At 42.4% G+C, this 144179-nt stretch overlaps 3 protein-coding genes across 4 annotated transcripts; 2 read left to right on the top strand and 1 right to left on the bottom strand.

Moving 5' to 3' along the window:
* The first annotated feature begins 27916 nt into the window (after positions 1 to 27916).
* Positions 27917 to 78724, top strand: LOC129706776 (ankyrin repeat and SAM domain-containing protein 6-like). The gene is made up of 15 exons (XM_055651251.1): positions 27917 to 29080; positions 39764 to 39808; positions 40843 to 41047; positions 41563 to 41669; positions 43565 to 43710; positions 45133 to 45358; positions 55683 to 55732; positions 57192 to 57395; positions 59058 to 59235; positions 60886 to 61055; positions 61946 to 62129; positions 66231 to 66298; positions 76218 to 76334; positions 77410 to 77506; positions 78443 to 78724. The coding sequence occupies exons 1-15, from the start codon at positions 28255 to 28257 to the stop codon at positions 78490 to 78492; spliced, it is 2673 nt and encodes an 890-aa protein (XP_055507226.1). The 5' UTR covers positions 27917 to 28254; the 3' UTR covers positions 78493 to 78724.
* Positions 78725 to 81701: 2977 nt separating this feature from the next.
* On the bottom strand, positions 81702 to 113907 carry pdcd6 (programmed cell death 6). The gene is made up of 6 exons (XM_055651238.1): positions 113673 to 113907; positions 95309 to 95370; positions 94770 to 94814; positions 87509 to 87667; positions 84750 to 84859; positions 81702 to 82418 (listed from the first exon to the last, which is right to left on the bottom strand). Exons 1-6 carry the CDS (start codon positions 113771 to 113773, stop codon positions 82320 to 82322), a joined length of 576 nt encoding a protein of 191 aa, XP_055507213.1. The 5' UTR covers positions 113774 to 113907; the 3' UTR covers positions 81702 to 82319.
* Positions 113908 to 114521: 614 nt separating this feature from the next.
* Positions 114522 to 140726, top strand: pigm (phosphatidylinositol glycan anchor biosynthesis, class M). Of its 2 annotated transcripts, XM_055651227.1 has the most exons (6): positions 115194 to 115332; positions 117649 to 117701; positions 129202 to 129773; positions 133450 to 133708; positions 138405 to 138506; positions 139404 to 140726. In XM_055651227.1, exons 3-6 carry the CDS (start codon positions 129256 to 129258, stop codon positions 139569 to 139571), a joined length of 1047 nt encoding a protein of 348 aa, XP_055507202.1. In that variant the 5' UTR covers positions 115194 to 115332; positions 117649 to 117701; positions 129202 to 129255; the 3' UTR covers positions 139572 to 140726. The 2 variants fall into 2 exon arrangements, with proteins under 2 accessions (XP_055507193.1, XP_055507202.1); XM_055651218.1 differs by lacking the exon at positions 117649 to 117701 and having other exon boundaries at positions 114522 to 115332.
* Positions 140727 to 144179: the final 3453 nt, after the last annotated feature.

Raw genomic sequence — 144179 nt, 5'->3', positions numbered from 1 at the left:
TTACCTTCAGCGACGCTGCAGTTCTGCCACTGCCCGTGTGCGCGACTTTGGCGCCTTTAAGAGGGGGGCGGGTTTAAAATGCGATTTTTCTGCAGCCTATTCAAATCGATCTCTGTCAGGCTGTTTAGTTGCTAAATAAAAATAGCTTCTACTGCCGTTTTATTACGTTTATTAAAATTAGCGCTGGATAATTTAATTGTTGGAGTAAAATTAAAATCATCTTCAAATGCCGTCAACGCCGACAACGGGACGGTTCTCACGTGGGGACAAGGCAAGGTATGCCATTTATTTTTTCATATAAACTTGCTTCTTAGTATGCCTTTAATCAAAATTTCACATTGCGAAAATGTCATTATGTAAATATACGAACCGGCAGTATTTTTCCTGCCGATATGGGGTTTAAAGTCACTACAGCCGCAACGTTCCAAACCAGTGCGTTCCACAAAATCCCACTTGCAAGATGATTTAAATGCCCATTAATTTACAGGAATTAAACACTGCAATATAACATTCCTTCCATTTGGCCTATAAATTCATGACAATGAGATTTAAAAATCATGTTATATTGTGAATTCTTGTGTGAATATTATATGGACACTTAGGCTTTTTAAAAATGTTAACCTTTTCTTAAGAAATGGATAGATGCTTAGATCTAGTAATTGAATTTTGTAATTAGCTACAATTGGGTAACTAACTAATTATATGCTTTAATTTCAGGTCATCCAATTAAGATTGTTTCATATTTGTTTCAGAATGCTTCAATCTATAATAACTGAAAATTTCATTCAGTTCTCTTAATTTTTAAGAAAGTTATGGGCTTTTGGCTGTCCTCGATCACAGCTTTTGTGTTAAGTCAATGGAAAAGCAATAGGGAACAAGATACTTTTTTCCGAGTATGACAAATGGCCATAACTTTTTTAATACTGAAGATATGAAAGTGAATTAGGTGTCAAATTTCTATTAATAGCCTGATGGCTGTGTGGAAGAAGCTGTTCCTGAACCTGGACGTTACAGTCTTCAGGCTCCTCTACCTTCTTACTGATGGCAGTGGTGAGATAAGTGTGTGGCCAGGATGGTGTGCATCCTTGATGACTTTGGCTGCTTTTTTGAGGCAGCGACTATGATAGATCCCTATGACAGTGTGGAGGTCAAAGCCGGTGATGGACTGGGCTGTGGTGACAACTTTTTATAGTCAATGATGTACATTTAAACTGTATTTTTTATTGTAATGCAGGAAATGCAGCTACCACAGAGCAATGTCACACAAGCAGCACAAGATCGGGCCCATTGGCCCACAATTTTTGTGCCGAGCTTACAGTCATAGTAGTCAACATAATCTATAGCAGTCAACATAGTCTATTAACCTCTTATTTTTATGTTGGTGTTGACTGGAACAAGCTAGATTATACAAATGCCTTTTCCGCAGAGTCCTACACATATTTCATCCAAGAATTTATCTAATTTATTTTTAAAATAATTGAATGTTCTTCCTTTCGTTTCTCAGGTAGGCCATTCCAGTTAATAGCATTTAACTAAGTATTTAACTTTTCTCTCTTTTTTTAAACTTAATTTCTTTCTCCTAAAACACCCGGTCTCTGTTAATCACAAGAATGCTCCAGGCTTTTTAAACGTAAAAATGAACACATTCAAAGCATTTCACATATTCTGAATTACTTTATAAAGTGTAGTCTTGTTTAAAATTATGAGAATTTGCACCAAAAATCCATCAGTGAATGAACAGCCTTCTGAATTTGCTTTGTCACTTTCAAAGTTTTTTGTACCATTTGTTCCTGTTCCTGCACTGCCTTTAATAATAATAATAATAATAATAATAATAATAATAATAACTTTATTTATAAAGCACTTTTAGACAACATCAGTTACCACAAAGTGCTGTACATGGGAAATCAACAAAAAGTTATTACAAACTACTAAAACCATTAAGACGACAGGACTATAAAAACAGTAAAAAATTAAAAGACATTAAAAGCACTAAAACAGGAACAATGTCTCAGCCAGTGTCGAAAGCCAGTGAATAAAAGTGAGTTTTTAGGGAGGATTTAAAGATGGACAGTGAAGGGGCCTGTCTGATCTGCAGCGGCAAGGTGTTCCAGAGTGCCGGGGCAGCAACAGAAAAGGCTCTATCCCCTCTGAGCTTCCGCTTTAATGTTATAAAGAAATAGAAATGATACAATGTTAATCAATTTGCTTCAAAAATTTCTGCTGTAAATTTTATTTGCTATGTGACTATACCATTTCAATGATCACAATCTGCACCTTTATTTTGTTATTTATGTTTACAAAGGGTAAAAATTAATTAATTTTCTTCTGATAAGGTTGCTTAAAATAGATGGGAGGGGATTCATGTGGAACGTAATCATTTGCATGAATGGGTTGGGCTGCATACACATCCTGATTCAATGCTGTGAATCCTACCTAAGGTAAGAAATCCTCTCAAAGCAGCAGAACAAAAATTTATATATTTGTTGTCATGACGACAGGGAGCGTTTTAATCTGTTTGTCAGGACTGTTCATTTACGGTGGCAGGTTAGTTGCTAGGTGATGTGTGATTTTCACTAGGATCTGCTTTTAGAAAAAAACAGCTGTTATAAACTGTGTTATAAATGTGTGCAATCTCCCTCATTGCGTTGTTCATCAAATTAATTACATTATTTTGTGAAAATTGTCATTAATTGGTGTTAAGTATATTGAAGCTGTTACAACTGATTGAATATTAAAAATGAATGAAACAAAATATTACCACTGTGCGATTCAAAAATCACAAATGCTCTTGAGACAAATTCAGACAAAGAAGTGTTTTTATTAATTTCATATTCTGCAGAATAGGTGCCTCTCCTCTGATGTCCCCTAGAGGCACACAAAAATGGAGATTGTATCTATCTTTTATACCTTTCTTCACTATGGTCACTACCTCATGTCTCCCCATCGAGCTTCTGCCAATCAGAACACTAAGGTTTATATTCCCACGAGAACGTCTCGGAACGTCTCCTGACGTCAAAGACTCCTAAGGCTTCTGCTGAAGTTTCTATCTGTTTGCTACTTTTTATCTAGAATTTCTCTCTGTTCTGTATATTGTTACTTTCTTCTACCAGCAGTCTGGCTTCTGCTGACACCTTATTTCTTTCTAAGTTATATTTTTCAGAGTTCTAGTATAAATCAACCATCCCTATTAACCCTTTTCTCACAATCCACCATTTTTCTTTTTGCTATGCACCTTTTGATTTATACTATATCCTCCTTTTCTAGTGCTAGCAGGTTCTTCGCCTCCCTATCCTCCTCTCGCTGGTCATACTGTGTTCTGAAGGCCATCATGACGGTGCTGTTCTTTGTCAGGGCAGTCTCTATCAATCGCTGAGCCAGCCCTCGTGCGCAGGGAATGATACAACATCCGAATAGGCACAAAGTCAATGGTTCCTTCCCTTCACACACAGTCCACGGGCTGATATTGTCTGGTGGGGCCACCCTTTTTTCTTTTGTTCGTACTGCTGTCTCGGTGATTAATAACACAAGGTAGGGTTCAGTCCACCTAGGTTGCAGCTTTTCTTCCTTCCATGATTTTACAAGATCCCAGTTCCCTGCTTTCACAGAATGGATTGGAAAGTCGAGATGGGGACTCTGTTCCAGCAGCCCATTGGTTTTTAATTCTGTAATAGAACGAGATATTGCCAGTAAACAGTTCCTTAAGAAAACATCACTACCATGGTGGGTATTCCTTCTATCTTTCCCAAATAATAAAGACCTAACTTGTTCAACCTTTCTCTGTATCTTAGTTGCTGAAACCCAGTCAACATTCTAATTGATCTCCTCTGTACCCTCTATTTAGTTGACCTTTCCCCTATAATTATGCCTACCAAAATTATACACCATACTCCACAATTTACCTCACCAATAGCTTGTACAATTTAACATTACAACCCAACTTCTATACACAATGCTCTGATTTATAAAGGCCAACACACCAAAATCTTTCTTTACCATCCTTTCTACACGAGATTCCACCTTCAGGGAATTATGCACAGTTATTCCTAGATCCCTCTGTTCAACTTCATTCCTCAATTCACAATCATTTACCATGTAAGTCTAATTTGAATTTGTCCTGCCAAGATGTATCACCTCACACTTATCAACATTAAACCCATCTGTCATGTTTCAACCCACTCTTCCAAATGACCTAAATCTCTCTGTACATTTTTTAAAATCTACTTAATTATTCACAACACCACCTATCTTAGTATCATCTACATACTTCTTAATCTATCTTACCACACCAACATCCATATTATTGATTCACATGACAAACAACAGTGGACCCAACACACATCCCCGAGGTACCCCTCTAGTCATTGACCTCTAACCTGACAAACATCCATCCACCATTACTCTCTGACATTTCCCAACAGTCACTTTTTAATCCATCTTGCTATTCCTTACTAACCTCTTCTTAAGCAACCTTATTTCCTTATTGAAGCTTGTCAAAGGCCTTACTGAAGTTCACCACTTTAACCTCATCAATTTTCCTAATAACCTCTTTTAAGAAAAAAAATCAAGATTAGTCAAATATCACAATCACAAATCCATGCTGATTCTTCCTAATCCTACCCTATTTATCCAAATTCCTATAATATTGTCTTTAGTATCCTTTCCATTATTTCCCACCACTGATAATAATAAATAATAATAATTTTATTTATAGAGCACTTTAAAAACAAACATAGCTGCAACAAAGTGCTGTACATCACTAATCATTGACAAAAAAGTTAATACACACCAAAAATAACAATCAAAAGAAATAGTAGGAAAAGACATGTAAAATAAAGAAACATCAAAAACACCACAAACAGAAGCAAAAGCCTCAGGCATGGTCAAAAGCAAGGGAGTACAAATGCGTTTTAACACTGGATTTGAAGATGTCAAACAAGTTCTTGTTAAAACTCTACACTTCTTTGTCCTCCTGTTCAATTACCTCAGGGCTATTATCATTACATTTTTTAAAATCTACTTAATTATTCACAACACCACCTATCTATTCGTATATAGCCCTCATATAATTATTGAAATCGTACTTGGTATCTCAACCTTCTAAACGAACATCAGTCGGTGATTTAGAAAACTCATACATACACCTTTTCTTCAGGTTTAAAGGGTCCTTCCTCCTGGTCCATCTCTTACAGCTTTTACTTTACTTGTTCATAAATAGACTTGTATATCATAATTAACTGTTTCATATACTTTTAAAATTCTATCTTTAACTGTTCCAAACTCGGTCCCTTGTAGGGACTTCTCCATTGTGTCACCTGCTGGTTAGTTTGCATGCAACATTTCTTCAGTGCCAATGGCAGAGCATTACACAAATCTTATTTATATTAACCTTCAATGTTCCATTAATTCTTTTCATCAAATGAAAACAATCCGTTGTCAAAGCTGTTTTCTGTAGGTCTATCAAACCTCTTAATTACCTTATTCACCATAAACGACACTACAGTGCTCATACCTAAATCGATTCAGACTTACCCTGGACATCTCTTCCAGATGCTGTTTCAGCTGCTTTGTCTGCATTTTAATTTATCTTCTGTGACATGTACTTTTTCCGTTTCACCATACAATTTCAACATTTATTCCGATCTAGTCTGAACTATATCCTGCCTTTCTTAAGGTCATCATCTGCTGTCTTATATTCTGAAGTATTTCTCTCTCTCTCTCTCTCTCTCTCTTCACTTGTGGAACAAACCAACAAATTGTCCACATCATCAAATACTATCTAAGGGTATACCTTCCAAACCCTACAATACAATACAATACAATACAATACCTTTTATTTATGATTCGAACCTCACATGAGGTTCAATCGAAATTTGGTTTCTGCAGCCCTACAAGAAAAGAACCAAGACACACACCAACACAATTTACACAAACATCCATCACAGTGAGTCTCCTCCTCACTGTGATGGAAGGCAAAGTCTTGTCTCTCCCCTGCTCTCCATTCCTCTCCCGAAGTCGAGGTCAAAGCCTCATCCTAGCCTTTCTTGACATCCTCCTTTAAATCCCTTTCTCTCTCTTGGGGACCCCAGTCCTGTTAGGCCTTATAATCTCCAGATTAATTTCACTCCTGATAGGACTCTGAGGAAAAGTTCCCCAAGACATGTATTATTGGCATGTAAATCTCTGGCCCGCTTGGTTTCGTCATAGGACTCACTTGTGTCAGTTCATCACTTATTTCAGTCTTTTCAACCAGGGGCTTTGTTCATTGACATTGACCGCAGAGACCAACTGTTTGCTGAATCGGGGGTTGGAAATAAATGACAATCCCACCACCTCCTTCAATTCTGCTTGACTTTAAGAAGAATGACTTCCACCACAATAGTTCATAATATAATGTTCACTGGTTGCCTTCTATTTCTTGTTCATTTTCAACTCTCCACCTTTTCATTCCCCTTTGTTCCTTGGGGTTCACCTTAAGTGGGTAACATTTGCTGAGGGGCCTGCATACCCTCGGTCATGACGGCATCCAACCAGAAGATGGCGCTGTAGCCATACCCTCGCTGAAGATGGCTAGCCGGTAGTCATGCTGCAGTGACGGCATCCAACCAGAAGATGGCACTGTGGCCGGTAGTCAGGCTGCAGTGATGGCAGATGACCTGACGGTGGTGCTGTTGCTAGTAAGTTTGTGAGCGGCGGCCATGTTTGTAGTCTTTTGTCGGCCTGGATGTAACAATTTCCATCATGCATCTTTATATGACACTTAGCGGTTCCCACCACTTTTACCAATGGTGCCTTCAAATCTTTCATGGCCAATAATCGTCCCACGTTCTCCTCCTCCAAAGCCCTAATCCATTTCCTTCCCCATCAGGGATATAGGGTGAGGTATTTTTATTTATTATTTATTTTTATTTTTGTATTTATTATTTATTTTTTTTAGCCCTCTCAGTTTATGGGTGCCCCAAGGGATAATCTGTGTCATCCTGTCGTCTCCTACTTCTGTTTCTCTGTCTCTCTCTCTCACTCTGTGTTTTTCTGTCTTTCCTCTCTCTGTGTCTGTCTCTCTCTCTCTCTCTCTCTCTGTTTGGCTCTCTCTCTCTCTCTCTCTCTGTTTCGGTATCGGTATCTCTCTGTGTTTCGATATCTGTATCTCTCTGTGTTTCGGTATCTCTCTCCCTCTCTCTCTCTCTCTCTCTCTCTGTTTCGGTATCTCTCTCTCTCTCTGTGTTTTGATATCTCTCTCTCTCTCTGTGTTTCGGTATCTGTATCTCTCTGTGTTTCGATATCTGTATCTCTGTCTCTCTGTGTTTCTCAACTTGAATGTCTACCATAAAACAACAAACCATAAAAGCTGGTCATATTCCATCAATTAACTTATTTCCAATTATTTCAATCCATATTCACCATTATTTTAAATGTCCAATTCCTAGCACTAGTAACAATTTTCCAAATTAACTTTACTGACAAGAAATCTAAAAGAACATCAAGAAACGATTAAAAGAAAATCAAAAGCTGAATTTTACAACTTCCCTTTTTCAGGTTACGAGGATACAAAGAGTTAATTTTACAGCTTGTTCGTAATCCCCCACGGCTTGCAGCATTTTTAACTACAGTGGGAATTCTCGCCCCCGCCCCGTCTGTGTTCAATTTTACAACTTGCTCATTCCAACCTTTCATCTTACAACCATTCGTTCCAAACCTGTTTTTACATACAAATCACATTTGTTCCATTCTTACTTCAAATAGATTATTCATTTTATATTTTCTCCCCGTCCTGCACTCTTGTCCCCGGCCTTTGCCGTCTTCTTATCTGCTACTTTCGGGAGTAACTCCCTCATCATCCTGTCTCTCTCTGTTCCTTATTTGCTGTTTTTCTACTGCCTGCAACATAATCTTTACTACTTGTTTTTCCCTTCTGGGAAAAGGAATTGATCTAACTGTTCTTGTCAGACCTAAAGGATTGATCTAACTGTTCTTGTCAGACCTATAGGATCTTCAAGGAGGCTATTTAACAAACCCCCTTCCCCCTCAGGGTCCTCTCCTAGGTACCTCCCTCAGGGGTCTAATTTCTACCGATCTTCTTATCTTCCCCTTCCGACCTTTGACTCCCCGTCCTGTTGGCCGGGTGATCTTCGTCCACCCCGGCCCCTGTCTTCTCTTTCCCTTGGGTATTTTGGCCCCCTGCGGCTCTACATTGGGCAGGTGGCCGGTTGATCTTCGTCCACCCCGGCCCCTGTCTTCTCTCTTCCCTGGGTATTTTGGCCCCCAGCGGCTCTGCATTTGCCCCAACGGACTATTGGGCAGAATGCGGGGATTTGGCTTACAGCCTTTCCCCTCCCTTTTTCTTAACACCGTGTTTAACTACCTTATTTATCATAATCATATTCTTAATACCATGTTCATCATATTCTCAATACCGTGTTCATCATATTCTCAATACCGTGTTCATCATACCTGCCTTGCCCGTACAAGGTCTTATATATTCTTAATACGTGTTCATCATACCGTGTTCATCATTCTCAATCGCCCAGGAAGTACTTAATAGTCATTTTCCTACCTGGGCGCCATGCACTGGAATTGCTCGATTGATCTTTTGCGTTTTCCAACTACTTCCACTTCTTTGCCGAGTCTCTGTGTGGTCCGGATACTACTGCTTAAACAGCTGATGGCAAGCAAGGAGTCTGAGACCGCTGAACTCAGCAGGGTGCACCTTCCCTTCGTCCGTCTACTCCCGTCAGCTGTCCAGAGTATTGGAACTCGGAAACCGAGCCCCCAAGTTGTGAGATTCAAATTCACAAATGCTTTTGAGACAAATTCAGACAAAGAAGTGTTTTTATTAATTTCATATTCTGCAGAATAGGTGCCTCTCCTCTGATGTCCCCTAGAGGCACACAAAAATGGAGATTGTATCTATCTTTTATACCTTTCTTCACTATGGTCACTACCTCATGTCTGCCCATCGAGCTTCTGCCAATCAGAACACTGAGGTTTATATTCCCACGAGAACGTCTCGGAACGTCTCCTGACGTCAAAGACTCCTAAGGCTTCTGCTGAAGTTTCTATCTGTTTGCTACTTTTTATCTAGAATTTCTCTCTGTTCTGTATATTGCTACTTTCTTCTACCAGCAGTCTGGCTTCTGCTGACACCTTATTTCTTTCTAAGTTATATTTTTCAGAGTTCTAGTATAAATCAACCATCCCTGTTAACCCTTTTCTCACACCACTAATACTTAAAATATTGTCATTAGGATGTTACTTGCAATAGAAAACTGTAAGGAGCAATTGGTTATGATGGAGATGCTAGGAACTGTTAGAGTCATAGTGTCATACAGCGTGGAAACAGGCCTTTGGCCCAACTTGCCCACACCAGCCAACCTGTCACGGTTACACTGTTACATTAGTCCCACCTGCCTATGTTTGGCGCATATCCCTCCAAACCTGTCCTATCCTTGTACCTGTCTAACTGTTTCTTAAAAGTTGGGATAGTCCCTGCCTCAACTAGTTCCATATGCTCTACACCCTTTGGGTGAAATTCGTTCCATACGCTCTACACCCTTTGGGTGGAAAAAAACACCCCTCGGATTCCTATTAAATGTTTTCCCCTTAACCTTAAATCTATATCCTCTGGTCTGCGATTCCCCTACTTGGGCAAGAGACTCTGTGCATCTACCCGATCTATGCCTCTCATAATGTTGTACACCTCTATAAGATCACCCCTCATCCTCTTGCGCTCTAAGGAATAGAGTCCCAGCCTACTCAACCTCTCCTTATTGCTCAGACCCTCGAGTCCTGGCAACATCCTCGTAAATCTTTCTTTACTGTGAGATTCAAAATTACAAACGCTTTTGAGACAAATTCAGGCAAAGAAGTGTTTTTATTAAGTTCATATTCTGCAGAATAGGTGCCTCTTCTCTGATGTCCCCTAGAGGCACACCGAGTATCGGGAAGTCTTCTATCATTATACATTTATTTTCACTATTTTCACACCCATTGAGCTTCTTCCAATCGTAACATAAAACCCAGATTCCCACGAGAACGTGGTGGAACGCCCACCCAAACTTCTACTGAAGAATTTCTATTGCTACTTTTTATCTAGAATTTCTCTCTGTTCTTTATATCGTTACTTTCTATTCTACTAGCAGTCTGGCTTCTGCTGACATCTTATTTCTTTCTAAGTTATATTTTTCTATCCCTAGTCTAAATCAACCATGTCTATTAACTCTTTCCTCACAATCCATCCTTTTAATTTTGCTGCGCACCCTTGATTTATACTATCTCCTCCTTTTCTAATGCTAGCAGCAGATTCTTCACCTCCCTATCCTCCTCTCGTTGGTCATACTGTGTTCTGAAGGCCATTATGGTGGCAGCACTGTTCTTTGTCAGGGCTGTTTCTATCAATCGCTGAGCCAATCCCCGTACGCAGGGAATGATACAACATCCGAACAAACACAGTAACCCCACCATGATTATCACTGATGTTAGGGCTGATGTAAAGATGTGCTTCCATTTCCCAAACCAGGAGTCTAGAAACCCGGTCCAGGAGGTGTCTACTCCAGAGTTCTCAGCCAATTCGATAGACAGAGAGGTGAGACCTGCTAGGGCTCTTGACACTGACCCATCCGGAGCAGTGTTGTTGGGGATGAATGTGCAACATTGTTCGCCAAACATTACACACACCCCTCCCTTCTCAGCCAGTAGCATGTCCAAGGCCATGCGATTTTGCCAGGCCATTTGGCTGGTTGCTGTCAGTTGTTCCGCTAATCCTTCAACTGCATCTCGAGTGTAATTTATAAAGCGTTGTTGATTGTAGTATAAGTAGTTGATCCAGTCCACATTTTTATTAATTGTGGACCACCAGAAGAGTATGGACTCGAGCCCCGCAGCTATCTGATTTCTGGCTTTAAATTCATCGGGTACCCCTCTTGGCACCACTATCGCATCTATATAGATGTGTGTGTCGAATGATCCTTTCACCTTTCTCTTTTGTCATCGGCTTCCTTTATTGAGTTCTACAGCATGTTCTACTGCTATGGTGAAGGGCATCATCAGATGTGTGAGGGTATAGTTTCCCGTCCATGACCCTGGTAACCGGGGCCATAGGGTATTCTCCCTGCACCACCACCAGACATTGGCTCTACTGACTATCTGCTTTTTCAGCCAGGAGCTATTGAACAGTGGCCCCTGTTCCTCAGCCATTATGTTATACGTCTGGTTGCAGTTGAGCACCTCCCCCACGTCCTGTCCCTCTGGGTTATTTCTTGTATAGTATACATGTCATAGCCCTAGGTGTTCTATCCCAATTCAGGGGAAATGGTACTGGGACCAGCTGAGGCCTAGCTCCGGTGCAGGCGTAACAATTGGTTTGTTGCATACTTCTGGCTGTGTACATCATCCAGGCAAGCCAGGTGTTGGCTCCTTTTCCCCCTGTTGGTATTCCCTTCTCATACAATTGCCTTAATCCTGTTTCTCCTGCTACTATCATTATCTTCAGATCCTTAGACTCATTTTCCCTGATGACATTGCTGACTACTGGTGGTGCTGGTGTTGCCCTGGGATCCCTATTCTGACTGTCATTTGTATTACAGTATAACCTTCTTGAAATAAATGCTAGCATTGTGTTTGCCTTCCTTACTAACTATTCGACTTGCAAATGAACGTTTTGAGAATCCTGCACCAGCATTCTCTACACCAATGGTATACTACACTTTTAGAGGTATTATTATTTATTTATTTGCTTTTTAAAATGTAGAAGCAATTGTACAAGGCGAAAGTAATCGACATAACAATTACACAATTTTCGTACAGCTTCAGTTTTAACATTTTATAAACTGATAAGTGAATCGGAAAAAAGTAAAAAGGAAAGAATGAAAAGAAGAAGAAAGATACAAAAAAGAAGGAATAAAAAACCCCTGAACTAATAAACAAGTGAAAAAAAAAGAAAAGGCGGAGATATGTCCCACCACCCTTCCCTACGCCCGCTCACCTGAACCTAGCGTCGGTTTTGAATTTGTGTTCAACCATTCTGTTGTTGAAGAAATTCAATGAAAGGAGACCATATTTTGGAAAATTGGTCTGATTTGTCAGCCAAAACAAGCCTTATTTTTTCTAAATGTTGTGTCTCGGTCATTTCTGTGATCAACATCTTAACTGTGGGAACCGTTATCTTTTTCCAGAATTTAAGTATAAGTTTTTTCGCAGTTATTAAACCATAGTCAAGGAAACGTCTTTGGAATATCGTTAACTTAGAGCAGCCCTCTGATATTCCTAATATTATAAATTTTTAATCTGACTCCAATTGAATTTGGAGTGTTTTAGAAATGGTATTGAATATTCCCAACCAGAAATTTTGTTTTTATATACAGGATACAAAAGAGTGGGTTAGGGTAGCTTCTTGGAGGTGACATTTATCACAGAGAGGGGAGCCAGTTGGGGAAATCTTATTCAATTTTGTCTTTGAGTAGTATAAACTATGCAATACTTTGAATTGTATCAGGCAATGCCTGACATTTAAAGAACAACGAGACTGAGTGGGACCCGTTGGGTCACATGTTCACATGGGAGGACTGGTCGCCTGACGCAATATTCCACCTCTCCACCAATTCCAATATTGGTGGCCAACTGGACTACTGGTCTCCAGAGGGCTAGTATGGACATTGTGGGCCAAATGGATTCTTGGGGTGGCAGCTCAGTCTCTCAAGCCTGATGTGCTGGCAGTTGACTCACGGCTATTCCATTTCAAGCAGAGTGCAAGGCCACCAAATTCAAATCTATTTTCCTACCATTTCAAGCAGGGTGCAAGGCCACCAAATTCAAGTGCAGTTTCTTACCTCTTCGAGCATGGTACAAGGCCACAAAATTCAGGTGCAGTTTCATACCACTTCAAGCAGTGTGCAAGGCCACGAAATTCAGGTTCAGTTTCCTATCACTTCAAGCAGGGTGCAAGGCCACCAAATTCAAGTGCAGTTTCATACCATTTCAAGGAGGGTGCAAGGCTACCAAATTCAAATGCAGTTTCATACAATTTCATGCAGGGTGCAACGACATCACATTCAAATGCAGTTTCATACCATTTCATGCAGGGTGCAAGGCCACCACATTCAAATGCAGTTTCATACCATTTCAAGGGTGAAACCACCATAAAACCACACAAAACACCACACTCACAGTTCAGTAGGCATTCAGTGTGTTCAGTTGATTCACAGCTCAGACAGAGTCGTGACCTCTCCCTCCCCCGTCATGCAGAGACTGAGCCACACCCACACTTCCAGGTTTCATAATCCCTCCCCCTCCCACCGGAAAAGGTGTGGCCTTCATGGTGTGATTGACAGGAGAGAGATTCTCAACATTTTTTAAACACTAATAACACTTTTATTTTTAATTGATGGGAAGAATCCTCTGCACCTGATGAGCAAACAGGAAGTTGTCAAGTTTAGACAAACAACCATTTGCAGTGCGTTTTTACTTCAACCCAAAACCCCCAAACAACCATTTGCAGTGCCTTTTTACAACCATTTGCAGTGCCTTTTTACTTGCCTTTTTCCTTCAACCCAATACCCCCAAACAACCATTTGCAGTGCCTTTTTACTTCAAACCAACCATATTTTCATTTTCAAACTACATTAAGTGCCTCACAGTTGCAGTGCCTTTTGTTACTTCAAGCTCAGAGAAACGTGACCCCCGCTTCCTCCATTTGCAGAGACTGTGAGGCCACCACTTTACTGGTTTTAACCCTAAACCCCCACCAGCAGGGCATTTGAGAGAATGCCGAAATTTTTAAAAACTTAAACTCTAAAACCCCAATCAAAAAACCCTCTGGTCAGTGCGGCGGAGGGGGGCTATGACTTCAAAAATGACAGCCGTATTGGCCGCGATTTCTCAAAATCACATTAAGTGCACGGTCACATTTTAGTAATAGACATAATGTATGTATAGTAGGCTTTCCTCCCATATATCTTTTGAAATGGGTAAACCCAACTCGTCCTCCCATGCTCACCTATATGTCTCAGAAGGTGGGGTATCAATATTTAAGAGAGTGTTATAAATGTAAGATATCAACTTACTTGTATTGGCATGTCCATTCAAACAATAGTCTAATATATCTGGACCCATAAATGGACAGTCTTGTGTATATGTTTTAACATAATCTCGGATTTGAAGGTATCTAAAAAAATTGTTTGCATTCAAGTGATATTCAATTCAATTCACTTCAACTTTAATGTCATCGCACAAATACAAGTATCAGTACAACGAAATGCAGTTTTGCGTCAGACCGTAGTAGTTGTACATAAAGAGAAAAAAACAAGAAAAAAATAGAAGAGAGAAGATACAGAATAATCAGGAAATACAGAATGATTAATCAAAGGGGGACGGAGGGACCAGAGAAGTCTATCGTCGGGACTCTGAGTTCAGCAGAGTGATTGTGTTGTTATAGAAGCTTTTCCTCATCCTGCTGGTACGTGACCTGAGGCTCCTGTACCGCCTCCCTGATGGGAGGAGGGCAAACAGTCCATGGTTGGGGTGTGAGGGGTCTTTGATGATCTTCCCAGCCCGACTCAGACACCGTTTTCGGTGGAGGGCATCCATGGCAGGGAGCGGGGCACCGATGATGTGCTGCGCGATTTTCACCACCCGTTGTAGCGCTTTCCTGTCCGCAGCAGTGCAGCTGCTGTACCATACCGTGAAGCAGGTGGTCAGGATACTCTCTATGGTACAGCGGTAAAAGTTGGTCAGGATCTGGGGGGACAGGTGGGCTTTCTTGAGCCTCCTAAGGAAGTATGCTGTGCCTTTTTGATCAGCTTGGAGGTGTTGAGGGACCAGGACAAGTCCTCCGAGATATGCACTCCGAGGAATTTATAGCTGGAGACGCGCGTCCCGTTGATATGGATGGCGGTGATGACTGCCTCCTCTGGTCTGCCTGAAGTCGACAATAATCTCCTTCGTCTTTTTGGAGTTGAGGATGAGGTTATTGTCGGCACACCAGGTGGTCAGGTGCTGGATCTCATCCCTGTAGGCTGACTCATCGTTGTCGCTGATCAGGCCAATCACCGTTGTATCATCTGCATACTTGATGATGGTGTTAGTACCATGTACAGGTGTGCAGTCATAGGTGAAGAGGGAGTAGAGGAGGGGGCTGAGCACACAGCCCTGTGGCACTCCGATGTTCCCATATTATCTTTTGAAAGGTGGGTTATTGACCCAAACAGACTGTGGTCTGTTGCTGAGGAATCCAATGTCCAGTCAGAGGGAGGTGGGGATGCCATCAATGATTTGGTGATCAGCTGGCTGGGATTGTAAATGTAAGATAAATCAACAGCAGCTTGTATAGGCATGTTTTGTTCAAACAGAGTAGTCCGCCGATATGGCGTCCTCTGTAGACCTGTTGGTCCGGTAGGCAAACTGATGGGGGTCCAGTGTTAACATAATCTCGGATTTGAAGGTATCTAAAAAAAATGTTTGCGTTCAAGTGATATTTCTCCTGTAGTTCTTGAAAAGAAAAGAGAGTCCCATTCTTATGGAGGTCTCCCACAGTATTAATTTGCAGGTTTTTCCATTTAACAAACACCATATCTAAAGTAGACGGTTTAAATGAGTGATTGTTTGCAATAGGAAGAAGGAGAGACATGTTTCTCAATTTAAGACTAAATTTCAACTGTTTCCAGATACGGATGGTACTATGTATTATCGGATTTTGATGAGTTGGATGATCAGCCATGATCATATTGAATGGCGGTGCAGGCTCGAAGAGCCGAATGGCCTAGTCCTGCACCTAATTTCTATGTTTCTATTTTGCTCATACGTTGACTTATTCAAATGTGCTGGAGATAGGAGGATCGAGCCTAAATTAAAAGGCAAACAATCTTCCCTCTCCATTTTTAACCAATTTACATGTTGACATGTATTGTCCAACCAGAAGATTATATTTTTAATGTTAGTTGCCCAGTAGTAAAAAAGAAAATTAGGAAGAGCTAATCCTCCATTTTCTTTGGATTTGCACAAATGTATTTTGTGTGTACTATGGGTTTTGTAGTCCCAAATAAAGTCGGTGACAATAGAATCAATTAAAAAAAAAACTTTAAATATATCGGTATTGATTGAAATTAATATAGGAGTTGTGGAAGGAAGATCATCTTTATGGCATTTAATCTACCTATAAGGGAGATAGGAAATGTTTTCCAAAAATGAATGTAGGCATATAGTTTCATAATTAATGGTGGAACATTTATTTTAAACAGAGAGGAATATTTTCTAGTCACGTAAATTCCGAGATATCTGAACTTTTCGGTAACAATTTTGAAAGGAAATTTTTGGAGTAGAGAAGGGTCTTGTTCTTTTAATGGCATAATTTAACTTTTATTCCAATTTACTCTATATCCTGAGAAAGAACCAAATTGTTCTATAATGTGGAATATTAACTTGGGGATTAGTAATGTATCGAAGTACATCATCTGCATATAACGAGATCTTATTGGTGGTATATTTGGTAATATATCCATAAATGCCTGAATGGGACCTAATACTCTCGGCAAGGGGTTCTATGGCTAAAGCAAATAACATTGGAGAAAGGGCGCATCCTTGTCTGTTACCCCTAGATAAATAAAATTTAGGTGAAAGCATTTGATTTGTCAGTATTCTGGCTGTCGGATTAGTGTATAAAAGCTTCACCCCTAAAGTAAAGTTTTCTCCCAATTGAAATTTTTCCAACACTGTGAAAAGATAAGACCATTCCACTTGGTCGAAAGCTTTTTCTGCATCTAGAGAAATAATTGTTAGATCTTCATTTGTCATTCTCTGCAAATATATTATGTTAAACAAACGTCTCAAATTATAAAACAAATGTCATTTAGGTATAAACTCAGTTTGATCTGGATGTATTAGTTTACTGATAACCAAGCTTAATCTGTGAGCCAATGTCTTAGCTAGTGTCTTCTGATCCGTATTTAAAAGGGCTATTGCCCAATAGGATCCAGGCTCCTCAAGATTTTTATCTTTTGTTGGAATCAATGTAATAGTTGATTCATTGAAAGTCTGTTCTTTGAATATAAAGGACTTGTAAACATGGGAAAATTAAATCATTAATTTTTTAATAAAATTTGTTACTAAACCCATCCGGACCCAGAGGTTTTCCGCTTTTCAATGATTTAATAATCTCTACGATGTATTTTGTTGTTATCTCTGCTCCTAATTCATCCCGTTCCTCCTCATTAAGGGATGGGAGATTGCAATTCTCAAGAAAACTTTTCATCTTTGCGGGATAGGCTGTTGTTTTTGATGAGTATAGTGTTTGGTAGAATTGTAAGAATCTTTCATTAATATCTTTAGGCAATGTAAGCAGATCTCCTTTTTCTGATCTAATTTTGTGTATTGTACGGTCATTCTCTAATTTGCAGCGTTGACGTGCAGGTAGCTTGTGTGGTTTATCACCAAATTCAAAACATTTTTGCTTACTGTAATGAAATACCCTAATAATTTTTGCAGAAAGAATCTTATTTTATTTAAATTTTAATGCAGCTATCTTATTATGTTTTGCAGCGGTTGGGTCAACCGCGTTTTCTAAGTCTAGCTGTTTAATCTAATCCCAATTGTTCAGTCTTCTTTTTCTTGTTATGAAAAGCTTGGTATGTGATAATATAGCCTCTAACATAGGCTTTAAAAAGTTTCCCACTGCAACGCTGAAGAAATACCAGGGGTGTCGTTTGTCTTGAAAAATGTTTTCATCTGTAGCTTCAAATAGCCACAACAACTTGCCTCAGTTAGTAATTGTGGGTTGAATTTCCAAAACGGTTGTTTATTATACATTCCTTCCAATTTTACTGAAAAAGTAAGAGGACAATGGTCCGAAATAATAATGTTGTGATATTTTGAGTTATACGTAAAAGGTTTTGCATCTACCAGGAAATAATCAATTTGTGTATACATTTTATGAACACCTGAATAAAAAGAATATTCTCTTCCAGACGGATTGCCAATCCTCCATATGTCAGTTATGTTTGTATTATTTATATACGTGTTTAAATGTTCATTAGATTTTTTGATTTTGAAGTACTTTTCGTTTGACATGAAGATTTATCCAAGTATTTATCTAATACACAATTTAAATCTCCTCCAATTATCAGATTCTGCTGACCGGAGTCTGAGATTATATCTATATTACTAAAAGTCTGACCTTGACCGCTTTTGGCCCACTGTGCTGCGATGTCCGAGAGAACGGCGCCACCTACGGCCGTCATTTTTGGCCACCTCGCCCACATCTGCCTTCCTGGACCAGAGTATTTTTCCCATCGATGAAAAATCAGACATATTAATGGGTTTTTTTAAATTCACCATTCTCTCTTCTGCCCCTGCTGGAGGGAGGGGGTGGGACTATAAAACCAGGAAGTGGTGTGCCTCACTCAGTCTCTGCAAGATGGAGGTCACGTCTCTCTGAGCTCTGAATAACACTGAACACATGTCTACTCAACTGTGAGTGCCCTTAATGTGGTTGAAAATGAAAATATGGTTGGTTTGAAGTAAAAAGGCACTGCCTGCAAATGGTTGTTTGGGGGGTTTGGGTTGAAGTAAAACCGCACTCTCTCCCCTACTCTCGCTCCCCACCTCTCCCCCCCCCCCCCCTCTCTCTCCCCTCCCCCCCCCTCTTCTTCCCCCCCCCCTCCCCCCTCTCTCTCACCCCTCCCCCCCTCCCTGCTCCCCACCTCTCGCCCTCACCTCACCTCCCTCTCAGCACCCCCTCTCACCCCCCCTCTCTCTCTCTCTCCCCCCTCCTCCCCTCCATCCCCTCCCCCACCCTCTCTCAAACCCCGCTCCACCACACACCCTACCCTCCACCCTTCCCTCTCGCTCCCCCTCCCTGCTCCCCACCTCCCCCTCTCTCCTCCCCTCCCCTCTCTCCCCCTCCTGCCCCACCTTTCCCCCCCCACCCACCCTCCCTCTTCTCCTTCCTCCACCCCCCTCTCCCTCTTGCCCCTCTCTCTCTCTCTCTCTCTCTCTCTCTCTCTGTCTCTGCCCCTTCTCTCTCTGCCCTCACTCTCTATCTCCGCCCCCTCTCTAGAGGGGGGCGGTCAGTAGATAGGGTGGTTATGGGGTAAAATGAGCGAATTAATAATATTAATATAATATCAAGGGGGGTAATTAGCGTGTGTGGGGTAGTTAGTGCGTGTGACGCTGCATGCCACCTCCCCCCCCCCCCCCCACACACAACCGCACGTTGGGGGAACAGACCCTACGGGTCTGCACTTGGTCTAGTTTAATATATTATTAAAATATTGGGGATTGTCGAAATTAGGAGCGTAAATATTCACCATAGTTAGTGGATTAGAATATAATTCCCCTGCCTTCCTTATCAGCTATAGTGGATTTGTGTTTGAATGGTATACTTTTACGAATTAGAATTGCTGTTCCTCTTGCTTTAGAAGAAAAAGTAGAATTTAATCTCACTTAAATTGACCAATCCATCTACCCTTCAGCCTGTTGTGAGCTCCATTTTTGAGATGTGTCTCCTGTAGAAATATTATATGTATTAATAGATTTTAAGTGGGCTAATATTTTGCCCCTTTTAATTGGCTCATTAACGCCCCTAACATTCCAACTACAAATTTTAATTCCTCCTATTTTCCTAGCTACATCATCTTGCATTTTAAAGCTTACATGGTCTCTTTTGATTTAAATGGTCCAACACATTATTTGAAATATTTCCTTTAATTGCTGGGTGGGTGAGCCCTATCCCCTTTTCCCCTACCCCCCAGAGATGTGCATTAATAAAAATAGATAAGATATTTAGTAACAAAAATAGAAAGTGAAAAAGAAAAACAACGAAAATTGCAGCATATAGAAATACTGCTGGTGAATACCTGGGTGGTTGGATTAGTGAAAACTTCCGTAAGATAGATAATATTAAGTAACTCCGCACCTTAAGGAGTTAATAACAGAATAAACCTTAAAAAAGTTTAACAGTATTTAAATCCGTCAGGGAATCAACATTCCCAAGAAATTAAGTATCTTAATGTGCTCTAATTAAGTAGTTGAATATTGAGTAATTTGACTGATATATGGCACTTATTGCTTAACTTTCTATTAATACTGTATTGACGTAGTAACCGACTCTAAGTCAGTGAATTTATGACAACTTATTGATCCTCAGTGTGCAAATAACGGACAGCCTCACCTGGTCCAGGAACACCACTGGGACCGTCAAACAGGCCCATCAGCGACTGCACTTCCTGAGGAAACTAAAACAGGCCTCACTCCCCACCAACATCCTCAGGACTTTCTACAGGGGCACGGTGGAGTCTGTACTCACGTACTGCATAAATACGTGGTATTTATGACAACTTATTGAACTGTTCCAGAGCCGCTGTCTGAAGAAAGCACAGAGAATAAGGACAAATCCACACACACCTGGGTCTCCTGCCATCAGGCAAGAGATATCACACAAAGCCCGGACTCATTTTCCTACCACAGGCCCTGCTCTCACTCTGCACCCACAGTCACTCTCTGCCCTCACGGACACTTTAATACTGGCACTGGCCACTCAAATCAGCTTTCCAAACCATGCTTTTAACTAAACTTTCCAAGGGACTTTGTTTTTTAGTGTTATTAAAGTGTTTTAAATTCATGTGCGATGCTCCGCTTTCACTGGGAAACTTTTTTCATTTTGCACTGTAACAACTGTTGCTTGCAAGATGACAATAAAGGTTGATTGATTGATTGATTGATTGATTACAAATGCCGTTTCACACACTCATTTTCTCCCCCCCCTCTCTCTCTCTCCCTCTCTCAACCTCTCCAAAACTTTCCAAACCATTCTCTAAACTTTCCAAGACTTTCCAAAACTTGCTCAACACTTTCCCAACCTGTCTCACACATTTGTTCTCTCTCTCCCTCTCCCTTTTTCCCATCCCTCCCTCTCTCCCTCTTCCCTTCCCTCTCCCAAAACTCTCCACAACTTTCTCAAACTTTCTCCCACTTACATTCTGTCTCACTCCCTCTCTTTCTCTCTACTTTTCTACCCCCTCCCCTCTCTCCCTCTCTCCCTGTCTCTCTATCTCTCAAGTTCTCTGTTTGACATATTAACCAACTCTAAGTCAGTAGATTTATAACAACATATTCATTATAAACACAGTATGAACACAATATAACCCTATTGAATATCATCACTGTATAAACTCAGTGGCACAATTACTTATCCCTTGACGGATCCCGCAGTATCATGGGCAAACTTGAATGCTTTATCAGGATCGGTAAAAAAGTATTCAGTCCCTTTATAAGTAACTCGCAATTTGGCAGGATATATTAGGCCAAATCAGAGGTCTTGACTTGGAGAAGAGTGCTCTTTTCTTAACGACTTCGGCAGGAAAGTCTCTGAAGATTTGTATGTTTTCGCTTTCAAAAGTTAGGTTTCTGTTGTTAGCAACTTTCTGCAGAATGTCCTCTAGAACATGGCAGTGATGTACCCTCAAAATGAAATGTCTTGGTGGAGCTGTGCTGTCCGACGGGGCTCTCAGAGCTCTTTGAGCCCGGTCAAGTCTAGGTTTTTCATCCAAATTGAGTACATCATGCAGTAGTTGAGCCGTAAATCTCGAAGATTTTTAACATGTTCTTTGCCTTCTTTCACTTCCAACAATCCTTAGGTTCTGACGTTTAGAGCGCCCTTCCAAATCAAGGCATTTTTCTGTTACTTTGGCTAGTAACCCGGAGATAGGCTACACCTCAGCCGTCAACCTGTGTGTTGTCTCAACATTTAAAGCCGCAGTTGATTCCAATTCCTGAATAGCCTTGCTTTGTTTTTTTGAAGCCCTAAGCCACCATAGTGCCACCGGAAGTTCTATTATTAAATGAAATTTTAAACATTCCAATTGGATGCAAAATGTCTTAAGGAAAAAGGACGAAGTTCTATAGCAGAGGTGGGGAACCTGCGGCCATTAAGGCCATTCTAGGCCATTAAGTGCGGCCTTTTGAATGAATCCAAATTTTGTAGAACAAATCATTTATTTTTATTGATATGTTTTTGTTCGTCTTTTATTATTTTTATTTTAATCTTAAAATGAACGTATTTAAAATACCAAAGAGTAAAAGAAGATTCAACAAAATAATCCTCCCCGACTGACGGCCACAATTAAAACATTAGTAAATCATGAGGGCTATTTTAACACCTATTATAGTTCTAATGCGACTCTAGAATGTACATTAACCTCCCTGCCTGACTGGCGCCACCACCGCCTGAAGCTGGTTCACAAAAGGGAAAATGTCGGGGAGAGTCCTCGGGTCCAGATCATTCCAAAGATTCAGCAACGTAAGATTCAGCCCAATCCCTCACCGTGAGACTGGCTCTCCTAGTTCTAGACTACCCTGTATCACCTCTGTTGACTGCTCTAAGGATTTTATACATTTTAATGATGTCAGTATTCTTCCAAGCTCTGAAGAATAGAGGCCTAACCTACTAATTCATATGATGGATGTGCCGACTCACTAAGTTTGATGATTATTTACTGCACTCCCGAGAGCAAATATATCCTTTTATAAGTAAGGAGATTAAATTTGTACATACGTGTATTACTAATAGGTATGATCATATTAAGGTCCACATAATTTTTTTCTTTCCCTTTGACAGAAAAATGTATCATTTGATGAATGTCAGAAATTATTATTCACTAACAAATCCTATAAAATGTTGTATTTCTCCAGAACAAGAAAATAGTTGTATTGCACACACTGGAAAGGTTGTTTGTGGTTCGGTTCCACTATTTCAAAGTAACTTTCTAAAGATCTGAAATGTTTGTAGATGTGTGACACCACCTGGAGGACATAGCCTGATGGAACAACTGCTTTGTGTTATTTATACAGTATCTAATGTAAAGGCCAATTTTGGTTTAAACACCCTAAAAAAAACAACCGTATTAAGGTTTAAAGTAATATTAGACAAAAATATTAAACCTCTTTTATTTGAATAGTAGCAGACCTAAATATTTGCCTGTATATTTTCCTTGTTTATCGGTTTTGGCTCAATGGTGTAAGGGTGTGAAGGTGGAACCTAATATGGCCATGGAGGAGAATGGAGTGCACCATCCCGTGGAGCGTAATCTCACTTAAATTCACACATTTTGAATTTTTATCTTGATAGATACATTTGTCAAACTTGTGAATCCACAATATCTCTGGAATTCTGTGCCACAGAAGGTAGTTGAGTACATTGGCTATATTTAAGAGGGAGTTAGATGTGGCCCTTGTGGCTAAAGGGATCAGGGTGTATGGAGAGAAGGCAGGTACTGGATACTGAGTTGGATGATCAGCCATGATCATATTGAATGGCGGTGCAGGCTCGAAGGGCCGAATGGCCAATCCTGCAACTATTTTCTATGTTTCTATAATTCAGTATTAAATTAATAAATCAGTGAGATTAGTTCAGTTCATAAATTCTTAAATTATAGGAGCAGAATTAGGCCATTCAGCCGATCAAGTCTACTCCGCCGTTCAATCATGGCTGATCTATCTTTCCCTCTCAATCCCGTTCTCCTGCCTTCCCCTCATAAATCCTGAAACCTGTATTAATGAGATTATTAGTTATCAACCTCTTGTAAAGTTCTGATTACCAACTATTTTACATGTAATATGCAGCTCGGACAGTGTGGTGAGTGATATCTATATTATTCACATTTACAGTTGAAAAAACGAGGGTATATTTTGTGAAACCAAATGCTATCTATTTAGTACATTGCAAATGTTGTGTGGTCTGCATACTTCAAAACTGCACTAATTTTATTCATGTGTTAAGGCACTTACACAGAGCAAGAAAAACAATGAATTAATATTGCGGTGTGGGGGTTGCTTATTTTTTCTCGATTAGATAAAAAATATCCATTCAACTTCACTCTCTGCCTCCTATCAACAGTCAATTTGCAGAGAGTGAAGTTGAATATGGCCAAAATATGGCCAACCCAAGTTGCAAATATCACTCAAGTAATGTTTTTCTACCTGAAGAATAAGTTAGTTATGACATATTTTGTTAAATGCTGTTATAATATAAAGATTTACCACAGCACCTTTTCTAATTGGCTCTTGATAATAATGTCTCTTGGGTTAGTCAAAAACAATAATTTCTACCTAGCAGCCTACTAATTCATAATTCCCCATAGTGACCATTAACTGTTTCTTGGACTATCTTTGCTGATAGGAAAGCCATTATTGATATTACTTACTGTTTTATGTGATTTGTCTTTTTTCCTTTTGTCTCCTAAGACCAGTCAACACCTTCAGTTCGATAGCCTAAGTTCAATATTTAAGGATTGAAAGATTGTGATCAGAGCTTCTGCTATATCCATCTCTTCTATGTTGATACCAAAGAAAGCATTTCATCTGGACTAAGTGAATCATGTGGACACAATTCCAGCACCATCTTTAAACTCGCCAACATCACTACTATTGGATCAATAATGGTTTATGATGAATCGGAGAATAGATGTGAGCTTGAAAATCTGATTGAATGGTGCCAGAACAAAACCTTGCTCTCAATGTCATTTCAATTCAATTCAACTTTAATGTCATCGCACAAATACAAGTATCAGTACAACGAAATGCAGTTTTGCGTCAGTCCGTAGTAGTTGTACATAAAGAAAAACAAAAAAGATAGAAAGAGGGAAGATACAGAATAATGAGGAAATACAGAATGATTAAACAAAGGGGATGGAGGGACCAGAGAAGTCTATCGTCGGGACTCCGAGTTCAGCAGTGTGATTGTGTTGTTGTAGAAGCTTTTCCTCATCCTACTAGTACGTGACCTGAGGCTCCTGTACCGCCTCCCTGATGGGAGGAGGGCAAACAGTCCATGGTTGGGGTGTGTGGGGTCTTTGATGATCTTCCCAGCCGTCTCAGATTTTCGTGGAGGGCATCCAGAGCTTCTGCTATGATGTGCTGCGCGGTCACCACCTATTGTAGTGCCTTCCCAAAGAAGCAGCGCAGCTGCTGTACCATCCGGAAGAAGTGAGGATCATCTATGGTACAGCGGTAAAAGTTGGTCAGGATCCGGGGGGACAGGTGAGCTTTCTTGAGCCTCCTCAGGAAGTAAAGGCGCTGCTGTGCCTTTTTGATCAGCTTGGAGGTGTTGAGGGACCAGGACAAGTCCTCCGAGATATGTACTCCGAGGAATTTATAGCTGGAGACGCGCTCCACCTCAGTCCCGTTTATATGGATGGCGGTATGACTGCCTCCTCTGGTCTGCCTGAAGTCAACAATAATCTCCTTCGTCTTTTTGGAGTTCAGGACGAGGTTATTGTTGGCACATCAAGACCAAGGAGGTGATTGTTGACTTTAAAGGGGGAAAGCCGAGGATCCACAAACCTGTCTTTATCGATGCATTGGCATTGGAGAGAGTTGACTACTTTATGTCCTGGGCATACATATCTCTAAAGATCTGTCTTGGGGCCCAGCACATTAATGCAATCATAAAGAAAGCTCATTAATGTTTCTACCTCCTTAGAAGATTGAGGAGATTCAGTATGTTGATGAATACTCTCTTGAACTTCTATAGAGAGCATAGACTGGTTGCATGTTGACTCTGTTTAGAAACCTGTTTAGAAACCTGTTGTGCTGCTGCAATAAGAATTTATTTTTTCTGGTTTGGTACATATGACAATTAAACACACTTGGCTGCCTCATCACAGCCTGATTTGGCAACTTGAAAGCTCCTGAATGAAGGAAATTACAAAAAGCATGGACACCATCCAGACTATCACAGAGGGATCTGTAGGAGGTGCTGCCTTTTAAAAGTAGCCACCATCTTCAAAGACTTATCCTGGCCACGCTCTGATTTCACTCCCACCATTCAGAAGAACGTCTGATAACCATGATCGCCAGGTTCAAGAATAGCTTCTTCCCAACAGCCATCAGACTCTTGAACACAACACAAATGAACTATGGACTGTCATTGGTTACACTAAAGACTTTTGCACTAGTATTGAGGTTTTTAATGTATTGTTTATTGTGTATTAGCTATGTGTATTGAGACCTGTTATGCTGCTGCAAATAAGAATTTAATTGTTCCATTGTCAGTACATATGACTCTTGAGTGATGACAACCCAATTGTGGTGGCACAGTTAGTAGAAATGTTGCCTCCGTTGACTTGACTTCAATCCAGAACTCGAGTACTGGCTGTGTGGAGTTTGCATGTTCTCCCTTTGACTGCCTGTGTTTCTTTGTCTGTACATTCTATTTTCCTTGCAATCTCATTGATATGCAAGCTTGTAATTTGATAGGTCACTATAAATTTCCCTCAGCATGGAAGCAAATGGTGGAAGCCGGGGGGAATTGCTGATAGGGTGGAGTGAAAAAAATTGTAGTGCAGGGTAGTGCAGAATTAATGTAAATGGGTGCATGGTAGTCGGGATGAATTCAGTCGACCGAAGTGCCTGTTTTCCGGCTTCTGATGCTATGAATATAATTAGTATAACTATTTGACCCAATTTTTCCCTGTTCAATCCTCAATCTATCTCTCACCTAAATTAACGTCATATATGTAAAATATATATTCTTAACTTTTTCTGGTTAACCAGGTTGGTTTAGGCCCTATTTAGTTCCATCTTTCCTTTTGCAAGATTCTTGTTAATTGAAAATAATGAATTTTTAACATTCATTTCCTTTTGCATTTAATCTTTTTCTTTTTGTCAAACAATTGCTTGTGGGTAATTTGATTGGGTTGAGTCTAAACTATAACCGTACACTGTGGACGGCTCGATTTTAATCATGTCGTCTTTCCGCAGACTAGTTAGCAAAAAGCATTTCATGGTACCTCGGTATACGTGACAATAAACTAAACAAAATCCAGGTTTTATGTTTCCACTGCACATAACTTCAGGTTCCATTAAATACAAATAAATCCAGTACGCATGGTGATTATCTTCATAAACATTTAATTTATGTTGTTTTGAACGAGTAACAATGACGAACTTTCATTTCAAAAATGAACATTGCCATTCATTTGAAACATTAACTAATATTTTTCTCTCTCCACAAATACTGTCTGACCTGTAAAGTATTTCTGGTATTTGTTCTATTTTTATCTATATTATTTTGAACAATTGTGCCGAGCTTGTAACTATTCTGAACCATTGTGCAGTTGAATCTTTGGATGGCCAAGTCTGCTTGGACTGACATCTGTGGAGAACATCCGCTGAGGTTGAGTATTTTGTCAATTTATTCGGAGGCTGAGATTCTACATTTTCTTCTTAATCATCTGCTTTGATCTGTCGTTTTCCCACCTCACCCTTCCACATATCTCTAGTCTCCTTCTCCTGACTTTCAGTCTGAAGAAGTGTCTCGACCCCAAATGTCATCCATTCTTTCTCTCCAGAGTTGCTGCCTGTCCCCGCTGAGTTATTCCAGCATTTTGTGTCTATCTTCTGTTGCAAACAGTTGCCGGGCAGCAAAAATCCCGCCTCCATTGGGTTGCATACAGTCAATGATGGGATGATCGGGCTGAAGAAGACTGACCGACGAGTTCTCCAACCAAAGATACTAGTATCTTTGTCTCCAACATCCTCTCTCGCTGCACCCCTTCTATACATTCATTTGTTCTATACCTGTTCGGTCTGAATGTCTGTTTTTAGTTCAATTTTAGGTCTATTTTAGATATGTTAATTTTAAAGTTGTATGTATTTATTCTGTTTTTATTAATTGCACTGACAGGAACTGATGAGAAACACATTTTCGCTTCTTCTGTGTATGTAAGTACTCAGTGAAACGACAATAAAGTTAATACTGAATTATGATACTGGATCACCGTCTATATCCCTGTCTGAAGAAGAGTCTCGACCCGAAACATCACTTATTCCTTTGCTGCCTGCCCTACTGAGTTAATCCAGCTTTTTGTGTCTATCTTCGGTTTAAACCAGCATCTGCAGCTCCTTCCAACAGAGACTGAGGGAGGCGGTGACTTTGGGTACCGATTGATCACGTTGCTCTACCAATCATCACAGTTTCGTGCAGCTTGCCCTGCCCTCCATCATTGTTGGTGACGAGTTACGGTCTGGCCTGGGACCCAACAAAACTTCATTAAGTCATACGAGCGGTGTGGCAGCCGAAGCAAAGTTTTTGTCTGTGGGAAAAGTTCCCTGCAGACGGCGCAAACACACAGAGAGAGAGTGGAATAAAAGGCCTCTCCCCTCAACCAACCAAGCGATGTCAATGCCTCCCGGCTCGGTAGTGACGGGCGACCGGTGTGCGGTTGCGGTTGCGGGGAGGAGGTCACTCCTGCTGCCGCCTCGCCGTTAGGAATGGAGGGCGGCATCGCGCCGACCTCCCAGCTGCTGTTCCGCGCTTGCGAAGAGGGAAACTTCGAGAACGCCAGGCGGCTGCTGGAGCCCCCCGAGGAGGAGGAGGCGGGTGTCGGGGCGCCGCAGGTGCCGGTCGACTGCACGGACGACGACGGCAACTCGGCCCTACAGTTCGCGGCCGGCAACGGCCACGAGCAGCTGGTGCGCTTCCTGCTGATGAAGGGGGCGTCGGTGGACAGCCGCAACCACTACGGGTGGACGCCGCTCATGCAGGCGGGCCGCTTCGGCCACCTCGACGTGGCCCAGGTGCTGCTGGAGAACGGCGCGGACGCCAACGCGGCCAACAAGCTGGGCGCCGGGGTGCTAACGGCCGCGGCGCGAGGCGGGCACCCCGGGCTGGCGCGAGCCCTGCTCGAGAGCGGCGCGCGCACCCCGGACCCCGGCCCAGGCGGCGACACCACAGGCCCAGGCCCAGGCCCGCCAAGGTGTGGTGAGGAGGACAACGACGAGGGCGAGCGGGAACGGGCCACGGGCGACCTGACGCCGCTGATGGTGGCGGCGCAGCACGGCCGAGAAGCCGCCGTCAGGGTGCTCTTGGAATGGGGCTCGGCGGCCGGCCAGGCGGGCCACACCAGCGGCTGGAGCGCTCTCATGCTGGCGGCCCTGAGCGGGGAGCTGGGCGTGGCGCAGCAGCTGATAGACAGGGGGGCCGACCCCAACTTGACCAACGCGGCCGGCATGACTGCCTTTGAAATCGCCTGCACGGCCAAACAGAGGGAGATGCGGCATTATCTGGACTCCAAGACCACCAACAGGCCCAAGTCGGGTAGGGCGTCAGGCGGTGCTCGGTATCGGTGTTTAGAACGGTCCCGAATACATTTCAAGATCCTCCTTTTTGTCTACAAAGCCCACCTCCAGTTTAAATTACATTTGGAATATTTTGGAGGACCAAGACCAAGAAACTCAATGGGCTTGCCCCCACCTACATTAAAAGTCTGCTCACACACCACACCTCAGATCGGCCAACTTAAGGTTACTGAACATCCCGCTTAAAATTGAATCTGAATCTAGGCATAGCTCAGGGGCGACCGTGCCTTTGTGGTTGCAGCTCCTAGACTAACAGCATCCCTCTTCCAATCAGAACTGCCCCCTCCATTGACTCCTTTAAGTCGAGACTTAAAACTCATCTGTACTCCCAAGCCTTTCTTGACGTCCTCTGAGCGAGGCCTATATGTATGTAAGGAGTGCAGCAGCATCTATGGAGCGATGGAAATAGGCAACGTTTCGGGCCGAAACCCTTCTTCAGACTGAGTCTGAAGTCTGAAGAAGTGTTTCGGCCCGAAACGTTGCCTATTTCCTTCGCTCCATAGATGCTGCTGCACCCGCTGAGTTTCAACAGCTTTTTTGTGTACCTTCGATTCTCCAGCATCTGCAGTTCCTTCTTAAACCCTATATGTATGTAGTTTGTTTGTTATACTATTGTAATACCAATGTAAAGCACTTTGGCTAGAGTTGTTTTTTAAATGTGCTATATAAATAAATGTGACATGACTTGACTAGAAACATAGAAAATAGGTGCAGGAGTAGGCCATTCGGCTCTTCGAGCCTGCACTGCCATTCAATATGATCATGGCTGATCATCCAACTCAGTATCCTGTACCTGCCTTCTCTCCATACCCCCTGATCCCTTTAGCCACAAGGGCCACATCTAACTCCCTCTTAAATATAGCCAATGAACTGGCTTCAACAACCTTCTGTGGCAGAGAATTCCAGAGATTCACCACTGTGTGAAAAATGCTTTCCTCATCTCGGTCCTAAAAGATTTCCCCCTTATCCTTAAGCTGTGACCCCTTGTTCTGGACTTCCCCAACATCGGGAACAATCTTCCTGCATTTAGCCTGTCCAACCCCTTAAGAATTTTGTAAGTTTCTATAAGATCCCCCCTCAATCTTCTAAATTCTAGCAAGTACAAGCCGAGTCTAGTATGACTTTCTTCATATGAAAGTCCTGACATCCCAGGAATCAGTCTGGTGAACCTTCTCTGTACTCCCTCTATGGCAAGAATGTCTTTCCACAGGTTAGGAGACCAAAACTGTACGCAATTCTCCAGGTGTGGTCCTCACCAAGACCCTGTACAACTGCAGTAGAACCTCCTTGCTCCTATACTCAAATCCTTTTGCTATGAATGCTAACATACCATTCGCTTTCTTCACTGCCTGCTGCACCTGCATGCCTACTTTCAATGTTTAAGAAGGAACTGCAGATGCTGGAGAATCGAAGGTACACAAAAAAGCTGGAGAAACTCAGCGGGTGCAGCAGCATCTATGGAGCGAAGGAAATAGGCAACGTTTCGGGCCGAAACCCTTCTTCAGACTGATCGGGGGCGGGGGTGGGCGGGGACAAGAAAGGAAAAAGGAGGAGGAGCCCGAAGGCTGGGGGATGGGAGGAGACAGCAGGGGGACTGAGGAAGGGGAGGAGACAGCAAGGACTAACAAAATTGGGAGAATTCGATGTTCATGCCCCCAATATGCAGACTCCCCAAATGGAATATGAGGTGCTGTTCCTCCAATATCCGGTGCTGCTCGCTGTGGCCATGGAGGAGACACAGGACAGAGAGGTCGGAGACGGAGTGGGAGGGGGAGTTGAAGTGCTTACTTTCTACGCCTACTTTCAATGACTGGTGTACCATGACACCCAGGTCTCGTTGCATCTCCCCTTTTCCTAATTGGCCACCATTCAGATAATAGTCTACTTTCCTGTTTTTGCCACCAAATGTGGATAACCTCACATTTATCCACATTATACAGCATTTGCCCACTCATCCAGCCTATCCAAGTCACCTTGCAGCCTCCTAGCATCCTCCTCAGAGCTAACACTGCCCCCCAGCTTCGTGTCATCCGCAAACTTGGAGATGTTGCATTCAATTCCCTCGTCCAAATCATTAATATATATTGTAAATAGCTGGGGTCCCAGCACTGGGCCTTGCGGTACCCCACTAGACACTGCCTGCCATTCTGAAAAGGACCCGTTTACTCCTATTCTTTGCTTCCTGTCAGCCAGCCAGTTATCTATCCACATCAATACTGAACCCCCAATACCGTGTGCTTTAAGTTTGTATACTAATCACTTATGTGGGACCTTGTCGAAAGCCTTCTGAAAGTCCAGATATAACACATCCACCGGTTCTCCCTTAACCACTCTACTAGTTACAAACTCGAAAAATTCTATGATTCGTCAGACACGATTTACCTTTCATAAATCCATGCTGACTTTGTCCAATTATTTCACCACTTTCCAAATGTGCTGCTATCCCATCTTTAATAACTGATTCTAGCAGTTTCCCCACTACCGATGTTAGACTAACTGGTCTGTAATTCCCCGTTTTCTCTCTCCCTCCCTTTTTAAAAAGTGAGGTTACATTAGCTACCTTCCAATCCTCAGGAACTACTCCAGAATCTAAAGAGTTTTGAAAAAATATCACTAATGCATCCACTATTTCTGGGGCTACTTCCTTAAGTACTCTGCGATGCAGCCTATCTGGCCCTGGGGATTTACCGGCCTTTAATCCATTCAATTTACCTAACGCCACTTCCCGGCTCACCTGGATTTCACTCAGTTCCTCCATCTCATTTGACCCCCGGTCCCCTGCTATTTCTGGCAGATTAGTTATGTCTTCCTTAGTGAAGACAGAACCAAAGTAGTTATTCAATTGGTCTGCCATGTCCTTGTTCCCCATGATCAATTCGCCTGTTTCTGACTGCAAGGGACCTACATTTGTTTTAACTAATCTTTTTCTCTTCACATATCTATAAAAACTTTTGCAGTCAGTTTTTACGTTCCCTGCCAGTTTTCTTTCATAATCCATTTTCCCTTTCCTAAGTAAGCACTTTGTCCTCCTCTGCTGGACTCTGAATTTCTCCCAGTCCTCTGGTAGGCTGCTTTTTCTGGCTAATTTGTATGCTTCATCTTTTGTTTTGATACTATCCCTGATTTCCCTTGTTATCCACGGATGCACTACCTTCCCCGATTTATTTTTTTGCCAAACTGAGATGAACAATTGTAGTTTATCCATGCAGTCTTTAAATGCCTTCCATTGCATATCCACCGTCAACCCTTTAAGAATCAATTGCCAGTCTATCTTGGCCAATTCACGTCTCATACCCTCAAAGTTACCTTTCTTTAAGTTCAGGACCCTTGTTTCTGAATTAACAATGTCACTCTCCATCCTAATGAAGAACTCAACCATATTATGGTCACTATTGCCCAAGGGGCCACGCACAACAAGACTGCTAACTAACCCTTCCTCATTACTCAATACCCAGTCTAGAATAGCCTGCTATCTCGTTGGTTCCTCTACGTTGGTTTAGAAAACTATCCTGCATACATTCCAAGAAATCCTCTTCCTCAGCACCCATGCCAATTTGATTCACTCAATCTATATGTAGATTGAAGTCACCCATTATAACTGTTTTACCTTTGTTGCACGCATTTCTAATTTCCTGTTTGATGCCATCCCCCAACTCCACTACCACTGTTAGGTGGCCTGTACACAACTCCCACTAGCGTTTTCTGCCCCTTAATGTTTCGCAGCTCTACCCATATTGATTCCACATCCTCCAAGCTAATGTCCTTCCTTTCTATTGCGTTAATCTCTCTAACCAGCAACGCTACCCCACCTCCTTTTCCTTTCTGTCTATCCCTCCTGAATATTGAATATCCCTGGATGTTCAGCTCCCAGCCTTGGTCACCCTGGAGCCATGTCTCCGTGATCCCAACTATATCATAGTCATTAATAGCTATCTGCACATTGCATTGAGACACAAAGCCTTCAGGCTTGTTTTTACAACAACCTTATACAATCATGTTGAAAAGTGGCCCTTTTTGATTTTTGTCCTGCATTTGACTGCCTGCTGCTTTTACTTTTCACCTTGCTACCTACCCTCATTTTACACCCCTCTGTCTCTCCGCTCACACATTTAAGAAACCTTTTCCCTTTAACTCCATCCTCGACTATCCCATTTGCACCGCACCCCACTTATTCAGTTTAAAACCACCCGTGTAGCAGTGGCAAACCTGCCTGCCAGAATGCTGGTCCCCCACCTGTTAAGATGCAAACCGTCCCTTTTGTACAGTTTCCCCTTACTCCAAAACAGATCCCAGTGATCTAAGAATCCAAATCCCTGCCCCATGCACCAGTTCCTCAGCCACACATTCAGGTCCCATATCTCCCTGTTCCTGCTCTCGCAAGCACAAGGAAATGGAAGCAAACCGGAGATAACAACCCTGGAGGTCCTGCTTTTCAGCATTTTTCCGAGATCTCTAAAGTCACGCTGCTGAATATTCATCCCCTTCTTTCCGACATCGTTTGTGCCGACATGCACTACCACTTCTGGCGGTTCACCTTCGCCCTTGAGGATTTTCTGCACTCTGTCCGCGACATCCTGGGTCCTGGCACCAGGAAAGCAGCACACCATCCTCGAATCCCGTCTGTTGCCGCAGAAACCCCTGTCCGTACCTCTCACAATGGAGTCTCCCACTACAATGGCGTTGCCTGACGTTGGCCTCTTTGGTTTTGGCTCAACAGCCCTTTTTGCTTCGCAAGCCAGTCCGCTGCCCGGTGTAATAACGTCTTCTGTCCCGACAACTTCTAAGTCGGTGAACCTGTTCACAAGAGGTACAATTCCCGAGGACGTTTGCATTCCATGCTTCCCTCCCTTTCTCACCGTCACCCACCTTCTCTCTTCCAGTACCTTAGGTGTAACAATATTACTGTGGGACTTGTCGAGGAACGACTCAGTTTCTCGGACAAACCTGAGGTCATCCACTTGCTTCTCCAGTTCCCCAACACGGTCCTTCAGGAACTGTACCTGGATGCACTTCTCACATTTGTAACAGCCAGAGGCACCAGCAGTGTCCTTGACCTCCCACATACTGCAAGCATCACACTGAATCAGCTTGCCTGACATCTCCTTCTTTCGTCTCTCCCTCTCGAGCGTTTTGCGTAGCCTCCTCTCCTCCTCGCCAAAGACTCACACTTTTCTCACAGGGCACTTCCCTCACTCACTGCCGCTCCCTAATAGCCGTCTTGCTTATATTGACTGATAAATTGCCTAATTTACCAATTTACAAACCAAATTCCTCAGTTTTCAACTGTTCCCCCCCCCCCCCCCCCCCCCCCCCCCCCCCCTCACTCACTTCTAGCTCTCCTCCCACTTGGGCTAGAGCCAATCAGTGTTTTCTGATGCTTAACTTTGTTGCTGTTGCTTCCAAATCTACAGCAGCTCTGAGTAAAGTCTGCCTGTGCTTTGCCTCTCCTTTTCAACTGTTTCCTCCCCCTCTGACTCACTTCTAACTCTCCTCCCACTTGAACTCGACCCGAAACGTCACCTATTCCTTTTCTCCATAGATGCTGCCTGACCCGCTGAGTTACTCCAGCTTTTTTTTTGTCTATCTTCGGTGTTACAATGCTGAGAACTATATTTTCCACTCTGTATCTTCCCAATTTGCATTCTATTATATAGCATGCAAAACAAAGTTTTTTACTGTACCCTCAGTAAGTGACAATTATAAACCTAAAAAGCATGGAAACAGACCCTTCTGCCTATTGAAGGCAGCATCCGCCTGACCCGCTGAGCTACTCCAGCTTTTTGTCTTGTCTTCGGTTTAAACCAGCATCTGCAGTTCCTCCATAGACACCTGTCCGCTGAATCCGCGCCAACCACAGATCATCCTTTCACACTAGTTCTATATTGTTCCACTTTCTCATAATCACCCTACACACTAAGGGCAAATTTACAGCAGTCAATTACCCTAAGATCCTACACCTCTTTAGAACGTGGGAGGAAATCTGAGCATCCCAGGGAAACCCACACTGTAACACAGAGAACATGCAAACTCCACATAGACACAGATGGCATTGCAAGGGAGCAGTTGTGCCGCCCCGGCAGTGGGAGTGCATGAATCGTTACTTCAGCCAATGGTCCTCTGTCCCTGAGGCCGTAAGTCTTTGACCTTTCTCCGTGAAGCTCGTGCAAAATGGGGGCTGCACCTGTCCATGTCAGCCAACCGAGTACTGAGGGTTCCCATCCCATGAGATATCATGTAGTCGCAATGGGTCCTCCTGTACCAATTTAAAGATAAAGGCAATGCTTCCGAGACTTAAGCATTGTTTATCCCAGATTCACTTGAAATATCCAGCTGGTGTTTAATGGATTTATTTTTAGTGAAATTTTAGTTGACTGTATGTGAGAGACTTGCATTTTTAAATAACAATTAGGAGCAGGTGTGGGGAAATTGGTTGTTCAAATCTGTTCCGCAGTTTAATAGTGATCATGGCTTGTTTCCCAGCCATGTCCTCGCATTGCATGGTTTTATTTAATATCCAGAAATATATCAATGTCGGTCTGGAATTAACCCTAACAAATATCTGGGGTAGCAAATAAGTATATAATCTGCCAAGTGAAGAAATTTTGTAGCTGCAAAAGACTATGAGAATAGTCAACTCTCAGCAGGTCAGGTAGCATTTCTGGTAGATGTGGATAGGTGACATTTCAGGTCAGAGTCCTTCTTATGATTCAAGTTGCATACTGTCCTGACTTAGAAATGTATCATGCAATAGAACTAAATCTTCAAATTTCCTCCTCTGAAGCATTGAGAGTATCCTTATGATGAGGATTGTGGGAAAGCAAGATGGTGACATGTACCTACTTTCTTGAGGGCAATTAGGCATAGTCAGTGAGTGCTGTGAAATAATAAAGAATTAAAATTATATATTTGTTTATTAAACTAGCATTAAGAGTTTTGAAGAGGAGAGGGTGTCAGGTCCCCTAATGAAGTTGCAAGCTACTGCGGATGCTAAAACTAGTGGATGGAGGGAAATCAAAAGACCATGCTTCAGGACGGGACCTTTCTTCAGGAAGGGAGTGGAGGAGAGATCACTAGAGATGGTAATCAAAGTTGGTATGGAAAAGATGAAAGGATGCAGATGTGATAAGAAAGGGCAGGGGTAATGAAGGAGGGAAAAAGCAAGGACTACCTGAAATTGGAGAAGTCAATGTTCATACCTCTGGTGTGTAAACTGCCCAAGCAGAATATGAGATGCTGCTCCTCCAATTTGCTGTGAGACTCGCTCTGGCCATGGAGGAGGCCCAGGACAGAAAGGTCGGAATAGGTGGGGGAGTTGAAGTACTGAGCCACCGGGAGATCAGGTTGGTTAATGCGAACTGAGTGGAGGTGTTGGGCGAAGCGATCGCCAAGCCTGTGCTTTGTCTCACCGATGTAGAGCAGTTGACACCTAGAGCAGCGGATGCAATAGATGAGGTTGGAGGAGGTGCAGGTGAACCTCTGCCTCACCTGGAAAGACTGCTGAGTCCTTGGATGGTGTCGATGGGGGAGGTAAAGTGACAAGTGTAGCATTTCCTGCAGTTGGAAGGGAAAGTACCAGGGGAGGGGGTAGTTTGAGTAGGAAGGGACGGATTGACCAGGGAGTTGCGGAGGGAGCGGTCTCTGCGGAAAGCCGAAAGGGGAGGAGATAGGTAGATGTGGTCAGTGGTGGGATCCCGTTGGAGGTGCCGAAAATGGTGGAGGATTATCTGTTGTATGTGACGGCTGGGGTGAAAGGTGAGGACTCTGGGACTCTGTCCTTGTTACGAGTGGGGGAGATGGGGAGTGAGACCCTGGTGAGAGCCTCTTCTATAGGCGAAGAGGGGAACCCCTGTTCCCTAAGAATCTCCGAGGCCCTGGTTTGGAATACCTCATCTTGGGAGCAGATGCAGCATTGACGGAGGAACTGTGAGTAGGGGATAGAGTCCTTACAGGAAGCAGGGTGGGAAGAAGTGTAGTCCAGATAGCCATGGGAGTCATTGGGTTTGTAGTAGATGTCGGTCATTAGTCTTTTCCCTGCGATGGAGATAGTGAGGTCTAGAAATGGTAGGGAGATGTCGGTAATGGTCCAGGTGAATTTGAGTGCCGGATGTCGAGTATAGGAGCAAAGAGGTATTTCTGTAGTTGTACAGAGCCCTAGTGAGGCCACACCTGGAGGGTTGTGTACAGTTTTGGGCTCCTAATTTGAGGAAGGACATTCTTGCTATTAAGGGAGTGCAGCGTAGGTTTATAAGGTTAATTCCCGGGATGGTGGGACTGTCATATGTTGAGAGAATCGAGCAGCTGGGCTTGTACACTCTGAAGTTTAGGATGAAGAGAGGGGATCTTATTGAAACTTATAAGATTGTTAAGGGTTTGGACACTAGCATGAAACATGCAGGAACCATGTTCCCGATGTTGGGGGAGTCCGGAATCAGGGGTCAGAGTTTAAGAATAAGGGGTAAGCCATTTAGAACGGAGACGAGGAAACAATTTTTCTCACAGAGTTGTAAGTCTGTGGATTTCTCTGCCTCAGATGGTGGTGGAGGCCGGTTCTCTGGATATTTTCAAGAGAGAGCTAGATAATGCTCTTAAAGATAGCGGATTCAGGGGATATGGGGAGAAGGCAGGAACGGGGTACTGATTGGGGATGATCAACCATGGACACATTGTATGGCGGTGCTGGCATGAAGGGCTGAATGGCCTACTCCTGCACTTATTGCATGGGTGCAGGAGGTAGGAGGTAACACCAATGCAGTTGTCAATGTAGCGGAGGTATAGTTTGGGAATAGGGCCACGGTACACCTCGAACAAGGATTGTTTGACGTACCCTACATAGAGGCAGGCATAGCTGGGGCCTATGCGCATGCCCATGGCTACGCCTTGGATTTGGAGGAAATGGGAGGAGTCAAAGGAAAAGTTGTTGAGGGTAAGGACCAGCTCCACTAGGCGGAGGGGAGTATTAGTAGATGGGGATTGGTTGGTTTTGCGGTCGAGGAAGAAATAGAGGACACTCCTGGTTGAGAATGGAGGTGTAGAGTGAAGATGAGGGAGTGGGGGCCTGGAAAACAAAAGTCATGGAGGAGACGAAGAGCCTGTGAGGTGTCTTGGACATAGGTAGGGAGGGAATTGACCAGGGGGGATAGGATGGAGTCGAAGTATGTGGAAATAAGTTTGGTGGGATCTAATCATTGATGTATATCTAAATCATTGATGTATATTGTAAATAGCTGCGGTCCCAGCACCAAGCCTTGTGGTACCCCACTAGTCACTGCCTGCCATTCTGAAAGGGACCTGTTAATCAATACTCCTTGTTTCCTGTCTGCCAACCAATTTTCTATCCATGTCAGCACTCTACCCCAATACCATGTGCCCTAATTTTGCCCCCTAATCTCCTATGTGGGACCTTATCAAATGCTTTCTGAAAGTCCAGGTACACTACATGCACTGGCTCTCCCTTGTCCATTCTGCTAGTTACATCCTCAAACAATTCCAGAAGATTAGTCAAGCATGACTTCCCCTTTGTAAATCCATGCTGACTCGGACCGATCCTGTTACTGCCGTCTAAATGTGCCTCTATTTCATTTCATCTTTCATAATTGACTCCAGCATCTCCCCCACCACCGATGTCGGGCTAACTGGTCTATAATTCCCTGTTTTCTCTCTCCTGCCTTTCTTAAAGAGTGGGATAACATTAGCTACCCTCCAATCCACAGGAACTGATCCTGAATCTATAGAACATTGGAAAATGGTCACCAATGCATCCACAATTTCTAGAGCCACTTCCTTAAGTACTCTGGGATGCAGACCACCAGGCCCTGGGGATTTAGCAGCCTTCAGTCCCATCAGTCTACCATACACCATTTCCTGCCTAATGTGGATTTCCTTCAGTTCCTTCGTCATCCCAGATCCTCTAGCCACTAGTACATCAGAAACATTGTTTGTGTTCTCAATGAAGACGGATCCAAAGTACTTGTTCAACTCATCTGTCATTTCCTTGTTCCCCATAATAAATTCACCTTTTTCAATCTTCAAGGATTCAATTTTGGTCTGAACTAATTTTTTCCTCTTCACATACCTAAGCTAAATAAGCTTTTACTATCCTCCTTTATATTCTTGGCTAGCTTAACTTTGTACCTCATCGTTTCTCCCCGTATTGCCTTCTTAGTTATCTTCTGTTGCTCCTTAAACATTACCCAATCCTCTGGCTTCCCGCTCGTCTTTGCTATTGTACTTCTCTTTTATTTTATCACAAGTTATGAGTGTTTTATTATTTTATTATTATATCCCTCAAAACAGACCAATGAAATTATTTTTTGCAGCAGCACAACAGATATATAAACATAGTACTATGTAAACATAATAATACATCATGGCCTGATACGGCAACTCGAATGCCCAATGTCTATACTACTCTGACTATATCCAGTAGTCCATACAAGTGCGTTGCATTACTATGACTATCCAGTAGTTCAGTAAACCTGCTGGTCCAACACTGCCACAATTCTGAGGGTGCTATTTCATCTGGAATTTTCTATACTGGTGTGTACATAAAGGAATAATAATTGATATCTGATTAGGGGAAACTATGCATTTTTTAACAATAAATTTGTAAAATATTTAAATAATGTTTCTGCTTTGCTTTCAGACGAAGAGAAAAGGAGACCAGACATATTTTGTGCCTTAAAACTGGGTAAACATCACACTACAATTTATTATATATTGGTTGGAAGGAAACAATTAATTCCACAAGAGAGCATCTATTGATCAGAAAACTATTACCATTCAGTCTTCCGGTTAATTTTGAATTGATATGATTTATTTTCCAGGCTCAATTATTCCAATTGCCTCTTCACTTGGGCATTCATTTTTCACCTTGCCATAAACTGAAGCATATTCAAAATGTTGTCCATTATTCAATCTAAACAATTTAATTCACACATTAGTCCTATGCTTATGAAAATGTACTAGCTCCTTTGGTACTTATAATTTATTTTTAAAGTTATTTTTATATCAGATCTCTCCACATCCTGACATCTACTCCCCCTTTATTTTTTTTTGCATTCCTCGGCACTAGATTCTTGAGAAACCCCCTCCTCTACTTTATTCTTATTCCTAACATTGATGCCCTTTTAGTGTCTGATTGATAAAAGGCATTAAAATGGGGAAGGAGGTGCGGTGAATAATGATTTTGACTGTATCTTGTAAAGTTTGAAGTGGAATCAGCAGTAATTCCTGAATAGAATTGCATGTGTACTTGGGTTGGGAAACTTTGCTTGGTAATGTGGAAGTATATAGCTCTTGGTTAACTCTTTCAAATATAAGGCAAATGGGATGCATGCTGCTTATTCTTTCCTGGTAGCTGTGGAATTCTAACTTAAATCTTTATACTTGTTTGCTTTTTGAGCTTAATATTATTACCACCCCAATATTATTTCTTTATCAGATTATAAAACTCAAGCTTTTAGTATCTTTGTGAAGTATCTAGGGATGCTTTGAGGTCTACATACAACATTGAACGAATGTGAACAGGTGGTCGGTGTGGACTCAATGGGCCGAAGGGTCTGTTTCCATGCTATATCTCTGTTTTCCTAAAGGCTCTGTATAAATATGTTTTTGCCATGAAATATCTGCAATGTGATTTTTGTTTTGAATGACTGCATATTTTCAAAGTTTTCTGTATCGCTACTAATTTGTGTCTTCTGCATTTGTTTTGTTTGTAAATAGGGAGCTATCCATTGGTGAAGGAGATTCTTGATGAAGATGCAAATCAGGCCAATATTGTTAATGCAGATGGTGCCTCTCCGTTAATGATTGCTGCCATGACAGGTCAGCTAGAACTTGTACAACTTCTTTGTGAGAGGAACTCTGATATTGACAAGCAAGATGGTGTTCATGGGTGGACAGCCTTAATGCAAGCTACTTACCATGGGTACATAAAACAAACATATTACTTTTAACCTATCATACTCATTTTTATGTTTATTTTTTAGGAAGTTATTGGAGATCTTAATTTGAGTTTTGTTTTAATGAAACTTCAATATAACAGGAACAAATTTTATACTGAAACTTTGGACAGCGAAGTATCTTCCTTTTGGGTTAGCATTAATTCATTGAATTAGCATTGCCAATTTTCAAAGAAAAAAATAGCTTTTCTGTCCTCCAATCCAAAGTTATTAGTATCAATTTTTCAACTCAACACATTATTCTACATTTTTAAATAGTACTTTGAGGCAGTGGTTTGTGAATAAATGCATGGATAAATTGGACGTTGACTATTTTAGTTTGGAGATTCGATGGAAACTTATTTTCTAATGTTAAAGCACAAGCTGATATTTTTAAGTACTGAGGGAGGGAAACAATGCTTTATTTCAGAAGTGATTTCATAACTTGAATAGTGCCTTGTGACATCTGTAAATGTGGATTATTTGTATTTTCTTTCTTAAGGAGCAAGGATGTTGTGAAGTATTTGTTGAATCAAGGAGCAGATGTCAATCTCTGTGCCAAGGATGGAGTAACTGCATTTGATCTTGTAATGCTGCTAAATGATCCAGGTAAAATTCAAGAAATACCTAGTTTTTTTTTACTACAGTTATTGCGTCATAGTGTTGAGACTACTCCCACAAAGTAAAAAATGTGTGGTGAACAATTCTGAACATTATTCACTTTTCTTTTTTATGTTAAAAAATAAAATCTATTCGGAAGCATACAAAAGTTATTCGATATTTGTCATCTTCCTGGCAAAAATAGACATTGGTGTCTTGTTGGTTTTCCTGATTCTGGTACCAGATCACAAAAGAATGCAAAGTTTGAAACTGATCATCCATTGTCGTCTTTGCCATTTTGTCTTAAAAAAAAAACCTCCCCAATAATTATTTGTTCCCCAAACCTGGTAGTTCAGGGAGGATAGATGTTAGTTGTGTCTATAAGGACATAACCTGTAACTGTGCTGATTCTCTTATTTTCCAGGAACTTGAATATCTGGTTTTAACAAAATAAACAATGCTATAGATGTGGCTTTGCATTCTCCTGATCTCCTCAACTCCATGGAACCTGCTTTAAGGTTTTGTACCTCACTGTTCAACACGTCATAAATGATTGGAGCAGAATTAGGCCATTCGGCCCATCAAGTCTACTGCCATTCAATCATGGCTGATCTATCTCTCCTTCCTAACTCATTCTCCTGCCTTCTCCCCATAACACCTGACACTTCCTGACATTCACATGCAACTCTTTACATCCAACTCTGCGCATAGGAAAATAAATGTTGAAATTCTTTGAGAAATGCCCCTTTTTGCCATACGATTTAAATTGGTGGGTTATTAATATCATTTATGGCTGTGGACAAGATTAAGTCGATGGGCTGACTTGCTACTCAGATGTTCACTTTGGTGTGCATATTCCAGGTGAAATCTAGATTTGTGTTGTGCATTAATGAAGCACCATACCAAAACAGTCTCCAAAAACATTTGAAAGCATCACAAATATAGTGTTCAAGTCCCAAGTGAATATAGTACCAATTAAAACTTGATAAGACTAATGCAATGAAAGTTTAGGAGAGAATGAGATGTATGGTGTAATTTGTTATTTTTGGTTGTTAAAAATCTGCACAGAAAAATCGACCAAATGTCCAGGCTTGTGCAATGCATTAATGCATTGATTTGTGTTGTCCCTCCCTTTCTTGTATCCAGACAGCCACTAAACAGTTTGAATCATCTCATAGAAATATTTAAAAACATAGAAAATAGGTGCAGGAGTAGGCCATTCGGCCCTTCGAGCCTGCACCGCCCTTCAATATGACCATGGCTGATCATCCAACTCAGTATCCTGTACCTGCCTTCTCTCCATACCCCCTAATCCCTTTAGCCACAAGGGCCACATCTAACTCCCTTTTAAATATAGCCAATAAACTGGCCTCAACTACTTTCTGTGGCAGAGAATTCCAGAGATTCACCACTCTGTGTGAACAATGTTTTTCTCATCTCGGTCCTAAAAGATTTCCCCCTTATCCTTAAACTGTGACCCCTTGTTCTGGACTTCCCCAACATTGGGAACAATCTCCCTGCATCTAGCATGTCCAATCCCTTAAGAATTTTGTAAGTTTTTATAAGATTCCCCCCTCAATCTTCTAAATTCTAGCGAGTACAAGTTAAGTCTATCCAGCCTTTCTTCATATGAAAGTCCTGACATCCCAGGAATCAGTCTGGTGAACCTTCTCGGTACTCCCTCTGCGACAAGAATATCTTTCCTCAGATTAGGAGACCAAAACTGTACGCAATAATCTCGACACAATATTGCCCATTGCACTTCTGTTTCCAGCTTGATTAACTTGCTTGAACATCGTGCTTTTATCATTATGTGGCATGCCTCCATGCCAAAGGTAAAGTTTAACTTTTAACAGTTTCTACTTTTACTGCTGAAATTAACCAGAAGCTATTCTATTTATTAGATACAGAACTTGTACGACTTCTTGCATCTGTCTGTATGCAAGTTGATAAAGAGAGAAGTAAACCAAAATCCAAGACGGTACCTCGTTCAAGAAGTAAACTGTCCTTAAATATCCCTGCGCCTCCAGAGGACAAGGGGGGATTAAAGGTATAAAAATAGATGATCAATGCAATTTTATTTATGCTTTTAATAGCGATGTTTTGCAATTTTTTTTAAATGATTTTTTTGCCTGCATTTGCACTTTCCAGATAGAAGTTGCCCCTTTTTTTTGGTTTATGCATGTTCATTATCTTCTCTAACCAGGAATTGTGTAGACTAAATTTGAAAATTTACTTACCAATAATGCGTTATACCTTTCTGCACACTCTTTTGCAAAGTTGAAGCTCTGTTTTCATTAAGTTCCCGGTTTTATTATAATGAGTAATCTCTCCAGACATTAATGATTAATTAACATTTCTAGTTTATAGACTGGTATCTGAGTTTTTAAAATTCCTATTGCTGAAAGATCGAGTTAGCAAACTTTAAGGAAACAAGTGACAAATAATTGGTTTTATGGTTAAGATTGTTAATTTCCTTGTCTGTCCACTTAAGCCATTATGAAAATGGCAAGGTAGCTTGTACAAAACGTTATCTTAGAATCATAGCATCAAACAGCATGAAACAGGCCCTTCGACCCATCTTGTCCATGCCAATAAAGATGTCCTATCTACACCAGTCCCGCTTTTGGCCCATGCTCCTCTAAACCTTTCCTCTCCATGTACCTGTCCAAATGCCTATTAAATGTTATAGTACCTGCCTCAACTACCTCCTCTGGCAGCTCATTCCATATACCACAGTGGAAAAAGTTGCCCCTTGGATTCCTATTGAATCTTTCCCCTCACACCTTAATCGTATATCTTTTTGTTCTTGGTTCCTCTATTCTGGTACAAGATTCTGTGCATTCAAGATCTTAGACACATCTATAAATTCATCCATCGGCCTTCTTCCCGCTAAGGAATAAAATCCTGGCCTGTCCAACTTATCCTTACAGCTCAGGCCCTCGATTCCTGGCAACATCCTTGTAAATCCTCTCTGCATATTTTCCTGCTTAAAGTTGGAAAAGTTCTAGCCATGATCATCTTGAGCAACTTTGATGGACAATCATTAAGTGTCAATTAGAGGCTTGTTTCTACAGTTTATGTTAGAAATAATCACACTTGGTTACTTCTGTCATAGTCAAGAGGCTTCTGGGTTTTGCATCAAAAACATTTGTCAAAAATACCTAAAGTTATAGTGGGAATTATGAAACAGGGGAGCCATTGTGAATATTAATAATTTGACTATTTAATAATTCCAGAAACTCATTAGCATATACAATTTCCTATCAACACAGCTATAATCTATTTTAGAACTTAGAAATATCACTCTTTAGCATCTTAAAGTTTGACATTCCCAGAATGAATGTATTCTTTAATCTTTTTAACTAATTTGTTTGGAGCAGGATGGATCAATTGACTTATTTAATGATTTTGACCCCTTTTTAGTTGACTGTTGACCAATTTAAATATTCTTTTTCTTTATTGTGTCTAGTCTTGGTGGAATAGAATGTCCAACAGATTCCGTAAATTGAAATTGACTAGGACACTTAGACAAGGCTTTTCCTCAAATCGGCTTGCCCCTTTCTTAGATGATCCTAAAATTGGATTGGATTCAACAATGAAAGCCACCCAAAAGGATGACTCCAATGATTCAGCCTTGACATCTGCAGGCAATATAGATTTCTCTATGGCTTGGACATCACAAAGCAAGAACGGTGGTGAGTTAATCTATTTTTAAAATACCTTTTTAACCTTTTTAAAAATGTCAGTCTGCAATTTGTAATTAAACATATCTTTAATTATGCCTCTTTAAGTGTATGTACTGCATTTAATTTAAATCTAACAACTTGGTGTTAAAATTGTTAATGGGGCCGCATAGCTGTTCCATGAAATATATAGGTTTTTGAGATTTGTTCATTTGTTTTATCCAAGCTTGAATTCACAAGTTCTCAGACTTTGCAGGCCATACAGAACATTCTTAGTCATAAGTTTAAAGTAAAACAGTAAGGTGTAAGAGAGAGAGATCATTGATGGAAGCAGAATGAATGGGCTGACTTTGTATAATGAATCTGTTCTACTGTAAATAATTGAACAATGTCAAAAGTGTTTAATTGGCTATGTACAGGCAGCAGAATCAAGACATTCTTGCTTACTGCAACCTTACAGGCACATTAATGCAATAACACACAAGTAAATGAACAATAATCTATAGCGGGGGACGACAGATGGGCGCAATGGGCTAAGTGTTCGGCTGGCAACCGGAAGGTAGCCGGTTCGAATCCCGCTTGGAGTGCATACTGTTTATTGTGTCCTTGGGCAAGACACTTCACCCACCTCTGCCTGCGTGTGAATGTGTGTGAGTGACTGGTGGTGGTCGGAAGGGCCGTAGGAGCAGATTAGCAGCCACGCTTCCGTCAGTCTGCCCCAGGGCAGCTGTGGCTACAGAAGTAGCTCACCACCACCGAGTGTGACTGAGGAGTGAATGAATAATGCGATGTAAAGCGCCTTGAGAATTAGAAAGGCGCTATATAAATCCCATTTATTATTATTATAGCAATGTTACAACATTTTGAGATTTTAAAAATCAAGTCTTTAATCTATCCCATCAGATAAAGCATAAAAAGAAGTTTAATTTGACATCTAATTCACTTTCATATCTTCAGTATTAAAAATGTTATGGCCATTTTCATACTCGGAAATTGGCATCTTGTTCCCTATTGCTTTTTCATTGACTTAACACAAAAGCTGTGATCGAGAACATTTAAAAGCCGATAACTTTCTTAAAATTTAAGAGAACTGAAAGAAATTTTCAGTTATTATAGATTGAAGCATTCTGAAACAAATATGAAACAATCTTACTTAGATGACTTTAAATTAAAGCATATAATTAGTTAATTACCTAATTGTAGCTAATTACAAAATTCAATTACTAGATCTAAACATCTATCCATTTCTTAAGAATAGATTAACATTTTTAAATAGCCTAAGTGTCCAAATAACATTCACACAAGAATTCAGAATATAACATAATTTTTAAATCTCATTGTCATGGGTTTATAGGCCAAATGGAAGGAATTTAATGTTTAATACCTGTAAATTAATGGCCATTTAAATCAGCTTGCGAGTGGGATTTTCTGGAACGGGACCATTTGCAACGTTGAGGATGCGGTGGATTTAAACCCATATCGGCAGCAGACACTGCCGGTTCTTCGGGGGAAAAAATCACCGTTTCGCAACTTAAAATGTGAATTAAATACATCTTAAGAAACACTTTTATACATAAAACTACTTTCTTTTACCTGGTCCTCCATAAAATCCGTCCCAGTTGTCGGCATTGACGGCTTCAGAAGCTGCTTTTAAAATGACTCCAGCGATTAACTTGTCGGGTGAATTTTTTTTTAAAACACACAGAATGGCTGTAGGAACAATTCTTTAGCAAAATCTTGCACTCCAACAAATATAATTCTGGACCAGGTCGGGGAAAAAAACCCAGTTTTAACACCCCTCCCCCCCCCTCAAACGCGCCAAAATCGCGCACACGGCCAGTGGCAGAATTGCAGCGCCGCTGAAGGTAAATTTTGTAACATACCTTTAATCTATAATACAATAAATTACCAATCAATAATACTAGGAAAAAGACTAATAATGCAACAACCAAAATATGTAGTGCAACCAAAATAAAGTCTATATAAGATCATAGTTGCTGAGGTAGTGGTTAATGTTATACAGTATTCAAAAGCCTGAAGGTTGTTTGGAAGAAGCAGTCCTTGAAGCTGGAATTATAGTTTTCAAGGTTCCTGTACTTTCTTCCCAATGGTAGTCGCGAGATGAGAGTGTGACCAGGGTGGTGATAGGTCTTTGATATTGGCTCATTTTTGAGGCAGCGCCTCCTGTAGATCCCGTTGATGGTGAGAAGATGGGTAGGTGGGACTAATGTAAAATTGGGAATGTGTTAAACAAATGCCTCCTTTCTGTTTGGATGCCTTCAAGTTACCCTTTTCTATTTGTCCTGGTTTTTCTTCTGAATATTTGTCCAGACATACTCACCTCTGTGACTTGGGTCTGAATCTTGTCCATCTGCAGAAATTCTATGCATGCATATATGGGGATAGATGTACTGTGCCTTCCATAATGTTTGGGGCAAAGACTCGTCATTTATTTATTTGCCTCTACTCCACAATTTGGGATTTGCAATAGAAAAAAAATCACATGCGGTTAAAGTGCACATTGTCAGATTTTAATAAAGGCCATTTTTATACATTTTGGTTCACATGTAGAAATTACAGCAGTGTTTATACATATCATGGACTTCACCAGTTGCTGGGTATCTTCTCTGGTGATGCTCTGCCAGGCCTGTATTGCAGCCATCTTTAGCTTATGCTTGTTTTGGGGGCTAGTCCCCTTCAATTTTCTCTTCAGCATATAAAAAGCATGCTCAATTGGGTTCAGATCGACTTGGCCACTCAAGAATTGACCATTTTTTAGCTTTGAAAAACTCCTTTGTTGCTTCAGCAGTATGTTTGGGATTGTTGTCTTGCTGCAGAATGAACTGCCGGCCAATGAGTTTTGAGCCATGTGTTTGAATTTGAGCAGATAAGAAGTGTCTATACACTTCAGAATTCATTATGCTACTGCCATCAGCAGTTGTATCATCAGTGAAGATAAGTGAGCCAGTACCTGCAGCATCCATACATGCCCAGGCCATAACACCCCCACCACTGTGTTTCACAGATGAGGTAGTATGCTTTGGATTTGGGCAGTTCCTTCTCTCCTCCATACTTTGCTCTTGTCGTCATTCTGATATGTTAATCTTTGTCTCATCTGTCCACAAAACTTTTTTCCAGAATTGTGGTTGCTATTTTAAGTACTTCTTGTCAAACTGTAACCTGGCCATCCTATTTTTGCAGCTAACTAGTGGTTTGCATCTTGCATTGTAGCCTCTGTATTTCTGTTCATGAAATCTTCTGCAGACAGTGGTCATTGACAAATCCACACCTGACTCCTGAAGAGTGTTTCTGATCTGTCAGACAGGTGTCTGGCGATTTTGCTTTATTGTAGAGAGAATTCTTCTGTCATCAGCTGTGGAGGTCTTCCTTGGCCTGTCAATTCCTTTGCTATTAGTAAGCTCACCAGTGCTCTCTTTCTTCTTAATGATGTTCCAAACAGTTGATTTTGGTAAGCCTGAGTTTGGCTGATGTCTCTAACAGTTTTATTTTTGTTTCTCAGTCTCATATTGGCTTTGACTTTCATTGGCACAACTTTGGTCCTCATGTTGATAAACAGCAATAACAGTTACCAAAGGTGATAGAAAGACTGGAGGAAAGACTAGGCGCTGCGAGCTCTCTTGTACCTGCATTAAGGAGGCATTTAAACACACCTGAGCAATTACAAACACTTGCAAAGCCATGTGTCCCAAACATTATGGTGCCCTGAAATTGGGGGGGGGGGGGGGGTGGGAGAACGACTATGCATAAACACAGCTGTAATTCTTACATGGTGATACCAAAGTGTATAAAAATACCTTTTAATAAAATCTGACAATGTGCACTTTAACCACATGTGATTTTTCTCTATTACAAATCTCAAATTGTGGAGTACAGAGGCAAATAAATAAATGATGGGTCTTAGTTCCAAACATTACAGGGAGGTGGTCACTCCAAGACCACGGGAGACAGAAAACTGGGTCACAGTTAGGAAGGGCAACGGGCAGAGGCAGGGACTGGTGAGTACCCCGGTGGCTGTCCACCTTGGAAATAAGTACTCATGCTTGAGTAAGGGTGGGGGAGACAGCCTACCTGGGGGCAGCGACACCGGCCGGGTCTCTGGCACAAAGACCGGTCCGGTTGCTCAGAAGGGTAAGGAAAAGAAGGGGAGGGCAATTGTAATAGGGGACTCTATAGTCAGGGGGTCGGATAGGCGATTCTGTGGACGCAGACAGGAGTCCCGGATGGTAGTTTGCCTCCCTGGTGCCAGGGTCAGGGATGTGTCTGAACGTGTCCAAGAAATCCTGAAATGGGAGGGAGAGGAGCCTGAGGTTGTGGTGCATATAGGTACCAACGACATAGGTAAAAAAAGAGAAGAGGTCCTGAAAGAAGAATTTAGGGAGTTAGGTAGAGAGTTAAGGAGAAGGACTGCAAAGGTAACAATCTCAGGATTACTGCCTGTGCCACGCGACAGTGAGAGTAGGAATGGAGTGAGGTGGAGGATAAATGCGTGGATGAGGGACTGGTGCAGTGGGTATGGATTCAAGTTTCTGGATCATTGGGACCTCTTTTGGGGAAGGTGCGACCTGTACAGAAAGGACGGGTTGCACTTGAACTCAAGGGGGACCAATATCCTGGCGGGGAGATTTGCAAAGGTTACTGGGGAGACTTTAAACTAGTATGGTTGGGGGGAGGGACTCAAATTGGGAAAGCTAGCAGTCAGTGTGTGAAGCAGGGGGCAGAGAATGGTAGCACTCTGACCCAAAATGTAGGGGAGAGAGAAGAAAAAGAAAATAATCAGAGAATAAGAGAGGGTGGGTTTCTTAAATGTGTATATTTTAATGCTAGGAGCATTGTAAGAAAAGTGGATGAACTTAGAGCCTGGATTGACACCTGGAAGTATGATGTTGTGGCGATCAGTGAAACATGGTTGCAGGAGGGCTGTGATTGGAAACTAAATATTCCAGGATTTCGTTGCTTCAGGTGTGATAGAATTGGAGGGGCAAGAGGTGGAGGTGTTGCATTGCTTATCAGGGAAGATATTACAGCAGTGCTTTGGCAGGATAGATTAGAGGGCTCGTCTAGGGAGGCTATTTGGGTGGAACTGAGAAATGGGAAAGGGGTAGCAACACTTATAGGGGTGTATTATAGACCGCCAAATGGGGAGCGAGAATTGGAAGAGCAAATATGTAAGGAGATTGCAGATATTAGTAGTAAGCACAAGGTAGTGATTGTGGGAGATTTCAATTTTCCACACATAGACTGGGAAACACATTCTGTAAATGGGTTGGAGTTTGTAAAATGTGTGCAGGATAGTTTTTTGCAACAATACATAGAAGTACCTACTAGAGAAGGGGCGGTGCTAGACCTCCTGTTAGGAAATGAGATGGGTCAGGTGGCAGAGGTATGTGTTGGGGAACAGTTCGGGTCCAGTGATCACAATACCATTAGTTTCAATATAATTATGGAGAGGGACAAAACTGGACCTAGGGTTGAGATTTTTGATTGGAGAAAGGCTAACTTTGAGGAGATGCGAAAGGATTTAAAAGGAGTAAATTGGGACAGTTTGTTTTATGGGAAAGATGTGGAAGAGAAATGGAGAGTACATTTAAAGGTGAAATTTTAAGAGTACAGAATCTTTATTTTCCTGTTCGGTTGAAAGGAAATCGTAAAAATTGTAAAGAGCCATGGTTTTCAAGGGAAATTGGACACTTGGTTCGGAAAAAGAGGGAGATCTACAATAATTATAGGCAGCATGGAGTAAATGAGGTGCTTGAGGAGTATAAAGAATGTAAAAAGAATCTTAAGAAAGAAATTAGAAAAGCTAAAAGAAGATATGAGGTTGCTTTGGCAAGTAAGGTAAAAGTAAATCCGAAGGGTTTCTACCGCTATATTAATAGCAAAAGGATAACGAGGGATAAAATTGGTCCATTAGAGAGTCAGAGTGGACAACTATCTGCAGAGCCAAAAGAGATGGGGGAGATATTGAACAGTTTCTTTTCTTCAGTATTCACCAAGGAGAAGGATATTGAATTATGTGAGGTAAGGGAAACAAGTAGAGTAGCTATGGAAACTATGAGGATCAAAGAAGAGGAAGTACTGACACTTTTGAGAAATATAAAAGTGGATAAGTCTCCAGGTCCGGACAGGATATTCCCTAGGACATTGAGGGAAGTTAGTGTAGAAATAGCAGGGGCTATGGCAGAAATATTTCAAATGTCATTAGAAACGGGAATAGTGCCGGAGGATTGGCGTACTGCGCATGTTGTTCCATTGTTTAAAAAGGGGTCTAAGAGTAAACCTAGCAATTATAGACCTGTTAGTTTGACGTCAGTGGTGGGCAAATTAATGGAAAGAATACTTAGAGATAATATATATAAGCATCTGGATAAACAGGGTCTGATTAGGAACAGTCAACATGGATTTGTGCCTGGAAGGTCATGTTTAACTAATCTTCTTGAATTTTTTGAAGATGTTACTCAGGAAATTGATGAGGGTAAAGCAGTGGATGTTGTGTATATGGACTTCAGTAAGGCCTTTGACAAGGTTCCTCATGGAAGGTTGGTTAAGAAGGTTCAATGGTTGGGTATTAATGGTGGAGTAACAAGATGGATTCAACAGTGGCTGAATGGGAGATGCCAGAGAGTAATGGTGGATGGTTGTTTGTCAGGTTGGAGGCCAGTGACGAGTGGGGTGCCACAGGGATCTGTGTTGGGTCCACTGTTATTTGTCATGTACATCAATGATCTGGATGATGGTGTGGTAAATTGGATTAGTAAGTATGCAGATGATACTAAGATAGGTGGGGTCGCGGGTAATGAAGTAGAGTTTCAAAGTCTACAGAGAGATTTATGCCAGTTGGAAGAGTGGGCTGAAAGATGGCAGATGGAGTTTAATGCTGATAAGTGTGAGGTGCTACATCTTGGCAGGACAAATCAAAATAGGACGTACATGGTAAATGGTAGGGAATTGAAGAATGTAGGTGAACAGAGGGATCTGGGAATAACTGTGCACAGTTCCCTGAAAGTGGAATTTCATGTAGATAGGGTGGTAAAGAAAGCTTTTGGTGTGCTGGCCTTTATAAATCAGAGCATTGAGTATAGAAGTTGGGATGTAATGTTAAAATTGTACAAGGCATTGGTGAGGCCAATTCTGGAGTATGGTGTACAATTTTGGTCGCCTAATTATAGGAAGGATGACAACAAAATAGAGAGAGTACAGAGGAGATTTACTAGAATGTTGCCTGGGTTTCAGCAACTAAGTTACAGAGAAAGGTTGAACAAGTTAGGGCTTTATTCTTTGGAGCGCAGAAGGTTAAGGGGGGACTTGATAGAGGTTTTTAAAAATGATGAGAGGGATAGACACAGTTGACGTGGAAAAGCTTTTCCCACTGAGAGTAGGGAAGATTCAAACAAGGGGACATGACATGAGAATGAAGGGACTGAAGTTTAGGGGTAACATGAGGGGGAACTTCTTTACTCGGAGAGTGGTAGCTGTGTGGAATGAGCTTCCAGTGAAGGTGGTGGAGGCAGGTTCGTTTTTATCATTTAAAAATAAATTGGATAGTTATATGGATGGGAAGGGAATGGAGGGTTATGGTCTGAGCGCAGGTATATGGGACTAGGGGAGATTATGTGTTCGGCACGGGCTAGAAGGGTCGAGATGGCCTGTTTCCGTGCTGTAATTGTTATATGGTTATTATATGGTTATAATTATAGACCTGTTAGTTTGACTTCAGTGGTGGGCAAATTAATAGAAAAGATACTTAGAGATAATATATATAAGCATCTGGATAAACAGGGTCTGATTAGGAAGAGTCAGCATGGATTTGTGCCTGGAAGGTCATGTTTGACTAATCTTCCTGAATTTTTTGAAGAGGTTCCTAGGGAAATTGACGAGGGTAAAGCAGTGGATGTTGTCTATATAGACTTTTGTAAGGCCTTTGATAAGGTTCCTCATGGAAGGTTGTTTAAGAAGGTTCAACTGTTGGGTATAAATGCAGGAATAGCAAGATGGATTCAACAGTGGCTGAATGGGAGAAGCCAGAGGGTAATGGTGGATGGCTGTTTGTCGGGTTGGAGGCAGGTGAAATAGTCGGGTGCCTCAGGGATCGGTGTTGGGTCCTTTGTTGTTTGCCATGTACATCAATGATCTGGATAAAGGTGTGGTAAATTGGATTAGTAAGTATGCAGATGATACCAAGATAGGGGGTGTTGTGGACAATGAAGAGGATTTCCAAAGTCTACAAGAGTGATTTAGGTCATTTGGAAGAATGGGCTGAAAGATGGCAGATGGAGTTTAATGCTGATAAATGTGAGGTGATACACCTTGGCAGGACAAATCAAAATAGGACGTACATGGTAAATGGTAAGGAATTGAAGAATACATTTGAACAGAGGGATCTGGGTATAACCGTGCATAGTTCCTTGAAGGTGGAATCTCATATAGATAAGGTGGTGAAGAAAGTTTTTGGTATGCTAGCCTTTATAAATCAGAGCATTGAGTATAGAAGCTGGGATGTAATGTTAAAATTGTACAAGGCATTGGTGAGACCGAATCTGGAGTATGGTGTACAATGTTGGTCGCCTAATTATAGGAAGGATGTCAACAAAATAGAGAGAGTACAGAGGAGATTTACTAGAATGTTGCCTGTGTTTCAACAACTAAGTTACAGAGAAAGGTTGAATAAGTTAGGTCTTTATTCTCTGGAGAGCAGAAGGTTAAGGGGGGACTTGATAGAGGTCTTTAAAATGATGAGAGGGATAGACAGTTGATGTGGATCAGCTTTTCCCTTTGAGAAAAGGGAAGATTCAAACAAGAGGACATGACTTCAGAATTAAGGGACAGAAGTTTGGGGGTAACATGAGGGGGAACTACTTTACTCAGAGAGTGGTAGCGGTGTGGAATGAGCTTACAGTGGAAGTGGTGGAGGCAGGTTTGTTGGTATCATTTAAAAATAAATTGGATATGCATATGGATGAGAAGGGAATGGAGGGTTATGGTATGAGTGCAGGCAGGTGGGACTAAGGGAAAAAACGTTGTTCGGCACGGACTTGTAGGACCGAAATGGCCTGTTTCCGTGCTGTAATTGTTATTGTTATATGGTTATATGGTTATTATGAAGGGCACTGTCAGCCCCAAAACATACTTGTATGCAGGAGTAATAAGCAAGCAAATTTATGCATATATACATCGTGGATCCTGGGTTTTGTTGAAATGGTGTATCATTTTCATCTATAATAATGATCCAACTAATTTTGACAATAGTGCTTGAAAAAGTTTAGAAATTGAATGCTTTATCATAATGCAATTTATATTAAAAGAAAATCCCGATTTTATCTGAAACATAATGTATACAGATTACATTACTTATTTGTTTTGTATCTTTTGGAGTGCTTATTGGAATTTGTTCTTCCTATGGTCTGGCTGATGCTTGACTCGTATCTATCATCATCCGAACATATTACCATGAATAATCTTTGTACAGTTTGGAAACTGTCTGTGTCCAAATTAAATGTTTCATTTTCCAACTTCAGTGACAGTGTTTCTAATTTCAGGTCTGGAATAACCTGAGGTTGCGAAAGACATTATGTTAATACATTCAATTCCTTCCTTATCCTTAAAAACAAAATGTGGTGATTTATCGAAAGAATGTTCTGCAGCATTTTCATGGTTCTGCTTGAAGCAATTGTTTGTCAGTGTACTGTAATCTAGCCTACAGAATAACATGCAGATGTAAACCAAGGCTTAATGCGATTAAACACCTTCCACTTTCTCGACCTCCGTATTGTTGATTAAGAAGAAACAAACATTACCTGGCCTGTTAAATGCTTTTATTTTCTAATATTGCTTATTTAATTGAAACTATAACAGCATTTAAAAAAACACGGTTAGCTACATGGGTAGGGAAGGTTAAAAAGGATATGGACCAAACACTGGCAAATGGGTTAAGCTTAGATGGGGCATCTTGGTGGGCATTGACGAGTTGGGCCAAAGGGCCTATTTCTGTGCTATGTGACTCTATGACTAAAGATAACTTTATGAAGGCCTAAACAATGTAGTAGCGTGTAACTGCCCCCCTATAATACTAGGTAAAGACATTCATTGTCGGTACTGGGCGTAATTAACTTTCCTGTGTGTGTTGAGTACTGTTATGCTACTTTGAGCTAGAGTTGCACAACATTTAATAACAATATTTATTTTATAAGATTGTGAAGATTACTATTAGCAATTGCATTTTAATATGTTTGCTTTGATTTGCACTAAACAGTTTGCAGAATAGAATAAGTACCAAAATATTTGGTGTCAAATATGACTTTTGTTTAAATCTATTTTAAAGGACATGGCCATACTTGTACAGAAAAAGATGATGTTCTTCTTACAACTATGGTAGGTTATGAATTTATCTTTCAGGGAGTATTATTTTCTATATATTGGCAAAATAAAATTTGAAATAAAATAATTTGGTATATTGTCTTCAATTGATTTCAATTAACTCCTTGTTAATTGACCATTAAAATGCTTCATAATGAAAACATCAAAACATTTTCCACTGGTCATTGACGTGGCTTTGTCAGTTTCTGTTTCCCATCTTGGTCATCCTTGTGGGTTTACTGAGTGAGTCTAAATTGAGTGTAAACTGACATTTTGACACAGAAACCTTGTTTGAGTCGATCAAGATTCTCACTTTCATTTTGTCAATTGAATTTATGCTGTGATATTTTGTTTAATTGAGACAGTAAACTGAAATATGCAGAAATGTAGTTTATGGCAATGGTACGGTGAAAGAGTGGGAGAGTACAGTTCATTGATTTGCGATCCAGTGATCGATGCATTTTGTGCCTAAAATGTTTTAAAAGGAGAAAACAAAGGAATAATGTTCCACAGTTGTAAGTTACAGGAATGGTTCATAACCTAACTCTTTCAGAAGTTGAAAATGGACAAAAACAGTGTGGGGGAGAGGATCCCAGAAACAGCTACAATGGGAGAGCAAGCAGGAAGTGTGGCTACCACCTGGCCTCACTGACTTAGTGAGTGAGTCTTATGTTCATAAGTCATAGGAGCGGAATTAGTCCATTCAGCCCATGAAGTCTACTCCGCTATTCAATCATGACTGATCTATCTTTTCTCTCAACTCCGTTCTCCTGCCTTCTGCCCATAAACCTTGACATCCCTACTAATGAAGAATCTGTCAATCTCCGCCATAATAACTACTCAATGACTTTGCCTCCACAGCTGTCTGGGGCAATGAATTCCACAGATTCACCACCCTCTGACCAAAGAAATTCCTCCTCATCTCTTTTCTAAAGATACGTCATTTTATTCTGAGGCTATGCCCTCTGGTCCTCAACTCTCCCACTAGTGGAAACATCCTCTCCACAACCACTCCATCCAGTCTGCCTAACTTGACCCAACCCTTGATTGTTGCAGCTTGTTCTTATCCCTAAATCTATGGTTCAGACATTCACTAGAATGTGGTGAAACTTGAATTTTGGTTTCAATATGCAAGGTTATAAGAAAGTTCAAGGATGTGGAGTGGAACTGAAAATAAATCTAGGATGTGAATGTATGTCTTTTTAAGTTGCTGTCATGTCAAAAGAAATGATGGAAAATATTCTTCCTATACAGACTGTTCTGCATATAATTTTACTTTAATGCAGCATGAATTATTTAAAATTAGCCATAACTGGGTTTCCAGGACAACTGGTTGGTAGTTTTACTTTTCAGACCGGGTGCAAAGAATTGTAAAGCAAGTACATTGCATGTTTTGAATGTCTAAATGTCACAGGATAATTTAAAGCCGCAAAGTATCAGCTCTGCTTGTCGTTTTGACATCCCTCTGTTTCAGTTAAGAAATGGTGCACCTTTTACTCGCCTTCCCAGTGACAAGCTGAAAGCAGTTATTCCTCCATTTCTGCCTCCATCAAATTTTGAAGTGTGGAGTTCGGATAGGATACGAATGAACAAAGATGGCAAAATGGAGCATACAGCGTTATCTATGCCTCGCAGGTTTGCAAAGGCCAACTTCAACAGCAGTGGAAATTCTGATATAGTAAGATCCTTTCCATGTTTTATTCCCCTCTAGCACATTTGTTTTCAGGGATGGATTTTGCTGTAATTTTGGGTAGAAACCTTTCAAAATGACTTTTGCACCATGTGAATAGTGTCATAGAGCAATTTTCTCTGAAAATGCAAGTGAATATAACGAAGTCTAGTCATTGACTTGAATCTTCAGGCATGTGCTTAACTTTTTTGTGAGCAAAATTGCAAACATTCCAAAGGGATTTTTTGGCCATTCAAAAGATGAGAAACATAAGAAGCTGCAGATGCTGGAATTGCTGGAGGAATTCTGCAGGTCATGCGGCATCTGGGGACGGGATGGACAGGTAGTGTTTCTGGTCTGGACCCAAAAGTTGTGATCCTTGTCAATGTAATAAAATATTCACAGAAACTTTACTGTGCCCTTGATTATTGCCAAGTTTATTTCGTATTCTTTCGTATGTTGATGTAATTTTAACACATTTAAGTTAATGGTTACATTAAAAAAAACAGCAAATGGGCAGAGTTCAAATGCCTTTAAAGTAATGGTCTGCCAATAGCAGTAATTTCTAGGTTCCAAGAATGTTCATTATTGAGTATAGAAATTTGATCCACATGTCAATGCCAAACATATCTACTAGTTCTATTTATCAGCATTTGGTCGGTAACCAACTATGCCTTGGTGTTTTACATGTTTGTCAAGTCAAGTCAAGTTTATTTGTCACATACACATACAAGATGTGCTGATGCTTCTTAGACATTGTGCATGCTTTCACCTTCTCAATCTTTGTATTTCAGACTTCTATTTTTTAAGTCTAACTAACGATTATCTACAATATTCTAATTTGTATTTATTTTGCTGTAAAAGCAAAAAAATCCTAAACAGATGCCCATAGAAAGCATACCGTGGGGTTGCATCACAGGTTGGTTTGGAAACAGATCTGCCCAATACTGCAATAAATTGCAGTGAGTGGTAGATGTAGCCCCGTCCATCACATAGACCAGGCTCCTCCATTGACTCTATGTACACTTGACACTGCCTCAGAAAATCAGCCAACATAATCAAAGACTTTATCATCCCGATCATTCCCCCTTCGCCCTACTCCCATTTGACAGAAGGTTTAAAGCATGCACCAACAGACTCGGGGACAGTTTCTTTCCCTCTATATTAGGCTTCTGAATAGTCCTACCATAAGCTATGGCACTGTTCACCTCTATCCCATTGAGGACATTGGACTTTTACGTTACAACACTGAGAACTAAATTCTAGACTCTGTGAATTTCCTTTTGCTCTACATATTGTACATGAGTTTGAGGATGTATAGTATCATCTGATCTAATTTGATAGCCTGCAAAACAAAGCTTTTCATTGCACCTCAGTATATGTGACAATCCTAAACCTAAATATTTATCAATCTTGGAGATGTTTGTCAATTTGCTTTTTGGAACTTCATTAATGATATTGGTATGGTTTAATTATTGAAAATAAAAACAAGATATATTTAAATATATGTACAATGGGTAAAGCAAAAAGAGAAAGGAAATAGTGTAGAATATTGTGTAACAGCACCAGCGAAAGTGCTGATAAACAAAATGTGTAAGGCTGCAACAAGTTAGATTGGACAATCTGGAATATCACATTTAGATTTAGTTTCTGTTTCCTTATTTATTTCAGACATCTGTGAGCAGAATGGGGAAATCTGTTAAACTCCCTCCTATTCCAAATCTCACCAGAAGCCCAACATCTCCTCAGAACTCGGGACATTTTAATTATTCTCCACATTCCTCTGGTGGATCAAATGGAGTAGCTGGCGTCAATAGACACTGCATCGGTGAATCACATAACCGCTCAGGTCAGAAGCCATTCTTGGTCTCATGTGGTCAGTTCAACCAGTCAATCCACCAAGACAGTTTGAAATGTACTCTTTTATAGAGATATCGGTCATTTCAGTTAGTATCAGCCAGGCTATCCAAATTTTAATATCGACCTATAAATTTGAACACTTAAGTATATTACAGGAGTTGTTAGGGAAAGATAGATCAGCCATGATTGAATGGCGGAGTAGACTTGATGGGCCGAATGGCCTAATTCTGCTCCTGGAACTTATGAATTTATAACTATGGGGGCATCTAATACAGTCTCACCAAAGTGATCATTGCCTTCTTATTTCCAAGTTCTACCCACATAGCCTTGTTGGACAACCACCCCCCCAATATCTTCTCTAAGCACTGTAGTTACGTTCTTTCTCAACGAAAAAGGCAACGACGCATCCCCTGCCCCACTCCCCTTGCAATATTGCAATTATGCCTGTGGTATCTGCACCCTGAAACATTTAGCTGCCACCCTGTCCTTCCTCAGCCATGTTTCTGTTATGATTATAATATCTCTGTTCCCTGAACTAATCCATGTCCTGAGATTGTCTGAAGAAAGGTCCTGAACTGAAACATCAGCTATCTCTGTTCCCCAGGGATTCTCAATCATTAAAAGCCTCAATCATTAAAATTAATCAATTTAAACCATTTCTCTTTCCTCGCTTTTCTGGTCCTATCAGCTAATTGTGTTCTCTTTGAATACGTTATTTGCCCTCAACTTCTCATCTGCCTCCTTTCCACTCTAGAACCCTCCTGAATGGTACTTACAAACTTCCTTCTCAGGAAACTGATCTCTCCCAGTTTGGGTGCATTTTGTACAAGTCGCCGCTGCCCCAGAAATGATCCCAATGATCCAAAAACCTGAATCCCTGCCCACTGCACAAGCTCTTCAGCCATGCATTCAGTTAAATACTAAAATCATACCTTGCAGGCTAACTGTTGAAAGATTTAGAACAGAATAAATTTAATAGGAATGACAGTGAAATTCTAACTTTTTAAAACAACATTTTAATAACTACTGAGATGCTCAACCACATTCTGCTCTCATTTGCACGTGACATTGAGAGTAATCAAGAGATTGCCACCCTCGATCCTGCTTTTTATCATAATTCCATCTGCAGTCGTTCTGCAGGCACCTTGGACTCTGGCACCAGGGAGGCAACACACCATTCTGGAGTCATGTTGGTGGCCACAGAGTCTCCTGCCTGTCTCCCTAACGATTGAGTCGCCCTGCACTATAACTCTGCCACACTTTATCCTACCCTGTTGTGCCTCGAAGCCAGACGTGCGTGTGCTACAGACCTGAAAGCTGCTGCTTTCTCCCGAATAGACATTTACCCCATTTCCTCACCCCAGCCCCAATAGTATCCAAAGGGTATCATGTTTTTGAGGGGAATGGCCACAGGGGATTGCTGCATTCTCTGCTTGCACCCTGTCATAGTTTGAGAATTGTGAGATGTTTAGAGACCTGCAAAGTTAAATTAAAAATGGGCATAGGGAGCTTTTTGCATAGTCTGAATTTGGGATCTAGAGTAACAAACATCATATTGGTTACCTAATTCTTTGTTAATAATTTAGCATTTAATAATTAAAAGTACATGTAAACTTTTTTTTTTTTTTTTTGAATTCAGGGGGAAGTTCGGATAGTGTCTTGTCCCAAATCGCTGCCCAAAGGCGGAAAGCAGCTGGTTTGCCCGATTTGAAAACAACTAGGTCTGAGATTTTGCCTCAACTTATCTTTGTTGAAACTAACCTCCCTGAACTGCCAGCCTCGCCAACTGCGGATAACTGCATTGTACAGGTAACATTTTGTAGCTTTTGCAAAAAAAAACATTTGCTGTCTTGTCATTGGATGAAATTAGAGTGAACAGATTGTGCAGCTAGCAACTATAACTTGCTGGAAGTGATGATTGTATGACAACATATTACATTTAATTATTTGCACAACATGCAGTCTTGCCATCTTCACAATATAGACGTACCTGTAAAATGGTACTCAGTTTTGATGTCAACAGCATATGAACTATTATGGATTACTTTGGTCACTATTCACTGGCTTTCGACACTGGCTGAGACATTGTTCCTGTTTTAGTGCTTTTAATGTCTTTTAATTTTTTACTGTTTTTATAGTCCTGTCGTCTTAATGGTTTTAGTAGTTTGTAATAACTTTTTGTTGATTTCCCATGTACAGCACTTTGTGGTAACTGATGTTGTCTGAAAGCGCTTTATAAATAAAGTTATTATTATTATTTGCATTGGAAACTATCAAACATTGTGACAGTTATAAGTTGGAGTGATATATATTTATGCTTTACCACATCTGTTATCGCTGATTGTTCTAGTCATTATGTTTATGCCTGTTGCAACAAGGTAGAAATAATCCACTCTCCCTTCCTGCTTTACAGATGTTTTGTTTTCCCCTTACAATTGTTTTCTACTTTTCCTCAGGAGATTGTAGTTGGGGACCAAAAGAAACATTTGTTAACTCATTGTGTGCCAGTCTTGATGGATCAGCTGTTTTTACTGTCTTTTGTTTTCCTGCATCTGTATTACAGCATACTTGCAAGAAGAAAATTAGTTTACCTGATCCCGAGAATAGAATTAAAATATTTGTGTATACATATGTTGCAAAATAATGAACTATTATTACAACAGACGTGCCGCTAACAATTATTTATCTTGCTAATACAGAAATGTAGCCAACAACGTCCATCGTCTGGCACCTCATCTAATTCCAAGAGCACCTCTCCTACTCTGACTCCATCACCATCTCCCACACCCAAAAGTCCACAAGGAGAATCCTCCCTGTCATCATCTTCACATCAACACTCTAAGAACAGTGGTGGATCCAGTAGTGGAACTCTCACGGATGAAGGTAATGTAAGGTCTAAAGAGGTTTTACCACACCCCTATTCCTGAGAGGGATTTGGTAGAAGTGTGGTATTTTGGTGTCTAAATGTTATTGCACCGTATGCCCATTCACTTGAATGACATGCCACTTTGTTTCGTTTCACTTTTCTTCCCTATGCACTGAAAACCACTCAAGATTTATAATTTGTTAAAAGTTTTACCAAATCGCTGTACCTTAATTGGCACACGTGACAATAAAAGATCTGTTAAACCCAGTTAAGCATTTGAGCAATTGAAGGCGGAACAGTCACAGTCAATTCGGGTGATGAGACTAGTTATTTCCTGCAGTGTACTTGCATTTTAATGCTCATTTCAAAAATTTCAGGCTAGCCATTTAACAATTGTCAAAGATTACTTTAAAAAATAACTAATTTAGTAGGATTGGTTGTGAAATGTTAACTTAAAAAATTTGCTTTCACATTAATAGCATTTCCAAAAGTACTGATATATTCAAATAGATTTTGCCATAAATCGATAATTTAGTTTAGATGAAAGAGGAACGTGAGATGCAGTTTAAAGGAATGAATTGCAAAGGCTGTCATTTGAAAGGAGAATAGCTTAATGAGATTTCATCCGAGTTAGTTTAAGGATAGCAGAATTTTGGTAGACCCTGAGTCAATAAAGAGTAATTGGTGATGTTTTGGAATCATAAGTTTAGAAAGGCTGCACCAAATGATCCTGAATTACATGCATTATAAACTGAATAAAAATACATGCATTATAAACTGAATAAAAAGTTTAGAATTATATTAAATGGCAATTCTTGGGTAAGTAGCAGGTGATTAATCTCAAAACTGAAACTTTGTCCAACAGATACAGTGCCCTCCATAATGTTTGGGACAAAGACCCATCATTTACTTATTTGCCTCTATTCCACAATTCGAGATTTGTTAAAGAAAAAAATCACATGTGCTTAAAGTTTACAGTGTCAGATTTTAATAAAGGCCATTTTTATACATTTTGGTTTCACCATGTAGAAATTACAGCAGTGTTTATACTTAGCCCCCCCCCCCCCTTCTATCAGGGCACCATAATGTTTGGGACACAGCAATGTCATGTAAATGAAAGTAGTCATGTTTAGAATTTTGTTGCATATCCTTTGCATGCAAGGACTGCTTGAAGTTTGTGATTCATGGATATCACCAGTTGCTGGGTGTCTTCTCTGGTGATTCTCTGCCAGGCCTGTATTGCAGCCATCTTTAGCTTATGCTTGTTTTGGGGGCTAGTCCCCTTCAGTTTTCTCTTCAGCATATAAAAGGCATGCTCAATTGGGCTTGGATCGGGTGATTGACTTGGCCACTCAAGAATTGACCATTTTTTAGCTTTGAAAAACTCCTTTGTGCTTTAGCAGTATGTTTGGGATCATTGTCTTGCTGTAGAAAGAACCGCCAGCCAATGGGTTTTGAGGCATTTGTTTGAACTTGAGCAGATAGGATCTGTCTATACACTTCAGAATTCATTATGCTACTACCATCGGCAGTTGTATCATCAATGGCGATAAGCGAGCCAGTACCTTCAGCAGACATACATGCCCAGGCCATAACACCCCCACCACTGTGTTTCACAGATGACGTGGTATGCTTTGGATCTTGGGCAGTTCCTTCTCTCCTCTATACTTTGCTCTTGCCATCACTCTGATATGTTAATCTTTGTCTCATCTGTCCACAAGACCTTTTTCCAGAACTGTGGTTGCTCTTTTAGGTACTTCTTGTCAAACTGTAACCTGGCCATCCTATTTTTGCGGCTAACTAGTGGTTTCCATCTTGCAGTGTAGCCTCTGTATTTCTGTTCATGAAGTCTTCTGCGGATAGTGGTCATTGACAAATCCACTCCTGAAGAGTGTTTCTGATTTGTTAGACAGGTGTTTGGGGTTTTTTCTTTATTATAGAGAGAATTCTTCTGTCATCAGCTGTGGAGGTCTTCCTCGGCTTGCCATTTTCTTGGTGATTAGTAAGCTCACCAGTGCTCTCTTTCTTCTTAACGATGTTCCAAACAGTTGATTTTGGTAAGCCTAAGGTTTGGCTGATGTCCATAACAGTTTTATTCTTGTTTCTCAGTCTCATATTGACGTCTTTGGCTTTCATTGGCACAACTTTGATCCTCAGTTGATAAACAGCAATAACAGTTTCAAAAGGTGACAGAATGACTGGTGCTGAGAGCTTTCTTATACCTGCATCAAGGAGGCAATTAAACACACCTGAGCAATTACAAACACCTGTGAAACCATGTGTCCCAAACATTATGGTGCCCTGACAGGGGGTGGGGGAGTTGGGGAGACTATGTATAAACACAGCTGTAATTTCTACTTGGTGAAATCAAAATGTATAAAAATGGCTTTTATTAAAATCTGACTATGTGCACTTTAACCACATGTGATTTTTTTTTTTCATTACAAATCTCAAATTGTGGAGTACAAAGGTAATTAAATAAATGTCGGGTCTTTGTCCCAAACATTATGGAGGGCACTGTAGTTAAACTTAGTCAGTAATTAACAAAAAAATACCTGTCTTTAGAAGGTAGCAACTAACAGTTCATTTGCTGTAAGTTATAGTTAGACAGCCTCAAAACAGGCCATACAATCCATTGCATCTGCACAGGCCATCAAGCATCCTTTTACATTACAGCTACTCTAAACCCATATTAATGTTCTCATTCCCATCAACTCTGACAAATTCTATTACTCTGCATACTAAGGGCAATTTACATTAGCTAGTTAACCGCCCATCCCCATGTTCTTGGAATAAGGTTTGAAACCAGAACATGTGGAGGAAGCCCATGTGGTCACAGGGAGAAGGCTTAAATTCCACATAGGCATTGCTGTGCCAAGGATGTGGTGGTCAGCAATGGAAAAGTTGTTGGAGGGTATTCTGTGGAACAGTATCTGCCAGCATTTGGATAGGTATGGAACTGATTGGGTATAGTCAACATTACTGGTGGAAATTGTGTTTCACAAATTTGAAAGTTTTTTGAAGTCGTCAGAGCAGTGGAAATTGTCTGCTTGGAATTTAACAAGGGCTTTGACAAGGTCCGCATGGCTGGTCAATCTGGAAGGTTAGATAATATGGAATCCAAAATGAGCTAGCCAATTGGATTCAAAATTAACTTGTACGAAGGAGTCGAAGGATAATTATGGATAATTATGTTTTAATTTTGCTAACAATCTACTTAATATTGTTAGTAAATTTGCAGCTGGTAGCAATAATTTTGCTTTAGGGCACAGGGAGGAAGGACATCTAAGACCACCTTCACCAACATTTGACATACCAAAGTTCAATAGCTCACACTTTAGTTTAAACTAATATACTGAGAGAGCCCTTGAATCTTTTCCCTGTGTGCCACATGACCTTTTGCACGTTTTGTCAGTTCTTCATGAAGCTTTGGTATTCTATCATCAGGGATTCCTCTGCTGGCTTCTCACTTACCTGATATGTGGTTCTTGAGCAAAACACAAAGTGCTGGAGGAACTCAGCAGGTCAGGCAGCATCTGTGGAGGAAATGGATAGATGATGATTTGGATCTGGACGCTTCAGTCCAATATTTTCTCTTGTCAAATTTGGGTCATTGTTCCTTTGGACTTGTGATGCTTTGCAGCATTGTGGCTGCTCTTTAAGTTCTGATTGCTCTCTCAATTGGGATTTGAAATTTAAACAGGTAGACTTGTGTGTGAACCAATTGACAGGAAAGAGCTTATTTGGATGTGTATTTGCCACCGCCTTTCAGGTTTCCTATTTTGCACTTGCCTGCTGTGCCTCTGTGCCAGAGTGCATTAAAATTGCAGTACATGTTGCTTGGAAGGTGCACTCCCTGGAGGAATTATAAATGTGAATTGATTATGTGATGTTTTTGAAGGCTGGAAGCTCTGTAAATGAGGTTATATTTGGGTACTGTCTTTTATGTGAGTAGGTAGTACTTCTGATGTAGTTTTCTAATGTTTTACTATGTCACAATTAAACACCATGGTCTAAATATAATTAATTAAATATCATTTGACGGCCAACAGCATTCATATAAATGATGGCTGAAGTACTGTTGGTTAACTAATTTATGTATCATTTATTTTCCCTAGATGAATTATCCAGTATTTTAAAAAAGCTGTCGCTTGAAAAATATCAACCTATATTTGAAGAACAAGAGGTAATACCAATATTTGCAGAGCATTCCAAGTGGAGTATAATCTTTCTATTTCGATAAATCTTCAATTGCAGGTGACCGTTGCTGTTGGACATTGTGTTCCTAGAAAATAACCCGTGGAGCCAAGCTGTATTATCTGTGCATGTGTTTCTTTTCCCCACATAAATTAAATGAGAGTGTATTTTATATATTACACTTTTGGGTAATGATTTGTGAATTCTGCAAAGGTGTCCTTTTGTAATCCAATTGTCCAAAACATGGAGTTGCCTGCGTATTTTATCTTTACATTCTGCAAAAAAGGGAATAAAAAGAATGTATACCCCAACTTTATTTGATGCAAGCAACGTGGATGTTTGCCATATATATAGTTCCTTAACAAACTTTGTATATAGTTTGCTTTTCAAGATGCAACGTTTACTGTATGAAAAGGTAAAGTGCTGGATTGATTGAAATGCTGAGGCCATTGTTTTAGTCAAGGTGTTTTTAATTTACCATTTTGTTTATTGTATTTCAATTTATTTCTGTTTTTTATCATCTTCACCAGAAATGGTTTTATTTCACATATTTCCTTCCTAGCTTAGATGAAACGAGAATGGAGCCAGCTCTCAACTCCTGCTGGTTTAGGAGCAAAATAAGGTTGACTTGCTTACACACATGTATCTCTTCAGATCATTCCAAAAACCTTTTCTGCTAGCTTAATTATTGATTTTTTTTTCATGATACAGAAACAAATGTTGGTAAATGTTAGCTTTCAGTTGTTTTACAGTATTTTATACTGTTTAATTGTTTTTCAATTTCACTTCCTAATGGAATGTTTTTAGAAAGTATACTAATGTGTGTGTTTAGCTGACTTTTCTGATTCTTGCAGCTGTTTATTTTGCTTATTTCAATGCAAGCAATAGATTACGGTGTCCTCTGTAATGTTTGGGAAAAGACACATCATTTATTTATTTGCCTCTGGACTGCACGATTTGAGATTTGTAATAGAAAAAAATCACGTGGTTAAAGTGCCAATTGCCAGATTTTAATAAAGGCCATTTTTATACATTTTGATTTCAGCATGTAGAAATTACAGCAGTGTTTATACATGGTCCTCCCCATTTCCGGGCACCATAATGTTTGGGACCCATGGCTTTACAGGTGTTTGTAATTGCTCAGGTGTGTTTAATTGCCTCCTTGATGCAGGTATAAGAGAGCTCTCAGCACCTAGTCTTTCCATCACCTTTGGAAACTTTTATTGCTGTTTATCAACGATGATCAAAGTTGTGCTAAAGAAAGTCAAATAAACCATTATGGGACTGAAAAACAAGAATAAAAATGTTAGAGAAAACCTTAGGCTTATCAAAATGGAACATCATTAAGAAAGAGTGCACTGGTGAGCTTACTAATCGCAAAGGGACTGGAAGGCCAAGGAAGACCACCACAGCTGATGTCAGAAGAATTCTCTCTATAATAAAGAAAAATCCCCAAACACCTGTCTGATTCAGGAGTCGGGTGTCGATTTGTCAGTGACCACTGTCCGCAGAAGACTTCATGAACAGAAATACAGAGGCGACAATGCAAGGTGCAAGCCACTGGTTAGCCGTAAAAATAGGATGGCCAGGTTACAGTTTGTCACAAAGTACTTAAAAGAGCAACCACAGTTCTGGAAAAAGGGTCTTGTGGACAGATGAGACCAAGATTAACATATCAGAATGATGGCAAGAGCAAAGTATGGAGATGAGAAGGAACTGCACAAGATCCAAAACATACCACCTCATCTGTGAAACACGGTGGTGGGGGTGATATGGCCTGGGCATGTATGGATGCTGAAGGTGCTGGCTCACTTATCATTATTGATTATACAACTGCTGATGCTGATTCGTAATGAATTCTGAAGTGTATAGACGCATCCTATCTAAACCACTAAAATACTAAACATGACTACTTTCATTTACATGACATTGCTGTGTCCCAAACATGATGGTGCCCTGAAATTGGGGCACACATACTATGTATAAACACTGCTGTAATTTCTACATGGTGAAACCAAAATGTATAAAAATGGCCTTCGTTAAAATCTGACAATGTGAACTTTAACCACGTGTGATTTTCTTTTTTTTTTTTTTCCTTCTTTTTTTTCCTACTACAAATCTCAAATTGTGGAGTACAGAGGAAAATAAATCAATGATGGCTCTTTGTCCCAAACATTATGGAGGGCACTGTATTCTATTCCATTTCTATATTTTGTTTGTCTTCTCTTCCTGCAGTCTTCCGCTTTAATTCTTTCTAGATGTGAAAGTAACCAGATGGTATATACACATCTAATACAGAATATCTGCCGTCTGATATTGTGATGAATCTGATGGTATGTATTTACAGAATGGGTTCTTTTAAACAAAAACATCTTTCTGCAGTCCAAAACTAACAGCAGCATTGTAACTATTTGTTTTAGAAGAGGAATGGATATGAAGTAATTAGTAAATGAGAAATAGCCATAATTTCACAATACAAATGATCCTATTTTGATTTTTAAGACATCAGTGATACTCCCACTTCTAATGAAAATGCCACACTATACTCCTGTGGCTATAATTTTGTTGGGAGAAATTATTTATTCTACATCTGAAACGGGAGATTAATAAAGTCTATTCAGAGTCTCAGCTTATCCTGACAACAAATGACCTGGCCACGCACCTTGATAGTAACGTCATCACGGATTTAGTTGTGCTGGACTTTTCTAAAGCATTTGATGTCATCCCACACCAGAGACTGCTTTGGAAGGTTGACTTCTATTGTATTCGTTCCAACACGAAATGATGGATTTCCAGTTTCCTGACAAAACGTCTTCAGCGTGTGTGTGTGTGTGTGAACGGAAAGAGCTCCAATTGGCATCCAGCGTTGAGTGGTACACCTCGGCGTACAGTACTTGGCCCACACCTATTTTTGCTTTACATAAATGACATCCATGGAAAAAGTCACAAGTGCGACCAGACATTTCGCTGATGATTGTTTGCTGTACCGTCCAATTAAGTCAGCTGATGATGAAGATGCTCTTCAAAAGGATCTCGATACTATAGTTGAGTGGTCACAACAATGGGGCATGCAGTTCAACCCTTCCAAATGTGAAACCATGCATGTCACCAGAAAGAGGAATCCAGGCGAAACATCTTACAATATACTTGGTGGCACCCTTGAAGAATCCAAACAAACCAAGTATCTTGGCATCAAATTGCAGAATGATCTGTGTTGGAATGGTCAGACTCATCATGCAATGGTGAAAGCAACAGGTGTCCTAAACTTTCTGAGGCGCAACTTTCATCATTGTACAACTTCTGTCAAGGAGAAGCTATACTTCACCCTCGTTAGACCTCATTTGGACTAGGCAGTTGCAGCATGGGACCCATACACAAATAAAAACATTTCTTCCATCGAACGTGTCCAAAGACAGGCGGCTCGATTTGTTACTAACGCCTATGAGAGAGAGAAGCGAGTGTCACCAAACTTCTGAATTCTCTGGGGTGGAACCCTCTCCAAGATAGACGTCAAGCTCACCGTTTGACCTGTTTTTACAAAATGATAAATGGTCAGATCGACATAGATTACAAGACCTACACCAAACCCAAACCAATTAGGAGCAGACGAGGGCATTCGATCCAATTTGTGATCCCAGCTACAAAGACAGATGTGTACAGCAATTTGTTCTTCCCCCGCACAATTAAAGCATGGAATAAGCTCCACCCAACTATAGTTACCCAACCAAATGCAACTAAATTTAAAGTAGCTCTTTCTTCCCAATAACCCTTTCTGGCTTAAGCCCTCCCTTCACCACCTCCAGTTTAAATTCCATTTGGAATATTTTGGAGGACTTAGAAACCAAGAAGAACCAAGAAGAGTTTAAAATTGTTTTTTAGTTTCTTTCTGATACATTAAATATGTATCTACTATAAACCCACTGACTCCCATGGCTATCTGGACTACACTTCTTCCCACCCTGCTTCCTGTAAGGACTCCATCCCCTAATCCCAATTCCTCCGTCTACGCCGCATCTGCACCCAGGATGAGGTGTTCCAAACCAGGGCATCGGAGATGTCCTCATTCTTTAGAGAACGGGGATTCCCCTCTTCTACTATAGATGAGGCTCTCACCAGAGTCTCTTCTATACCCCATAACTTTGCTCTCGCTCCCCATCGCCCCACTTTTAACAAGGGCAGAGTCCCCCTTGTCCTCACCTTCCACCCTACCAGCCGTCACATACAACAAATAATCCTCCGACATTTTTGCCACTTCCAATCGGATCCCACCACTGGCCACATCTTCCCATCTCCTCCCCTTTCGGCTTTCCGCAGAGACCACTCCCTCGGTAACTCCCTGGTCAATTCGTCCCTTCCCACCCAAACCACCCCCTCTCCTGGCGCTTTCCCTTGCAAATAGGAGCAGAGAGGTTCTACGGCAGTTGTACAGGATATTGGTGAGACCACACCTGGAGTATTGTGTACAGTTTTGGTCTCCAAATCTGAGGAAAGACATTCTTGCCATAGAGGGAGTACAGAGAAGGTTCACCAGACTGATTCCTGGGATGTCAGGACTTTCATATGAAGAAAGACAGGATAGACTCGGCTTGTACTCGCTAGAATTTAGAAGTTTGAGGGGGGATCTTATAGAAACTTACAAAATTCTTAAGGGGTTGGACAGGCTAGATGCAGGAAGATTGTTCCCGATGTTGGGGAAGTCCAGGACAAGGGGTCACAGTTTAAGGATGAGGGGGAAATCCTTTAGGACTGAGATGAGAAAATCATTTTTCACACAGAGAGTGGTGAATCTCTGGAACTCTCTGTCACAGAAGGTAGTTGAGGCCAGTTCATTGGCTATATTTAAAAGGGAGTTAGATGTGGTCCTTGTGGCTAAAGGGATCAGGGGGTATGGAGAGAAGGCAGGTACAGGATACTGAGTTGGATGATCAGCCATGATCATATTGAATGGCGGTGCAGGCTTGAAGGGCCGAATGGCCTACTCCTGCATCTATTTGCTATGTTTCTAACTGTCGTTATACCTCCCCCCCCCCCCCCCCCCTTGACTCCATCCAAGGACCCAAACAGTCTTTCCAGGTGCGGCAGAGGTTCACTTGTACCTTCTCCAACCTCATCTATTCCATCCGCTGCTGTAGTTGTTAGCTGCTCTACATCGGTGAGATCAAGAGTAGGCTTGGCGATCGCTTCGCCCAATACCTCCGCTCGGTTCGCAATAACTAACCTGATCTCCTGGTGGTTCAGCACTTCAACTCCCCCTTTCCATTCTGAATCCGACCTTTCTGTCCTGGGCTTCCTCCATGACCAGAGTGAGGCCCACCGTAAATTGGAGGATCAGCACCTCATATTTTGCTTGGGTAGTTTACACCCCCAGGGTATGAACATTGACCTCCAATTTCAGGTAGTCCTTGTTTTCTCCTTCTTTCCCCTCGCCTTCCCAGCTCTCCCACAGCCCACTGTCTTCACTTCCTTTCTTCTTCCCGCCCCCCCGCCCCATCAATAGGGTGTCGACCCGAAACGTCGCCTATTTCCTTCTCTCCATAGACGCTGCCTCACCCGCTGAGTTTCTCCAGCATTTTTGTGCACCTTAAATATGTCACTGTACTTTCAATACCCAAATGTAAAGAATGCACCACAAAAGCATATAATATGCAAGTATATCAAGTCCTCTATATTTATAAGGGAAACACAGGTTTCCTGGTGGTTGACACAAAAAACAGAAACTTTTATACTGCAGAAAATTTCACCAAATTTAATTTTACCTACTAAAACACAGGTGATTATAGACAGACACACACTTTATTAATATTACCAAGTTATACATCCATTGAAAATCAGGCCGCCTGATCTTGTTTCCTGCAGTATTTTACTGCCTTTCTGTACGATTTGCTCAAAGATTGTTCTTCCATTCTTTTAGTTTTTTAATACAACTAAATGCATCAGATTCAGCATGTATAGCATTTAATTCAGCAGTAGCTCATAATCTGTACCTCCTGCACTAGGTTGCTGATTCACAGATGTGGATTCTATTTCATTCTCTCCTCATTTGGGTTTATTTGTTGCTAGATTTACTGTCTTGTTATCATTGTGCTTTACCTAACTGCAGGCTACCCCGGCCAACATTGGGTTGCAATTGGACCATTGCTGTCTCCATCTGCAGAACATAGATTAGCTTTACAAAAGTTAGCGACTAGTATTCCAGTCCACCTGATAACTGCAAATACTTGTACAATGATGCATATCCGATCTCTGGTGCAAGTCTATTTTGCTGATCTATGACTAAAAATTGTTATTGGGAGAATACTAACAAATACAAGAATTAGTAAGAGGCTTTGGTGAGATCATGTTTGGAGAAATATTTACACTTTTAATATTTTGCCTAAGGAGTGAAATCTTGCCTTGGTGGCCGTTTAATGAACTCATTATTCATTTCCTGGGATACGTGTAGCTGGGCCTAAACTCTTTCAGAAGAAAATTTGAATTTAGGTTTATTATTGTCGCATGTAAAAAAAGCTTTGTTCAAACCAAACTAAAGTACAATAGGTAGAGCTAAGGCAAAGATACAGATGAAGAATATAGTTTTCAGCATTGTAATGCACCAGTCCATAGTCACAATGGGGTAGAGGAGAATCAGATAGTACACTAGTTTATGGAAGGACTGTTCAGAAGCCTGTTGACGGGGGAAGAAACTGTTCCTGAGTCTAGTGGTGCACATTTACAAGCATCTGTACCATCTGCTGGATGGGAGCAGGGAGAAGGAATGACTGGGGTGGGACGTCTTCCTTTCTATCGGCTGCTTTTCCGAGGCAGAATGAAGTGCAGATGGAGTCAATGTTGAGTAGTCTGATTAGTGCAATAGAGAGAGCTACATCTACAGCACTCTGCAATTTCTGCTGTCTTGGGCTGAGCTGTTCCGAAACCAAGATGTGATTAACCCAACAGTTACAAATTTCTACAGCTGTACCAGAGAAAATATATAGTCAGTGGGCGGACATGCCAAATTTCCACAAAGGCATTGATGTGCCTTCTTGGTTGTTGCATCAATGTAGTCAATTCAAGACAGATTGTTGGTAATATTAATGAACCTCTGGATCATAAGTGATAGGAGCAGAATTAGGCCATTCGTCCCATCGAGTCTACTCTGCCAATCAATTATGGCTGATCTATCTCTCTCCTAACCACATTCTCCTGCCTTCTCCCCATAATCCCTGATACCCATACCAATCAAGAATCTATCTATCTCTGCCTTAAATATATCCACTGACTTTTCCTCCACAGCCTTCTGTGGGAAAGAATTCCACAGATTCACCACCCTTTCCACTCTGGCACCATTGATGTTGATTGGGGCTTGTACTCCATCATGCTTCCTGAAAACTATAATTTGATCATTTGACTTGCTGACAATGGGGGATGGGTCCTGACATATTACTAACTTCTTAATCTCCTTCCTGTACAGAAGTACAGGATGATTTCCTAAACAGATAAAGATAATAATTTTGCCAGATTTGGAGAGAAATTTGTGTTTAGATGCTGGACATCTAGTTACTAAATTAATTTGATAAGAAGCGTGTAAAACAAGAAAAATTCCGGAATAAGTTGTTGGATAAGGAGGAAGTTGAGCAATTTACTCATGGTAAGGTTTAAACTTGGGTTCATGGATCTTTCCCCTTCTCCATCCAGTCTTGTTCAATGTGCTGTTTTATCCTTGAACCTTGTATTATATTCAGCTTGAAATACTGATTGTACAACAATGTGCTGTTAGTCCATTTTTGAGCAAGTTAGTTTATTGAGCTTCAGCCACTGGATGTTGATCTGTCTTATCCTATTTGCTAAAGTGCAGTAGTAAGATTTCATAGCGGTAACTTGTGAAGTTTATAACCCTTTGTTTTAATCAAGTAGCAAAGATTCTTTGTTTCTCTTCCCTTCACTGCCTTCTTAGATCATAGTTTCTAATGGAAGTAATCCATTTTATGCTACTGTACGGTTCTGATATTATTAGTTGGTGACATTAAAACCTGAAATCAATTGCCTGTTTTTTGCTATGCCTACCACTTATTCTGTCTTGGAGTTTGAAAGATGCCTGTCATCATGACACATATCTTCCTATAAATATCCATGAAGGATGGATTTTGACACCACTCCCATTCCAATGGTTAATCGCTTAACATAGGGTAATACTTATTTTCTTCTATATGACATGGTGCTATATGTTTGGTTTATTATCTGGATGTTAAATTTTAGATTTCTTGTAAATGATGTGTATAATTTATGAGACCAAGGAAGTTCAGTCACTGGGGCTAACATACTTGCATTTGAATCCCTGAAACAAAATATCTTCCAACTTAAAACATGGCTATTTGTGGATTTTATAATGTTAAAATAAGCAAAAATGTTTAGCTTTTAAATAAGTACTATTTCAAATTAGATTTTTTGGCTATGTGGATATTTGAGAGTATCTGAAGAGGTTAATTGGTAGCAGGAGCAGGTATGTACAATAAACACAGAATAACAGAACTTTTAGCCCACCATTAATGTTGGACAAACTTTCTGTATGGATCTGTGGCAAATATGTCTGCCCAAATATGTTCCGCATCGAGCTTTTGTTTCTCTGCCAGCACTTTGTCTCCTTCTGAATATCCACTGGACTCTGGACTCTGGTCTTGTCCACGGGGGGGGGGGGGACTTACACTTAGAAATGTTATGTAAATGAAAAAAACTTTATCTCCATTCTTCCAGTAAAAACGTAAAACATAGAACAGTACAGCACCTAAACAGCCCATAGTGTCTGTGCCAATCATGATGCCAAGACCAGCTCTTACCTGCCAATGCATAATCCATATCCATCCATTCCCTGCATATCCATCTTGTTATCCAGAAGTCTCTTAAATGCCACTATCATATCTGCCTCCATCACCACCCCCAACAGTGTATTTTAAGCACTTACTACCCTCTGTTCACCTAAATCGATGCCATGTAGTATTTGATATTCCCATCATGGGGAAAAAAGGATCTGACTGTTTACCCTATCTATGCCTCTCATAATTTAGACTTCTATTGGATCACTCCTCAATCTCTGTTCCAGAGAAAACCATCCAATCCAGGCAGCATTCTGGCAAACTACTTCTGCAGCCTCTGCAAAGCCCTCACATGCTTCCTGAAAAGGGTGACCAGAACTTCCCTCGATACTTTAAATGCAGCCTAACCCAAGTCCGATAAAGTTACACATGACTTTCTCCCTCTTTTATTCAATGCCCTGACCAATGAAGGCAAACATGCCATATGTCTTCTTTATCACTCTATCTACTTGTGTTCCCATTTTCAGGGAGTTATCGACTTGGTCCCCAAGATCTTGCTGTACTTGTTTAGGGACTTTCCATTAATTGTTATTCCCCTTGCATTTGACCCCCCAAAATGCAACAACTCGTACTTTAATTAAACTGCCATTTCTCTCAGAGTAGCTGACCTATATCCTGCTGTTTACTTTGATTTTCAGATAATTTGTTTATCTTGTATTAATTTAACCATCGTTAATTTGAATGACTCTCATCTTCCTTTTCCTCCCAAAACCCTCATTCCTCCTCCTCCACCATTCTTAGCTTTTGCCCAAACCATGTTTATGGCAAACTTGTTATGAACTGTAAATGCATTTGCCATTAAAATATAGATTGTATTCAAATATGAACTTGTTTCAAGGATCAGTAGGTCTTTATACTACTGCTTTATAGCAGAGGCCATGATGTGAATTTTGGACTAAATTATGTTTATGAAAATAACATAATTTATGAAAATGTTGTCCATTTGGCAGTGGGAAAGATGGTGCCCATTTCGTAATAGAACCATGTGTGGAAAATGTTCATTAGAAGAATATAGATGTAATGTTACCCAAGTGCACGATCTCTGTCTTATTTCTCTAGGTGGATATGGAAGCATTTCTTACGTTAACTGATGGTGATTTGAAAGAGCTGGGTGTAAAGACAGATGGTTCAAGGCAACAAATCTTGGCAGCAATCACAGAGTTAAATGCTGGAAAGGTATCAATTGAAATAACTTCACTATTTACTATAGCAAGTGGGGGAGACAAGAGAGTCCTCTTCTTTTCTAATGGACAAATTGACTTTTTTGCATATTAATCTCAACTGAGGTTTATTTTGCATTGATTATATTGCAGAGAGGTAAGAATGAACATTGTTTTAAGTAATGCTATATTATAATAATTTAATTCTCATGCTGCTGTCTAGCTACTAATGATGAATGCCTTTTCACTGTCTTTTTAAATCTGTGAAACCAGCCTTTTAGGATGCACCCTGACTTGATGAAATTCTCTCAGAGTTCTAGGCCCTTCCAATGCTGAAAATTGACCAAACTCTCCCATTTAGCAAGTGGTGCACCGGGGACCAGCTTTAGGTTCAGAGTGTTATCTAGATTTTGTAGTAGTGATGGTAGTTTGATACGCCAAGACCACAAGCTGTAGAAGAGACTACATTTCTCACATCGGCTTCATTAGCTATCTCAGAACCCACCAAACCAGAGTTGGAAGCACGTTATCCTTGGTCCTGAGGGAATGATTGAGCAGGGGAAACTTGCAGCCACATGTATGTAATTGCTGAACTTGTTTCCATTTAAAATATCCAGAATTTGAAAGTATAATTTCATTTGAATCTTTTTGGTTGCTGTCAATGACTAAGTTCAAGCTCAAGCTTTATGGTGTTAAAATGTGGACTAACAATAGTTTTGTGATTGGGTAAAAAAATAGGTATTTAATTGGTGGAGTAGGGGGAATAACTCATTTGACTGCATTCTCCACCCCTCAACGTCTGAGCCCCTATAAAATATAGAATGAATAAGACCTGCAATTATACCATAAATCATAAGAGCAAAATTAGGCTATTCAGCCCATTTCGTGTACTGTGCCATTGAATCATGGCTGATTTATTTTTCCTTCACAACCTCCTGTCTTCTCCCTGTAATCTTTGATGCTCTTCCTAATCAAGTACTTCTGCCTATAAAATACTATTATTTACTCCCTTGGCTACCTGCATGTAATCAATGCTGTAATGGATATATTGATGCAGATACTATAAATATTAATATTTCTTTCAAATATAGGGACGTGAGAGGCAGATACTACAGGAAACTATCCATAACTTTCATTCTTCATTTGGGAGCAGTGCCAGCAATTCTCGTCAACTTAATTTTCAGCAATGTAAGTTTTTTTTTCTTGAATAGAGGCTAAATCACACTCGGTCATAGAAGTAGCTTCTACAAATATCAGATATGTGGATTTTTAAGACCTTTAATATATATCTTTTTTTAATAAGCCTGCTAATTTTCTGATGAAGATGTTATTCAATTTTCGGCTAATTAGGTAATTCTCAATTGCCTTGGAAGCCGACATCCTTTGCAATAAGATAACATTTGACATGTACATAAAGATCTCCAATTATAAACAACAGGAATAAAATCTACTTTAGTTTTAGTTCAACGTTTAGTCGTAGGAAGAAGGACAAGTAAGCTGAGTTAATGGTTTGTGAAGACACTAAAATGTATTGCCTCCATTTTCATAATAGTCTAGTTCCTATTTGAAATTGCAGCATTAATAACAGTTCCATAGACATTTCATTATTGCACTGTATTTGATTTTAATAATGTTTTTTGTATTCCATAATACATGACTAGAAGAACTAGTTTTGCAGATGGGCTGAACAGTTGAAAAGCTCAACATGATGTGAACAGAACCATCTTCTTGTGCATAGAATATTTTGCAAGTCTAAAACGCGAGTGTAGCTATAAAGTTTTCAAGTTAAAGCTATATTAGTTGTACATGTAAACATGTACAGATACAAATATTCAGATCTGAAACATTAAATTTTCCTTTCCACAGATGTTGTTTGACCAGCATGATCTTTATTTTATATTGTACCTTTGGGATCACCTCCTTATTATACTTTGTGTTCAATGATAAAAAACGCTATGCAGCCAGATTGTAAGATCTTCAGATGGGTGTTAAATACTAAATGGTGGACTTGGTTTTCAGTAGCCAAGCCTTTTTTGGAGAAGTTTCCCATTTCTACTGTAATTATTTGTTTTGTGATACCCTATTACCTATGCAAAATGAAATTTGCCTTTTTAATTTCAACAGCTCCCATTGCCTGGATTGGTAGACCAACGACAACAGTGGATAAGAGATGACCTTGAATTGGGCGGGCGATTCACTTTCAACAAATCCTCCATAATCTAACCTTCAAGATTAGTGTTTTGTGTATGCATCCTCAATCATAACTTCTGCCATAGCAGGTGACTCAAGGGTCTCAAACAGAAATTGTGCCAGTATCATGAGGAATCATCGAATGCCCAACAGAATCGAGATTTGTCATTTGTGCAATAGATGAAATCCTGCCGCATTTTAATGATTCATTTTTTTTAAATAAACCCAAGCACCGAAGATGCCTTTCAAAATTTGCATACAATATTTTACAGTGCAATCAGTATCAAGTGGCATAAATAGCTGCTGAGTGATAATGACTCAGATGAAGTTGTATATTTATGCTCATGATTTATCTATACTTGCTCCAAGATTTACGACAATAAAGGCAAGAAACCGAGTGACATTTTATATTCTTCAGCAACAAAGAATTTAGAATCTGGCTTGGAGACCAGGGTTAGGGTGAAGACCATCTTCTGCTTCAGCCAGTGCCAGTATTTTATTCCTGGACAGCTGGTAGCAACCAGTATCCTGAGAGTTGCTGGGTACACTTGTCCCTGTGGGAAATCCACATTTGTAACCATTTTCAGGAGTTTCTCCTTTGCAGTAATGCAGAAAAACAGGAAACTAAACAGCAGCTGGTTGGATCATGCCAATTAATTTCTCATTTCCTTTATTATACAAGCTCATCCATGACAAGCCAAGTGCAGAATTAATGTAGAGCAAGCATCACTCTTTATTTTGTAAAATTTAAAGCTATTACAAATAAAATTAAATGAATTCTTTGTTTAAGTCTTGTTCTTTTCAGATGTCTAACAAATCCATTTCTACTAATAGTAAGAATACAATTGGCAATAGGTGCAGGAGTAGACCAATCGGCCCCTTCAGCCAGCAGCACCATTCAATGTACCCCGTTCCTGCCTTTTCCCCCATATACCCTGACTCCACTATCTTTAAGCGCCCTATCCAGCTCTCTCTTGAAAGCATCCACAGAACCTGCCTCCACCACCATCTGAGACAGAGAATTCCACAGACTCACAACTCTCTGTGAGAAAAAGTGTTTCCTCTTCACTGTGGCTGACCCCTTATTCTTAAACTGTGGCCCTGGTTCTGGATCAGTTGTCCAGCATTAGTTGTACAGTTGCATCAGAGCATATTTTGAGAAACTATAAAAAAGGGACTAGTTGTGTACACACAGATGCACCCCTGAATTTACCTAATCAGGTTAAGAGCAATCTGTCACTGCCAGCAAAATTGATCTTTAACATTTAAGTTATTACATTAAATTATTTTTATATGGCTGCAGGTAACCCTGAAGGTGGCATGCTTCCCATAGAGAGGTGTAAACTTATTTTTGTTTTGGAAAGTATCTAGGTTTCTGTTCCTGACAAAAAATGTCACTATCTCCAGGCAAATAGACAGAAGATAATTGAATCTCCAATCTTGACTAAATATTCCATCTGACCATTTTTAGATGATAGGAATTCTCACTTGGTTTACATTTTTAAAGCAAGCAGCTTTTTCAAATGTTACATGCCATTCCAATGCACTACTTGTAGTAAAAGGTGCCTGGGTGAGGAAGAACATCAGCGAGGAGACAGTCTACGAGTGCTGGAATCCAGAACTGCTGGAAGAACTATCCTGAAAAATAAAAGAGTTATTAGTGTTTAAAAAAAATGTTGAGATTCTCTCTCCTGAGGCCCACGCCCCTTCCGGAGGGACTATAAAACACGGAAGTGTTGAGTGCCTCAGTCAGTCTCTGCAAGATGTGGGAGCGAGAGGGTCACGTCTCTGTCTGAGCTGTGAATAACACTGAACACATGTCTACTAAACTGTGAGTGTGGTTTTACTGACCTGGAGTGCCCTTAATGTGGTTTGAAAATGAAAATGTGGTTGGTTTGAAATAAAGCACAGCAAACGGTTGGTGGTGGTTGGTTTGAAAACAAGCGCAGCAAATGGTTGATGGTGGTTGGTTTGAAATGGCATATGATTAAAAGTCTAAATTTGACAACTTCCTGTTTGCACTGTATATTGATTTTAGATAAAACTCTACCACTTATGGCTGTGATTTTTGGCCATCTTGCGGAGTCCCCCTCCTCTCATCAGATGCAGAGGATTCTTCCCATCAATGAAAAATAAGTGTTATTAGTGTTTAGAAAATGTTGAGAATCTCTCTCCTTTCAATCATGCCATGAAGGCCACGCCCCTTCCGGTAGGGGGGGGGGGGAAGGATTATAAAACCCGGAAGTGTGGGTGTGGGTCAGTCTCTGCAAAATGGGGGAGGGGAGGTCACAACTCTGAGCTGCGAATCACCTGAACATACTGGAAGTCTACTGAACTCTGAATGTGGTGGTTTGATGGTGGTTTCACCCTGCTTGAATGGTATGAAACTGCATTTGAATTTAGTGGCCTGGCACCCTGCATGAAATGGTATGAAACTGCATTTGAATTTGGTGGTGCTTGAAATGGAATTTCAAGGAATAGCCGTGAGTCAACTACCAGCCCACCCCAAGAATCCATTTGGCCCACAATGTTCATACTAGCCCTTTGGAAACCAGTCCCTTCAGCCCACAAAATCAATACTAGCGCTCCAGAAAGCCCCCCCCCTTCCCAACTGGCCACCGATATTTGAATTGGTGGAGAGGTGGAATATTGCGTTGGGGGACCAGCCCTCCCGTGTGTACATGGGACTTAACGGGTTCCACTTAGTCTAGTACACAATATAACCCACTTTAGTGTCGTCTGCAAACTTACTAATTGTGCCTTGTACAATCTCACCCAAATCATTGATATAGATGACAAACAGCAAAGAGCCCCAGCACTAAACCGAGGCAAACCACTAGTCACAGGCCTCTGCACCGAAAAACCATCACCTACTGCTTCCTTCCATCGATTTTCTATCCAGTCAGCTAGCTCAACTTGGATCTCATGTGATCTGACCTTCCAGAGCAGCCTGCCATGTTAATGCGTTGCCGAAATCCACATATACATCGACAGCTCTGCACTCAACCTTTTGTTACAACCTCAAAAAACTCAGATTGGCGAGACAGTATCTCCCACATACAAAACCATGGTGATTATCCCTGACAATCCTTTCTAGGCCGGAGTAGGCCATTGTACTGTGGGAGATTTTTTTTAACAAATATTAGTCCATAAGTAAAAGTGTAGTCACTTCAACAAAAATGCATTCAAGGTGTACTGAAAAGTTTGATTTATTTCCAAATTTGAATTACAATAGGCATACATTGTTACAATATGAATATCTGGCACATTCTACCTGTTTATACATAACATACACAGCACTTAATGGAATTTGTTCTAAGTATAGTTTATTCTTACATTTGTTACATGATTAAATTGATTTTCATTTAATAAAACAACATGTTCAAGAACAATGATTATAAAATCACTATTAAGCAGTTAAAATTAATCGAGACAAACCTGCCAAGGTTGGTTTGCACCACAAATGTTACAGTTTTAATCCGAGAGATTTATCGAATTTTGCATCACTGTACCTGAGAAATAAGGCACCATGCACAATGTTTAATAAAGCTATTTTATGCTTACAGGAGGCTTGTTAACAAAACATTATTCTCTTGTAATATAAGACAGTATGGCACAGATGCATGCTAATGACATTAAAATCATAAACAGTAATCAATTTATATCCATTTTACAAAGTGCAATTTGGTGTTATATAGATATGCATGTTTTAAAACCAGGTTTAAATTGTGTCTATGATAATTTGTCTGTTAGTTTGCTTTAATAGTTGACCAGACATTATAAAGGGGAAGGATTATAAAGTAGCAAGAATTTATACTACACTTAATATCATTGTGAGATACTGCTCATATGAAACTTGTATCCAGCCATCTTGGTCGGTATCAAATCGTCTGAATACATCCGTCAGTCTCTGGAGAACAGAAAAACTAAACTTTAGCAAAAGATCAATATTCAAATTAAATATTTGACATCCGTTGTTAAAATCCTTTCATGCCACTGGGGGGTTGCGTTGGTTGCTGTGTCCCCACCAGGCACCGGACCCGAGCGAGGCCCAGAGCAATCTGAGGACTGTCAAAAGCAGCGGAGGGCCGGCCGATCATGGCTACCCCCACCAGTGTGACAGACGATCGGGCGGGGGAGAGGGAGAGGAGGTCGTCCCCTGTAACGGCCGCCACGCCTGCTTTTCCACCGCACTTCCCCGCGCCCGCACTGTGAAAACGACTGCTGCCGCTATGTTGTAGAACTTTAAGGAGCCCAGCGGAGCGTGCAACACGCCCTGAGCACGTGTTCAACGGCTTCAATCCACGCAGACAAGGACTTCTCCAGAACAACATTAGCGAGAATCCACGGGCTGCACAGGGCCCCGGAACTGCGACTCCAACCTATCCCACGATTTCACAACACAAGAAATCGAGCAGGCCATCCGATGGCTGAAAACCAGTAAGGCACCAGGCACCGACGGCATCCATCCGGAATACATAAAACACCAAGGCAAGAAGGCAACTGACTGGCTGTGCTCTTCCCTCTCCACGTGTTTCCGCTGCCTGAAGCAGCCAAAGATCTGGCGTCGTGCCAAGGTGATCGCTCTGTCGAAGCCAAACAAGCCTAGCGATGACCCCAAGGAATACCGACCCATCTCACTGCTGTGTGTTCCATACAAGCTCCTGGAACATGTCCTCCACACACGTCTCAATCCAGTGATCGACCCCGAGCTGCCTAAAGAACAGGCAGGCTTCCAAAGCGGTAGGAAATCGGCGGACCAGGTGACCCTCCTGTGCCAAGACAGAGGACAGCTTCCAGGCAGGGGAGAAGGCAAGAAGGCAGGCGCTGTCTTCTTGGACCTCACAGCTGCATATGATACTGTGTGGCTGCGTGGACTACACATGAAGCTTCTAGAAACCATCCCAGACAAGCACATGGTGAGCTTCATCATGGAGATGCTGAGCAACGGCAGCTTCAGGCTACACACCAGCAACGGGCAATGCAGCAGGTGAGGAAACGCAAGAACGGCGTCCCACAGGACTCAGTGCTGGCACCAATGCTGTTCAACATCTACATCCATGACCTGCCTCCAATCCAGTCAAAGAAGTATGGCTATGCTGATGACCTGGCCATCCTACTCAGTAAGCCATCCTGGGAAGCAGCAGAAGAGGGCCGGCCTCTCTGAAGACTTGACCATCCTGTCTTCATACCTGAGGAACTGGTGCCTCAAGCTCAGCATGGGTAAGACAACATCTTCAATGTTCTGCCTTAACAACAGGGAAGTGACCGGCGAGATGAACGTCACGGTGGATAGCGCCCGGTTACAGTCCCAGCCCGTCCCCATGTACCTCGGTGTGAAGCTCGACAGAACGTTGTCAATCAAGCAACACCTGGAAGGTGCCAAGGCAAAGACAAGCGCCCGTGCCGCACTGATACACTGCCTAGCCGGCACCACATGGGGAGCCACGACAAAGACACTGCGCATGTCCACAGTGGCCCTGGTGTTCTCAGCCGCTGAGTACTGCGTCCCGGTCTGATGCCGTAGCCCTCACGCCAAGAAGCTGGATGCTGCGCTCAACAGCGCCCTGCGGACTGTCTCTGGATGCTTACGAGCCACCCCAGTAAACCAACTGCCCATCCTTGCTGGCATCGCTCCAGCCAACATCAGATGAGAAGCAGCCACGCTGGCCCTCTCTCGAAAGGCACAGACCAGTGAATCCCACCTCCTCCATCAGATCGTCATAGAGACACCACGACGTGTGCGCCTCAAATCACGGCAACCCTTTGCCACGCAAGCCCCAAGAGCTGCTCTGCACAACACCGGCTGATGCTTCCAAGGCCGCCTGGGTCAAGACGAGATGGAGAGACCAGTGGAAGTCAGTGGAACCATCTAGGCCACACCATTACATCGATGACCCCATGGACGTCCCTAGCCAGGACCTGCCCCAAAAGCAGTGGACAATCCTCAACCGCTTGAGGACAGGCATCGGACGCTATGGAGTAGCAATGAAGAGGTGGGGCCTCGTGGACAGTGCCTCCTGCGAGTGTGGGGACCCAACACAGACAGTGGAGCACATCGTCACCCGTTGCCCCAAACACCGGCCACCGAATGGTGAATGAGGTCTGATTGACCGGACGATGACACGTTGGCCTGGCTCGCCTCAACCGAACTGCAGGTCTACAAGACACATGACAGAGGAAGAAGAAGAAATAATTTAGGCTTGCAACATGGGAAATTAGTAAAAGATCTCTAACATACCTGTAAGACAATGCAGCACTGAATAAAATCATCGAAGGCTATCTGCCCTCTTCCTTGTCGATCAAACTTAGTAAGAAGAACGATGTAGAATTGTTCTGACAGACGGTACCCTAAAAAAAAAAAGTGTTTGGTGATTGTGACACCTTAAAAAAAGATTTCATGCAAAGTATCAAAGAAGTTAAGGTTTACATTGATGCAAAATGAAGTAATTAAAAAAAATCTCAAGTCGCGAAACTCACCATATGAAGGAGAGACTGAAGAGCTTAAACTCACAATGAATACCTTGGGACAATCAATACATCATACTGTTCAAAGGATTGTTGATAAGAATATTTAACTTACATTTTTGAAGGGAATACAATAGAATTTTATCCTCAGTGTTTTGTAAGAATATGTAACTGATTTGAGTTTAAACATCTCCATCTCTGAAATTTGTTTGCATTTCTACCCCGGTAGAACTGACTAATACTTGTGAATGCACACAAACCAAAGCAAGAAATGAGACTTTATGCCAACTTTACTTCAGTTTTGCAATCACATAAATATTAGAGCCATTTTACCTTGTGTTGCGTTAAAAAGAAAAAGTTAGTGAGTTAAAAGCAACATATTTGGAAAGAAAATACGATTAACTCGAAACACCAACTATAGATGTGCCTTCCTGAGCCCCCATTCACCATTATGGTATTTCAGTCTCAGTCACAGGGGCCGACGTCAGAAGATCCTTCAGAGGGGTGAACCCTCGGAAAGCGCCTGGACCTGATGGTATACCAGGTCGTGTTCTAAAAACCTGTGCGGACCGACTGGCTGGAGTTTTTACGGACATTTTCAATCTCTCACTTCTGAGGTCTGAGGTTCCCACCTGCTTTAAAAGGGCATCAATTATACCGGTGCCCAAGAAGAGCAAGGTGATGTGCCTCAATGGCTATCGACTTGTGGCACTAACGTCTGTGGTGATGAAGTGCTTTGAGAGGTTGATTATGGTGCATATCAACTACTACATCGACAAAAACCTGGACCCACTGCAGTTCGCTTACTGCCACAACAGATCAACAGTGTATGCGATCTCACTGGCTCTCCACTCCGCTCTGGACAACAAAAACTCGTATGTCAGGCTGTTATTCATTGACTACAGCTCGGCATTTAATACCATCATCCCCTTCAAGCTCTCAGATCTTGGTCTCTGCGCATCCCTCTGCAATTGGATCCTCGACTTCCTCATTAACAGACCACAAACTGTCCGTATTGGTGAAAATGTGTCAGCCTCGATAACAATCAGCACGGGAGCACCTCAAGGCTGTGTGCTCAGCCCCCTGCTGTACTCACTCTATACTAATGACTGTGTAGCTGGACATAGTGCGAACTCCATCATCAAGTTCACCGACGACACCCGTTGTGGGACGAAACACTAATGGCGACGAGTCAGAGTGAGATTGACCAAATGATGCCAGCACAATAACCTAGCTCTCAACACCAGCAAAACCAAGGAACTGATTGTGGACTTTGGAAGGGGTATGAATGAAAGGGTGGAAAGGGTCAAGAACTTCAAATTCCTGGGCATGCATATTTCCAATGATCTTTCCTGGTCCCAGAACACTGATGCAATCATAAAGAAAGCACATCAGCGCCTCTACTTCCTGAGAAGATCACGGAGAGTTTGTATGTCAAAGAGGACCCTCTCGAGCTGTGCTGTATTTATGCTTACAATACTCAGTTGTGCTGCAGCAAGCAAGAATTTCATTGTCCTATCTGGGACACATGAGAATAAACTCTCTTGACTTGAGATTGCTCATTGACTTATGTGAATTAGATCAAAACCATCAGGTAAGGTGCTGGACAGAGAGATTTCCAGCATAACGCTGAAATTGTAGAAAAAAGCTCAATGTAGTTTTGGTCAACATAACAATAACTACAATAAATATGATGTATGGAACTGCCATGTAAAATGGAGCAGAAATGTAACTTTCATCTCAGACAACCAATTTTTTTTTTGCGTGTCTGCATATATGAAAGTATCTCAATAGATGTCAAAGCTATTCCATGGTACAGCTCCCCCCCCCCCCCCCCATCAGTCTGAAAAAGGGTTTCGGCCCGAAACGTCGCCTATTTCCTTTGCTCCATAGATGCTGCTGCACCCGCTGAGTTTCTCCAGCATTTTTGTGTACCTTCCAGAGTACAGCTAGCCTTTTTGATTTGGGCAGTTCAGGGAGGGCAAGCATCCAACACATGCTGCTAAGAGCAGAAAATCCAGCCCCTTCCATCGAGATTTAGAAAGGACAAACTAATTACAACATTTTTTTTACGTGGAAATGTTCCATTTCTCCAACTTGGCCAACAAAATTTGCAGTATAGTATTACAAGGCTGTCAGTCCTGGCTCTAGTTAGCTCAATAGACTGTTTTAATACCTCAATGGAAGAAATAACCATCTACAGTGCCATTTCGAAAACCATGAATTGATCACTATCATTGACATCTATCAAGTTTGAACTGCATGCATGTACATAACTATTCATACAATATGGCATACCTGGAACGATTATATAGGAGAAAAATATCAATATTATAAGTCAGAAAAAAAATCAAACCCATAGGTTTTTATCTAAAAATGCACAATCAGTTCAATTTCTCAGTTCTGTGTAATTGACTGACAACTTTGCAAATCATTTCAAGATCACAAGGCTGGATGTTTTAATTAACTCGTATGTTCTGCAATTTCAAAAGGCATGTTGCTGTTCAAGTTACCTTTAAGTAGATTACTTACCAAAGTTTGATAAAGCATGCTTCAATTCATTCTTATCAATGAAATTGGACTTATCTCTGTCGTATGTTCGAAAAATATTTTGCCAGTCATTGATGTACTTCCAAAGACCCATAAATTCATTGAAATCCACTCCTCCTCTATTACTTCGGTCAAACATTCCTGTTTACAATAAAAAGTAGATGTGGTCATTTTGTAATAACATTAAACTTGGAGCCACAAGAACATATGGAAAAGGCCTGCCCCGCTGACTTACTCCAGTATTTAGTGTCTACCTTTGATTTAAACCAGAATCTGCAGTTCTTTCCTACACATTCAGTGTCCTCTATAATGTTTGGGACAAAGACCCATCATTTACTCATTTGCCTCGGTACACAATTTGAGATTTGTAACAGAAAAAAATCACGTGGTTAAAGTGCACATTGTCAGATTTTATTAAATGGTATTTTAATACACCATGAAGAAATTACAGCTTTGTTTATGTATAATCGTCGACCCTCCCACCCCCCCATGTATAATCGTCGACCCTCCCCAGGGCACCATGTTTGGACACATGGTTTCACAGGTGTTTGTAATTGCTCAGGTGTGTTTAATTGCCTCTTTAATGCAAGTATAAAAGAGCTCTCAGCACCTAGTCTTTCCATCATCTTTGGAAACTTTTATTGCTGTTTATCAACATGAGGACCAAAGTTGTGCCAATGAAAGTCAAAGAAGCCATTATGAGTCTGAGAAACAACAATAAAACTGTTAGGGGCATCAGCCAAACCTTACCCTCACCAAAATCAACTGTTTGGAACATCATTAAGAAGAAAGAGAACATTGGTGAGCTTACTAATCGCAAAAGGGACTGGCACGCCAAGGAAGACCTCTACAGCTGATGACAGAAGAATCTATCTATACATAACTAAAATTCTGATCCTTTGCTCTTCCAGTTTTTGCATTTGCGCAAAAAACGGTACCCGATAGCGCTACGTTTTTTCGTCACCTTACTCGTCATTCCCGTGCTGCAAGTGCAACACGTTTTGTTCCGATCGGTGGAATAATACAAAAGTTAAAGGTTTAAAAATCGTAAAAAAAACGCGCATGCGGATTGGTCAGTCAGCGCCTTGCAGATTGGTCTCCGCTCCTGTCACTCCTGCGACGCCCCTCCCTGCACGGTACCCTCTCCCGCCTAGTTCTTTCAGTCAGTAGAGGCCCTGCTCCAGTCCCTCTCCATCCTCTCCCCCGCCTGCCCTCTGTTGCACCGGCGATCCTGTCTACCCGTCCCCCCTTGGGTGAATGACCGTCCGCCGCCGCTGCGAGAACTTGCCCTCACGGAGCAGAAGTTCTCCACCAGCTTGTCAAAATTGGTGGTGCCCAACACGACTCGTCCACCCCACCCCCCCCGCATCGTGGCCGCAGCAGCGGGCAGGTAGGAGGGTGCGCAGTGCGCAGCGGCGGGCAGGCCGAGGGGACGGATGCGGACACACACACACGGACACATACACGTGGACACACACATACACGGGGACTGGGGAAGAGGGGGGAATCAGTGGCATCACAACGGGAACCCATCAGCTGCGTCAGGAGGGGCAGGGGGGGAAGGAGGGGAGGGGGAGAGCAAAGTATAGAGGAGAGAAGGAGCTGCCCAAGATCCAAAGCATACCACCTCATCTGTGAAACACGGTGGTAGGTGTGTTATGACCGGGCATGTATGTCTGCTGAAGGTACTGGCTCACTTATCTTCATTGATGATACAACTGCTGATGGTAGTAGCATAATGAATTCTGAAGTGTATAGACACATCCTATCTGCTCAAGTTCAAATGTCTCAAAACCTCATTGGCTGGCAGTTCTTTCTACAGCAAGACAATGATCCCAAACATACTGCTAAAGCACCAAAGGAGTTTTTCAAAGCTAAATAATGGTCAATTCTTGAGTGGCCAAGTCAAGCGCCCGATCCGAACCCAATAGAGCATGCCTTTTATATGCTGAAGAGAAAACTGAAGGGGACTAGCCCCCAAAACAAGCATAAGTTAAAGATGGCTGCAATACAGGCCTGGCAGAGCATCACCAGAGAAGACACCCAGCAACTGGTGATGTCCATGAATCGCAGACTTCAAGCAGTCATTGCATGCAAAGGATATGCAACAAAATACTAAACACGACTACTTTCATTTACATTACATTACTATGTCCCAAACATTATGGTGCCCTGAAATGGGAGGACTATGTATAAACACTGCTGTAATTTCTACATGGTGAAACCAAAATATATAAAAATGGCCTTTATTAAAATCTGACAATGTGCACTTTAACCACATGTTTTTTGTTTTCTATTACAAATCTCAAATTGTGGAGTACAGAGGTAAATAAATAAATGATGTGTCTTTATAGGGCACTGTATGGAAAACGATTACGCCACTCAGCTCCTGACATTTACAGCCAATCCCATCTTGTCCTCAACATTGCTTACCCACACCCTTCACATACTCAACTCCCCTGCAGTTCAAATGTCTAATTGTTCAGCTTGAAACTATTTAATGATGCTAAATCTGTCCTATCCATGTACCTGTCTAAATGTTTCTTAAACATTGTGATAGTACCTGCCTAAACTTCCTCCTCCAAAAGCTCATTCCATACACCCACCACTCTGTGTGAAAATGCTACCCCTCCTATTAAATCATTCCACACCCCCTCACCTGAAACCCGTCAGGTTTTCGATTCCCCTAATCTGGTTCTCGATTCCCCAACTCTGGGCAAGAGTGTCTACCCGATCTATTCCTCTCATTATTTTGTACATCTTCAAAAGATCACCGCTCATCCTCCTGCCCTTCAGGGAATAGTGTCCATCCTGCTCAACCACTCAACCTCAGCCTCACCAATGTTTTATACAACTGCAACATGACCTCCCAACTTCAATACTCAAGGTTGTATGAAGGAACTGCAGTTACTGGTTTAAACCGAAACATAGAAAATAGGTGGAGGAGGCCATTCGGCCCTTTGAGCCAGCACCGCCATTCATTGTGATCATGGCTGATCGTCCCCAATCAATAACCCATGCCTGCCCCTTCTCCCCATATCCCTTGACTCCACTAGCCCCTAGAGCTCTATTAAGCTCTCTTAAGTCCATCCAGTGACTTGGCCTCCACTGCCCTCTGTGCCAGGGAATTCCATAAATTCACAACTCTCTGGGTGAAAAATGTTTTTTCTCACCTCAGTCTTAAAAGACCTCCCCTTTATTCTAAGAATGTGGACCCCGGTTCTGGACTTGTCCAACATTGGGAACATTTTTCCTGCATCTAGTTTGTCCAGTCCTTTTATAATTTTATATGTTTCTATAAGATCTACCCTCATCATTTCTAAACTCCAGTGAATACAAGCCTAGTTTTTTCAATCTTTCCTCATATGACATCCCATCCCAGGGATCAATCTCGTGAACCTACGCCTCAATCACAAGGATGTCCTTCCTCAAATTAGGAGACCAAAACTGTACACAATACTCCAGATGTGGTCTCACCAGAGCCCTATACAACTGCAGAAGAACCGCTTTACTCCTATACTGAAATCCTCTTGTTATAAAGGCCAACATTCCATTAGCTTTCTTCACTGCCTGCTGTACCTGGAAGCCAACTTTCAGTGACCATTGTACAAGGACACCCAGGTCGCGCTGCATCTCCCCCTTACCTAACCTAACCCCATTGAGATAATAATTGAAGGTGGACACTGGCACTTGCAACTGGGTCCTTAACCTTTTGACACAACGGCAGCAGACAGTCAGGGTGGGCAGTCGGACATCAAGAACCATCGCTGTGAGCACTGGCTCACCCCAAGGCTGTATCCTAAGTCCCACTGCTGTTCAGTCTGCTTACTTATGACTCTACTGCCAGACTCAGCAATAATTATATCAATAAGTTCGTTGACGACACAACAGTGGTGGGTCTCATCAGCGACAACGAGTCGGCGTACAGGATGGAGGTGGAGCTGCTTACGGAGTGCTGCAGATCTCACATTCTCACCCTCAATGTGGAAAAGACTAAGGAAATGGTGATCGATTTCAGGAGGGCTGGAAAACAACATCACACTCCGCTGCATATTGATGGAGCTGCTGTGGAGAGGGTCAGCAGTGTGAAGTTCTTGGGACTTCACCTGGCGGATGACCTGACCTCTACGACCAACACCACAGCAGAGATCAAAAGAGCTTAGCAGCGGCTCCACCCTCTCCGGAGACTAAGGAAAGCAGGTCTCCCTACTGTTCATCTAAGGACCTTTTACAGGGGAATCATCGAGAGTATATTGCATCACTTCCTGGTTTGGGAGCTGCAAGGCTTATAAGCAAAACCAAATCAACAGAATAGTGAAGACCGCCAGTAGGATCATTGGTGCCCCACTCCCTTTCCTGTTGGAGATCTATGAGAAGCAGAGCATCAGCAGAGCCATCTCCATTATTAAGGATCCCTATCATCCATCTGTGTCCCCTCCCCATATATCATACATCAACACATCTAACTTCGCCCATACTTTGACAGCTAGGCACCTGTCAAAGCAAAGCCACCGTTCTGAATGTCTGTTTTATTTCAATTTTTAGGCCTATTTTAGATATGTTAATTTTATTTTTTAAAGCTATATGTATTTGTTCTGTTTTTATTAACCACACTGATGGAAACGGATTTAGAAACAATTTTTTTTCATTTCATCTGTGTAAGTAAGTTAAAATTACATTAAAGTAAATACTGAATACTGAATCTGCTCTCTTGTTTTTGCCGCCAAAGTGGACAACCTCACATTTATCTATATTATACTGCATCTGCCACGCATCTACCCACTCACTCAACCTGTCCAGGTCACCCTGCAACCTCCTAACATCCTCTACACAGTTCACACTGCCACCAGCTTTGTGTCATCTGCAAACTTGCTAGTGTTGCTCCTAATTCCCTCTTCTAAATCATTAATATATGGTAAATAGTTGCGGCCCCAATACCGAGCCTTGCGGCACTCCACTCGCCTCTGCCTGCCATTCTGAAAAGGACCCATTCACTCCTACTCTTTGCTTCTGTTCTGCCAACCGGCAAAAACTGGCAAAAACGGGAAAGCAGACTATTATCTAAACGGTGGCCGATTGGGAAAGGGGGAGATGCAGCGAGACCTGGGTGTCATGGTACACCAGTCATTGAAGGTAGGCATGCAGGTGCAGCAGGCAATAAAGAAAGCGAATGGTATGTTGGCTTTCATAGCAAGAGGATTTGAGTATAGGAGCAGGGAGGTTCTATTGCAGTTGTACAGGGTCTTGGTGAGACCACACCTGGAGTATTGCGTGCAGTTTTGGTCTCCAAATCTGAGGAAGGACATTATTGCCATAGAGGGAGTGCAGAGAAGGTTCACCAGACTGATTCCTGGGATGTCAGGACTGTCTTATGAAGAAAGACTGGACAGACTTGGTTTATACTCTCTAGAATTTAGGAGATTGAGAGGGGATCTTATAGAAACTTACAAAATTCTTAAGGGGTTGGACAGGCTAGATGCAGGAAGATTGTTCCCGATGTTGGGGAAGTCCAGGACAAGGGGTCACAGCTTAAGGATAAGGGGGAAATCCTTTAAAACCGAGATGAGGAGAACTTTTTTCACACAGAGAGTGGAGAATCTCTGGAACTCTCTGCCACAGAGGGTAGTTGAGGCCAGTTCATTGGCTATATTTAAGAGGGAGTTAGATGTGGCCCTTGTGGCCAAGGGGATCAGAGGGTATGGAGAGAAGGCAGGTACAGGATACTGAGTTGGATGATCAGCCATGATCATATTGAATGGCGGTGCAGGCTCGAAGGGCCGAATGGCCTACTCCTGCACCTAATTTCTATGTTTCTATGTAACCAATTTTCTATCTATGTCATCACCCTACTCCCAATACCATGTGCTCTAATTTTAGTCACCAGTCTCCGGTGCGGGACCTTATCAAAGGCTTTCTGAAAGTCTAGATACACTACATCCACTGGCATCCCTTCATCCATTTTACTCGTCACATCCTCAAGAAATTCCAGAAGATTAGTCATGCAGGTAGACGCAAAATGCTGAAGTAACTCAGCAGGACAGGCACTATCTCTGGATAGAAGGATTGGGTAACGTTTCAGGTCAAGACCCATCTTCAATACTCAATGCTCTGACCGATGATGGCCAATGTGCCAAAAGCCTTTGACCAGAGATGCCATGTTTAACTAACTATGTACCTGTACTAAACAGCATCTCTGGGGAAAAGGAATAGATGACGTTTTGGGTTGAGACCCTTCTTCAGTCCTTTTCTCCAGAGATGTTGTCTGACTCGCTGAGTTACTCCAGCTTTTTGTGTCTACAGTTTAAACCAGCAATCTGTACTCCTAGATCCCTCTTCTCTAAAACATTGCCCAGAGCCCTACTGTTCACTGTGTAGGTTCTGTCCATGATATTGCTCCCAAAATGCAACAACTCAGATTTCTCTGTGTTAAATTCCATCAACCATTCCTCAGCCCACCTGCACAATCGATCAAGATTCTTCTGCAATATTTGGCGACACTTTTTACAATCTACAATAACATCCATTTTTGCGTCATCTGCAAGCTTGCTAAACATGCCAAGTGTGTTCTCATAGAAATCATTGATATAGATGACAAACAGCAATGCGCCCAGCACCAAATCCTGAGGCACACCGCTAGTCACAGGCCTCCTGTCCAAAAAGCAATCTTACACCATCACCCTCTACTTCCTTCTATGTCTAATTTTCTATCTATGCAGGTATCTCTCCTTGAATCCCATGAGATCTAACCTTCCAGAGTAGCCTCTCATGCGGAACTTTGTCAAATGCCTACCTAAAATCCATGTATACAACGTCTACAGCTCTGCCTTCATCTGCGTTTTTGGTCACATCCTCAAAAAAAACATATGATTATTTCTAAAGAGGACTTAAGTTACAACTTTAATCATTGAAAAACCACAAGTTCTCATAACTATTGACATCTAGGTTTAATGCCCTTCTTTTGCTCATGTATATCTCTGTGTTTTCCTTGTGTAGCAATGAACTGCAGTTGCTGGTTTACACTGAAGATGGACACAAAATGCTGGAGTAACTCAGCAGGTGAACCAGCAGCTCTGGAGAAAAGGAATAGGTGACGTTTCGGGTTGAGAGCCTGCATTTTCCTTCTTGCATTTCATGGAAGAAGTTCCCTGCAGTTTTTAAAACCATCCAAGATAAATCTTAAGTACTTTCATTTAAAAAAGTCTCATTTTTGGCAATAAATAAATGGCAATGAACAAATACTTACCTATCATTGACCTAACTGTCTTCAGATTGAAAGGTGTCCATGTTCCTGAAAAAATACAAATATAGATTTGTTTTGGATAGATATAAATGTCTATACTTTTCCTATGTTATGTAACAACTGCAGCTGAGAAAACAGGCAATACATTGCCAGGATGGGCTGGGAGGATGCCTTTGAAATTATGTTTCTCTTCACTCCATTTTGAATTCCTCATGCCAATGCAATAGTGCGTTGTTCAATCTCATAAAATAGGCACAGAGCTGATCATTTTTGTCTGAATGGGCTGAATTAACATAATTACCATGCAATGAGAGCGAAAGAAACTCTAGTTGAAACCAAATGTTCCTCCATCATTTGTACATAGGTGAAAAGGTGCCTCTGTATTACAAATTTTAGAAAATATTGTTTATTTAAATGTAAAAGTGCATTTTATCTCACATACCTCTCGTGTATAACGTTGCTTCAATATCGTATAATCACTCAATTTATTTTTGTCAAGAGAACAATACAAAATGCCATACGAAAATTTGCCACTGACTTACCATTTGATAAAGCTTGCTGGAGCTCACTTTCAGATATAATTCCACTTCGATCCCTATCGACCCTGAAAGACACACAAGCAAGGCAAGAATAAAACTCATTGTTCTAAATAACAAACTGCATCCCAATATTGCCACTTATTTTTAAAAAATGACTTCACATCCCCTCTTCGGCAGGATATTACGATTCCAGACAATATGATCCATGTGAGACACAGGCTGTAGACACTGGAATCTGCTGGTGGAACTTGGTGCTTCGAGCAGCATCTGTGGATGTGAAGGAATGGTCGATGTTTCGGGTTAAAGCCTTGCATCGGTCCATGATAACCATCTTCCCTCTACGATAATCTTCCCTTGCTCAATGTTCCCCTGCCAGCAGGAGAAGACTATCCAAAGCGAACCAAGATCCATTCTGTGGGAAAGCTAGCCCTTGTTTTTCTGTCTATACTGCCAACTGTCTATACTGCCAACTTTTTTTTTTTTCTTTTTTTTTACAAGATGGTGGCGCTGGCTTAACAGCTGCGGCCCGCCTGCAGTCCGTGTTTTTTTTTTTTTTTTCCTTGTCATGTTTTAGTTAATTTTGTTTTATTAAGTTGTGTATGTATGTGGGTGGGGTGGGAGAAACATGCTTTGGCCTCTTCCTTCGGGGGATGCGACTTTTTCTTCGGTCGTATCCCCCGTCTCCGTCTGTGCCGAGGCCTAGTGGCGGGGCTGGCGGCAACGGAGCAGTAGTGGCGGCAGCAGCGGCGGAGACCTGACTCGGCACCGAAGCTGTAGCAGCGGCAGCAGCAGCGGAGACCTGACTCGGCACCGAAGCTGTAGCAGCGGCAGCAGTGGTGGAGACCTGACTCGGCACCGAAGCTGTAGCAGCGGCAGCAGCAGCGGAGACCTGACTCGGCACCGAAGCTGTAGCAGCGGCAGCAGCGGCGGAGACCTGACTCGGCACCGAAGCTGTAGCGGCGGCAGCAGCAGCGGAGACCTGACTCGGCCCTGGAGCTATGGTGGAGGCGGCGGAGACCTGACTCGGCCCTGGAGCTGTGGTGGAGGCAGCGGCAGCGGCAGCGGAGACCCGACTCGGCCTCTGAGCTGTGGCGAGGCAGCGACCACCCGCGGAGTTTGAACCGTCGCCTCGGCGCAGAGGGAGAACAAAGAGGGAAGAGCCAGAGACTTTAAAGATTTTGCCTTCCACCACAGTGAGGAGGCGTTTGGTGAACTCACTGTGGCGGATGTTAAATTTGTGTTGACTATGTGTTTTGTCATTTTTTTAAATTATATGTATGACTGCAGGGAAACAGAATTTCGTTCAGACCGAAAGGTCTGAATGACAATAACCAAATCTAATCTAATCTAATCTAATCTAATCTAATCCCACCTGATTGGCACTATTCGGATGGTAATGTCTGAGTTCAGGTTCACTGACCGTCACTGAGTTAATTATTTTTGCCTTTAAAACAAAGGTTCTTATCCAGCCATTTTAAAATGTTCCAAGTCAAGTCAAGTCAAGTTTATTTGTCACATACACATACGAGATGTGCAGTGAAATGCAAGTGGCAATGCTCGCGGACTTTTGTGCAAAAGACAAACAACAAAACAACCAAACAAATTATAAACACAATCATAACACACATATTCTTTTACATAATAAAGAATAGATTCTTTTACATTCCAGATAGAAATGGCAACATTAAAACACTTAGTTTGACAATTCGCACTGGTCAATTTCTTGTTCCAGTTGAACTCTTCAAAAGTATCTGATTCTCAGTACAGTATCACGTACCCAAGTACTGTCAACCTCCAGTAACATAATTAAGCAATCAAAGGTTCACCGTAATGTCTCTATATCCCTGCTTTACAGCATCTCGCTGAGGCGGAACTCGTTCACCCAGGGCCATTTCCTCCAAACCCACACTTTGAATCTTGATAATTAATGACTTTACAGCCTCCACCTGCTCCTACTTACTGTAGCAGAACTCTTCCTCTGTGGGTTCGTCGATTAAATCTGCCCAATGGTAGGTGGTAAATACTAACCACTGTCACAAAAAAAGCTGCATGGTACCACTGGGACATTGTGCTCTCTGGAACAAACAGCAAAATGGTGGGTCACACTATGTATTGATAAGGTGGTGGATTTGAAGATAGACCAGGTTGCCTTTCCTCCAATGGGGAAAACATGCACGTGCTTGCTGGCAGTTAAACCGAGGGAAAAAATAAGCTCTAACTAGACCAAGTGCAGACCCGTTGGGTCTGCTCCCCCAATGGTGTGATCCCCCAACCCAATATTCCACCATGCACCCGTCTCCTCCAATGGAACTGAAGCCGTTCTCAAAAGTAAGATTCCAGCACGGCCCTGCCTCTTTAAAAAAAAATCCAATGACACAGCTGACATGTAAATGGAGAAGCCTGTTTATTTTTGAAATACTTGGGGGTGGGTGGAGGGGGGGGGGGAGAAGGATTTGATTAAAAACGTGTACTTCAACACGGCGAAATGAAATGAGGAGCGGATACTTAGAAAGAAAAGCGAAATCTCTACCGAAATGGAAAATATCTCGGAGATTGAGCGTCTGGATTGGGCGTGGCAATGAATCAAAGGAAGAAATGCAGCCGGCAGCCGTACATGCAAATGAATCCATTCCGATTGGACATCTGCGAGCATGTTTCGAAGTGTGTTGGAAGCTGATAGGAAGGAGCAGCCGTCAACGAATCAAAAGGCAGGAAGGGATCCGTACTGCAGGCGGACGAATGGATTTGAGTTTTATATATTAACTAGACCAAGTGCAGACCCGTTGGGTCTGCTCCCCCAATGGTGTGACCCCCAACCCAATATTCCACCATGCACCCGTCTCCTCCAATGGAACTGAAGCCGTTGCCAAATGTAAGTTTCCAGCACTCCCCTGCCTCCCTCAATTGCACCTCCCCTGCCTGCTGCAGCAGTGAAAAGTTCAGTGTTCCTGTCTTGCAACTTTGTTTCTGTGTGTGTGTGTGTGTGTGTGTGTGTGTGTGTGTGTGTGTGTGTGTGTGTGTGTGTGTGTGTGTGTGTGTGTGTGTGTGTGTGTGTGCGTGCGTGCGTGCGTGCGTGCGTGTGTGTAGACCAAAGAGGGACCTAATGTGAGGGACCTAATGCAGAGAGAACAAAAAGGGGGGAAGGGAAGAGAGGGAAGAGGAACTAAATTGAATACTTATGTAATGTTGTCACTGGTTAGTATCTACCACCTACCATTGGGCAGATTTAATCGACGAACCCACAGAGGAAGAGTTCTGCTACAGTAAGTAGGAGCAGGTGGAGGCTGTAAAGTCATTAATTATCAAGATTCGCCTTTTACGTGGCGGCTCTTTGTTTACTTGTGTACTGTGTGCAAAACAAAAAAATTTGTTGCACCAGGTACATGTGACAATAAAGTATCAATTGATCAATATTGCCCAAGGCGCCAGCATGGCCAAAGTACTGTTCTCACAAATATGTTGTATGGCTTTGCTCGCAATAGATTAAGGGAAATGGAGATGGTGATCTTTATAAAGCTGCAGAGCTGGTTTGGGATTCCCAACATTTTCAAATTACAATGCCATAATTTTCAAAATGTTCACACCTCAATAAGTTTCAGTAATTTAATGTTTAGAGTTGGGTACTGATAGATTGTCCTTGATGTCTAGTGCCTGATTGAGCAATTTCACTATGTTACTAGTCAGGTCGAGTGTGCATGCTCTCTTTAGAAGTGATGTACATTCAATCCTCATTATCTGCTGAATTACTTTCCATGAATCCACATGAGTTCACAAAAATAGACTGTCCGAAGAAGGGTCCTCACCCGAAACGTCACCCATTCCTTCTCTCCCAGAGATGCTGCCTGTCCCACTGAGTTACTCCAGCTTTGTGTCTGCATCACTGAAAATGTCAGTAAACAATCACATGGGAGTGGTGAATCTGTGGAATTCTCTGCCACAGAAGGTAGTTGAGGCCAGTTCAAGTCAAGTTTATTTGTTACATACACATACGAGATGTACAGTGAAATGAAAAGTGGCAATGCTCGCGGACTTTGTGCAAAAAGACAAACAAACAAAAAAAAAAAGAATGGAGCAGAATCACATATTATTTTACATATTAAATATTGTGGGCGGAAGGAAAAAGGGAAAAAAAACAATTTAAAAAAATGCAGTAGAGTGGTACAGTAAAAGTTAGTCCCTGGTGAGATAGGAGTTTACAGTCCTAATGGCCTCTGGGAAGAAACTCCTTCTCAACCTCTCCGTTCTCACAGCATGGCAATGGAGGAGTTTGCCTGACCGTAGCAGCTGGAACAGTCCGTTGCAGGGGTGGAAGGGGTCCCATGATTTTATTGGCTCTGGAGTTGTACCTCCTGATGTATAGTTCCTGCAGGGGAGGGCGAGTGAAGTTCCCATAGTGCGTTCTGCCAAACGCACTACTCTCTGCAGAGCCTTCTTGTCCTTGGCAGAGCAATTACCAAACCAGATGGTAATATGTCCAGACAAGATGCTTTCCACCACCGCTGCGTAGAAGCACTGGAGGATCCTCGGAGACACTCTGAATTTCCTCAATTGCCTGAGGTGGTAAAGGCGATGTCTTGCCTTACTCACGAGTGCTGAGGCGTGTGATGTCCATGTCATATCCTCAGAGATGTGGACTCCCAGATATTTAAAACAGTTCACCCTATCCACAGGATCCCCATTTATCCTCAATGGAGTGTACGTCCTCGGATGATGTTCCCTCCTAAAGTCCACGATCAGCTCCTTCGTTTTTTTGATGTTCAAGAGGAGGCTGTTATCCTGGCACCAGAGTGCTAGATCAGCCACCTCCTCCCGGTAGGCCTTCTCATCATTGTCTGAGATCAGGCCCACCACCAGTGTCATCAGCAAACTTGATTATTGAGTTGGAGCTGAACCTAGCCACACAGTCATGTGTGTACAGGGAGTACAATAGGGGGCTGAGGCCACAACCCTGGGGCGATCCTGTGCTCAGGGTGAGGGACTTTGATGTATTCCCTCCCATCTTGACTACCTGGGGCCTGGCGGTGAGAAAGTCCAGGACCCAGGCACACAGGGAGGTGTTGAGCCCAAATTCCATTAGCTTCCCGGCCAGTCTGGTGGGGACTATCGTGTTGAAGGCTGAACTGAAGTCTATGAACAGCATCCTCACATAGCCCCCCTTCTGGCTGTCAAGATGAGAGAGCGGTGTGCAAAACCTGGAAGACCGCATCGTCCTTGGATCTGTTCGGATGGTATGCGAACTGTAACGGGTCCACGTTGCGAGGGAGGAAGGCGCAGATGTGTTTCTTCACCAGCCTCTCAAAGCATTTCATGACGCGGTAAGGGCCACCGGATGGTAGTCATTCAGACAGGCTGGGGTAGATTTAAGAGGGAGTTAGATGTGGCCCTTGTAGCTAAAGGGATCAGTGGGTATGGAGAGAAGGCAGGTATGGGATATTGATTTGGATGATCAGCCATGATCATATTGAATGGCGGTGCAGGCTCGAAGGGCCGAATGGCCTACTCCTGCACCTATTTTCTATGTTTCTTTGGTCCTTAGGAGTCCTCTCTTATGATGGCCATGTATTTGAGTGACTTCTGTCAGAAACCTTCCAAGAAACAGGACCATTTATCCAGTCTCTTCTCAACTGGGACCTAATTACAAGGCATGGGGGCATGGTTGAGCTTGAAATAGAACATACAATGTCTCGAAATCCTCCCAATTTCATTGACTGCAGAAAAAGCAATGGCACACTCCAAGTAAGAGAGTGCAGCAAATCGCCACCAGTAGGGCTAGTGAGATTTTACAGAGATCAAGTACAATTCCATATGAAAATCTTGGTGGAGACAAGGGAGAATCTCAGCATTGCATCTCCCTCTCACCAAAGTATGTTTAGAGACACACGGAATTGCAGAAACCAGTTTACACAAAAAAAAGACAAAGCACTGGCGTAATGCTGCGAATCATGCAGAATCTCTGGAGAACATGGATAGGTGACTTTTGTGTTGACCCTTCTTCAGGCAGATATGATATGTTTAAAGTTTTCACACCCAGGTCTCGTTGCATCTCCCCCTTTCCTAATCGGCCACCATTCAGATAATAGTCTACTTTCCTGTTTTTGCCACCAAAGTGGATAACCTCACATTTATCCACATTAAACTGCATCTGCCATGCATTTGCCCACTCACCCAGCCTATCCAAGTCACCTTGCAGCCTCCTAGCATCCTCCACACAGCTAACACTGCCCCCCAGCTTCGTGTCATCTGCAAACTTGGAGATATTGCATTCAATTCCCTCGTCCAAATCATTAATATATATCGTAAATAGCTGGGGTCCCAGCACTGAGCCTTGCAGTACCCCACTAGTCACTGCCTGCCATTGCGAAAAGGACCCGTTTACTCCTACTCTTTGCTTCCTGTCTGCCAGCCAGTTCTCTATCCACATCAATACTGAACCCCCAATACCATGTGCTTTAAGTTTGTATACTAATTTCTTATGTGGGACCTTGGTGAAAGCCTTCTGAAAGTCCAGATATAACACATCCACTGGTTCTCCCTTATCCACTCTACTAGTTACATCCTCGAAAAATTCTATAAGATTCGTCAGACATGATTTACCTTTCATAAATCCATGCTGACGTTGTCCAATGATTTCGCCACTTTCCAAATGTGCTGCTATCCCATCTTTAATAACTGATTCTAGCAGTTTCCCCACTACCGACGTTAGACTAACTGGTCTGTAATTCCCCGTTTTCTCTCTTCCTCCCTTTTTAAAAAGTGGGGTTGCATTAGCTACCCTCCAATCCTCAGGAACTACTCCAGAATATAAAGAGTTTTGAAAAATTATCACTAATGCATCCACTATTTCTGGGGCTACTTCCTTAAGTACTCTGGGATGCAGCCTATCTGGCCCTGGGGATTTATCGGCCTTTAATGCATTCAATTTACCTAACACCACTTTCCGGCTAACCTGGATTTCACTCAGTTCCTCCATCTCATTTGACCCCCAGTCCCCTGCTATTTCCAGCAGATTTTTTATGTCTTTCTTAGTGAAGACAGAACCAAAGTAGTTATTCAATTGGTCCGCCATGTCCTTGTTCCCCATGATCAATTCACCTGTTTCTGACTGCAAGGGACCTACATTTGTTTTAACTAATCTTTTTCTTAGGAATAACTAATTTAAGAACAAGATGTGGAAAAGTCAAAATTGCTTGGAATTTTTTGTGCTGAAACTCCAACAATGCCCAAAGAAAAATTACAAATCTTCACTAATCTAAATAGATTTCAAAAATCCTGAAAAAAAAACATGATTGATGCAAACTCTAGCTCATCCTCCTGTGGCAGTAAATGCCTCAACTAATCTTATAAAATGTATTTTAAGATCAACGAATCTGAAATTATCAATGTCTTATTAGATTTAGAAAAGCCACTAATCTGCTCAATTTAACCCAACCTCAGCATTCAATACTTTTAAGACCATCGTTGGTCTCTTCTGCACATATTATCTTGTAATACAAAAATCATATCATCCTTTCAACACACATGACCTTTATTTCACTGATGTTATAGGGCAAGAGCTATACAGCACAGAAACAAGTCCTTTGATCCAATTTGTCCTTGGCAAACACGTTGTCTAATTAAGGTAGTTTCATCATTTAATTTATTTTGGTTTATTTTAAATTAGCTAATAGCAACAACGTATAATGAATGAAATAGCTACCGTATTTCCCGGCAATGAAGACGTCCCCATTTTGAGTTGCTAAAGTTTGAAAAAGGTTGGCGGGACAGAATGAAGGGTTTGGTTTAGCGCCCAGGTCGGCTCGCTTGCCCCAGGTCTGGCTGTGACACCCAGGTCGGCTGCATGCCCCGCGAATGGCTGCAGTTCCCAGGTCGACTCGCTTGCTCTCCCCCCCCCATGTTTTAAAATGGCTAACAATCTAACCTTCGGCCTCCAAGATGTAGGTACATTTTTGGGCCTTATTTTAGGGTAAAAAAAAATTGCGTCTTCAGTGCCGGGATATACGGTAATTAAAATCGAGGAGAGGGGAAAGAAGGAGGGTGAAGAGGAGGGAGTGCTGGGGGATGAGGGGGGATGGAGGATTATGGGGTAGGAAGAGTGATGGCGAGGTAATGGGGGAGGGATGAGGTAGGACGGGAGGGAGGGGGTGAGGGGAGGATGCAAAGGATGGTTGGTGAAGGATGGGGAGAGGGAGGATAATGGAGGAGAGGAATAGGGGACTGGAGAGGGCGAGTGAGATGCATTTACATTGAACATATTTTACAGGTAATTGCCATGTTGAACTATAAAAACGTCGCAGTCGCACTCCCACTGGCCGGCCGCGCCTGCACAGTTGAGGGAGGGTTGCCATGACTCGTGTCACAACAGGGATCTCTAACACAACAGGAACCCATCAGCCGCGCATGCGCAGTTGGGAGCTATGGTAGGTTATTGCCTTGGGGGACAGGCCCAATGGGTCCGCACCTGGTCTAGTATATATTATTATTACTATATTACTAAAACTCTCATCTTGTTTGTTTGCTCCCAGGTGTTGTTTAGTCAGAAGCCAATATAGGTAAACAAGCATGGGCTGGTGGGGGATGGGTGATAGAAGAGATGGATGAGATTCAAGCAGTGAACTTGGTTGAATCAGATCAGATTATAAATGGAAACTGGATAGACTCGTTTTGTACTCGCTAGAATTTAGAAGATTGAGGGGGGATCTTATAGAAACTTACAAAATTCTTAAGGGGTTGGACAGGCTAGATGCAGGAAGATTGTTCCCGATGTTGGGGAAGTCCAGAACAAGGGGTCACAGTTTAAGGATAAGGGGGAAATCTTTTAGGACCGAGATGAGGAAAACCTTTTTCACACAGAGAGTGGTGAATCTCTGGAATTCTCTGCCGCAGAAGGTAGTTGAGGCCAGTTCATTGGCTATATTTAAGAGGGAGTTAGATGTGGCCCTTGTGGCTAAAGGGATCAGGGGGTATGGAGAGAAGGCAGGTACAGGATACTGAGTTGGATGATTAGCCATGATCACATTGAATGGCGGTGCAGGCTCAAAGGGCCGAATGGCCTACTCCTACACCTATTTTCTATGTTTCTATGTTTCTGTGAAAAAAACAGAACGTCAACCTCAATTGTAAGTAGCTTCATCCAATGCAGTCAAGCAAATCCATCTATGCACCTATCCCAAGCAATGCTCTATCCTAGCAAAAAATGACTGCTACATTGAAAATATGACCCCATAGAGGTATAAAGGAAATTTATTCCAGATATCTTCTCAGCTACTTCTGAAATCCTCATCCAAGTCTGCTATTTTAGACGACTATTCTCCCCTGCGCCCGGCTAACGAAAGGTGGAGAAGCTTGAAAGTGTGCACCACTAGACGGTGGAACAGCTTCTTCCCCACTGTTCCTCTGGACATTTCCTCCATTAAGTATGGTACTGTCCGATTCACCTCTGCCCCATTGCAGACATTGGACTTTGTGTATGGAACTGATTCACCACAGTGCTGATAACTATATTCTGCACTCTGTATCATCCCCTTTGCTTTCTTTATTGTACTTGAGTTTGACTAATTGTATTGATGTATAACATTATCTGATTGGATAGCATGCAAAACAAACCTTTTCTGTTGAACTTCAGTGCACTTGAAAAAAATGTTTTGGGAAATGCAACACACTAACACAATCGTACATCATGCATGGTGTAGTTAAAATTCTCACCTTGCTTTCAAATTCTTCCAAATCCTGCATCTCCCTAATATTAATCCCCTTTTGCCCTTTAAACCCCATGCATTCAATCTGCATGATAACCTGTCTAGTCAGGCCACAATTAGCAGGTAGGCATTCAATACTTTGGCTCACTCAACAATTCTCTTCCTAAACATCTTTATATTTTAAAGATGTTCCTTAACATCCATGGCACGGAAAATGTGGGAATCTATTAAGAAAATTGGTGGGGGGGGTTATGTAATAATAGAATTGGGTGTAGTAATCATAGATTTATGAACTGAAAATTGTGTTTGAGGGATGTTTTTTCTTGAGATTGTAACCATCTGAAGAGATAAGTGGGAACACTATAGGATGTTGCATATTTGGATGCAGAAGCTTTTGATGAGAGCTACAAAAGAGATCACGAAACACACTAGATCACTTGGGTGTAGAGTTAATATTGACATGAATTGAACACAAGTTAATGATAACAAATTAATAGGAATAAATAACTGATCACCAAGCCAAGAATAGCGGGAAGCTAGTGGCATTATGACTGGTATTACAACTGTTCAAAATCTATATCATTAATTTGGATGAAAGAATCAAATATAGTGAAGTACAGCAGTATTTGCTGATGAGACCAAGCTGAGTGGCAGTGTCCGTTGAGAAGAGGATGCAAAAAGCTTCAAAGGGATAAATATAAGGCTAAGTGAATGGGGAAATGCATGGCAGAGGGAACATATGCATAAAAATTAAACGTTGTACACTTTGATGTGAAAAGATAAAGATTAGGTTATTTTCCAGCAGTAAAATCACCTTCAATATGTTTCAATGTCTTCCAGGGAGCCCCAGAAGAGACAGTCTCTTGAATAGTTATTTATTTTTGTATATCAATGGCTTTTGTGCCAGCTATTCCACCTGCCTCCAGTAAACGTAGTTAAATGTGAGCTGTTGCATTTTGGGCAGTCTAACCAGGCAGGATCTTCACAGTGAATGGCAGGGTCCTGGGGAGTGTTGTAGAGCAGAGGGATGAGGAGTGTAATACATAGCTCCTTGAAAGTTACGCCACAGGTACATAAGGTGTTCAAGAAGGCTTTCGGCACATTTGGCCTTCGTCAGTTAGGGTTTTGAGTACAGAAGTTGGGATGTTATGTTACAGGTGTTCAAGACCACAGTTGGACTACAGTGTTCAGTTTGGTAATCCTGTTATGGGAAAGATGTTGGAAGAACCAGAAAGAGTGCAGGGAAGATTTACGAGAATGTTGCCGGAATGAGGATCTGACCTATGGCGAGATGTTGGACAGGCTATGACTGTATTTCTTGGAGTGTAGGAGGATGAAAGGTAATATTAAAGAGGTCTATCAGATCATGAGGGGAATGGATAGGACGGATGCACAAAATCTTTTACCCAGAATAAGGGAATCAAGACTCAGAGGGCATAGGTTTAAGATGAGAGGGAAAGGATTTAGCAGGAATCTGAGGGACAACTTTTCCACGGAGAGGGTGGTGGGCATAGGAATGAGCTGGCAGAGATGGTAATTGAGGCAGAAACTATAACAACATTTAAAAGGCATTTGGACAGGTAGAAGGATAGGAAAGGTTTGGCAGGGAACTGGCAGGGAACATAAAAACTGACTGCAAAAGTTTTTATAGATATGTGAAAAGAAAGAGATTAGTTAAAACAAATGTAGGTCCCTTGCAGTCAGAAACAGGTGAGTTGATCATGGGGAACCAGGATATGGCGGACCAATTGAATAACTACTTTGGTTCCGTCTTCACTAAGGAAGACATAAATGATCTGCCGGAAATAGCAGGGGCCCGCGGGTCAAAGGAGGTGGAGGAATTGAGTGAAATCCAGGTTAGTCGGGGAGTGGTGTTGGGTAAATTCAATGGATTAAAGGCCGATAAATCCCCAGGGCCAGATAGGCTGCATCCCAGAGTACTTAAGGAAGTAGCTCCAGAAATAGTGGATGCATTAGTAATAATCTTTCAAAACTCTTTAGATTCTGGAGTAGTTCCAGAGGATTGGCGGGTAGCAAACGTAACCCCACTTTTTAAGAAGGGAGGGAGAGAGAAAACGGGGAATTACAGACCAGTTAGCCTAACATCGGTAGTGGGGAAACTGCTAGAGTCAGTTATTAAAGATGGGATAGCAGCACATTTGGAAAGTGGTGAAATCATTGGACAAAGTCAGCATGGATTTACGAAAGGTAAATCATGTCTGACGAATCTTATAGAACTTTTCGAGGATGTAACTAGTAGCGTGGATAGGGGAGAACCAGTGGATGTGGTGTATCTGGACTTCCAGAAGGCTTTCGACAAGGTCCCACACAAGAGATTAGTATACAAACTTAAAGCACATGGCATTGGGGGTTCAGTATTGATGTGGATAGAGAACTGGCTGGCAAACAGGAAGCAAAGAGTAGCAGTAAACGGGTCCTTTTCACAATGGCAGGCAGTGACTAGTGGGGTACCGCAAGGCTCAGTACTGGGACCCCAGCTATTTACAATATATATTAATGATCTGGATGAGGGAATTAAAGGCAATATCTCCAAGTTTGCGGATGACACTAAGCTGGGGGGCAGTGTTAGGTGTGAGGAGACTGCAAGGTGACTTGGATAGGCTGGGTGAGTGGGCAAATGTTTGGCAGATGCAGTTTAATGTGGATAAATGTGAGGTTATCCATTTTGATGACAAAAACGGGAAAGCAGACTATTATCTAAATGGTGGCCGATTGGGAAAGGGGGAGATGCAGCGAGACCTGGGTGCCATGGTACACCAGTCATTGAAGGTAGGCATGCAGGTGCAGCAGGCAGTAAAGAAAGCGAATGGTATGTTGGCTTTCATCGCAAGAGGATTTGAGTATAGGAGCAGGGAGGTTCTACTGCAGTTGTACAGGGTCTTGGTGAGACCACACCTGGAGTATTGCGTGCAGTTTTGGTCTCCAAATCTGAGGAAGGACATTATTGCCATAGAGGGAGTGCAGAGAAGGTTCACCAGACTGATTCCTGGGATGTCAGGACTGTCTTATGAAGAAAGACTGGATAGACTTGGTTTATACTCTCTAGAATTTAGGAGATTGAGAGGGGATCTTATAGAAACTTACAAAATTCTTAAGGGGTTGGACAGGCTAGATGCAGGAAGATTGTTCCCGATGTTGGGGAAGTCCAGGACAAGGGGTCACAGCTTAAGGATAAGGGGGAAATCCTTTAAAACCGAGATGAGAACTTTTTTCACACAGAGAGTGGTGAATCTCTGGAACTCTCTGCCACAGAGGGTAGTTGAGGCCAGTTCATTGGCTATATTTAAGAGGGAGTTAGATGTGGCCCTTGTGGCCAAGGGGATCAGAGGGTATGGAGAGAAGGCAGGTACGGGATACTGAGTTGGATGATCAGCCATGATCATATTAAATGGCGGTGCAGGCTCGAAGGGCCGAATGGCCCACTCATGCACCTAATTTCTATGTTTCTATGTTTAGAGGAATATGGGTCAAACGTGGGCAGGTGTGGATGGGGCAAGCTGGGCCGACGGGCCTGATTCCGTGCTGTATATCTCCGACTTAAACTCAGGATTTCACAATTAAATTAAACCAAATGACTCAGTCCATTTGTCCCAAAGTGAAACTGTTTTAAGTATCCACAAATTTAACAACCCATACTATTTCACAATGTACAACTAATTGATTAGTGAAGTGAAAATGTGAAAACTAAAGGTTAATCCTTACAAGCAACGTTACTTAGCAACGGTAAGCAATACAGGTCACGTATCAAACAAAAATTCCATACTCAAATGCTATAAATGCTGACTAAAGGCAAGAAAATCTGAAGCTGGCATTTAATATCAAACATTTCATACATGGGAATTCTGCCATTGTCAAAGAATCCAATGTTGTTTTTTGGTCCTACTTAAAGCAGAATGATCAAGCATCACAAAATGTTATAAAAAAGGTAAAAATGGCAACAAAAATCTTCAGTCAGAAAAGCTCAACTGGCTTCTACATTATACTGAGTAAATGCTAGATATTTTTCCAACGTATTTTCCCACCCCCCCACTCAAGCTCATACTTTCCATGATATTTGCAACTTTGAATGTATTGACTTGCTGAACTATGGTTTGCAGCCAGTAGTGTACCCAATGACTCCAACTATGACACCTATATCCTGAATCATATACAATGAAACTATTGATAACACTTTCCATTTCTAATTTGAGCCATTAGCACAGATTCCGAAAGGGATTGATCCAAAATCCAGCCAGTGCTGCAACTAACTAACCTCTCTGGCTTTACTTCAGTTACAATTTCTGCATCACCACAGAAGGAAGCACACTTCTCCCTGCATCCTCAGAATCTTCTCAGGATTCAGCTGCTGGACTTACCATCACCCGGCGGGGTCACAACATCGGAAGCCTGGATTGCCTCAACACAGAGGGAGAACAAGGAGGGAAGAGACATGGACTACTGTGTTTATTGTGTGTTTCGTTATTTTATTCTATGTTATGACTGCAAGGCACGAAATTTTATTCAGACTGAAAAGTCTGAATGACAATAAAGGATACTTTACTTAGGACATTTCAACTCCACTGCCAAATTTCTCCTGTAGCCACACCATTTCTTGGCACCATCTTGGCTACACTATAGAAATAAAGAACTGAATAACTGTGGGAATAACTGTGCACTGTTCCCTGAAAGTGGAATCTCATGTAGATAGGGTGGTAAAGAAAGCTTTTGGTGTGCTGGCCTTTATAAATCAGAGCATTGAGTATAGAAGTTGGGATGTAATGTTAAAATTGTACAAGGCATTGGTGAGGCCAATTTTGGAGTATGGTGTACAATTTTGGTCGCCTAATTATAGGAAGGATGGCAACAAAATAGAGTACAGAGGAGATTTACTAGAATGTTGCTTGGGTTTCAGCAACTAAGTTACAGAGAAAGGTTGAACAAGTTAGGGCTTTATTCTTTGGAGCGCAGAAGGTTAAGGGGGGACTTGATAGAGGTCTTTAAAATGATGAGAGGGATAGACAGAGTTGACGTGGATAAGCTTTTCCCACTGAGAGGAGGGAAGATGCAAACAAGGGGACGACTTGAGAATTAAGGGACAGAAGTTTAGGGGTAACATGAGGGGGAACTTCTTTACTCAGAGAGTGGTGGCTGTGTGGAATGAGCTTCCAGTGAAGGTGGTGGAGGCAGGTTCGTTTTTATCATTTAAAAATAAATTGGATAGTTATATGGACGGGAAAGGTATGGAGGGTTATGGTCTGAACGCAGGTGTATGGGACTAGGGGAGAATACGTGTTCGGCACGGACTAGAAGGGTCGAGATGGCCTGTTTCCGTGCTGTAATTGTTATATGGTTTATATGAAGATAATGGTCAATACAGAAACGGACAAAGTGCTGGGGTAACTCAGCAGATTAACATCTGAAGAAGGGTCTTCACACAGAAACGTATCTACCATGTTCTCCAGGGATGCTGCCTAACACGGAGTACTCCAGCACTTTGTGTCATCTTGTCTGAACTCACTGAAGTGAAGGAATAATGAACCTTTAAACTAATCTGTCAAAACACAATGCAATACAATTATCTCAAACACTTCAATGTTTTCCTGACAGCTTCTGTTGGGAAAGTTTACTTTAGAAATACTGCATGGAAGTAGGCTCTTAAGCCCACCAACTGCATGCCAAACAGTGATTAGTCGCATAGTAGTTCTAAACTACACCCTCGGGACACTTTACAGAAGCCAATTAACCTACAAACCTGCACATCTTTGGAATGTGGAAGGAAACCCACACGGTCACAAGGACAATGTACAAACTCCGTAAAGACGGCACCTGTGGTCAGGATCGAACCTGGGCCTCTAGCGCTGTAAGGCTAGTTGGAGCAATAGTTGGAGCTATTGGGGGTTGATGCTGGCACATGTAACTGGGTCCTACTTTCTATCACAACGGCAGCAGACAGTCAGGGTGGGCAGTAGGACATCAAAAAACATAGCTGTGAGCACTGGCTCGCCCCAAGGCTGTGTCTTAAGCCCCCTGCTGTTTAGTCTGCTTACACACGACTGTACTGCTAGACTCAATAACAACTTCATCAACAAGTTCGCTGATGACACAACAGTAGTGGGTCTCATCAGTGACAATGATGAGTCGGCGTACAGGATGGAGGTGGAGCTGCTCACAGGATGGTGCAAATCCCACAACCTCATTCTCAACGTGGGAAAAACTAACGACATGGTGGTTGACTTCAGGAGGGCGGAAAAACAACACCATACACCTCTGCGCATCGATGGAGCTGATGTGGAAAGGGTCAGCAGCGTGAAGTTCCTAGGACTCCACCTGTCAGATGACCTGATGTCCACAACCAACACCACAGCACTGGTCAAGAGAGCCCAGCAGTGACTACACCCTCTCCGAAGACTACGTAAAGCAGGTCTCCCCACTACACATCTACGAACTTTTTATAGGGGGACAATCGAGGGCACATTAACCAACGGCATCACTTCCTGGTTCGGGAGCTGCAAGGCGTACGAACGGCACCAACTTGACAGGATTGTGAAGACCGCCAGCAGGATTATTGGTGCTCCACTCCCCTCCTTGCTGGACATATACAGGAAGAGATGTATCAACAGAGCCATCTCCATCATCAAAGATCCCTACCACCCATCGCACCACATATTCTCCATCCTGCCATCTGGGAAGAGGTACAGGAGCATTAGCTGCAAAACCAGCAGGATGCTCCTCAGCTTCTTCCCGCAGGCTATAAGACTGATAAACGGACTTAGCCCCCCGCTAAAGTATCGCGCACCAACCACCAACCTGGACACACTGCAGCAGCTGTCGATCGGAACGCCTGTTGATGTTTAGTAGAGAGTAGAGTGTTTAAATTTAAATTTGTTCATGATATATGTATTTTCATTTATTTTTATTTGTTGTTATTTCTACTGCACACTGAATGGACCCTGGTTGAGCAACGTTTTTTTGTTTCCTCTGGGTATGTGAGTACTCAGGAAATGACAATAAAGATATACTGATACATACTGAAGGCGGCAACTCTTACGTTCTGCCTTTTTATTTTACCCATGTCGCCTGTTTGTGTAATGAATGTCGTCAGTATGTTAGTGAAAATAATCAGGCATCACTTGGGAAGGTAAGAAGTGAGCTTTGATGTAGAATTTTAGCTTGAGGGCCAAATTAATACCTGGCAGGCAGGACTAGTGTAGATGGGACATCCTATTTCTGTGCGATATGACTACGCTCAACTTTGAAAATAAAATAACATCAAAATCATATCCTAGTTGAGTATTTAGCGGTTTTCACTATTCAACTATTTTCCATGTAATTTAGTATAAACAATTAGCAAATGTAATCTGAGCATTTTGAAGGCAAAAGACACAAAATGCTGGGGTAATTCAGCAGGTCAGGCAGCATTCCAGAAACCGTGGACAGGTGACGTTTGGGGTCAGGGTCAGATAATTTCCCATCTTTATTTCAGATTTCCAGCATGTGTAACTTATTTGTACTCACAACCTGGACAATGGACTGAATTGCATCTAATAGCTACAGTCACACAGCATGTAGATATATTGGCATGCATTAATGACCAGATTGCAATAAAAACACAAATTCAAGCAGAACCCTGAAATCATCATAGCTAACCGATTGATGTCATTCTTAATGACTATTTTCACTTCTTTCAATCCATCTTTCTCTTTCCCTGTTCACATGCTCACTTATGAAATCTGCTTCCCCATGCCAACATCTGCCTCCTCCACCCCAATTACCCCAGGAGCCCACCTCTTGCTCCAACCCCTCCCCCCCAGTGGACATCTTCCCAGTGCCCACTTCACACTACCTCTTCCTCTCAGGTGCCCCTGCCACGTCACCTCCGTGTCCACACAGTAACCCTACACCTTCTCCTCCCCAGTGCCCCCGCCACATCAACACCTCTTGCCCGTCACATCAACCTCTTCTTCTATGCCCCCACAGCCCACCACCTCATCCTCCTCCTCCTTCCCAGTCTTCCCACCATCCCTGACGCCAGTATATCTGCCAAACCACCACTTCCTCCTCCTCCCTGGTGCCCACTGCTCTTCCCCTCTTTGAGTGTCCCCTATCCTCCCCTCTAGGAGTATCCTCCTACTACCCCTTCCCCTCTAAGAGTCATATTAACACCCCCCCCTCCAGGAGTGTCCCCCTACCCCCCTCCCCATCCAGGAGTGTCTCCCTCCCCTCCAGGAGTGTCCCCAACCCCTCCCCCCCGCTCCAGGAGTGTCTCCCTCCCCTCCAGGAGTGTCCCCCTACCCTCCAAAAATGTCTCCCTCCCCCCTCAGGAGTGTCCCCTTACCCCCCCCCCCCCCCTCCAGGAGTGTTCCCCTACCCCCCGAGAGTGTCCTTCTACCCCCCCCCCCCCCCCCCTCTAGGAGTAACCCCCTCCCCTCCAGGAGTGTCCCTCTACCCTCCTCCCCTCCAGGACTGTTCCCTACCCCCCACCTCCAGGACTATTACCCTCCTCTCCCCCCCCCCCCCCCAAAGTGTCCCCACTGTCTCCCCTCTGCCTCCTTGTGGTCGGTCCCCTCTCCAGTGGTCTCCGCCACCCCCAGTCTCCACCAGTGTCTCCACTGCTCAACTTCTCACGGCGCCCAACGTCCCCGGTGTCCCCCCCTCCCCGGGCGGTCGGGTACCTCTGGAAGATGGACAAGAGGAAGTTCTGGTCGCTGGCGCCGTTGTGTTGCTGTTGTTGTTGTTGTTGTTGTTGTTGCTGCGGCCGGTATTGATAAGCCATCGCTCGGAACAACAACCAGCTCTCGCTTTGCTGCCAACCCAACGGCTCCCGCGCCGCGCGCTCCACACCAGCACTTCCGCCCAAAGATCTTACAGCGGAGCTAAGACCTTTGCTTCCGCCAGCGTCGCGTCACGTCGCGTCGGCCCGGCCCACACACCGTCACGTGGTGCGTCAACCCGGCCCACACACCGTCACGTGGTGCGTCAACCCGGCCCACACACCGTCACGTGGTGCGTCAACCCGGCCCACACACCGTCACGTGGTGCGTCAACCCGGCCCACGCGCCGTCACGTGGTGCGTCAACCCGGCCCACACACCGTCACGTGGTGCGTCAACCCGGCCCATACACCGTCACGTGGTGCGTCAAACCCGGCCCATACACCGTCACGTGGTGCGTCAACCCTCCCCGCGCGCGCGCGCGTCACGTGATGCGTCAACCCGGGCCCATACACCGTCACGTGATGCGTCAACCCGGCCCACGCGCCGTCACGTGATGCGTCAACCCGGCCCACGCGCCGTCACGTGGTGCGTCAACCCGGCCCACGCGCAGTCACGTGGTGCGTCAACCCGGCCCACACACCGTCACGTGGTGCGTCAACCCGGCCCACACATCGTCACGTGGTGCGTCAACCCGGCCCACGCACCGTCACGTGGTGCGTCGGCCCGGCCCACGCGCCGTCACGTGATGCGTCAACCCGGCCCACACACCGTCACGTGATGCGTCAACCCGGCCCACACACCGTCACGTGATGCGCCTCCCGCCTCCCCTCAGGCTCGAGCGAGAAGAGCAACCGCCGGACCCCCCCATCATCTTCCAGCGAATAACGACCGTCACTCAGGCTGACACCGGAGCGTGAGCGTCTCTAACACAGGAGTCTCCTTGCATGTTGGCTGCAGGAGATCGACCAGGGCGGGCGGCTGGCTGCCAGCGCGTCTACTTTCGGGCGGGGGTAATCGTCCTGCCACCTGCAGAGCTCAAAATGGGCCGGATGCTGCCTGTCCCGTTGAGTTACTCCAACATGTTGTGTTTATCTTCGGTGCCAGCATCTGCAGTTCCTTCCCACACAGGTTCTCATTCCACCCAGGGACACTCCAAATGATTGTGAATAAAACCCCATTGACAAGAGCCTTCCAACTATTGCAACCTTCACGTGGTCCGCCCTGTTTCGACTAATGCAATCAACTCGACGTGCACAAACGAAAGATCAAATAGAACAAGTTGTCCAACAACTTTAGGCTGTGCACGCCGCACGAAAGAAGAAGAAGCCTTCCAACTCAAGCCCTTTGCTGTCAACGTTACTCAGGGCGATCGTTTTCTTTTTACCTTAAATAAAATCGACCCGTGCAACTATTTCATGGTTATCGAGGGGCGGTGGTGCCTCGCTATCTCTTAAATGGCCATGGGTGGATCTCATGGGGTCACTGGCCCGTTCATAGTTGCTCTCGGCGTTCGTGTTGCCCTCGTCTTTTATGGGCTGTACCAGGATCGTTCCATGCAGGTTAAGTACACGGATGTGGATTACCAAGTCTTCACAGACGCCGCCAGATTTGTCACTCAGGTAATTCAATTTGGCGCACAACGTTAGTTAATAGATGCACCTTACTGAGGTGAATTTACCTATTTTGCCAGTGTATATCATCCATTCCTGAAGTGGTTGACAAATTTGACTTGTACTGTTATATGGTATCATTTCTTCATCGGAGCTGAATCGAAATCCTGGAACGCTCTAATAATATCTTCAGAAGGACTGCAATGAATAACCGCCACTTTTTGCATAAAATTTTAGGAAATACATGGTGATTTGACAATTACAGTCACGAGTCATCTGCCTCCATAAATAGTCGCTCACCGCAAATACAATATGACTACAAATTTTTCAGCCCACTTTACATGGGCTGAAAGATGGCAGATGGAGTTTAATGCTGATAAATGTGAGGTGCTACACCTTGGCAGGACAAATCAAAATAGGACGTACATGGTAAATGGTAGGGAATTGAAGAATACAGTTGAACAGAGGGATCTGGGTATAACCGTGCATAGTTCCTTGAAGGTGGAATCTCATATAGATAGGGTGGTAAAGACAGCTTTTGGTATGCTAGCCTTTATAAATCAGGTCATTGAGTATAGAAGCTGGGATGTAATGTTAAAATTGTACAAGGCATTGGTGAGACCAAATCTGGAGTATGGTGTACAATTTTGGTCGCCCAATTATAGGAAGGATGTCAACAAAATAGAGAGAGTACAGAGGAGATTTACTAGAATGTTGCCTGGGTTCAACAACTAAGTTACAGAGATAGGTTGAATAAGTTAGGTCTTTATTCTCTGGAGCGCAGAAGGTTAAGGGGGGACTTGATAGAGGTCTTTAAAATGATGAGAGGGATAGACAGAGTTGATGTGGACAAGCTTTTCCCTTTGAGAATAGGGAAGATTCAAACAAGAGGACATGACTTCAGAATTAAGGGACAGAAGTTTAGGGGTAATATGAGGGGGAACTTCTTTACTCAGAGAGTGGTAGCGGTGTGGAATGAGCTTCCAGTGGAAGTGGTGGAGGCAGGTTCATTGGTATCATTTAAAAATAAATTGGATAGGCATATGGATGAGAAGGGAATGGAGGGTTATGGTACGAGTGCAGGCAGGTGGGACTAAGGGGGAAAAAAATGTGTTCGGCACGGACTTGTAGGGCCGAGATGGCCTGTTTCCGTGCTGTAATTGTTATATGGTTATATGGTTAAATGCATAATTCAAAATCTGCATATGACTTCCTAAATCTTTGCTCTCCACTGCTAAGGCAGCACACGAGATAAAAGATGCATAGAAACACCATTGCATCTTAGTTCACCCTCAAGGCTCGCATGACTCTAACGATACCTCATTCATACAGTGTCCTCCATTAGGTTTCGGACACAGACCCATTATTTATTTGCCTCTGTATTCCACAATTTGAGATTTGTAATAGAAAAATCACGTTTGGTTAAAGTGCACAATGTCACATTTTAATAAAGGCCATTTTTATACATTTTGGTTTCACCATGTAGAAATTACAGCAGTGTTTATACATAGTTCCCCCCCCCTCCCCATTTCAGGACACCAAACAATTATAATGTTTGGGACACAGCAATGCCATGTAAATGAAAGTATTTTGTTGCATATCATGACTGCGTGAAGCCTGCGATTCATGGGCATCACCAGTTGCTGGGTGTCTTCTCTGGTGATGCTCTACGTATTGGATTGTATTGCAGCCATCTTTAGCTTATGCTTGTTTTGGGGGCTAGTCCCCTTCAGGTTTCTCTTCAGCATATAAAAGGCATGCTCAATTGGGTTCAATCATTGGGTGATTTTTAGCTTTGAAAAACTCCTTTGTTGCATTAGCAGTATATTTGGGAATCATTGTCTTGCTGTAGAATGAATTGCCTGCCAATGAGTTTTGAGGCATTTGTTTGAACTTGAGCAGGTAGGGTGTATCTATACACTTCAGAATTCATTATGCTATTACCATCAGCAGTTGTATCATCAATGAAGATAATTGAGCCAGTACCTTTAGCAGCCACACAGGCCCTGGTCATAACACCCCCACCACTGTGTTTCACAGATGAGGTGGTATGCTTTGGATCTTGGGCAGTTCCTTCTCTCCTCCATACTTTGCTCTTGCCATCACTCTGACATGTTAATCTTCATCTCATCTGTCCACAAGACCCTTTTCCAGAACTGTGGTTGCTCATTTGTGTACTTCTGGTCATCCTATTTTTGCAGCTAACCAGTGGTTTGCACCTTGCAGTGAAGCCTCTGTATTTCTGTTCATGAAGTCTTCTGCGGACAGTGGTCATTGACAAATTCACACCTGGCTCCTGAAGAGTGTTTCTGATCTGGCCCACAGGTGCTCACCAGTGCTCTCTTTCTTCGGAATGATGTTCCAAACAGTTGATTTTGGTAAGCCTAAGGTTTGGCTGATGTCACTAACAGTTTTATTCTTGTTTCTCAGTCTCATAATGGCTTCTTTGACTTTCATTGGCACAATAGACAATAAGTGCAGGAGTAGGCCATTCGGCCCTTTGAGCCAGCACTGCCATTCAATGTGATCATCCACAATCAGTACCCCGTTCCTGTCTTCTCCCCATATCAATCAATCAATCAATCAATCAATCAACCTTTATTGTCATCTTGCAAGCAACAGTTGTTACAGTGCAAAATGAAAAGACGTTTCCCAGTGAATAGCGGAGCATCGCACATGAAATTTAAAACACTTCACACATAATAACACTAAAAAACAATCCAGTCCCTGATGGAACAGTATAAATAGTTAAAAGCAGGTAAAAAAAACCCACAATGTTAAAATACAATAAACCAATCATAAAAAATGTCCGGGGCCGCTGATTTGAGTGGCCAGTGCCAGTATTAAAGTGTCCGTGCCAGCCGCAGAGTCAAGTCAAGTGACTGTGGGTGCAGAGTGACTGTTTAGCAGCCTCACAGCCTGTGGTAGGAAGCTGTTTAGCAGCCTCGTAGTCCGGGCTTTGATGCTTCGATATCTCTTGCCTGATGGCAGGAGATCCAGGTGTGTGTGGAGGGGGTGCAGTTTGTCCTTGGCAATTCTCTGTGCTTTCTTCAGACAGCGGCTCTGGAACAGTTCTTGTACCGAGGGTAGGGAGACGCCAATGATCCTCTCTGCTCCCCTCACTACCCTCTGCAGAGCCTTCCTGTCCGAGCAGTTGCAGGTGCAGTACCACGTATTTATGCAGTACGTGAGTACAGACTCCACCGTGCCCCTGTAGAAAGTCCTGAGGATGTTGGTGGGGAGTGAGGCTTGTTTTAGTTTCCTCAGGAAGTGCAGTCGCTGATTGGCCCGTTTGACGGTCCCAGTGGTGTTCCTGGACCAGGTGAGGCTGTCCGTTATTTGCACACCGTGCATATCCCCTGACTCCGCTATCTTTAAGAGCCCTATCTAGCACTCTCTTGAAAGTATCCATAGAACCGGCCTCCACCGCCCTCTGAGGCAGAGAATTCCACAGACTCACAACACTGTGAAAAAGTGTTTCCTCATCTCCGTTCTAAATGGCTTACCCCTTATTCTTAAACTGTGGCCCTTGGTTCTGGACTCCCCCAACATCGGGAACGTTATTAAGGGTTTGGAACGAGCTTGTCCAAACCCTTAATAATCTTATATGTTTCAATAAGATCCCCTCATCCTTCCAGAGTATACAAGCTCAGACGCTCCATTCTCTCACCATATGACTGTCTCGCCATCCTGGGAATTAACCTTGTGAACCTATGCTGCACTCCCCCAATGTTCTTCCTCAAATTTGGAGACCAAAACTGCACACAATACTCCAGATGTGGTCTCACTAGGGCCCTGTACAACTGCAGGACCTCTTTGCTCCTATACTGAACTCCTCTTATTATGAAGGCTAACATGCCAATTGATTTCTTCACTGCCTGCTGTACCTGCATTCTTACTTTCATTGACTGATGAACAAGGACCCCCCAGATCCTGTTGTACTTCCCCTTTTCACAACTTGACACCATTTAGATAATAATCTGCCTTCCTGTTTTTGCTACCAAAGTGGATAACTTCACATTTATCCACATTAAACTACATCTGCCATGCATCTGCCCCCTCACCCAACTTGTCCAAGATACCCTGCATTCTCATAGCATCCTCCGCACAGTTCACACTGCCACCCAGCTTTGTGTCATTTGCAAATTTGCTAATGTTAATTGTAATCCCTTCATCTAAATCATTAATATATATTGTAAATAGCTGCGGTCCCAGCACCGAGCCTTGTGGTACCCCACTAGTCACTGCTTGCCATTCTGAAAGGGAAAAGAGGACAACTTTGGTCCTCATGTTGATAAACAGCAACAAAAGTTTCCAAAGGTGATGGAAACACTGGAGGAAAGACTTTGTGCTGAGAGCTCTCCTATACCTGCATTAAGGAGGCATTTAAACACCCCTGAGCAATTACAAACACCTGTGAAGCCATGTCCCAAACATTATGGTATCCTGAAATGGGGGGGGGGGGGGGGACTATGTATAAACACGGCTGTAATTTCTACATGGTGAAACCAAATGTATAAAAATACCCTTTAATAAAATCTGACAATGTGCACTTTAACCATATGTGATTTTTCTGTTACAAATCTCAAATTGTGGAGTAGAGGCAAGTAAATAAATGATGGGTCCTTGTCCCAAACATTATGGAGGGCATTGTAAATGCAGAGTTAAAAAATCTTGGAACACATCTATTAAGAGCAATATTTCAATAAAGTAGCCCACACTTTCTTCTTCACTTGAGTTTTGAATGGACAATAAATGTGGGTATTATGAAAGACATCTTCACAACATAGCAAAAATGAGCAGGAAGCCAGAGGATTGAGATACTTTTAAAGAACAACAGAAGGTAACTAAAAAGGTAATACAGGGAGAAAAAATGAAGTACAAAGGTAAGCTAGCCAAGAATATAAAGGAGGATAGTAAAAGCTTCTTTAGGTATGTGAAGTGGAAAAGATTAGTTTAGAGTAATGAAACTGGCCTCCTCCAGCACCTATTTTCTAAGACCAATGTAGGTTCCTTGAAGACAGAAACAGGTGAATTTATTATGGGGAACAAGAAAATGGCAGATGAGTTGAACAGGTACTTTGGTTCTGTCTTCACTGAGGAAGACCCAAACAATCGCCCAGAAGTACTAGGGGACAGAGGATCTAGGGTGATGGAGGAACTGAAGGAAATTCACATTAGTCAGGAAATGGTGCTGGATAGACGGATGGGACTGTTGGCTGATTAATCCCCAAGGCCTGATGGTCTACATCCCAGGGTACTCAACGAGGTGGCTCATTCTAGATCAGTTAGCCTGACATCGGTAGTGGGGAAGATTTGTTAGCAGTAACGGGATCTGTCTTGGATTTATGAAGGGGAGATCTTGCTTGACTAATCTTCTGGAATATTTTGATGTTACAAGTAAAATGGATAAGGAAGAACCAGCGGATGTAGTGTATCTGGACTTTCAGAAAGACCCACACAGATCAGTAGGCAAAATTAGAGCACATGGTATTGGGGGTAGGGTATTAACGGATAGAAAATAGGTTGGCAGACTGGAATCAAAGTAGGAATTAACGGGTCCCTTTCAGAGTAGCAGGCAGTGACTAGTGGGGGTCACAAGGCTTGGTGCTGGACCGCAGCTATTTATATATATCAATGATTTAGATCAAGGGTTCCCAACCCACAATATATATCAATGATTTAGATGGGGTAAATTTACCTACTTGGGGTAAATTTGTTGATTCTAGATTTGTACATATTTTTTCTCATTGGCTGACTGTGTTTGGTTCTGGTATACTGGTATCTGTTCATCATTAGTTGTTCATAAATAAGTGTACTAACATTGTCATGTGCTATTAAAGTTGCCAGGGGTAAACGGGACGAAAAAGGTTGGGAACCCCCTGATTTAGATGAGGGATTTAAAAGTAAAATTTGCAGATGACACAGCTGGGTGGCTGTGAAGAGGATGGTATGAGGATGCAGGGTGACTTGGGTAGGTTGGGTGAGTGGGCAGAAGCATGGAGGATTCAGTATAATGTGGATAAATGTGAGATCCACTTTGGTGGCAAGAACAAGAAGGCAGATTTTTATCTGAATGGTGTCAAATTAGGAAAAGGGGAGGTGCAACGAGACCTGGGTGTACATCAGTCACTGAAAGTAAGCATGCAGGCACAACAGACAGTGAAGAAAGCTAATGGCATGTTTGCCCTCATAACAAGAGGATTTGAGTACAGGAGCAAAGAGATCCTTCTGCATTTGTACAGGGCCCTGGTGAGGCCACTCCTGGAGTATTGTGTGCAATTTTGGTCCCTTAATTTGAAAAAGGACATAGAAACATAGAAATTAGGTGCAGGAGTAGGCCATTCGGCCCTTCGAGCCTGCACCGCCATTCAATATGATCATGGCTGATCATCCAACTCAGTATCCCGTACCTGCCTTCTCTCCATACCCCCTGATCCCCTTAGCCACAAGGGCCACATCTAACTCCCTCTTAAATATAGCCAATGAACTGGCCTCAACTACCCTCTGTGGCAGAGAGTTCCAGAGATTCACCACTCTCTGTGTGAAAAAAGTTCTTCTCATCTCGGTTTTAAAGGATTTCCCCCTTATCCTTAAGCTGTGACCCCCCTCGTCCTGGACTTCCCTAACATCGGGAACAATCTTCCTGCATCTAGCCTGTCCAACCCCTTAAGAATTTTGTAAGTTTCTATAAGATCCCCTCTCAATCTTCTAAATTCTAGAGAGTATAAACCAAGTCTATCCAGTCTTTCTTCATAAGACAGTCCTGACATCCCAGGAATCAGTCTGGTGAACCGTCTCTGCACTCCCTCTATGGCAATAATGTCCTTCCTCAGATTTGGAGACCAAAACTGTACGCAATACTCCAGGTGTGGTCTCACCAAGACCCTGTACAACTGCAGTAGAACCTCTCTGCTCCTATACTCAAATCCTTTTGCAATGAAAGCTAACATACCATTCGCTTTCTTTACTGCCTGCTGCACCTGCATGCCTACCTTCAATGACTGGTGTACCATGACACCCAGGTCTCGCTGCATCTCCCCCTTTCCCAATCGGCCACCATTTAGATAATAGACTGCTTTCCTGTTTTTGCCACCAAAATGGATAACCTCACATTTATCCACATTATACTGCATCTGCCAAACATTTGCCCACTCACCCAGCCTATCCAAGTCACCCTGCAGTCTCCTAGCATCCTCCTCACAGATAACACTGCCCCCCAGCTTAGTGTCATCCGCAAACTTGGAGATATTGCCTTCAATTCCCTCATCCAGATCATTAATATATATTGTAAATAGCTGGGGTCCCAGTACTGAGCCTTGGGGTACCCCACTAGTCACTGCCTGCCATTGTGAAAAGGACCCGTTTACTCTTACTCTTTGCTTCCTGTTTGCCAGCCAGTTCTCTATCCACATCAATACTGAACCTCCAATGCCTTGTGCTTTAAGTTTGTATACTAATCTCTTATGTGGGACCTTGTCGAAAGCCTTCTGGAAGTCCAGATACACCACATCCACTGGTTCTCCCCTATCCACACTACTAGTTACATCCTCGAAAAATTCTATAAGATTCATCAGACATGATTTACCTTTCGTAAATCCATGCTGACTTTGTCCAATGATTTCACCACTTTCCAAATGTGCTGCTATCCCATCTTTAATAACTGACTCTAGCAGTTTCCCCACTACCGATGTTAGACTAACTGGTCTGTAATTCCCCATTTTCTCTCTCCCTCCCTTCTTAAAAAGTGGGGTTACGTTTGCTACCCGCCAATCTTCAGGAACTACTCCAGAATCTAAAGAGTTTTGAAAGATTATTACTAATGCATCCACTATTTCTGGAGCTACTTCCTTAAGTACTCTGGGATGCAGCCTTGCATCCCAGAGGACATTCTTGCTATTGAGGATGTGCTGCATAGGTTCACAAGGTTAATTCCCTGGATGGCGGGACTGTCAGATGATAAAAGAATGGAACGACTGGGCTTGTATTCACTGGAATTTAGAAGGATGAGAGGGTTTATTATTGAAACATAAAATTATTAAGGGATTGGACAAGCTAGATGCAGGAAATATGTTCCTGATGTTGGGGGAGTCTAGAATCAGGTTAAGAATAAGGGGTGGCCATTTAGAACTGAGATGGGGAAATACCTTTTCACCCAGAGAGGTTGTGGAATTCTCTACCTCAGAAGGCAGTGGAGGCTGATTCACTGGATACATTCAAAAGTCTGAAGAAGGGTTTCGGCCCGAAACGTTGCCTATTTCCTTCGCTCCATAGATGCTGCTGCACCCGCTGAGTTTCTCCAGCTTTTTTGTGTAACATTCAAAAGAGAGTTAGATAAAGCTCTTAGAGCTAGCTGAATCAAAGGATATGGGGAGAAGGCAGGAACGGGGTACTGATTGTGGATGATCAGCCATGATCACATTGAATGGTGGTGCTGGCTCGTAGGGCTGAATGGCCTCCTTCTGCACCTATTTTCTATGTTTTTATTTTCTATGTTTCATATGTAAGTTATTTTTTTTAAGTGTTTATGGTTGATTTGCAAAAAACCTGATTAGAAAGCAGTTTGACTTTTCCATGGAATAAACACAATAAAAACATATAATACCTATTAGAGAATTAGAGATTTTAGGTGGAAGATGGTAACATGTCATGTGACAAAGATGATATGCCAATGTACCAGCTAGCAACTGATCTTCTCCATAAAGACTTGGTCTATTGCTAGAAATTGTAATTTATTTACCTATCTGTTAAAGACTTACAGCATATAATACAATAATATTAAAGTTCTGATCTTGGGAATATCACATTTTTGAATTTTCAAGGCAGTCTGGGTGTTTATTACTATTTCCGTCACAACGGTCAATTTTGTAATTAACTACAATTAGGTAATTAACTAATTATAGACAATAGACATTAGGTGCAGGGGTAGGCCATTTGGCCCTTCGAGCCAGCACCGCCATTCAATGTGATCATGGCTGATCATCCCCAATCAGTACCCCGTTCCTGCCATCTCCCCATATCCCCTAATTCCACTATTTTTAAGAGCCCTATCTAGCTCTCTCTTGAAAGCATCCAGAGACCCCGCCTCCACCGCCCTCTGAGGCAGAGAATTCCACAGACTCGCCACTCGCTGTGAGAAAATGTGTTTCCTCGTCTCCGTTCTAAATGGCTTACTCCTTATTCTTAAACTGTGGACCCTCGTTCTGGACTCCCCCAACATCGGGAACATGTTTCCTGCCTCTAGTGTGTCCAAGCCCTTAACAATCTTATATGTTTCAATGAGATACCCTCTCATCCTTCTAAACTCCAGAGTGTACAAGCCCAGCTGCTCCATTCTCTCAGCATATGACAGTCCCACCATCCCAGGAATTAACCTTGTAAACCTACGCTGCACTTCCTCAATAGCAGGAATGTCCTTCCTCAGATTAGGGGACCAAAACTGCACACAATACTCAAGGTGTGGTCTCATTGGGGCTCTGTACAACTGCAGAAGGACCTCTTTGCTCCTATATTCGATTCCTCTTTTTATAATATGTTTTAATTTCAGGTCATCCAAGTCAGATGTTTTATATTTGTTTCAGAATGCTTCAATCTATAATAACTGAACATTTCATTCAGTTCTCTTGATTTTTAAGAAAGTAATGGATTTTTGACTGTCCTCGATCACAGCTTTTGTGTTAAGTCAATGGAAAAGCAATAAGGAACAAGATGCTAATTTCCGAGTATGGAAAAGGCCACAACTTTTTTTAATACTGAAGATATGAAAGTGAATTAAGTGTCAAATTAAACTTATTTTTTATGCTTTATCTGATGGGATAAATTGCAGACTTTGATATTTTTTAATCTCAAAATTTTGTATCATTGCTACATAATGTACTGTAATTTTGAATACTTTTTTTAAACAGTTAAAACTCACTTGATAAAAAATGATTTCATATTCTTTAGATTATAAACCCAATTAATATGACTACTGTACCACTACATTGTTAATTGACCATGTCCAAATAGGCAAACAGATATCATTGGACCTTAAGTATGTATCAGAAAAGGACCCAAGCAGTCGTTCCAGGTGCGACAGAGGTTTACCTGCATCTCCTCCAACCTAATCTATTGCATCCACTGCTCTAAATGTGAGCAGATCTATATCGGTGAGACCAAGTGGAGGTTGGGCGATCGTTTCACCGAACACCTCCGCTCGGTCCGCAATAATCAACCTGAGCTCCCGGTGGCTCAGCACTTCAACTCCCCCTCCCACTCCGTATGCAATCTCTCTGTCCTGGGTCTCCTCCATGGGCAGAGCGAGCAACACCGGAAATTGGAGGAACAGCAACTCATATTCCGCTTTGGGAGTCTGCATCCTGGGGGCATGAACATCGAATTCTCCCAATTTTGTTAGTCCGTGCTGTCTCCTCCCCTTCCTCAGTCCTCCTGCTGTCTCCTCACATCCCCCAGCCTTCGGGCTCCTCCTCCTTTTTCCTTTCTTCTCCCCCCCCCCCCCCACCCCAGATCAGTCTGAAGAAGGGTTTTGGCCCGAAACCTTGCCTATTTCCTTCACTCCATAGATGCTGCTGCACCCGCTGAGTTTCTCCAGCTTTTTTGTGTTCCTGAGAATTATGAATCATGTTTACTGTATGCAGCCACACCCTGATATAGTACTGACATTTCTTGATTCCTGTAATAATTTCTTCCTTCAAAGCTTCTGAAAACATATTTAAAAATGCACTAAACATGTTTTTCTGCTGAGTTTCCGGGTGTGATAACATTGTGGTCAAAGAGTGCAAAATACCTGTGTGAGGTGAAATTCCAGAGTAATCTAGTTAGATTGCCAGCTGCTGCAGGGTTTGCTCAACTTGGTTTTGGCATTGGGAACCCTGAGAGCATGTGCTGGGAGCATTCATATGTCCCATGTAAGTGCCAGAAGGGATATACCACCTCCAAGACTCCCTTCCCATCCCAGTCAGGGGCCCCCTGCCCCATGGAAGAATTTATCATTCACACATTGGCTTCATCTGCCACCACAGAACCAACAACACGAGAATGGAAGCAAGTCATCTTCAATCCCAAAAAACTGCCTAAAAAAGATTAGCATTGAGTGCATACGAGTTGAGATACAAAGTGACCTGCAGTTTGCCTGATTTGTACTTTTCAAATTGGGCCTATCCCACTTAGGCGACTCTTTAGGCGACTGAAGGAGACTATGCAGTCGCCACATGTTCGCGGGTGGTTGCCGGGGAGTTTCCTTCATGATCGTGATCACTAGTTCCCACATTCTGAGAACTAGTCGTGGCCTCATTATGGTCACCGCGAATTTTTCAACATGTTGAAAAATTAGCGGCGACTAGAATGAAGCCGCCATGGAGAGTAGCGAGAATTCTCGTGCCGCAGATGGGTCGCCAGGAGGTCGAAGGTTCTCGTAGGTTGTATCCGATGCTGACCGGTGAATTTCATTGGCTCATTGGGGGAAAAAAATGTAAACATTCGTTTTCAGAACCAAGGATAACCGACCGGTAATGTTAAATGTCTGCCGAGCTTCACAGCCGTGTATCTCTGGCTTCTTAAAAGTTGCCTCCACTCCTTCTCCCTCCTTCTCCCCCCCCCCCCTCACCCCACCCCCCTCTTTTAAAGGACTTACCGTACACAATGCGCGGCAACCTTCCTGTTCATCACGGTGTGTGTCTGTATCACCTTGGCTTTGCACCGTGTGAGTTTCAGACAGCGCTCCCCCACTTGCCCTGTCCCGTGCCTGAGATGTGTTTGTGTGTGTATGTGTGTGTTCCACTCTGTCAATCGCCATTCCAGTTGCTGGTTTTTCAGGCGACTGCCGGCAACTTAACAGTCGCCTGAAAAATTGCCTAAGTGGGACAGACACATAAAGCAACTCTATTAATTGAACAGTTACTTTCCGGAAGTGGCGGCGCTGTTAACAGCTGCGGCTCGCCTGCAGTCCGTCTGTCTTTACTTTTTTCTGTTGTTTTTTTTGTCTTGTTTTGGTTAAGTTTTAGTTTGTTGGGTTGTGTTAGAGGGGGGGTGAAACATGTTCACTGTCTCTTCCTTCGGGGGAATGCGACTTTTTTGTGTCGTATCCCCCTTCTCTGCCTCCGTCTGCGCTGAGGCCTAATGGCGGAGCTGGCGGCCTCCAGCCTGCGACTGACCCCGAGCCTCCGGAGGCAGAGCCAACGAGAGGCTGGCCGTCTTCGGGGCTAAGGCAGCGGTGGCCCGACTTGCTGGTGCGGTGTTCTGGCTTTCTGCAGCGGCCTGGAGCTGATGCAGCGGGACTCGGAGCTGAGACTGCGGGACCCGGAGCTGGGACAGCGGCCCGGAGCTGGGACAGCGGCCCGGAGCGGAGACTGCGGGACCTGGAGCTGGGGCGGCGGCCCGGAGCGCAGACTGCGGGACCCGGAGCTGGGGCGGCGGCCCGGAGCGCAGACTGCGGGACCTGGAGCTGGGGCGGCAGCCTGGAGCTGGGGCGGCTGCCCGGAGCTGATGCTGTGGTGGGCCGTCTCGGAGCGGAGACGGCGTTCCGGCTTTTGGCGGCGGCGACATCACCATGGAGGTCCGCTGGACTGGAGAGCGGCATCTCTGACCTGGATCGATCGCCTCAGCGCAGAGGGAGAACAAGGAAGAGACGGAGACTAAAGACTTTGCCTCCATCACAGTGAGGATGTGCTTGGTGAACTCACTGTGGTGGATGTTTAATTTGTGTTTATTGTATGTTTTGTTTTTATTGGTTCTGTGTATGACTGCAGGCAACATAATTTCGTTCAGACCGAAAGGTCTGAATGACAATAAAGGAATCTAATCTAATCTAATCTAATCTAAGTTACTGTGTTTTACATATGTCATTGCTTCGTGGGTGGTTGTCACCCGCTTACACCATAGATCTCCTATCCCTCATGTTCAGAGTTGCTGACAAGGTGGGTCTTCTTGCTTTCCCATTACTATATGGATTGGAATGTTAAGACATGTTGTAAATATAGACTGTGTTGAGATAATGAGAGCATTAACTAAGATATTGTGCAAGTGATAACGGTATATACATATGTTTTTACATTTACTAGGCTGTGATACTGTGCAAGCATTGTAGAGTTATGATGATACGGTTACAGTAAAACTGATAACAGCACCTTTCTGATTTTGGAGGTGTCGGACTTAGATACTCCGTTTATTATGCCTATGAATACATCAGCATATAAATTTAAATCACCCTTTTGTGATGTGACAGTAGTATAATAGATTTTCCAGTGAACTTAATGAATTTAAAAAGAACTTGGGAAACCGGATTCCAGCCAGTTAAAAGAGAGCTTGGGAAATGAGACCCTGGTTTTAAACGGAATGTGGATATGGGCCCAAGTGTATTTAAACAGTCCATTTGAATGGAGCCTCAGTGACACACTGAACCAAGGGATAATGTTACGGTGGTTGACATTTTACAACTTGAAGAATAGATACATTTTGCATATTGACAATGTTTAAAGAAAACTAGTACAACTTGCCTGGCTAGAAATGTTTTCAACTAACCTTGTGATGTGACTACAAGTTGTGCGGTAATAATTTTATAGAAATCCAATACCTCGAGCTGTCTAAATGGTACGGCTAGCCTTTCAACAAAGCTTTTAATTGAGGAATATGTCAATTTAATTATTGACATTTAAGAAAACAATTTTAAGTTGGATTTATAAATAAGATAAAATGCTGCTAATCATTAACCTGTTGCTGGTTATGGATGAAATGGGAACAAATTAAATTTTATTCAGTAAAAAAATGTGAATAATGATGCAAAAAAAACAAATACCTTGTACAATTAGGCTAAACAAATCTACTCACCAGCATTGATCATAAAATTAACAATTGTTTTTTTTAATTGTAATTTGCTTTTAGGGGGCCTCTCCATACAGAAGAGCAACCTATCGTTACACACCTTTGCTAGCATGGATGTTGATGCCCAACATTTACTTCATGGAAATATATGGGAAACTTGTATTCATTATATGTGATGTCCTTGCAGCTCATCTCATGCATAAGATCTTATGCCTCCAAGGACTGGACAGTCGAAGTGCATGTTGGTACTGCAGCCTATGGCTCTTCAACCCCCTGCCAATGGCTGTTTCAAGTAGAGGGAATGCAGAAGCTGTTCTGGCAGTGTTGGTCCTAAGTACTTTGTTCTACCTAAAGCGCAGGCAGATTGTGAAGGCTGCACTGTTTTATGGGCTTTCTGTACATTTGAAGATTTACCCAGTGACCTATGCATTCCCCATAATTCTATCACTTCAAACTGGCCAACAAGCAAAAGAGAATGATACCCCAACTATAAGAAATAAACAGCATCTTAAAAAAGGAATAAGCCTTCTCAAACCCATGTTTATTGTCAGACTGCTAAATAAGGATGTGCTTCTGTTCATCACTATTGCTGGCCTCGAATTTCTTATCCTAGGAGCACTCTTCTATTGCAGGTAAAGTGATTAAAACTACTTATTCTTGATAGCTTAATGGGCAAATGCACTGAGATATACTGACAAGGAAGATCCAGATTTGACTGCCTTTCTGTTGAATTAATTAATACCTTCAAAGAAGGGAATTAAAATATTTGATTTAATTCAATTTTGTGAACGGGCAGCCAAAGAGCAAAGGAAATATACTAATAGATCTGTGAAATTATCTATTTAAAAAAAAAGTGAGATTCAATATAAACTACGTGTAATAGTTTTAAAGGAATTGTAGGGATATAGGCACAGATAGGAATGTGCACACAACTCTTCAGCCACAAACTCGTGATGCTGTGTAGATTCTGGATTCCTCTGCATCAATACAGAGAGAGGATGGCAGGACACGTTTTTTGGGGCTTTTAGTAAAGCATATGATATCCTTAATTTTATAAGTTACTAGGCCAAGTGGGACCCATTGGGTCCCGTCCCCTCAACGTGCAGTTGCGGGGGAGGGTGGTTGGGTGTGGCCTGCAGCGTCACACACTACCCACCCCACACCACACCCCCCCCCCCCACACCACCCCCCCCCCCCCGCATGATATTGTACTAATATTATTAATTCGCTCCTTTTCCCCCATCCCCTGCCCTATCCACTCATGCATAGCCCCCAACTGCGCAGGCGCGGCTAGAGAGGGAGGGGGGGGTAGAGAGGGAAGGGTGGGGGGGTGTGGTGTCAAAGGGGAGGGCTGGTCCCCGAACGCAATACTCCCCTACTCACCCATAGGTCCCAATGCTCACCACTCCCTAGAGAAGGAAGGAAGGGGGGGGGTAGAGAGGGAGTGGTGGTCAGACGGAGGGTTGGGCAGAGAAGGGGCGGGACAGAGAGGGGGGGAGGGAGGTAGAGAGGGGGGACGGGGTAGAGAGGGAGGAGGATGTGGGTAGTGTGGGGGGGTAGAGAGGGAGGAGGGCAGAGGGGGGTTGAGAGGGAGGGGGTAGGAGGGAGGGGGAGGGGGATAGAGAGGGAGGGGGGGTAGTGTGGGAGGAGATAGAGAGGGAGGGGAGGGGTAGAGAGGGAGGGGAGGGGTAGAGAGGGAAGGGGGAGGGGTAGTTCTATGTTCTATGTCTATAATGTTATCCCACTTTTTAAGAAAGGCCGGAGAGAGAAAACGGGGAATTATAGACCAGTTAGCTTGACATCGGTGGTGGGGAAGATGCTGGAATCAATTATAAAAGTTAAAAGAGAGGCCTTTTGGATACAGTAACAGGATCGGTCCGAGTCAGCATGGATTTACGAAGGGGAAATCATGCTGGACCAATCTTCTGGATAGTTTTGAGGCCATAACTAGGAAAATGGACAAGGATGAGCCAGTGGATGTAGTGTATCTGGACTTTCAGAAAGCATTTAATAAGGTCCCTCGTAGGAGATTAGTGGGCAAAATTAGGGCACATGGTATTTGGGGTAGAGTGCTGACATGGATTGAAATTGGTTGGCAGACAAGAAACAAAGAGTAGGGATTAACAGGTCCCTTTCAGAATGGCAGGCAGTGCCTAGTGGGGTGCCACAAGGCTCGGTGCTGGGACCACAGCTATATACAATATACATTCATGATTTAGATGAAGGGATTAAAAGCAACATTAGCAAATTTGCAGATGACACAAAGCAGGGTGGCAGTGTGAACTATGAGGACGATACTATGAGGATGCAGGGTGACTTGGACAGGTTGGATGAGTGGGAAGATGCATGGCAGATGCAGTTTAATGTGGATAAATGTGAGGTTATCCACATTATTATCTGAATGGTGTCAAATTGCGAAAAGGGGAAGTACAACTAAATCTGGGGGTCCTTGTTCATCAGTCATTGAAACTAAGCATGCAGGTACAGCAGGCAGTGAAGAAAGCCTTCATATTAAGAGAAGTTGAGCAAAGAGATCATTCTGCAGTTATACAGGGCCCTGTTGAGACAACACCTGGAGTATTGTGTGCAGTTTTGGTCTCCAAATTTGAAGAAGGACATTGTTGCTATTGAGGGAGTGCACAAGGTTAATTGCCGGGATGGCGGTACTACCATATGTTGATAGATTGGAATGGCTGGGCTTGGATACTCTAGAATTTAGAAGGATGAGAGGATACCTTATTGAAACATATAAAATTATTAAGGGATTGGACACGCTAGAGGTACAAAACATGTTCCCGATGTTGGGGGAGTCCACAACCAGAGGCCACAGTTTAAGAATAATTTAGAACGGAGATGAGGAAAATCTTTTTCACCCACAGGGTTGTGAATCTGTGGAATTCTCTGCCTCAGAAAGCAGTGGAGGCCAATTCTCTGGATGCTTTCAAGAGGGAGTTAGAAACATAGAAAATACGTGCAGGAGTAGGCCATTCAGCCCTTTGAGCCTGCACCGCCATTCAATATGATCATAGCAGATCATCCAACTCAGTATCCTGTACCTGCCTTCTCTCCATACCCCTTTTAGCCACAAGGGCCACATCTAACTCCCTCTTAAATATAGCCAATGAACTGGCTTCAACTACCTTCTGTGGCAGAGAATTCCACAGATTCACCACTCTCTGTGTGAAAAAAGTTTTTCTCATCTCAGTCCTAAACGATTTCCCCCTTATCCTTAAACTGTGACCCCTTGTTCTGGACTTCCCCAACATCGGGAACAATCTTCCTGCATCAAGCCTGTCCAACCCCTTAAGAATTTTGTAAGTTTCTATAAGATCCCCCCCTTAATCTTCTAAATTCTAGCGAGTACAAGCCAAGTCTATCCAGTCTTTCTTCATATGAAAGTTCTGACATCCCAGGAATCAGTCTGGTGAACCTTCTCTGTACTCCCTCCATGGCATGAATGTCTTTCCTCAGATTAGGAGACCAAAACTATCCACAATACTCCAGGTGTGGTTTCACCAAGAACCTGTACAACTGCGGTAGAACCTCCCTGCTCCTATACTCAAATCCTTTTGCTATGAATGCTAACATACCATTTGCTTTCTTCACTGCCTGCTGCGCCTGCATGCCTACTTTCAATGACTGGTGTACCATGACACCCTGGTCTCGTTGCATCTCCCTCTTCCCTAATCGGCCACCATTCAGATAATAGTCTACTTTCCTGTTTTTGCCACCAAAGTGGATAACCTCACATTTATCCACATTATACTGCATCTGCCATGCATTTGCCCACTCACCCAGCCTATCCAAGTCACCTTGCAGCCTCCTAGCTTCCTCCTCACAGCTCACACTGACCCCCAGCTTCGTGTCATCCGCAAACTTGGAGATGTTGCATTCAATTCCCTCGTCCAAATCATTAATATATATTGTAAATAGCTGGGGTCCCAGCACTGAGCTTTGCAGTACCACACTAGTCACTGCCTGCAAAGGAGCCGTTTACTCCTACCTTTGCTCTTAAAGATCTCTTAAGCTCTTAAAGATAGCTGAGTCAAGAGATATGGTGAGAAGGCAGGAACGCGATGCTGATTGTGGATGATCAGCCATAATCACATTAAATGGCGGTGCTGGCTCGGTGCCGAATGGCCTGCTGCTGCACCTATTGTCTATTGTCTATGATATTTAGCCAGTCTATAGAAGGCTTTCGACCCGAAACGTTACCCATTCCTTCTCTTCAGAGAATTACTCCAGCATCTTGTGTCTATCCATAATATTTAGACTCTTTGGTGAACTTTGTACTTTTTTATTTTCCAGGTATGGTTGGGAATTTCTGGATCACACGTATCTCTACCACTTAACACGAAGAGACATTCGCCACAACTTCTCCCCATACTTCTACATGTTGTATTTGACTGCAGAGAGTGAATGGAGCTCAATTCTGGGACTAGTTGCTTTCCTCCCACAGTTCCTACTACTCGTCATCACATCTTTTGCTTATTACAAGGACCTTACATTTTGCTGCTTCCTTCACACTGCCATTTTTGTCACTTTTAATAAAGTGTGCACTTCACAGGTAAGTCTGAGGAAATTCTCATTTGACACTCTCTGATGCATGTGTCTCTCTTTGCTCCCTGGGGAAATTGGTGAAGTACCTTTTTTGATTATTGATAGGATCAGGCTGCTTAATGTGTAGGAAAGAACTGCAGATGGTGGTTTAAATCAAAGGTAGAAGATAGAAGAAGAGTCTCGACCTGAAACGTCACCCATTTCTTCTCTCCAGTGATGTTGCCTGTCCCACTGAGTTACTCCAGTATTTGGTGGTTTGGCTGCTTAATGTAATGTAAATTCTTGAATTGATAGATTCACGTCTAAGCCACTAAATCCAAAAATAATCCAAAGTGAATGCAGAATAAATTGCCCTAGTATGGGCAATGCTGGCTGCATAGGCAGGAAAGGTGGAGGAAAGAACTGCTGATGCTAGTTTAAATCGAAGGTAGACACAAAATGCTGGAGCGGGTTGAGTCTGAAGAAGGATCTCGACCCGAAACATCACCCATTGCTTCTCTCCAGAGACGCTGCCTGTCCCGCTGAGATACTCCAGCATTTTGTGTTTATCTTAGGTAGGAAGGGTTGGGTTTGAATGTAACCGTGGAAACCTGGTTTTCCCCTCACACCATGGATTTTTGCCACATTTTCTCTCTCTTATAGTCGTCTCTATGTTTCTGAATTTCTGCCTCTTTCTTCCTTGTCTGTCTCTCTCTGTTTCACTTTCGTTTCACTATAATAGGCAAGTATATAAATGCTCAGTTTATTGGGTGGGCGGCCAGTTCTATGAAGAGTCCTGGTGGTTTTAAAGTTCTTCCATTCAAGGCCACTGTGCTCTTTGGGATGTACAATGCTGCAGAAATTGTTTTATACCCTTCCCCAGATAAATCCTGTCTCGGAGGTCTATGGACAATTCCTTCATCTTCATGGCTTGTTTTTTGCTCTGACATGCACAGTTAACTGCGGGTCCTTGTATAGACAGGTGTGTGCCTTTCCAAAACATGTACAATCAATTTAATTTATCACTGGTGGACTCCAATCAAGTTGTAGAAACATTTCAAGGATAATCAATGGAAACAGGATGCACCGAAGCTCAATTTTGAGTGTCATAGCAAAGGGTCTGAATACTTATGTAAATGTGATATTTCAGATTTATTTTTAATTACTTTGCAAAAATTTCTAAATACCTCTTTTCCCTTTTTTATTACGGGGTATTGTGTGTTTATTGATGATTAAAAAAATTAATCCATCTTAGAATAAGGCTGTAACGTAAAAAAGGGGAAAAAGTGAGGGGGTCTTAATACTTTCTGAATGCACAATATTGTATTGTATTGTATTGTATATCTTTATTGTCATTTCCTGAGTATTCGCATACCCAGAGGAAACAAAAAAACGTTGCTATTTGGCAGGGAGCAAAGTCCATTTAACAGTCTTATAGCCTGTGGGAAGAAGCTGAGGAGCATCCTGCTGGTTTTGCAGCTAATGCTCCTGTACCTCTTCCCAGATGGGAGGATGGAGAAAATGTCATGCGATGGGTGGTAAGGGTCTTTGATGATGGAGATGGCTCTGTTGATACATCTCTTCCTGTATATGTCCAGCAGGAAGGGGAGTGGAGCACCAATAATCCTGCTTGCGGTCTTCACTATCCTGTCCAGTTGGTGCCGTTCGTACGCCTTGCAGGTCCCGAACCAGGAAGTGATGCCGTATGTCAGTGTGCTCTCGACAGTCCCCCTATAAAAAGTCCGTAGGTGTGTGGTGGGGAGGCCTGCTTTACGTAGTCTTCGGAGAGGGTGAAGTCGCTGCTGGGCTCTCTTGACCAGAGCTGTGGTGTTGGCCGTGGACGTCAGGTCATCAGACAGATGTAGTCCTAAGAACTTCATGCTGCTGACCCTTTCCACATCAGCTCCGTCGATGTGCAGAGGTGTATGGTGTTGTTTCCCCGCCCTCCTGAAGTCAACCACCATCTCCTTAGTTTTTCCCCACGTTAAGAATGAGGTTGTGGGATTTGCACCAACCTGTGAGCAGCTCCACCTCCATCCTGTACGCCGATTCATCATTGTCACTGATGAGACCCACCACTGTTGTGTCATCAGCGAACTTGTTGATGAAGTTGTTATTGAGTCTGGCAGTACAGTCGTGTGTCAGCAGACTAAACAGAAGGGGGCTTAGGACACAGCCTTGGGGTGAGCCAGTGCTCACGGCTATGGTTTTTGATGTCTTACTGCCCACCCTGACTGTCTGCTGCCGTTGCGACAGAAAGTTCAGGACCCAGTTGCATGTGCCAGCATCAACCCCCAATAGCTCCAACTTCTCCACCAGCTGCTGCGGAATGATTGTATTGAAAGCAGAGCTGAAGTCTATGAAGAGGATCCTGGCATAGGTATTTTTTCCGATCGAGATGTGACAATACGAGGTTCAGTGTTGTTGAGACTGCGTCCTCTGTGGATCGGTTGGCTCTGTAGGCGAACTGCAGTGGGTCTAGGTCGGCAGGTAGACTATTTTTGATGTGCTGCATAACTAGTCGCTCAAAACACTTCATTACAATGGGTGTTAGGGCCACTGGTCGAAAGTCATTATGGCAGGCTGGGTTTGGTTTCTTCGGGACAGGGACGATGGTGGCACTCTTAAGACAGTTGGGCACTACTGCCTGGCTGAGTGAGATGTTAAAAATGTCTGTGAAGACATCTTTCAGTTGCTCGGCACAGTCTCTTAGAACGCATCCAGGAATGTTGTCCGGCCCTGCAGCTTTGCGTGGATTGACGCTGGCAAAGGCCTTTTTAACTCTGGCTGCGGACAGCCTGAGCGACTGGTCACTGGGAGATGGCAGTGGTGCACGTGTCTGGGTGCTGTTTTTAACCTCAAACCGTGCGTAGAACTCGTTCAGTTCATCTGGTAGGGAGGGGTTGTTTTGGCATATCCGCAGCGGGGGGGGCTTGTAGTCAGTGATGGTCTGAAATCCCTGCCACAAGCGACATGTGTCTTTGTCATTTGCGAAGTGGCTATTGAGTTTTTGTCCGTACAGCCTCTTCGCTTCCCTGATCCCCCGGGAAGCATTACCCCTTGCCAGTTTGTATGCTTCGTTGTCCCCAGATTTGAATGCCGCATTCCGGATTCTCAGTAGGGAACACACTTCCCCAGTTAGCCAAGGTTTCTGATTGGCACGCCTCCTGATGGTTTTTACCACCGTTACATCCTCAATACATTTATTGATGTATGCGATGACGGATTCTGTATATTCTTGGAGGTTGATGCCACTGTCATCTGTTGCTGCCTCTCTGAAAATGGCCCACTGTGTGGTTTCAAAACAGTCTTGTCGTGCTGCCGTAGCTCCCTGTGGCCATGTTCTGACTTCTTTGACCGTTGGCCTGTCCTGTTTCACCCTGGGTCTGTATGAAGGTGTGAGCATGACCGCTAAGTGGTCAGAGTTGCCGATATGGGGGAGGGGGGCTGCTTTATATGCATCTTTAATGTTGGTGTACACCAGGTCTAGTTTGTTCTTCCCCCTGGTTGCAATGTTCACATGCTGGTAGAATTTAGGCAGAACAGATTTAAGACTTGCCTGGTTGAAATCCCCAGCTGCCATGAAGAAAGCATCTGGATGTTCCCTCTGCTGCTCACTGATGTTGTTGTAGAGCACTGTCATAGCATCCTTCACGTCCGCGCTCGGTGGTACATAGACAGCGGTTAAAAGACAGCTGTTAGTTCTCTGGGTAAGTAGAAGGGTCGGCATTTCACAGTCATTAGCTCCACGTGGGGTGAGCAGTAAGTGGAAATCACCACAGCATCCCGGCACCATGATGTAGGAAATGGTTATCTTTTTAGAATTTCCCCTGGGATTGAGAATGACTTGCTTCAAATCTCGTTCTGGGTTCTAAGATAGACGGCACAGTGGTGCAGCGATAGAGTTGCTCCTTAAAGTGCCTGAGACCCGGGGTTGATCCTGACTATGGTTGCTGTCAGTACGGAGTTTGTACGTTCTCCCTGTGACTGCATTTGGTTTTAGCCGCTACTCCAGTTAACTCTTATTCCATAGACATGCAGGTTTGTAGGTTATTGGGCCTCTGTAAATTGTCCCTAGTGTGGGATAGAACTAATGTATGGGCGATTGCTGGTTGGTGCGTTCACGGTGGGCTGCAGGGCTTGTTTCCACGCAGTATCTCTAAAACTAAAACTAAAGTTGGCTAATGAGACTATTTTGGAAACTGGAGACCCTTCAATAAATGGGTCATGAGCTGCCTGATGAGGTGCTGGTTGATGCACTCATACAACCGATGCAGGACTTCTAGGTAGTTTGATGCATGGACTGGAGATGCTTAATACTGCCTGGGTAAAGGATTCCAAGGAGTCTGTGTGACTGTTTCATTTTTATCAGGAAGGCTTTGAGTACATCCTTATATCTCTTTTACAACTTGGATTAGTATTGGAACCATGATATCAGCAAAAAATGATAATAAATGACAGACAGGAGCATTTGAATTTACCAACAATAGTGAACAAGGTCAAATCAAAGAAAGATAAGGTTATAATCACGTAGAATAAATAGCTGTCATGTCCACTTGCCTCCCACCAGCTTCAATGTTATGACACAGAACTATTAAACATATTCCGCATATCACTGAAATGCTGTGCAAACTTCCATTTGCTTTGTGTAGAAGAAGAAAATAAATCAATAAAAATATTCTGAACGCTAAAATAACTTACACAATCTTTATTTATGATTTTAGTACTTCCTGTGGTACTTGTGTCTTTTACCAATGGTTCTTCCACATCTGACATTTTCGTGGAGAAGAGGCATCATACTCCTAGCTTTATGGTTCACTGGTCAGGTTGGTACTTTTCCTGTACAGTAAAACTAACTTAATGTTGTAGCATTGAGGGCTGGATAGAATAGCTGGGTGACAGTTACTGGGCTACTTCTCATGCATCTCCTGCTGCAACACAGGCAGTGATTTAGAAGTCCACTGTTATTGCATTACTACGGATTGCCAACCTTCCCTTTCTGTTGCCAAAACCCCACTCCATTGCCTGTACGACCTCAGGATTGCTTCCTGCAACCCCAGAAAAGCGTCCTTCATTCATCAGCATTCTAGAAGCCTCAAGCTCCCTTCCTGCCTGCTTTTGCATTCTCCCTCTTTGCATGTATCTTTGTTCCCTCATCTTTGCTTTTGTTCAAACATCCTGCTCAGAATTTATGGCTTACCTTTTCACAAAAGTTCTTGTGCATGGGGAGTTGTCTGTATAAACAGCTTTTTGGCTGGGTAAAGGCAGATAGAAGAGTGAAACAAAGATTAATCAAGGACAGAGTAGTAGGTACATCCGTTAACATAGGGGAGGGAGTGCTTTATGAAACTTGTGGTTGGCTGTTTCCATAAACCACCTTGCAGTAGCTGGTAGCATTTTATGATTCTCAACACCGCGTTCCTATTTGGAAAATTTTACTGTGGCGCAGGTTTCACTAAAGGCCAACCAATTCCTGCATAATAAATGTAGTATCTGGCTTACGGTTAATCTTTCGTCTGGAATATGCATTCAGAATGGAAAAGGCTTTGAGTTATCAGTGTCAGACCTCCAATGTCAGTGATGTATGAGAGCACAATTTAGTATAGGGGTTTAGTAAAAATAGCTTTAGAAAATCGGATGCTAAATGTTTATTATTTGTATAAAATCATATTTATTTTGTTCTGCTGACTGAATTCTTTGATTATTGTTTTGAATCTATCTAGGGATTATGGCTCACCCCAGCGTATTACCTGGAGTTTGAAGGACAGAACACTTATCTGCTTATTTGGTTAGCTGGGTTGCTATTCCTTGCCATCAACTGCTTCATTCTCTTGGTATTAATCTCAAACTACAAGAAAAGGAATCTGCAATCAAAGACAAACACAGAATAACAGCAAGAAACCTTCTTTCCTCAGAATATTGCTATTTATTTTAATGGATTGCACGTAAAATGTATTTAGTTTAATTGAGAGATGCAGTCTGAAAACAGACCCTTTGGCCCACCAAGTCCACGCAAACCATCGATCAGCCATTCACACTAGTTCTGTTATCCCACTTTCCCACCACCTACGCAGTAGGTGCAATTTACTGAGGCGAATTAACCCACATGTCTTTGGGATGTGGGAAGAAATCTGAGCACCTGGAGGAAAGCCACGAGATAAAGAAGAACATTCAAACTCTGCACATAGAGCACCCGAGGTCAGGATCAAACCTGAATCTCTGGACACTGCCAGCTGTGCCTCCCACTTATTCTAAGCATAAATATGATGAATTCGCATTTTATTTATCTGTGATGACTCTTAGAAATGTAGTTTGCATTATGCATGGTATTTTTATGCTACTTCTACTTACAAGATAACCATGTCCTTGCTTAGAAATATCACCTTGCCCAGGAGGGTTTTTCACTTAATCTTGATTGCCTTCTTTGAGTGGAAATTGTCACGTGTTGATGAGTTATCAATATATCCCCTAGGGTTAATATGACAGCTTAATGTTTTTCTTTTGTTAACATGATTTGGATATACATGGCAAGACTGGCATTCATTGTCCATCCCTTATTAACCTTACAAGAGATAATTGAATGTTAACCACTTTGGTAAATCTGATGATACATACATGAAGAATATTAGTGAAATAGAAGTTTTGTTTTCAAAATGTGAAAAGTGCAGGTTGGCGCAGGTGGTGGGGCTCCTGCCTCGCTGTACAGAACACGGGTTGGACTGACCTGGGTGCTATGTTGTTGGAGTTTGCATGTTTTCCCTATGACCACATGGGTTTCCTCCCACCTCCCAAAACCTTGCAAGTCTTTATAAATTGCCTCAAGTGTGTAGGAAGTTGATGAGAGAATGGGATCATATAGAACTAGTGTGAACAGGTTATCGATGGTCAGTGTGGACTCAGTGGGTCAAAGGGTCCATTTCCATGTTAAATATCTAAACTGAACTGGTAGGTTTATCGTTTCCAGTATTGAGTTTGTTCAATTACTTGAATTTAAATTCCCCATTTGCAATCATATGATTCCGAATCTTGTCTCTGAATTGGCAGTGTGCAACACTGGCAAACCCTTTGTAGATGTCACTAAGTCCAAAAACTACAGTGACAGTTGCAGCTAATTTCACTGGCCATTAGTTGTGTTTTAAGGCGCATTCTCGGCCCCCAAAAAACGTGTGGGCTCCAAATTGGTACTGAAATACAAGTGTGGCAACTGGGAAGCAGAGACATTTAGAAATTGTGAGGTTGTTAACTGATTGGGATGGAGGAAGGATGGTGCAATAAATCCTCTGCTTAATGAAGCACATTTTTCCACACTGATCGTGCTGCAGCTTCATTCCAGATCCCCAAAATAAAAACATGATTTATTTTTCCATTATCACGTTGCCTTATAACATTTAAGAAAGTCAAGATAGCAGAATTTTATTCTGGAGCAAACAAATTTTAATGTCAAGGTGATTGTATATTGTAATGATACTGCAATAAATCTGAGACACATGCTGCAACCGATAATTGCTTTCAATGCTTATTTCCAAGAATTGCCACAGTGCAACTTCAAAAGATTTTGTGTTCATCCAACGATTTGCTTCAGGGATTAAAGTTAGAGCAATATTTAAATTATTCTTTGTGGAAATATCTATTTCAAGGCATTACTAAAGACTCTGAGCTTCTGCAGTAGGAAAGAACTGCAGATGCTGATTTAAATGATAAATGAGTGATCCGCCGACTCCCGACATCAGTCTGAAGAAGGGTCTCAACCAGAAACGTCGCCCATTCCTTCTCTCCAGCGATGCTGCCTGTCCCACTGAGTTTCTCCAGCATTTTGTGTCTACCTAGCTTCTGCAGTGTTGTTTATGCTCAGTGAAAATGAAGTAAATTGTATACATTTATGTACACGACCTTGCTACATATTTATTATTGCAACTGCAACTCAATATAAAATGTCTGCATTGCTGGTTATTAAATGTAAACACCCCTTACCCCACTGCTAATCTTTTAATTGAAACTCTTTCCTTAGTTAAATAACCAAATATTTACGGCAGAGGAACGCTCTTTACCTCGTACCACTATCTGAAATATTCTCCCTTCCCTTTCAGATATCACAGTATTTCAATAATTTCATTGATTACCACCATACTATCAATATTACTTAAACTAACTTAGAAAGAGATTAGTTAAAACAAAAGTAGGTCGCTTGCAGTCAGAAACAGGTGAGTTGATCATGGGGAACGAGGATATGGCTGACCAATTGAATAACTACTTTGGTTCCGTCTTCACTAAGGAAGACATAAATAATCTGTCGGAAATAGCAGGGGACCGCGGGTCAAAGGAATTGGAGGAATTGAGTGAAATCCAGGTTAGCCGGGAAGTGGTGTTGGGTAAATTGAATGGATTAAAGGCCGATAAATCCCCAGGGCCAGATAGGCTGCATCCCAGAGTACTTAAGGAAGTAGCTCCAGAAATAGTGGATGCATTAGTAATAATCTTTCAAAAATCTTTAGATTCTGGAGTAGTTCCGGAGGATTGGCGGGTAGCAAACGTAACCCCACTTTTTAAGAAGGGAGGGAGAGAGAAAACGGGGAATTACCGACCAGTTAGTCTAACATCGGTAGTGGGGAAACTGCTAGAGTCAGTTATTAAAGATGGGATAGCAGCACATTTGGAAAGTGGTGAAATCATTGGACAAAGTCAGCATGGATTTACAAAAGGTAAATCATGTCTGACGAATCTTATAGAATTTTTCGAGGATGTAACTAGTAGCGTGGATAGGGGAGAACCAGTGGATGTGGTGTATCTGGACTTCCAGAAGGCTTTCGACAAGGTCCCACATAAGAGATTAGTATACAAACTTTAAGCACATGACATTGGGGGTTCAGTATTGATGTGGATAGAGAACTGGCTGGCAAACAGGAAGCAAAGAGTAGGAGTAAACGGGTCCTTTTCACAATGGCAGGCAATGACTAATGGGGTACCGCAAGGCTCAGTGCTGGGACCCCAGCTATTTACAATATATATTAATGATCTGGATGAGGTAATTGAAGGCAATATCTCCAAGTTTGCGGATGACACTTAAGCTGGGGGGCAGTGTTAGCTGTGAGGAGGATGCTAGGAGACTGTAAGGTGACTTGGATAGGCTGGGTGAGTGGGCAAATGTTTGGCAGATGCAGTATAATGTGGATAAATGTGAGGTTATCCATTTTGGTGGCAAAAACAGGAAAGCAGACTATTATCTAAATGGTGGCCGACTAGGAAAAGGGGAGATGCAGCGAGACCTGGGTGTCATGGTACACCAGTCATTGAAAGTAGGCATGCAGGTGCAGCAGGCAGTGAAGAAAGCGAATGATATGTTAGCTTTCATAGCAAAAGGATTTGAGTATAGGAGCAGGGAGGTTCTACTGCAGTTGTACAGGGTCTTGGTGAGACCACACCTGGAGTATTGCGTACAGTTTTGATCTCCAAATCCGAGGAAGGACATTATTGCCATAGAGGGAGTGCAGAGACGGTTCACCAGACTGATTCCTGGGATGTCAGGACTGTCTTATGAAGAAAGCCTGGATAGACTTGGTTTATGCTCTCTAGAATTTAGGAGATTGAGAGGGGATCTTATAGAAACTTACAAAATTCTTAAGGGGTTGGACAGGCTAGATGCAGGAAGATTGTTCCCGATGTTGGGGAAGTCCAGGACAAGGGGTCACAGCTTAAGGATAAGGGTGAAATCCTTTAAAACCGAGATGAGAAGAACTATTTTCACACAGAGAGTGGTGAATCTCTGGAACTCTCTGCCACAGAGGGTAGTCAAGGCCAGTTAATTGGCTATATTTAAGAGGGAGTTAGATGTGGCCCTTGTGGCTAAGGGGATCAGATGGAGAGAAGGCAGGTACGGGATACTGAGTTGGATGATCAGCCATGATCATATTGAATGGCGGTGCAGGATCGAAGGGCCGAATGGCCTACTCCTGCACCCAATTTCTATGTTTCTAACTTGTTTTATTATAGTGTTTCACCATGTTTTGGGGAATGTTTTGAATGCCACTGACTTCAAAAATTAAACCAATTTATTCATACAATATTAAAAATGAAGCAAAGTCTAGGCATTTGCATGCTTAATCAAATTCTATTTAAGACTGCGCAAATCATGTACAAAGCAAAAAATAATTTACTGCCAAGAAATATACAAAAACTGTTTATGGAAAGACAGGGTGGGTATAATTTGAGAGGGGAACATAATTTTAAAAAACTCAATATCAGAACAACTCTTAAATGTATATGCATAGCAATCTGTGGTGTGAAGTTGTGGAATGGTCTGGAACAGGAGATAAAACTTAGCACAAGCATAATTCAGTTTAAAAAGATGTACAAAAACACTTGTTTAAAAGGATATTGGGATGAGGATAGGTGATTGTGAGTGTGATATTTGTTATACTGATTGTATTGGGAAGGGTGATTATAGAGTGATGGGTTGTATATGTGACTAAGACACTGTATAGTATATGAGGGTTTTTTCTTTT

Source organism: Leucoraja erinacea, chromosome 2 (assembly GCF_028641065.1).
Source record: "Leucoraja erinacea ecotype New England chromosome 2, Leri_hhj_1, whole genome shotgun sequence".
NCBI lineage: Eukaryota > Metazoa > Chordata > Chondrichthyes > Rajiformes > Rajidae > Leucoraja > Leucoraja erinaceus.
Note: the sequence above shows the minus strand (reverse complement) of the source record. Positions and strands in the feature narration are given on the sequence as shown.

Bases quoted from the DNA above. Each gene is read 5' to 3' on its own strand.
- LOC129706776 (XM_055651251.1), top strand. From the start codon at position 28,255: ATGGAGGGCGGCATCGCGCCGACCTCCCAGCTGCTGTTCCGCGCTTGC. The intron at 61,056-61,945 runs GTAACATTTTGT...TTGCTAATACAG, and splicing joins CGGATAACTGCATTGTACAG to AAATGTAGCCAACAACGTCC. The intron at 76,335-77,409 runs GTATCAATTGAA...TTTCAAATATAG, and splicing joins CAGAGTTAAATGCTGGAAAG to GGACGTGAGAGGCAGATACT.
- pdcd6 (XM_055651238.1), bottom strand. From the start codon at position 113,773: ATGGCTTATCAATACCGGCCGCAGCAACAACAACAACAACAACAACAA. The intron at 87,668-94,769 runs GTAAGTATTTGT...TATTGTAAACAG, and splicing joins GACAGTTAGGTCAATGATAG to GAATGTTTGACCGAAGTAAT. The intron at 82,419-84,749 runs GTATGTTAGAGA...TCTGTTCTCCAG, and splicing joins AGTGCTGCATTGTCTTACAG to AGACTGACGGATGTATTCAG.
- pigm (XM_055651218.1), top strand. From the start codon at position 115,168: ATGGCCATGGGTGGATCTCATGGGGTCACTGGCCCGTTCATAGTTGCT. The intron at 115,333-129,201 runs GTAATTCAATTT...ATTTGCTTTTAG, and splicing joins CCGCCAGATTTGTCACTCAG to GGGGCCTCTCCATACAGAAG. The intron at 129,774-133,449 runs GTAAAGTGATTA...TTTATTTTCCAG, and splicing joins GGAGCACTCTTCTATTGCAG to GTATGGTTGGGAATTTCTGG.